The sequence below is a fragment of the Chlamydotis macqueenii genome, chromosome 2 (assembly GCF_036417535.1).
Source record: "Chlamydotis macqueenii isolate bChlMac1 chromosome 2, bChlMac1.mat, whole genome shotgun sequence".
Classification (NCBI taxonomy): Eukaryota; Metazoa; Chordata; class Aves; order Otidiformes; family Otididae; genus Chlamydotis; species Chlamydotis macqueenii.
In genome coordinates, this window is record NC_141557.1 from 144,886,329 (window position 1) to 145,030,507 (window position 144,179).

Sequence of the window (144,179 nt, forward strand, 5' to 3'; positions counted from 1 at the left end):
AGACAAGTTCCAGAACTTTCAGAGCAAAGAGGGAAAAAAAGGTACACAGGTGGATTAAGGTGAAAGTGATTCATTAAATTTTCCCCTCAACCTTAAATGCAAAACTGTGTGCAGATATAGTGTCTCCTTCTTGCCAATATTCACATTCATCTCACTGATCAATTGCTATACTTCACAAAACCCTAAAAAGGATCTTGGCTTTTCTGGCTTACGAGTGCTGTGATATATTTTGCAGTGCAAGTGCTAAGGAAACCCAGGAAAGTGTGAAACACTGGCTGGAAAAAAAAAAAAAAAAAAAAAAAACAACAAAACACACAACAATACCCAACCCCCCCCCCCCAAGCAAACCACAACAGAAACTTAAAAGCTTCCTTCAAATTACAACAGTTGAACAGTACAGGGTTTTTTTTTTCCTTCATTTTTGCATTGTGAATATTAAGAACTTCATATTTCAAAATAAAAAGCTTTAAACTATACCCAGCTCATTAGTCTGACTTTTTGAAAGGCCTCCCCCTCCACCCTTCAAAACAAAAAAAAAAGATCTACTCCAGAAAGTTTCCGAGACTGGGCAAGATTAAAAGTGAGATTTAGAACTGGAAAAATTCTGAAGCATGAACATGCAGGCTTACCCAAATTATTCTGTATGTAGATTATGTTAGGTTAAATAAAAGGTGTAAGGCTACACATGCTTTCACTCTACCAAGCTTCTTCTTGTAACAAGCAAACAGAAACATGGAAGTGCAGAAAAAGATTTTGGTTTGGCCAAATGTTCAATGGGGAACTATTTGTTTGTACCATCCGCTTTTATTTTTGTGTGTTACATTTGCAGTAAATAACAAATAAATAATTCCCCCACTTCCAAATTCAGATAACAAACCTAACAGAACAGACATTTTAAATTTTGCAAACTGTGATCCAAAATGCTTCAGAACAGCATTACGCTAAAAAGCTCCTATACAACATAATTATGTATGTAACCATGTAAATTAGAGACACACAGACTGTTAAAATTAGCCAATTTTATTCAAATAATGTTAGATGAAACACAATTACCTCTTCTCAAAAAAGTTACATATTTATGTGCTTTTTAGTCAAATGAAAATGGATTTTTTTCCCCCTCTGCAGAAGTATTTCAGTAGAAGCCAGAGTCCTGAGTAGCCCAGTTAGGTGCCTAAAGAATAAGTAAATAATGATCAGTAGAAAAGAAGTTACTGTATCATCTGTTGGCTACTGAAATTTATGAGAAATGATTAAATAAATTTAGAATACTGATATTTGGCTAAGAAGTGGGAATACTGTTAATCAGTGAACAATACCCTATAAGTAAACTACCCAAAGCAACTGTTAATATAGCAGAAATACGTGCTGTAATTAAGTTGTACAGACTGAATCCCCCAACCTTGTAGTTTCAAAAATGAACAGTTCTAGAAGACTCCAAAATAAATACAAGAATAGTTTGGCAGCTATATTTTTTAAAGAAAATAGTATCACTTTAAGTATCACATTATTTCACTTAAATGGACTAAACTAATCCATCACTGCTTGTCCAGCTTCCATCAATATTTCAGCCAAGCAGTGAGGAAGCCCAACAAAACTTTCAGTATTTTTGAATTCTTTTAAAATAGCACAAAAAACTTCAAATGACACATTAAGTATGTATGGCCAGGTCCCTAATGGACCTCATAGTCATCCACCTTACACTGTTGTTTTCCCTCACAAAGCTTCTCATATTGTGAAGTGGACAGAGGCAAAACCAGATGATTTCCACCAAGTTACTTATTTTTCTCTGGTTCTACTTAAACCTCTGGCTGATCTAGTAACATTCTCTAGTATTTCATGAAATAGGTTTAATGGTTAAGGTTTTGCACAATTCCTCCTTCATGTGTCTTAAGCATAATTCATTCTTCTCTCAATACCATATATACACCTACAGATGCTTTTCAAGCACAATCTGCTTGAAAAAAGTAACAACTACTTTTATAAGTGTCACCCTTCAAAACCAGCCCTTTTCAGTTGGTGAAGGAGACCATTTAAAGGAAGTAGAGAATCAAGTGACAGAAACGCACCTTGTTATGCAATAAAAAAAGGAATACCTAGTGATGAGACGAGAGGCAAGGAAACAAGAATCACTGTCTAATGCTCACTATAAGAAAATAGACCTTTTAAATTTGATACTTAGTGTCAGAACTAGAAGTATGCACATCTGCACAAGACAGACAGCAGGAATTCAGAAAAATATACCAACCTCAGATCTACCACTCTGATTCAATTTCTTCTCAATGTTCATAGCCAACATTTGACTACGAAAAGACAGGCTTTTGGTCTTTTCAATCACTTGTTGATAAGGTGAGACTGCATTGTTGCCCATGACTACATGGCCCTAAAATACAGGAAAGATACAGGAAATTTAATGATCACTCAGAATGCATAAGCCTTTAACTTAATGTCCTGCTTTCAGAGCTTTCACACATCATCTTACACACAGCATTAAAAAAGAATAAATGAAATCCACTGCATTTTATGGGCAAAGAAAAAAGAACAGTAGAAATTAGAATTAGTTCTTCGTGAATAAGATAAAAGAAATTTAATCAAAAGTTCATAAAATCCACTTGGATCCATCTATATAGTCTTACCAGCTTTGAATCCAGTTTGGCATCTAATCGTGCATTTCGAATTAGATTGACAATCCACCTTTCCGCTTCTTCAGGAGTCATATTTAGTTTATCTGCCAACATACTAAAAGATAACAGACTTAGTCAAAAGGTGAAATACAATTCCTCTGATGTTGGTATCACTAGGAACTATAGAATACAAGTTAAATCAACACAAAATTTAGTACAGCCCAAGATTTATATTCAATAAATACCACGTATCTGGGAAGGATACTTTAATTTGACTGACATGAATTTAAAGCTTCTACACACCTCTCACTTTTTTTTTTTTACAATGGGACATTCTGAAAAAGGAATTCACATCCTGAAAGTACATACTTTCACAACATAAACCAGCAACTATCATTATAAAGAGAACAACTGAATTGCTTTTATTCTTATTTAAATCCAGCCAGCAGTCACAAAAGTTTATTAGTCCAGGAAAGTGTCTCTCAGTAGCTCATTTAGCAATAAACTTCACCCTGAAGTTTCAGGAACAAGAGCAGTGAGACAGAGTTCAGCACAGATGTGACACATACTACGCTCAAATTTCTTGCCATTTCAAGGATGGTTGATGGGGGAGGACAGAAAACTGAAAATTCTTAACTAAACAAGCATTCTTGTCCAGGAATAATCCCTTCTGGTGGTATTTCTTGTGGCTTTTCAGCCAACTCCTTTCACTCCCTGCTGGCAGTTGGCTCATACAGGACATTTGTAACGTCCATTCTTCCATCAGCTTTCAGGCCAAGGTAACAAGCACGAGGTAAGGGTTACAGACAATGACCAAGAAGCCAGTTGGCTATGCCGAGTTGCACAAGAGGTCAATTTCCTACCACTTTACAGAATCTTGCTTAAATACTTTTTTCCGTACCCAAAAGAGTGATTTCCCTCTTGACAATTATTAGTGTCAAGCGAATACTTTAAAATATATAACTCATTACCTCACCTACCTACCTACACTATCTACATAGTTTTCTTTATACAGTCTTCTCTCCTATGTGTTCTTGGAACTCTTAACTAGAAAACTAATTTTTTTTTTTTGTCACAGATGAACACAAAGTGAATAGAAAAAAATTTCTCAGTAACTTAAAATACTGGACTTACAGTGGACTCACTGCAGTGAAATACAACAAACAGGTAAAGTATCTGGAGTTTGGCAAAGCATGGGGAAGTAAATTCCAACCACAGTTGCTACTGTTCCACTAGAACTGTTAATCTGTGGTTGAATCAGCAATTGCAGAGATTTAAGGTAGACAGGTTAAGAGAACAGAAGGTATCAGAGATGTAAATTTTTGTGGAATGATCTAGGCAGAACAACAGAGATATTTCAATAAGAAAAAGCTACAAATTGCTTTACTATCTTTGAATCAGTGATGTTAAGCACCTGACTTGAAAGTAAAGAAATTTCAAACTGAAAGAACATGGGTGGGGTGTAGGAGTGTTAGGGGAACTCTTGTGTTTCCCCTGCTCACTGGATGGGGTTGAACTAATTGAGTCATTTTAAGCCAGAAACTATCAAGTGCTTTGTATTACCTAGCAGATAATTCTACTTTTTCCTATTATGTCTAAATTTTACGAGCTCAGCTGCTTCAAAGGTGGGCTTTTAAAAATTAAAACATGTTATACGAACAAACATACAACATATATGCAGCTACATGACAGAAGTAGTGTATCTCTGTACAGGTATTTTTCCTGTGTATGCATTTGAAATATTTACAAGTTGTAGAATGAAAACGTCAGGGTAAAACGGGGTTATAAAAACCTATTTTGTCCCAACTTCTACGTTTGAGCTTTACATGGATTTAAAATTTTAATATAAAATAAGCAAAGTTATCAAGTAACAAGGATCTTTTAGTGAAATTAAGGCATCCATATTAAAAACCTAAATAACTATCACACTGACACAAAAGATGATCTTATTTCAGCACTTGTGGCAACTGGGTTTCATTTTATAGTCTCCTTGCAGGCAACACTGAAACCACCAACACCAAAGGGCCTGGATGTATACACTGGAACAGGTACTTGCCTGGTAAAGCAACATACACAGCAAAAAAACCAACATGCTTTCTCCATCCTTCCAGAGTAAACACACTGAAGATCTATCCTGATTACAATTATGTAAAAAACACTATTCTATTGCACTGGTAAAATAGGCACCTAATGCTCTCAAGAGATGCAAACTACAGCGTAGCCCCCATATGTGTTTAATAGCTCAAGTAATAGTGACATATTCAGATTTACAAATACATATTAACACCATTAATACTAAGGAATAGAAGCAAGAAAAGTTGTATTTTAGATTACCGTTGTTTATAAAGAACTCTCCTATAGTCCAATAAAAACTAGTGAATTATAATGAAGTAATTTTATTAACATTTAAGGAATACTGTCTATCATTTCAAGTTTTAGGGAGTTTCAAAGGGTAGTTTCCCAACAATAGCTTCAAAAATAGTTCTTCAGTTTATTTCTACTCCTCTGTTTTATAAGGAGATTCACTTATTTGGTTCATACTAGGGCAAGTGTTTAATTTTTCTTTTGCTTAAAAGGCAAGTTTATATATGAAGATGTGTGGAATTCTGCAAACAAAGCTTATGTTGTACTGCACAGAGAAGAAAAATACGTAGAAAAGAACAAAGCATATTCAGCTCTTCAATTAAATACAGGCATATCAAATTAACTAAAACACATTCTGAATTAATTTCATTATTACTCCCTATTAAACATAATATTTCAAACAGTAAACTAATTGCAGGATGATTTAAGATGTATAAATTTTAAATTACAGTTGATAAAGCAACTACATCCTTTGGGAAAATGTCAGCTGTCTAACAGATGTAAGTAGTAAAAAAAGAGCCATCTATTTTCCATTTAACATAAGGAATAGCAGATTTCCCACTAATTGTTTTCAAATTTTTTTCTGAATAGTTAAACACCACTTATGAAGCACTACAGTACAACCAACTAGTTTTCAACTCCGGGAATAGCAGTGGAAATCACTTATGGACAAAGAAATGCAAGAACTATGCCTCAGTTCAATAAAAAGCACTTCAGTTGGCTAATTTCTTAAAAAAAAAAAAAATCTGATTGCTGATGATTCCACATGCAATTACCTGAAGCGATACATGGTAGGAATATCCACACCAATCTGAAGTATGTTTCAACTCAAAGTTTATCACTTGCCTCAGAACAAACCATAATGCTTATAAAATAAAGACACTGCTACCTGTATTTATGAATCACTTACACATAACAAACAGATCCAACTACAACTTTTTCGATCATACTTGAAGTTGAAATACCATATACAGCACAAAAATATGAACTGTAAAATAAGTAATAAACACTAAATAAGTGACAGTCACCTACCATAGACCTTGATTTGTTAAATAAAGCTTGCTATTTCGGCTGTAATGAATCATTGGTATGTCACCCACAGCTTACCTATACCTTTTGACAAACAGACTTGAAGCATACTTAAGATATATCCTCTGGACTCTCTGCTCATTGACTAGAGCATATCAGAGAAGCACACTTCTTCGAAAGATATCTAGCCTTTAGTTAAAAAAGCATAGACATCTAGTCTCATTGAAAACTTGTGCTTGAATATGTGTAGTAGTCACGGGACTAAAAATCATTTACCGGAAATAGCAACGCACTATGGGGTTTTATATCTTAAGGATGAGTTTCTGGGAAATAACTTTTATTTACATTTTTTTTCTTCTACTTATTCAGAATCCCTTTATCCCTAAATGTGCAATTACCTAAAATCTCTTTAAGCAGATTAAGTATTAGCCTCCTTATAAAAATGAACATAAGTATGGAAGTATTGTTCACAGCATCTAGTTAGTTTACTATTATGACTATGCTTAAAAACACAATACACCACAGCTCATTAAAATGCTCAGATTCACTATTTGCCTTTTACATTGAACTCATTCGCTATTTTCAGCTGATACAAAGGATTAAAAAAAATTTTCCAAATGTACTGAAAACAAACGCGTTATACAGGGAAGCGAGACTAAAAGTAGTAAGAAACTTTGTCCTTTCTCCAACTGTATCTATCCATGAAAAAAGTAATCCTTTCAACAAGCTTGCAAAACTTTAAGACAATTTCCCCTCAAGTCATTTTCTTTTGAAATCAAGCACCATTAAATTGCTTCTTCAGAGGACCAGACACACACATTTGCTCTGGATGCAAGCTGGTAACAAGACCCCATTAAACTGGATCGATTTAACAGCTTTGGTATCCGCCGTCTCAAGGATGTCTGTACTGTTCTCTACCACTGAGATTTTTATAGCATTCAGAGTTTTTCACTTCGCTTTTTTTCCTTTTTAATTTAAGGGATATGGAAATATGGGGAATGGGGACAAAGGCCAAGTGGAAAGGGATCTCAAGCATGCATAACATCTTCCTGCTTAGTTTCTACAATAGAGGCAGTTTATCCCTTTGAAAAGTCTGCCTTTATAAAATTAGAGTAAGAGACAGACATCCTTGCTAATAAGAACATAAATGTCTTACAGGCGGATCACTCACTTTGCGCCACAGTGAATAAGATCTATTGTCTTCTACTTAAAGGAAAAAGCAATACAGTTCCAAATTTTCAAAGAACACAGCTGTAAGATAGACATGGGTATTTGTATCTACCAAATATAAATAAATTGAAACAACTGCTGTACTTGCAATTTGTATTTACTTAATATTACCACTCTATATCAATATGTGGAATTGAGCTCCAAATCAAGACATCTGGACTGAAGTGACAATGGGTATGAAAGTTCCCATTAAATCCAGTAGAGATTTAACCTGACACCATGAGAAAGTTTTAGTTTGAAAGTATTGTTTGCTTGGGGGACTGTGGATGGTAGAGAGAGATTGTTTTCAAGTTACCCACAAGAATTCAACTTCAAAATGATTATTTTAATTTAAGTATATAGAGCTATAAAAGTAGAAAAGTAACTATCCAATTACATTTAACGATTTTAGTTTCACCTGATGACTGAATATTTTACTACTAAAGTTTACACTGTTTATCTAACTGTCATCCATGACTGATTTTTCTGAACTGTCATATTAAAAAGTTCTTACCCAATACTGATACACTGATGGATGCGACAAAAAGTCTCAAATATAAAGAGACGGGCATTCTCAATGAAGTCCTCAAGGCACGCCACTAAGAAGAAATCATTCACAAGCACCTGCAAGCGTAAGGAGAAAGAGAACACCGAGAACAAACGGAAGGAGTTAATTTCTGGCAGACACTGTTCATGGTCTTGCTTATTGACAATCATCTACAAACAGTTCTTAGTGTGTACCAAAATGGAGAAAAAGTTAAATTTAGTAGAAGTTTTCATTGTTCTGCAGCTTGCTAAGTTAAAATCACATGTTTACACGATCACTGAAGTCTAAGTCAAGAAGAGGATAAGGTCTACTGCTGTTACAATTCTACTGAAGATCCCTCCAATACACAACATTTAACTCCCTCCTCATATTATAGGATTCTTTTCTCACTCTGCAATTTGATGAGCATTCTCCTTACCATGCAAAACAGCTTACTTAGTGCAAGTGTGCCCATAAAGTTCAGATTACAGAACCACCAGCCACTGCTAATACTCATGAAAGGAAAGCCAAACCAGAAGCTCTAAGAATTGGTACTAATGTTCAGCTATTAGAGATACTTTTACACTAGTCAATTCTAGTGTTCGGTATCTTTGTTCAGAGTAGATTAACAAAATACATATGTATTTAACTATCCTAATGTTATTTCGCATTACTTTTCACCATTACAATTCCAGGACATAATATCTTTCACAACAAAAGGCAAATCCAAGCTTTTTGTCAAGCGCTTTTCAAACACTAATGGAAAAGCTGAAGCTCAGCCAAATGCATGATTACCCATTCACTTCTTTTTCTAGAACTGCTTAAATATAATTTTAAGGCTATATCCTTGCTGGTAAGTGTTACAAAATGTGTTGTCAAAAAAAAACAATCCAAACCCAAAACACCCACACATTCATTAATTAAAGCTCATCAGAAAACAGTGGCAATGGAATCAAACACCACTTTAAACAAATTAGCTGGCCATTGTGAATTTTAGAGGTCTTTATTTAAAGGAAGGAAAGTCTTATAAATGTTATAAACCTTACTGTTTCACACTCTCTCAGCTTCTTCTGTGCGCCATCAAAATCAAAATTAACGTACAAGCATTCCACAAACTCTGTGATAGGGTCCCTGTATGTGTAGGACTCCTGTCAAAAAAAAAATCAGGAACAACATTAGATACCAAGGCCACAAGATCATTTGTTTTATTCCTTACATTCTTCAAAAATTTAAATACTGGAACCAAGTCCATATGACATCTTAAATAAATTATTATGTTACACTTCCCAATTCCTCTTATAAAAAGCTGAATAGATGTGGTCTTCCCCCCGCCCCCCCCCCCCCCCCCAATAATACGGTTAAACAACGAGAAGTACAGTTTCACCTTCAGCATTTAATGCTGCAATAATCCTTGGGTTAGAAAAATGTCAGATACAAGAGCTGGTTCTGTATGAAAATTACAAATTTCTTAAACTATGGTAGAAAAGATATTATTTCTGAATTTCAAAGACTAGTCCAAACACCAAGTCCTTCATACTTCAAACTGAATGATCGTTCAATTTACACCAACTACATAGCTAACACAAATACTGCTACTGTCTAAATACAAAATGCTTGAATTTATGTTGGCATTACAAGAATTACTCAACTTCAACTACAAGGCAGGAACAACACTTAATTTACACAGATGTATACAAATTTACTGCCAGTATCTGCTTTAGCATACAAAAAGATCAGTAAATTAAAAGGAATTACTAAAAGATTTTTTTTTCCTGGATCAACATTACTCTTCCTCCCCCAAAAAACTGTATTTACACTATCATTATTTACGTTTAAAATTCAGTTTTACAAGTAAAGGCTTTTTAACATAAAAATTGTACTTGTTAACCACACAGTTAACATCCACTACGTAAAACAGCCTTGGATCAATCACTTTTTAAATTTAATAAGTATGAACCACAACCTGCTTACTTATCAGTTCAATACCCGCAAAGGTACTGTAAGTATTCGTAATATCTAATTCCTAGTAGAGCACCCTACCATACGACATTGGACAAATCACTTCATTCAACGCTTTGTTTTGCCTATGTAGATAGTTATCAGTTATCCTGATCAAACCGCTTTCAAATCTATAAAACTTCTACCACTTTATGATTTAATACAATGAATCATACAGAGTAAAAGAGTACTAAAAAACAGAACTCTTATCAGATAGTTCAAAACCAAGCCAGATTTTCAGAAGGAATACCCTATTGATCCTTTTTTATTCATATCAATTGTACAAGACAAAAGGAAAGAAAAAAAAAGGTTGTAAAATGTTGATTTACTTTAAGTATTTGAAGTTCATATTACATTAAAAGTTTAATGCTGAAACCTGATTTTAGCATTGAAGATTAAAAGATTAGCCAACATTTCAACTAGTTTATAGCTTCTTATGCTACTACTTTTGTGAACACTAATGCTTGAAAACAGATTAAGATATGCTTAAAATTTGATCTTTGCATTGATTGTGAATAATAAACTATGATATACATGTGACAGTCAAGCATTGATGTAACTACCCGTGCAAAACACAATGTTATTTATTATCTTTAAAAGTGTCTGAAGTATGATGGTTTGTGTACAAGTTGCATGCTGATTTCAGATAAAAATCTTTGCCATAACCCCCTTGATTTCTACCAAGCACAACTATTTCATGGCTTGTCCATGTCTATACAACTGTGACAACAGAAGCATTTGCAATAAAATGCACAGGAACACAGAACAACACACACAGTTCAGTGGTTTTGAAATGCAAACAGGATCCCTTATTCATACAATTCCTTGTAGGGATGGTTGAAAAGTAAGAATCAGATCCAAAGCCATTTCACATATCTCACTAAATTTTCTGCATTTAGCAATACAGAACAAAAGGCAAAATGGAGTGCATATTCTATCTTACTCATCGCTTGCTGAAATGAAAGCGGTAAAAAAAAAAATTATTCTGGCCTCGCACTGATTGACATGCGTTTTCCTTCACAGTGAAAAATTAGTTCAATGAGAGAAAGTGAGCAAGCACCAGAATACACAAGTAGAAGTCCTAAACCAGGCATACTATTATAAGAAAGTTATTATAAAGTCTCAATTAAAAAGGATAGAAATAAACCAGATATTTCAGTCCTTACCTGCTGAATAACCTTGACTAGATCTTTCAGCACTTGTCTACGTTTTCGAACATCCTTATTTGTTATGACTGCAGTAGTCAGATATCTGAGGATATGTGGGCACATTGTCTGAATTGCATTGAGATACCTAGAAAGAAGAAATACAGATAAAGCTCAAATAGCACAATTCTGTATCAAAACAGTATTCATAATAAACACCTTTTACGCAATAAAATACCAGGGCTTATGACTGACCATTTATTCAAATATAGAAGGATGAATTATTTTTGTTAACCTTGTTATCTTCTCTTTCAGACAGGGAGACAAGGGAGGGAATCAAGAGGAAGAGAAGGCAGCAGTGCACTAGGGAGAGAAGAAAAGGGGCTAGCACTGCAAAAAGAACAGTCCATATGCTAAGTTCAGGTCAGCACTGGCCTCAGCTGTCAGCTACCCTGATTTCACAAGGAGGGTTTGCACACGCAGACAGAACCACAGGAAGTCCTTTTTCATACTGTCATCCAAACCTGCAACTTTCCTGTTCAACTCTCCAATAAGTTAGCCCATATTTACAAGTGAGAAGTAGAAATTAAAAAAATAAACACATACACCATCAAACAAAAGGGAGGTAAAAAAAAACTCCACTACAAACTACCCATCTACAGGGATCACTATGCAAAAAATTCAACTGCTTTTCTTTAGTACTATTCTCCTGTTCTAATCCATTATCTCCAACCAAGTACTAGAGTGAAACTCATAACTAATTTCTCAGTGTTAAACTGTTCCAGACTCAGATCTACATATAAGAAGTCAGTCCTCTCACAAACGGCCATAGTGTTTCAATTTTCATTTTTATTCCCAGATTTTGCTCACGAACCCTTCTTACATAGGTTTTGTAAAATCAAAACGGAACAATACTTTCCTCTCCAGCCCTGAAAGATGTGGTAGGAGCTGGTAATTTAGCAAAGCCAGTTACTCCATCCTCACCAAGAAACAGAAAAAACAGCCAGTTCTTCCTATTTCACCATCCCTTTTCCTTGAAGGGGAAGTATAACCATGAAAAGTAGATTATTCAAAATAATTTTTAAAAGGCTTGGAAAGAAGATATTAAAAGCGTTAATATGATTAGAACTTCTGAAAGAGCCTCAGGCTCTGGGCTGAAAATGTTCAACAAGCTTACATATTCATCATCTGCCTTAACTTTGATTTAAAGACTCCAACAGAATAGAAAGAAACACAACTTACTGTGGTTGATAGAGGAAAAGGTCAATGATATTGTCTCTCCCTTTAGGATGATTAAAAAACACAAACAAAGACCAGTGAATGAGCCATGTTCTTTGCTGAAGTGACTGCAGTGGAGAGCTGACAGACTAAAAGAAAACATAATATTGGTTTAAGTCAAATAAATCACAGAAAGTTTGCATGAATACTGGCTCCTTTTAGTTGTTATCACTCTCAAGTTGAATCTGACATCCAGCTTTTTAATGTCATCTTTTAAAGATAAATCTGCTGAAAGTTATAACCAAGATAACTTTTCCAATATTATATTCCAAGTTGTCTGTCAAAATTTGTATTCTGTTATGGCAAGAGCATAAATTTTAGTTCTCGAAAGACCACCACAGAAGTTATTGCTTCCCTTTTTAATCCTGAATTCATTTTTCGTATTCCCTCTTCAGAGGCGATCTGAGGAACTACTTGGCTTCTCTGGCTTTTCAGTTTTTCCTCCTCTCTAAAGCCTCACGAGAGCTTTTTTGCCATACACTCTCATACAATGATGAAACACCATAATCACTTTCAGCCAAGTAATAAGAACATAACTATCTTCATTTAAAGCAGCTGATAATGCACAAGATTAAGCTCTAGTATCTGTATTAGCTCCAAATTTCAGCAGCATTTCAAGTACACTACAAAGCAACATGTGGAAATGAACCGACATAGCAAGTAATAATCACTCCAAAGAGCATGACAGCTAACTACTATGACTCTATCCTAAAAAAACCAAACTGGGAGTCTAACGAGTAAGTCAGATTTAAGAGTCTATTATAAATGTATAGGTTCATAAGATTATTAAATCAGACAATGTTTGTCAACATTAGTTATCCACCACACAGATGAAGAACAATTCTGGGGGAAAACACTCCACCAGAACAAAACATGGAACACCTTTTCAAGATTCTGGTACAGCAGAGTAAAACTCACATTTCAGATATGGCCACTGAAGCCCCATGAACAGAGAAGATGACTGACAGGTCCTTAATCACTTCAGTTGCTCTGAACTAGTACTGCACCCCCACTCTTTCCCTTCACGTTCTGGTGCTCATCTGAACTCAAGAGCTGGTGAGGAAGCTGAATTGGCTGAAAATTATTTCCAAAACCAAGCTGTCTAGTGTTTTCTATCAAAAGTGTTATTTTCATGTGAGAAGAGTGTAGTTTAATTACATGCATTTTATTCTTTATACAAAATGAATAGTACAGATATCTAAAAATTAAGCAGCAAACAATTTCACACAATGGCATCTTGCCCTCAAACTCATCCTCGAGATTAGTTTGGTTTTTTGTTTATTGGAAATACCCTAGAAGTTCTCAGATACATTTTCAAATGTGGTGAAAAAGGAAGCTTCACTATTTCTTCACAAGCACCCTTCGACTCTCCCACTATTATTAAGGAAGTATCTAGTTAAAAGGTGGTAAACTACTCCTAAACAAGACTCCAAGTGGTTCACAACAAAACTTAAATACTAACACCTTTAACCTCTCATCTTACTAACATGACCAAGATTTTACTTACATTATTATCTATTGTCTCCTTTAGTCTTGTGAGATCTTCCATGGCTGCATCCCAATTCTGCATCAGAATTTCAGATGCCAGTTTTCCCCACAGAGAACTCAAAGCATTTCTGTCTGTTGCTGGAACCTATTTTCAAGAACAGCAGCAAAGTCATACTCTTAGTTTTTTAAAGTTATTATTTACTTTAAAAATAATAAAAATATTTTCTGGTAGTGTTTTTAATTTACAAGATAAATTTGCATGGTCCTATCTCTCCAAGTTTGTTTTTTTTTTTTAAAAAGCAATTTAGGTACAGAACAAAAAACAACAGTAAGGGTTCTGCAGTAGAAACTTGCAAATCCTGTCAAAATTAAGACAAAGCTCCATGCTGCTGAAGTTAAAAAAAAAAAAAGGAAATGGCTAATCAGTAGATGACACACTAATTCAATTTTTTTTTTTTTACCCCATATAAAAGTGCTTCTAAACTACAAAAACAAGATTACTACAAAACAGGTTCCTAAAGAACTCATGACAGCAGCTAACCACCTTAAAAAAGCTAGTACTCAAAGTTCTTCTGCTAATACTGTGCCAAAAAGCATACTTCTTACAGAAATGTCCAGTAAAACTGCAACTTTGCAGCAGTGAATCTGCTTCCTGGAAAGCTAGTCCTAAGGTCAAGCTGTGTTAGTTTTATACAGGAATGAATTATACTAGGTCATTCACAGTGTCAATTGCTGTTCTCAGATCAGTTACAATAGTTCTTTCATAGGTTATGTTTCATCATATAGAACTTAAACAATAATCTCCCATCAGAATTAGTAGCAAAAGTCCATACCAAGCTATTACTAGCATAAAAACAGTACTTAACTTCTTGAAATAATTTATTCAACATATAAAAACATAATGCTAAGCCTAAAATTGAAGCACAAAGACTTAAGGACAGCTGATCACAAACCTACATAAGTAATTTTTATTTCTCATCTCAGCACATAGAATGTACCTATAACACTGGAAGTCATACAGAAGAACTCAGCTTTATCACAAGCATTTAGATTAATTCACCTCATTCCTACCTTAAACTCTATTTTGATTAAAGATCTATTTCCCAGTTTTGCTTCTTTAATTATAGCCAGTTATAGGAATTATTGTTACTTACTGTAGCAGTATTTCAGAACATTTAGGGTATTTTTAGATTTGACTAGAAATTAGATCACGAGAAACAAACATATGAACTACTACATATTTTCAGCGATCACTCCACATACCCGAGAGATACACAGTTTACAAGCCGCTATCTTCCAGACAACCAAGGTGTCAATTTAGCAGATACTTTTAGTTGAGGAGGTTCACATGCACTGTGCTGGTTCCAAATCACACAATTACAGTTCACTATTGACAATAACTGCCTTTAGATACTGCAGCTGTTCTAGCTACAGTATCTGGATTTTCAACCAGTTACCTTAAATTTCCATTTGTTAGTAAAATAGCACATACACTGACCACCAACAATACATTTACTGTGTTGAGATTCTCACAAGACACTAAATCTTCATTCTCAAAATTCACTCCCACCATTAACAAGTTATATAAATTATAACAAGATGAGAACAGTTTCTTCAGAGATTACATATCTGGTTCTATAATTCTCATTTAAGCTCTTTACATTTCCTAGGCAGATGATTTATACTCTTAAATCCATCACAAAATTAAAGAGAAGATAGATGAGAGTTCAGATAAGAAGCTGGTGGTTCACCATTACTACCAATTACATTCAATCCACCTGCAAGCTTTTCACTGCTGTCAATAACATCTGTGCACAGAAAGAAGTATTCATTTTGGTTTTGGTTTTTGTTGTTGTTAACTATTTTTTTTCCAGAATAAATTTACAGTGAGGAAAGAAGAAGTACTTCATAATTAAACATTACCACAAGACCTACAAATTTAGAGGACAGTTCTGAATTCAGCATGACAATAACAGAATTGCTGGGCAATAGTCACTGATGATTATTAACACCACTTTTCAACTTCCCTTTGGTGCACACTAATTGTCTTTAAAAAGCTCAGAAATATTATATTTAAGAATTAATATGGACAACTTACTGGCCTAAGTATTTCATTGAAAAAAAACCCAAAAACCAGGAAACAAAACCCAAACCCCCAAAACTTACCAGAACTCTGAAGAAATAGAGATATTCTGCAGCTCCTGAGTAATTACCACATTCATACTGGAATTTTGCATATCTGTAGAGGGTATCTAGGTACTCCTGCCTAAACTGAAAAGGTATATAAAAAAAGCTTTTCTTCACTAGGAAAAACGCTGTTACACTGCAATTTCAATAGTAAAGTAACCTCTGAAGTCTTTATGTTCTTTGAAACACATTGTACACAGGAAAAACAACAGAAAACTATCATACTATCTATACCACCGAGTTAAAGATTATACCAATATTGGAAAAAAGGTGAAGTTCTGTAATACAAAGTAAAGCACATCTTAGTTACAAGGATGGAGCTGACATTAAGTTCCAGCTTTATTTTTGGTTGTATAAAAATTAAAAGTTCAAAGGCATTCAAATAAAATGCGTTAGCGATAGGAATTCTGCCTACTAGCTACATTGACATGAGACAGGCCAGAATGCTCAGGCATAATTGCTCAGAGCTGTCGGCTGGGGGGGGAGGCTGGATGGAGATACTTAGAACTGAATTCAGAGAGATACAGGAATTAAAAACACTTACACCATGCTTCTCAGCTAAGTAGTCAAACAGCATCCGACCGTCCCTATAATGAAAAGATAAAACCTGCTGTTTTTACAAAACAAACCAATTGTCACCATGCAACAAGCTACATAACACAATCTTTAGCTGTTAAGGGTAAAATACACAAATAGAATATAAATTTAAAACTACACTCCTCCACTTGTTGTGCAAAAGCAATTGCAGAAATAGTGAGCCAAGTATTCCTAGTGTCTTGGAGAAGTTTCAAAATCTTACGATTAATATAATTTTAAATAAAAAATGCCACAATAACTAGAGTTACAAAAGGATTAAAAGGTTTTTTGTTTGGTTTGGGTTTTTTCTGTTGGTGGTTTTTTTTTGTTGTTGGGGGTTTTTTTGTTTGGCTGTTTTTTTGGTTTTTTTTTTTTGGTTTTTTGTTTGTGGTTTTTTGTTTTGTTTTGTTTTTTTAAATTGATGCCATCCTTAGCTGTCAGTATGAAAGCTAAATTCTGACTTGGAGCTCTTCCTACTCTCATGTTCTAATTACACAACAGTTACTCCAGTCAAGCAGTTTCAATTTAACAGAAGATAGTAAAAAAAATGCCAAAAAGTAAAGTAAAATAGAATTAGAAAGGAAACTTAACCCACTGTTAGCACTGGGACATATTGGTAAGCAAGGATACCTCTACCACAGCAAATGTCTGCAGAATGCACAACTATCAAAAATAATCATACTTAGTAAGTTCTAAACATCTAATTCATACATGATTATGTCTGAAGCTTTTTTTAATTCAACATGGATAATAAAAGGACAAGCAATATTATCTAGATCAATGGAAAGCTCAAGCCTCCAGTAGACAAGCATAAAATTATCTACCACCAATAAGTTTCATATTAATTACCACAAGAATTCAGATACCCATGTTATTTTTAAACAGTAGTTAACTTAGTAATTTTTTATCCAGTATCTGCAATGGATCTTGATCAGCTCTTAGAGTGTAATTGTAGCACACCAGCTTTTCAATGCAATAAGAATTAAATTAAAACTCTGCTGCAATCATCTGGCAACAAGAACCACAGTCAAACTCACATACAGAGTTGAATTCATATTCATAAATGGGACGTATTTTCAATTTGCCACTTTGATTGTATGGATTGTTTTCTACAATAAAGAAAGAATTAATAACTACTTTTTTTTTCTGTTCTCCAGTCCCCCATCCACCCGAGTATGCTTCATCACCTGTAGCTACCCTCCACTTCATCTCTTCTGTGCATTCACACACTTGATCAATCATGCAATAAAGATTACTTGGACAATTCATGAAACTATCATGTTTGATAAATCCTAGGTACATGTTCTAACTGAAGAGAAGAGCAGTAAGCTATAAATTTCTCTTGGGACAAAGATACACTTGAAGCGTATGCAGGTGAAAAATTCCCCATTTACTCAACTGACTGCAAAGCTGCGAGTTTCTTTAATTAGGACTTATGGTGTAAGATTCTACCGGGAAACGGCACACTGCCAAGGCAACCAAGAATGACAGTCCTCAGTAATACTTGTGGAAGCCATGAAAAAAATCTCATGGGCTTCTTCCAGCAGAACATACTTCAAGGATGAGGTACACTGACTATTCCTCTGTAATTTTAAAGTCTATGTTCTCCAACAGCTGCATAGGAAAATAAAAAAAAAGTTACATGTTTTGGCTTATTCTTTCAAGAACTTCCACTTGCAAAGTCTGCTTTACACATCATCTTCTACCATTTCCCAGACTTTGATGTTCCAAACAGCACTGTCATGGATCAAAAGCCATGACCTAAACCCCTGATAACATACAGCTCTAAATTTGATACAGATTCCAAATCACCATCAGAAATTCACAGAAGTCAAAGAATCAAAAGTTGCTTTTTACAGTCTAAAACACACTACTCAAGTCTAGACAGATTAGCACCTTTCAGCCTGATTCTCCCCATTACTGTATAACCCCAACAATCTGGATTAGAATTTCTGTTGAGCCAAACCAGCCGCAGCTCTCAGCTGCAAAGTTTTCAGACATTTTAAAAGCAAAAGCAATGTACCAGTTTTGAAAGAAAACTTGCTACATACGAGTAGTACAGTTAATATTTTATAGCATTAGGCAAGTTATATTCCATGCATTTTTTGATCTTATCTCTTGCTTCTAAAACAGTGTGTTTCTGATTTGGAATAAATACTACTGACCAACTTTTGTGGATCAAAGGTCAAGCAACAGAACACATTTCCCAAGAAATGTTAGTACTTAGAATTGCAAAGTATTTTTTTCCCTTAGGTCAAATATTATTATAAAAACTGGCTAAACGCAAAGCAAGAATTGAACAAGATCTCTATATATGGATGAGAAGTTCAGTTAGATTTGAACAGAGTTGTGATAGTATCAGGAAGTCTTTTTTTTAAAGTTAAGATAGTCCCACTTAATAACTGCAAGATTGTTAACTAATGGCAATTGGGCCTTTCAAAAGCTGTCGATTGGCTCCGGGCTTTGCATAACCACCCAAGTCATAAGCAAATACAACTCCATTTCTTAATGTAATTATCTGACATAAATATCCATGCTGAAATCAGATATAAAGATGGCTTACTTATTCTGACAATGTTTTTTACAACATAAGCTTAAATACATTCTGGTGATATAAGAATAGAAAATAGAAGCTCTTCTGAAGTACTGGAAAATTAACATTTCATTATTTCTACTGACATCTTGTTTTCTGTGCACATTGAGACCTAAGGCATTGCCAGTCACCACATCCACGTTCACCAAGTTCTAAATTAGACTATAACAAACCCTGAACAGTGTGCAGAGTGGAGGAAGCACAGGCTAAAAGAGTTGATGAGGTTTCTCAGCAAGCTGGGCAAAGAGGGGAAAGGAAGAAAGGATGATAATCTGCACTTGAAACAAGGAGTAAATTCTAATGAAGCTCTGTCCCCTTCAGGGATCTATTTTATTCTAGAGGGTTGCTCTCAAACAAAGCTGCACCTCATCAAGATTTCAGCAGACTAGATAAAGAGTTTGTGCATTCGATGTTTTTCTAAGAAAATCCCAGAAGCAATGTTTCAGTCTTCCACATTAGTAGATGCACAAAGTTTGACAACAACAAATCCAAGTACAAGCTTCATCTTCAAATTCAAGTTGAGACATAGGTGTGACTATGTATGACATAGGTCTGACTTGGTATGCTCTATTTGAAATCTTAGAGGAGGCAAGGCTGAAGAAGGAATCCAATTACTTTTCCAGAGTTGGTTAGACACATTTACAACAGTGATAACAAGCAGTAACCTACACTACACAAGGTATTTGTGTTGAAGTTGCAGTTAACTCAGTAACTACAGTTGAACTCCTTCCTATAGGGCCCAATTCAGGCTTAACCATAAGAAAATTCACACAGTTCTTGGATATGTGCAGACAAACTCCTTATTTAGTCCCATAATAAGTCTCTTTAATTAGTCCCGTAAGCAAAGTGAGAAGAAATTGGATAAGTCTTAAAAAGATTATTATGAGCACTATCTTGCACCACCAAGTTAGCCAGTTCAGGGGTGGGGGAGGGTAAGTGGGGAAGCACAAGACTCCTAAAAGAAATAGGCACTATGAGGCTGAAAGGATGCTTATCAATTAGGCCTCCCAGGCTAAGAAAGATAGCACTCCATAATCCTCTGTGGAAGCTAGAAAAGTGAGAGAGGGCAGATGGTCTCCTAGAAAAGAGAATCTGAATTGTTTCAGACCATATTTTCCCTCAAAAATCTCCAAACAACTCCTCTCAAAAAACAAAAGCCCCTCAATCTCCCCAAAACCAATCTTGGTTATGATCTGACTGCACTGAATGATGACTGTTACTTGTCCTGACTTGATTCATCAACATTAAGAACAGAGATGCCTTATGCACAGCAGGTAAAAGCACTGAAAACAGTAAATTGTGTCCAGAAATTTCAACTACTGGACAACAAGCAACACTCAGAAATTTTTATTTCCAGCCAATATTTTTCTTCACAGTTGCTACACAGAAAGCATTCCTATCATCAGCACCTAAGAGGTACCAACAACGCATCCTGAGAAATTATGTTAGCAATTACCTCGTGGACTGCATTTGCCTTGTAGTCTCTGGATCCTCAAACATCTTGACAATAGGTTCAGTTTCAGCTTGAAGCTGCTTCAGCTGTGCAACAACAGTTGTTCTCTTCTCACGCAAAGCTAAACACACAAACAAAAAAGATTTTAATGTAATGGCTCAAGTTTTCACAGAAGCCAACCTTTACATGGAGCAACAATTACATGGTGCTGACAGCACATTTGAACACATCTTCCCAATTCCTACCTCACTTGTCCTCTCAGGCAAGTCACAAAACCAGAGGCACCTAACAATTCATTAACTTAATAAAAAGCTTCTAACACTTGGTTCCTTTTCTCCTGTGCGGAGTTCTAATCAAGCCACTAAAGGGCAGGTATAGCTTGAGCAGTCTTCAGGATCCCACTAAGGGAGAAACAACCTTTTCAGCAAGTTCACTTATTTGAGATAAATTTGAAAAACTAGTAAACAGAGCTACGATACCATTAAGATGGATCTTCCATTAACTGACCAGGTTCTGAAAACACATTTTTAGAGTGCTTAACTGAAAATTGACAGGAAAAATTTAAAGCAGTTCAGTCTGCAAAACTAATTTGTAACACTAGAACATTTCTGAAACTCTTATGAAAAACTGTTACAAAATAGAACTAACAGCTTTAGGGTGATTATTTTACAAAGATCCAAACTCCCCCACCAAGTGTTACAGGGCAATAAAACGAACACTTAAATAAAAATAGGAAAAGCTTACATGCTTAAAAAAAAAGCCCTAAAGAAAAAGACAGTAGCACCCTGAGACTGGTTATATGAGCCGAGAAACATAAGGCATCAGAGCAGCCAAGACCAAATCACAGGAGAGAATAGTGTGCAGAAAACTGTGAAAGTGAACCACACACCAGGACACTCAACGCCACAGTGAATCTATTAAATATTTCCTTTGTGATTTGACTACATGTGTATTTGTAAAGGAGGTCCAAAGTGGCTAACACCATAACGGTGACCCAACTTAAATCTAAGAATAACTTGCCTGATAGGAAGTGTTCCAATAAGGAGCAATTACCTCCAACTTCAGATGAATCTTGAAATTTTAAAAGAGGAACGGGGAACAGATTAAAGAAAAACCACTCACCTTCTTACTAATAGTACGAAAATGCTATCCTGGCTGTGTAATTGTAAGTTGATCTCATGGAAGATAAGACAGAAGCAACTATAAATTGTGCAGGGACATTTCTAAGTATAATAGTGTACATGAACTTAGCTTTGAGTACTTAAATCAGTGAGGTCTTACAAAAAGGTGAACGTAAAATTCTAATGAAGCCAGTGATTCTACAAATAAAAAGAACCTGTCTGTATGTACATTCTGAGGAGCACTGATGCATGAAGATGACATGTATCACAAAGATCTCAGTGAGTTAAGATATTTTCACAGAAAGTTTGTACAAGCAAGCACCGTGAACAACTGACTGTTTGAAAGTATTACCTCTGCTTATGTTAATTTCATATTGCTAAATGTGAAAAGCCACAGATCAAACAGTAAGTCATCATATTAAAAAAAAACATTCTGCCAAACTGATGACGTAAAAATCTTAAGAGATGTTTGAAAGGACTATAAAAAAAACGTCTCAAGGGTGGAAATTGTTGGACTATATGAATGCAGAGCTCTCCCAGTGATCAAATTCATAGAATCATAGAATAGTTAGAGTTGGAAGGGACCTTCAAAGGTCATCTAGTCCAACCCCCCTGCAAGGAGCAGGGACATCCCTGACTAGGTCAGGTTGATCAGAGCCTCATCCAGCCTGGCCTTGAACGATTCCAGGGATGGGGCATCTACCACCTCTCTGGGCAACCTGTTCCAGTGCTCTACAACTCTCATTGTAAAAAATTTTTTCCTAATATCTAATCTAAACCTACCTCCTTCTAATTTAAACCCATTACCCCTTGTTCTATCACAACAGGCCCTACTGAACAGCTTCTCCCCATCTCTCCTGTAGGCCCCCTTGAGGTACTGGAAGACCGCTATCAGGTCTCCCCGGAGCCTCCTCTTCTCCAGGCTGAACAGCCCCAACTCTCTCAGCCTGTCCTCATAGGAGAGGTGCTCCAGCCCTCTGATCATCTTTGTGGCCCTCCTCTGGACCCTTTCCAACTGGTCCATGTCCTTCTTGTGTTGGGGACTCCAGAACTGGACGCAGTACTCCAGGTGGGGTCTCACCAGGGCAGAGTAGAGGGGCAGAATCACCTCCCTCGACCTGCTGGCCACGCTCCTCTTGATGCAGCCCAGGATGTGGTTGGCCTTCTGGGCCGCAAAGGCACATTGCCAGCTCATGTTAAGCTTCTCATCCGCCAGCACTCCCAAGTCCTTCTCCTCAGGGCTGCTCTCGATCCAATCCCCGCCCAGCCTGTATTTGTGCCTGGGATTGCCACGACTCAGATGCAGGACCTTGCACTTGGCCTGGCTGAACTTCATCAGGTTCTCATGGGCCCACCTCTCCAGCCTGTCCAGGTCCCTCTGGATGGCATCCCTCCCTTCCAGCGAGTCGACGGCACCACACAGCTTGGTGTCATCGGCTAACTTGCTGAGGGTGCACTCTATCCCACTGTCCATGTCGCCGACAAAGATGTTGAACAGGGCCGGGCCCAACACAGACCCCTGAGGGACGCCACTCGTGACCAGTCTCCACTTGGACATTGAGCCGTTGACCACCACTCTCTGAGTGCGGCCATCCAGCCAACTCCTTATCCACCGAGTGGTCCGTACATCAAACCCATGCCTCTCTAGTTTAGAGAGAAGGATGTTGTGCAGGACAGTGTCAAATGCCTTGCACAAGTCCAGGTAGATGATATCCGTTGCCCGTCCCTTGTCCACTGATGCTGTCACCCCGTCCTAGAAGGCCACCAAATTGGTCAGGCACGATCTGCCCTTGGTGAAGCCATGTTGGCTGTCACCAACCACCTCCTTGCTCACCATGTGCCTTAGCATGGTTTCCAGGAGAAGCTGCTCCATGACCTTGCCAGGCACGGAGGTGAGGCTGACCAGCCTGTAGTTGCCCGGGTCCTCCTTGTTCCCCTTTTTGAAAATGGGGGTTATGTTCCCTCTCTTCCAGTCCTCGGGGACCTCACCAGACCACCACGATTTCTCAAATATGATGGCCAGTGGCTTGGCAACTTCATCCGCCAGTTCCCTCAGGACCCGTGGATGGATCTCATCAGGCCCCATGGACTTGTGCACCTTCAAGTTCCTTAAATGATCTCGAACCTGCTCTTCGAGCACTGTGGGCGGTTCTTCATCCTTGCAGTCCCTGCCTGTGCCTTCCACAGCTTGGGTGGGGAGACAAAAGTTCTTATCAGTGAAGACTGAGGCAAAAAAGTCATTGAGTACCTCAGCCTTCTCCACATGCCGGGTAACCACGACACCCATTACCTTCCGGAGGGGGCCTCACCCTATCCCTGGCTGCTCGCACAGTCACTCGGTAGTCCTCCCAGGCTACCTGTCCCAGCTTCCACCCTCTATAGGCTTTCCTCTTCACTTTCAGTTGGTCCAGGAAATTCATTCAACTTATTAGCAGCTATGACCTTATGAAATTATACACTTACACACCTTATACACTTTCTAATCTGCTTAAATAAGTGGCTGTAATCAGAACACTAAAGACATACTACTGATAACCGTAATTCTTCAACGGTTTAGAGAGGCTGGAGCAAGGCAGGAAAGAGAAAAAACATATTAAGCTTTGAGATTTTAACAGCCTTGAGACAGTGTAACGTTTTAAATCAGAAGAACTGATCAGTAACCTGAAGATTAAGCTCTTATTACAACTCTTTCTTCGATTACAAAAGTGAGAACCTCTAGTTTTCATTATCAGTTCCATGCATCATTGCCTATACACTCATAAATAACATCTAATTTTAGTGTAGCAAACAGTTGTTCAAAATGTTGAATCCAACGTCCGTAAGTCTACTAGTTCTCTTCATGTATTTCTAAAGAGGCTAACTGCCAACTCTGCAGTTTAAAGAGCCTGAAAAGAGTAAGACCCAGAGGCAGAAGAACAGCTGAACCTTGTAGCAGACTATGCAAAAGCACTCGAGTTTCTTCCTCCTCAGCTGCAGGCAAGACAGACGATTGTCCCACTGGTTTAGAAAAACGTGAGGACTTCCACAAAGTGAAAAAAATGTAGAAATAAGAACAAAACCAGGATGGGAAAAAAAAAAAAAAAAAAAAAACAAAAAAAAACACACTACAACCAACACAAAAACACTACCAAAACAAAAACACCCAGAATAAAAGAAACAAGAATAGAAAAAATAAAACTAAAACTCCATAAAAGATAGAAATGTGAGAAAGCAAGATATTCTAATTTTCCCCCCCCTCCCCAAATTCTTCTCAGGAAGATCAAAATTTAATTAGAAAACAGGAACGCTTTCAAAATCATGGAGAAGACAGCAAGAGATTAGATTTCATATTCCTTAAGATAATATCATTTTCTTCCAGAGAAACAGAAAGTTAAGTATTGTGAGGAAAGTGAGGAAAACATGCATTTTTGAAAACATCTGTATCTCTGCAAAGCCTAAAAATCAACCATAGACAGTCACATTAATGGAAGTACTTAAAACAGAAATTATCCTTAACATACTGGATGCTTTAAAGAAAAAGTTTAGAGACTCCAAATCCTTATGCAACTGCATTTAACTCAACAGGTCAAAAATAAGTGCAACTCTATTAGGTTATACCTTTAAAGTGATAGAAATCATAGGATCAGGATTTAAATACTTCAGATGTCACTCAAAGACTAAGTTTCTGATAGACCAACAAACCAAAACTTCCCAGAATTTGGGGATTCTATTTGTTTCAGTGCTGCACATCCTTTTCTTAAGGCCAAAGCTATACGCTGTTCTAGTTTTTGAGTGCAACAAGCAAATTACCACTAGCTATGTATTATTTTAGACACAAAGGCTGTAACATAAGTTTTACTTCTAAATGAGCAGCTTACCATGTGGAATTTCATCAGAATAAAGATTTTTGTACACATCCATAGCAAAATCCACCATGTTGGTATCACTAAGTAGATCCAGTTTTCCTTGGAGTAACTCTTTTTCATTGTATATCTGAAATAAGAATTATTAAAAGATTTTCTTCAATACTATTAAATAGTTTCCAATTCTTATTATATAGTTACCTTTATGGTACAGTTTATTTATGGATTTTTGTTCAATTAAATAGTCTTAACATCAAAACTTACAGCTTTGCAAGATCTCACAGTTCTGTCATTTAGCGTGCTTAGTTAACAACCTCTCTACATTTCTGCTCTTGGTAAGATACCAGAAATTTCCTGCTATTTATGGATGCAGAAACTTCAAAAACTAATTAGAAGACAAGCAAGACTTCAGATTACTATTCTTTTAACAGGAATTACAAATAGTAATTCCTATTATAACTCATGTGAAAAAAATCCAACATGAAAAATTCCTGAAAATTATAAATACATTTATATATGTATAAACACACATACAAAAAATAAAATCTTGGTTAGAATTTTCTTTTAAAGTAGTGAATTATTTCCACAAAATAACATGCTGAGCAGTGCAGACTAGTCAAATAATTTCCAGTGGATCTCAAAAAGATACACTCAAGATCAAACTTATAATTTAACTGTAGCACAGATTAATCCAAAATATATTGTTGGGTCTCTAACAGAAGAGCAAGTTTAGTTTAGCTTGTATAATTGAACAGTGTTCTTTTAAACTTATCAATTTGTTTTTTGAAGTTCCTACATCAAAATTTAGACCCGAGTTGTAAGCTGCTGTTAGGTTTTCAAAACGTACATGTGCACCTAAACTAGAGTTTATCTCAAAAATACATTTGCACGAAGTCTGTATTACAATTCACTACACCACATCTATAGACATCTCAAATAGAGAACATGCAGAAGTTTAGTCTGGCTCTAAACACTGTGTTGTTCAAGATTAACACTACAAAGTTAACTCTGTTTAATTAACTTTGAGCTGACTACAAAAGCTAAAATACAAAATACGTCCCCAAGATGACACACATCAAGGAAAGTCCATACACTAGACATGAAAACTGGTTAGGTCAAGTTGTCTCAATGCATGCATGCTTAATTAGTTCATTTCTGAAGCCTAAAATAATACCTATTTGAATTCAAAGCTTATATAATTTTACACGTTTTGTTTCCACTTTAAAATGCACCAGATTAGTGCTACACATTTTAGACTAAACTCTCAATCTAAACTACCTCTACTATTACTTGCTTCTTTGTAATAATGTAATTAAATATATATATAAAAAGACCAACAAGGGACAGCACTGGAACGGCCTTACACTTCGTTTAAACACAAATTCGTGATGACAAGGGTTTTAAATTAAAGCAACACTACCAACACTGATGCAACACCACACAGCGCCCGGCAGCTCCACGGCCGAGGGGCAACAGGAGTGACCACGGCCCCATCTGGGAAGCAGGGCTAAGGAGGGCTGTCTCACGCTGTCGGGTAACAGGCAGAAAAGGAACGGCGGCTGCGAGGGAGAACTTTTGCTTTTCCCTCCCCGGAACACGAGGAATGGAAAGAAACTACGCCAAATCGGAGGAAGGGAAGAGAGGCGCTCCCCTCTGCCTTCCAAGCGAGCGGCCCAGGGAGCTGCGCTCCGGGAGAAGAGGCTGTCCCAGGCCTCCTCTCGGCCCACGGCCCTGTCCTCCCTCCCGGGGAAGACCCAAATCCCTCTCCCCACGCGGCGGGGAAGCCCCGAGCTCCTCCCTCAGGAGGCGAGCCCCCAGCCCCCTCACGGGCCGAGCCCAGGCCGCGTTACGCCTGAGGAAGGAGACGACGGCAGCCACGGCGAGGCCCAGGCCCACGAAAGGCACGGCCAGCCGGCAGCACCGCCTGCCGCTTCTCCGCTCCCCCAGCTGCGGGGGGACCGGCTCTCCCACCTCTGCGACAGCCACGTACCTCCTTGACGGAGAGGAACTCCAGCAGCGGGAAGACCAAGTGCCGGTCCAAGAAGTGCGCGATCTTGGTGGTCAGGTCGTACTCCGCCATCTTGGCGACGGACGGAAAAGAAAAGAGAGAGGCGGAGCTCCGCGGCGCGCGGAGAGACAGCGGGCGGCCGTGGAACTTATGGGCTCTGCGCCTGCGCGGCGCTTGCGCATGCGCGACCCCGCCGGCCCCGACCTGAAGTGGGGGAGGTGACGAGCGCAAGCGCAGTGTGTTGGTGGTCGCTGTGTGCGGTGGTGGTGGCGGGTGGTCTGGGCTGGGGGCTGCCCCGCAGCGGGACGCGAGCGGGTCTTCGGCGCCGAGCTTCGGGCTTTTCCTTTGTCATTGCGCAGGGAATGGCCGGGCTGAGACCTGGGCTGGTTATCTCTCCTTTGCTTGAGGCGGCTGTGGGGCCTGGCCGGGCGCGCGGTGCGGTGGGGCCGGCGCTCTGCGGGGTTGAGGCGGGGCCCTGCCTGCGCCCACGGCCCCGCGTGTGCCGCGGGCTGCGTGAAGGCGCCAGCACAGCGCGTTAGTAAGTGCTCAGAGACAGCTTGTCTCTTGCTGTGGGGTCAGCTTAACAGAGCTTGATTTCTGAAGTGATCAGTTTCTCCCAAAAGCATTACAGAGTAGCTCTGAGGTGTGAATCCAGCCCCAGCACGTTGTGCTAGGTGTGGGAGCTTGTCTTGATTTAGTCTGGTAAAGCAGAACTGGAAGGAGGCCTAAACTGCCTTTGGCACCAGGTGAAATATTTCAGTTTTGACCCATGTACGCCGTGGTTCTGAGCTCTTAGTGGTGAGGGCATGACAGGTGAGATGCAATAAGGAAGCTGGGGAGCTGGTGGGCAGTAGCTTACAAAGTGAAATCCAGGCTAGTGTGGAAGTCTTGTTGAGATTACAACAGAAACAGAGGAATGACTAATATGGATGATAACTTGGATATTTCTTGTATCCAGAGTAAGGAAAAAGCCAAGTTCTTCACCATGACGTTAACTCACCAGAACACTGAAAGATAGAAAAGGTACTTTTTGCTTTTATATTTTGTAAGTTTTCTGCTGATTTTTGTCAGGATATGCAGTTGATTCTAGTGAGTCAAGCCTCATCTCTTCACATAAAGTATGACTCAAGCCTTTGTCCCAAGGAAACTTTGCCTTCCCTGACCAGAGGCCTAAATCGTTTGCTTAGTGAATCATCTAGAATCATAGAGTAGTTTGGGTTGGAAGGGACCTTTAAAGTTCATCTAGTTCAATCCCCCTGCAAGGAGCAGGGACATCTCCAACTAGATCAGGTTGCTTAGAGCCCCATCCAACTTGGCCTTGAATGTTTCCAGGGATGGGGCATTCACCACCTCTCTGGGCAACCTGTTCCAGTGTTATACCACCGTCATTGTAAAAAATTTATTCCTTTAAACTTTTAGTTTAAAACTACAGACTAAGTCTATGGTGGCTACAGTAGCTGTTTGTGCTGAATAGCAAGTTAATATAGTTGTAGTACAGATTAGTTTTAGAGTTGGTTAGTTTGTTTTAAATTTGAATGGAAAATGAGAAATAAGGAGGGAGTACATTTACTAAGCCATTCTTCAGGCTGCTACTGATATTATTTGTACCTTAACAGAAAGATGTAAAGGCTACAGAATTCAGAATGTGGCATGCTGGTTTTTAGAGGTAAACCTTCAGAGCAGCTCGATGGTTACAATGTTAGAAGGTGTCCTGTAAGTAAAAAAAAAGTAGTTACGCAGGATGAATAAAGTCAGTTCTTCACTTGACCCTGAGTTATTAGCATTTTTATATAAGTTGGTCCCTCTGAATGGCATACCTTCCTTCCAGCGTATCGACCACACCACACAGCTTTGTGTCTTCAAACTTGCTGAGGGTGCACTGTGTCCCACTGTCCATGTTGCCGACAAAGATATTAAACAGGACTGGGCCCAATACCAACTCCTGAGGAACGCCATTTGTCCCTGGTCTCCACTTGGACATTGAGCCATTGACCACCACTCTCTTGAGTGCGGCCATCCAGCAAATTCCTTATCTACTGAGTGGTCCGTCCGTCAAATCCATGCCTCCCCAGTTTAGAGAGAAGGATGTCATGTGGGACAGTGTCAAATGCCTTGCACAAGTCCAGGTAGATGACATCAGTTTCTCGTCTCTTGTCCACTGATGCTGTAGCCCTGTCATAGAAGGCCACGAAGTTGGTCAGGCACGATCTGTCCTTAATGAAGCCATGTTGGCTGTCACAAATCATCTCCTTGCTCTCCATGTGCCTTAGCATGGTTTCCAGGAGAATCTGCTCCATGACCTTGCCAGGCACAGAGGTGAGGCTGACCAGCCTGTACATAGCAGCCTTCTAGTATGTCAAGGGAGCCTAGAGGAAAGACGAGGAGAAGCTCTTCAGCAGGACCTGTTGGGGTAGGATGAGGAGTAATGGTTTAAAATAGAGGGAGGTAGATTTGGATTAGATATTAGGAAAACATTTTTTGTAATGAGGGTGATAAAACACTGGAACAGGTTGCCCAGAGAGGTGGTGCATGGCCCATCCTTGGAAACATTCAAGGCCAGGTTGGACGGGGCTCTGAGCAACCTGATCTGGTTGGAGATGTCCCTGCTCCTTGCAGGGGGGTTGGACTGGATGACCTTTAAAGGTCCCTTCCAACCCAAACTATTCTATGATTCTGTAAGTCTGTGGTGTGTGTAGTTTTGTATTAGTAACTCTTCTCAGAACATCTGCTGTGGAAAAGAATCGCTTTTTATCTGCAAGACAGCCTTGTATTTTTCGTAGTAATTATAGATACCAATTGCTTTAAATAGTACCTAGATAGTACCTACATATCGCTGATGAAATACATCATCTCTAGTGGTGAAAGCTATCCCCCTGTAATACTTTTCCCATAATAACTCTGTGGGTTTCAGCAGGGCCTGTTCAAGCTTGCCATTGGTCGTTCCTCCTTCTGGCAGTTAGATTACAGAGCTGCCAGTGGGAGGTCCTCAGCAGTACAGAAGGCTAAAGCACCCAAGGCACTGTGCAGTGCTCCGTTCTATTTGATTAATGACTATCTGCAAGAAACAACAGCAGTAATGAGTCAATAGGTGTAAAGAACTAGCTGGGGAGAGCCTTTTAGCAGAAAAACCATTAGAACAGTACTGTGCCAAGATGAACTGTCGGGACAATTGCTTGCTGTGAATTCCCAGAGTGGCATGTACTCTGCACTGGGGACTACTGTTCTGAGAAAAAAAAAAACAAAAACATGTCTAACTGCTTTAGCCATATAATTTAGTGAAACAGCTCTATCCCTCTTGGTGAAAATTGTTCTAAAATACATTTATGCTTTCATGGCAAAACTGTCTTAGCCAATCTTAACTGAATAACTGGAAATTTTATTTTATTTTGAACTCTTGCACAAATACCTAACCAAGGAATTATGGGAGGCATAGTAACCTGTAGGCCAAATGTCATTTTTGACAGAGACCAATCTTGAAGCTGTACTTTAATCTGGTGGAGCGCTTCCCTTTTGGAAATTGAGTCTACTGCACTTAAGACTCTTAAGTACCAATGTACTTAAGACTTCTAGTTTGATTCATAAAATAAAAGCCATTTGACTAGAATTATCTAGAAAAATATCTTAAGAAATTCAACAGGAATGTGTCTTGCTCGAGCTGGTTCTTTTGATTTCATAGTTCTTAAATAGTGAGAAACTTTTGTCTGAAGGATTCCATTCACATAATTGGTTGTCATTTATCTTATTGTTAACATAACAGTGGGATCCAACATTCTTTGAATTGTTAGAATTAAATAATCGCTAGGCAATCTTAGTAAAATATTTTTCTGACTCACATCATCAAAGGGAAATTGAACCTATTAACTTCTTCCATGTCCTTTGACACAGAAGATAAACTATACAATTCGAATCTTATGTAACTTGTTTATTTTTTTCATTTCAGTATTTGTAATTCAGAAATGATATTTCTGTTTTTTCTTTTAGTTTTATTTATAACTGAAAAAGTATTTTAATTCCTGCATTCCATAAATATTTTACGCTTGTTAAAATAAAAATATTTCTAAAATCAAGAATGTAACATCTAAAAGAATTCACTGCTTTCAACTATTTCTGGATAACAGTCAACTTTACACTAAGTGTACATCATAATTCAGCTGAATCATCATAAAATAAAAGGTGACTATGTTGATGTGCTATTTAACCTATTTGGAAAAAAAAAAAAAGAGGAAACACAAGAATCCAAAAAGGAAGTATCATGTTAAAACTTCATAATTATTTGATACACTTTTTCTGGTGCAAGGATATTAGTAAAGAACTTGTTTAATGGAATGATAATTAAATCAGTGGGGTTACTCTGCATTTATACTAGTAGAAAGTGTCTAAGCAGATTTTCCTCACTTGAGAGGGTGGCCATATTAAAAACTTGAGGGCAGTAATGTTTACCTGATTGCGGTTTTCCAATGGATGTTGTTAGGCTCCATCCTCAGCTTTCAGTGTGACATTTTCTGTATTTTTGGAAATATTTCTCTTATTAAAATCCCAAACAATTTATGAAACTTTCTTCTGTTGCAAGGTTCACCAATAACTGGAATCAAGTGAACATTTGAATCCAAGTCAGTCAGTTCTAATTCATTCTCTCTCAAGGTTTCAACCAAACTTAAGTTTTTGTAAACTAAGTAAATGGAATACTTTTTGTTTTTTTCTCCCTCCACAAAGGTGTTGAAGAATAGATGAAGCAAGGAGATAATTATTTCTTAAGGAGAAGGTTTTTATGTGTATGTTCCACTTGTGGGGAAAAAGTATTCCCTTTCTCATAGCTTACATGTAGGATAATAGCTTAAATATAGGATACCTGTCAGATTAAAGGCTTAAGAGTTAGATCTCTTATACATGTAGATGTCTCTGCTGACTGACATCGTCTTAAAGGATACAGCATTTATCAGAATATACTGGCACACGACAGGGTTAAAATTATAATAGCAAGGAAACTCGTATGTCTTGCGGCTTTGAGCCTGTTGTTAGTCTATCACTTTGCTTAATTTAGAGAATGCAGTATATCAAATCATAGAATCATAGAATGGTTAGGGTTGGAAGGGACCTTCAAAGGTCATCTAGTCCAACCCCCCTGCAAGGAGCAGGGACATCCCTGACTAGGTCAGGTTGCTCAGAGCCTCATCCAGCCTGGCCTTGAATGTTTCCAGGGATGGGGCCTCCACCACCTTTCTGGGCAACCTGTTCCAGTGTTCTATAACTCGCATCGTAAAAATTTTTTTCCTAATTTCTAATCTAAATCTACCCCCCTCTATTTTAAAACCATTACCTCTCGTCCTATCGCAACAGGCCCTACTAAACAGCCTCTCCCCATCTTTCTTGTAGGCCCCCTTGAGGTATTGGAAGGCCGCTATCAGGTCTCCCCGGAGCCTCCTCTTCTGCAGGCTGAACAGCCCCAACTCTCTCAGCCTGTCCTCATAAGAGAGGTGCTCCAGCCCTTTTATCATCTTCGTGGCCCTCCTCTGGACCTTCTCCAACTGGTCCATGTCCTTGTGCTGGGGGCTCCAGAACTGGACACAGTACTCCAGGTGGGGTCTCACCAGGGCAGAGTAGAGGGGGAGAATCACCTCCCTCGACCTGCTGGCCACGCTCCTCTTGATGCAGCCCAGGATGCGGTTGGCCTTCTGGGCTGCAAGGGCGCATTGAGCCCTTGAATGGAGTGGGACCCTTTCACACAGAAATAGTCCTTATCTTTCCACCCCTGTGGTACAATTGTGGTGGTGTTTGTCAAGGTAACAAGAAAAGGTGGGAGAAAGTATAGTTTGATTTGAAAATAACATGCATCTTCAGTGTTAGCCACTTGTCCAATTCCATGCTTTCACGAGAAATTTGGAAAGGCCTCTTAGAAGGCAGAACTAGATCTGGGAATTACAGAAGACTGCAGTGAGCTTAGTTGGATTGCTTAGGAATAAATGAATTTGGCTCTGGAAGTATGACATAGTGTACTTTAAGTATACAAAACAAGGCAAAGGAAATTGTAAGTAAAGCTTTTTATCCCAGGGTATTGGAATGAGTGAAGAAGGGCATAATTTAATCTCAAATCTTTATTATTGGTGATGATGGATGAGTATGAAAGAAACCAGGTCTGCTTTCCAATCCCAAATTGTTCACACGAGAGAGATTTGCAGAAAAAATCGTTGGAGTTCAAGTATATTTGAACTGGAGATCAGAGAAACAAATGAAGTTTTTCAAAATATGCATGTTCTGAAGTTATTTTTCAAAATAGCATTATACGTTGAGGGGTATAATAAATCATGTGCTAAGTAACTTGAAATTCATTAGGAAGACCGTTGCTCTTTTTATTTATTAAAAAGAAAAAAAGAAAAGATAAATAAAAGAGAGGGGGGGAAAAAGAAAATTTTCCCAGTGGGAAATACTTTTAAATGTTATATCCCCAGGAATTATTTGGGGAAACATAACAGGTTCTTATGAAAAAGTTCCAATATAATCGGTGTACAACACCTTGTAGTGAATATTATTTTATAAGTTTATATATGGAAAGAACTTGGCATGCTGATGAACAGCAAACAGCTCTTATAGTATCTTCCTTCTCAGTCCTTGACTGTTAGATCAGTTTAGGTTTAGTTATGAAAAATTTAACATTTGTGGAATAATGGTACATGAAAATGTGAGTTGAAGGTGATACAGATATTTATATCACCAGGCTTTTTAATATAATTTGAAAACCATCTGAATTTGATATAAACCTGGTTGTAGCCACAAGTTTAATGACCTTTGTTCCTGTTTTACGTTCTTTTTTTTGTCACGGATATGTTTTCTAACTGTGGCTTAAAAATTGGCTTCTCTTTATTGTTCAGGAAACAGGGCTTGAAACTATGTTAACTTAAGGTGTTAGCCTCCAAGTTTCAATATTTTAAAATGTTTTTAAAATCTTTTTAATACATAGAAAATTGAGAGGATATTTGTTTCATGAGGACTTTAGTGTAAGTATTGCAAACTGCAAGCATTATATACAACTGGGTGCATTTCTTGAAATGGATTTTTTTTTTTGAGCTTTTTCCAAGTAAGGGAGGGTAAAATAATTTTTTGTGACGTTTGTGTATGTTAGGTAGTGCCTGCAGAAGTTTACCAGCTTGTGATTAATTAATTTTTGTTGTGTTTTCTTCTTTTCTTATATTGTAAATGTTTTGTTACTTCTTTATTTAGTACTGTATTTGTTTCTTTGTTTAGTTACTGCATTACTTAAATCCAACTTTGATGAAACTGCTAATCTTCCTTTTAGTAATTATGGCTCATTATGGATACCGTATTGCTCTAATAAGGGCTGCAGATATCTAACATTCACAACCCTAGATTTGACTTCTAAATACAGGATTTTAAAATACCTGAGCATAAGTAGTACCCAAATTTAAGCACTGTGCATGCCCTGATTGCTCTCTAGGTTCATTAGGAACCAGTCAGCTCTGATCCAGAGGTCTACAGCTCTTAACATAAATATTGCCCAACCATCTTAAAAGCCCTGCTAACTGGAGCGGATAGATAGATCAATCCCACAGTAAATTAATGCTCAAGTAAGCTGCCCCAAGAGTTTAAAGGAAAAACAGGGGAAGAGAGATGTTTAATGCTTCATACATCTTCCATCTTTTTTAGGTTCAAAATTCATAACTTTGTAATCAGGTGGTGGGCCTGGACAAAAACTTAAACACATCAGAAAATAGTTGAGAATCAGAACCAAGAGGAAGGGAGCTCTATCTCCTCCACTTACTATTTTCCCACTTTTTTTTTTTTTCTTTTTCATAAACCAGCCTGCTGGGTGTCCTGGCCTGGGTTGCCAAATCCAACAATACCCCATCCCAGAAGGATGGGGTATTATTCTCTTGCAATAAGACAAAATTTAAAGATAAGAGAGACTTGGGGTTGTTGTCTAGGCAAGCGGACAAAGCAGGTGTGGCATATGAGTTGAGAATGTTCCTCTATCCAAACCATAAATGTTGCTGTGAGAAAATGGTCTGGACATTGGTTTCAGATATCTTAGGAAGAGCTTACAATTAAAAACAGGGGCACTCTTTAAATAGAAGGATTCCTGGCAGCTGCATGTTTACCTGCATTTACTGCAGAAATGATTTGTCATTTCTCAAGATCGTTCATTAAGGCTGACTCTGCTGACAGCCTGCCCTGTTAACTGGGGTTTAGGCTGGCCCCAGTAACATGGAGGATGGAGTGGCAGAGATCCCAGCCTCATACCCGTTCTTCTGCCCCATTCTTTTATGGGACAGTACTGGGGCTAGCAAGCCGAGTCCTGCTTGCTTGCAGTAGTTGCACAGAAATGAGTAGCTTGGGAAAGGATAGTGGTGTATCCTTGCAAGTAGTGTTAGATGCCTTTGCTGTGGGACCCCTTTGAGGTATATAGCATGGATTTAAGAGCAATCTGGAGACATTATGTGAGCATGCTATATACATACAGGCAGGATATTTCACCTTTGGATGCCTTTTTGGTACCTATCTTCAGAAATAACGTAGATACATTTGCAAAGTGGTATTGGTCACAGTCACCACGGCAAATCCTACCAGAAAGTTGTATTCAGATTAGTCTAATACATCCATGGCCTTGTGCATCGGTGTCAAACAGACAGCATTTGTTCAGAAAGGATGGGACTCTGCTACAGGCTGCAGGATCCTAGCTTGTAATGTTCCTGGGCAAGGCAGAGTAACCAACAGCCCATAGTGGATCTGGGTACTTGGGTTTATTCAAGAACCAACAAAATTAGAGCTTTTACCCTATATTAGGTGACCTTACATGCACTTTTCTCCTCCAGCATCATGTTCAGTAGGTCTTTATTTCTCTTCCTAGCAGGGAGGTCACTGCTGGTCCAGGAACACTGGGGACAAAGTGGTGCTGGATTGTGATCATCTGCTGCTCACTGTTACTGGCCTCAGGCATTACAGACTGAGGTCCCTGAGCACCCCCTGGCAGTTGTTTCCACACATACCCTCTGATCTCCAGGATCTTTCCTCCAGCTGGGATTTTCACCACCTTCTTTCCAGGGCCCTTTCTTCTCTCCAAAGCCACGTCTTCTTTTCAGGGAGCCCTTCCCTGAGGCCCCTAGCCTCCCGTTTTCTCAAGTAGTCTATGTGGAGAAACACAATGCATGATCAGACTCCTAATTGGGGGTTCTGTCTCTGTTAATTGGAGGACTTGGGATGTGCAACTCTTTAGTCCCATTTTTATCAAAATTTCAAGCCAGGCTGTACTGATTGCCGGTAGGAAGCAGCAGTATTCCTGAGAGTTCAAAAGTTCAGTTTCAGACATTGACACAGGTATAGACCCAGTTATCAGCTGCCTGCTAGTGTTTAAACTTTCCCGCCCGCCCGCCCCCCACCCCCCCCCCAACAGTAATGCACCAAAGATGCCTGAAAATACAAAAAGAAACCATCGCTGCTCTCGGGCTTTGTCCATGGGAAGTGGACTGAGTCACTCTGCTAACTAGAAGAAAAACATTCCAGGCTTACAGTGCTCCCTGTACTCATCTCAAATTAACTTCTCCAGGAAGGATAACATTTTAGGCGCATTTGTTGAGGAGGAAAATTGAAGCAGGGAGATGATAAAGACTTACTCAGAGCTAGCACAATAGATTGGTGGCAGAACCAAGGAAAGAGGAAAGGATCTGACCTCAGTCTGGTCTCTTGCAATACTTAATTGTTGTAGGGGCCTCCAGTCGGTAATGAGTCTAAGACAGTGGAAAGCAGAATTTCTCACGGGGGCGGGGGTTGTGGTGAAGATGTTCATTTCTCTTCTTTTGTTTGAGATCTGTCTTTGAAGGCATTGTTCTTCCACAGCTGCAGTAGCCTACATTCATTGTGATAATTGTGGGACAATATGTAGAATGGATGATTGATACATGAGATAAAGTTGTGTAAGAATATTAATAGAAGATCATATGGAGATAATAAATTACACAAAGGCAGCTCAAAGAAATAAGCTAAGGACAATTTTTGTGGGGTGCAATGTGGGAGATGGAACAACAGATCCAAATACGGCTAAAAATGGGTAAGAGAAACAGCAAGTAAACATTTGCTGGAACAAGTTGCATAACAGGACATGAGTTGAAGTATTACAGATAGGTAAGGCAGAATACATACAGTAAGTAGCTCATGGGCAGAAAAAGAAAAAAATTCTCTTATGCTCATGAAGAGCTCTGTGCTCCCTGCACACCCTGTTATCTTTTTTTCTGTATGAAAAGGAAGTCTAAGTGCACTTTTTCCTTTGGTAGGAAATCCAGGTGTACAGGCAGGGTCTGGATATTTTTGAGGCTGGGACTGAGAGACACCACAGAGCTTGGAGAGCCATCTAGACACATCCAGAGTTCATGTCACTTACAAGATGTGACATCAACTCAATGTATTCGAAGCACAGCGCAGGTGGGTAGGAGGTACTCTCCTACGCATCTGAAGGTTGTAGAGGATACACAGTAGTGAGCAGGCAAAATTTGTTTGGGGTTTGATTTTGGGTGTTTGTTTTGGGTTTTTTTTGTTTTTTTTTTGTTTTTTTTGAACTTATATATAAACACATAAATTTTTTACCAGCTCTGTTCTAAGGTTTTTGAGAGCCAGATATTCTCACATTTTCCAACTATTCTTGCTGTTAATTAATTGTACTGTATGGCCTAGACAATTTTAACTCTCAGTTAATTTGGTTTTAAGAAAGAAAGATATTTTATAACAGGTTAGTTAAAGAAGTGGATAAAAAAGGGAAGATGCAGCCTGCAGTGAGGAAAAATGGTGACTACTAAAGGACTATCTGAAGTGAGAATATTAACCTGGTATTAATATCCAGCTACGGAGTCCACCACTCAACTCAGACTTTATAGCAGATACTGTAATAAATGAAGACCCAGCTGGCTCCTTTGGGAACAAGCAGTGGAAGGAGGAATAGTACAGACACTCCCATCAAATTATCAAATTCTCCCTGTGGTTGTGAGCTTCTCTCCCTGTTGACAACAAAGGGAGATTAGCTGCTTATTGAGATGCTGTGGTTGCCTCTCCTGGTACGAACTGGCTCAGAATCCCCATTCTAAATGCACCCTCAGCAAGGAACGTGAAGGGAAAGCTGACTTTTCCTTTCTCACTGTTATATGTGTAATACAATACTGCTCTGCACAATTTGTATTATTGTTTCCAGTCACCAGACTATGATGTCTTAGATCTCAATAATTACTCGTTTCTTGCCTAACAAGACTGGTATTTCTAAATGCCCGGTATCATGTCATTGTAGCTAGTCTCCTGTGGCATGATATAATCTTAGGGAGTTTGATCCAGACCTTTTGAAGGCAGTGGGAAGGATCAGTTGATTGCAGTGGATTTTAGAGGATCAGAAACAGATACAGGATTTGGACCAGAGCATTAGCGTAACAGATAATATTATTGCCTGCAGCAGCACAGCATTTTCCCCACTATCCTAAATCACCTTAAGATCTTTAAAGAAATATAAGAGATCTGATTTTCCTTTCCCCTCCCAAAATACTGAAAGACTTCTGTTGCCTATGCTAATCTTTTACAATATTGTGTTTCAAAAATACAGGCATCATGAGCTACATACAGGCACAGAATGTTATGAAACTGTGATATGTTTTAAGTTGTTGAAGCATCATTCATTCACGATGTTACGTGTTAAGTTTCATCCCACAGGGAAGGGGTGTGTGTGGGTTCTTTGGGGTTTTTTTTTGGTTGGCTATTTTTTTCAGGCTGAGCTATTAGGGCCTGAAAAATGGAAGTGCTGATATAATCTGAAATAGTATTTCCTGAAGGGCCATGTTAGAGCAATATTCTAGGAGTCTAATAAGCCCCATTGTGAGAGTCATTTGTCATTTTATCCCTGCAGGCAGACTTGTAAGGATTAGTGAAGGCTATTTGTCAAAGTTAAATGCTGCTTAAAATTTTATTTTCAAAATACAAGTAGTAGTAACAAATATTATTTGTTGTCCTTTTCAGATTATTTTGGTAAAAATAGTTTTGAATAGGACAGATGGGGGGAAAAAGTGTCTGAAATGAAATTGTTTATACACTTGCTTAATTATGAATAACTGTTTTTCTGTATAAATAGTTTCAAGCTTAGCCTGCACAGTTTTAGTCAGAAAATTAGGATGGCCTATGTGTAAAAACTCCATGTGCCAATAGTCAATACTCGAAAAAATGCAGATATTTTAAATAGAATTGGTTTGAGAGGGAATACTAGAGTATTGGTGGCTAAAAGTGTATGAATTGTGTATCCTGCTATTTGTTATTCTCTAAATGCGACTGATGCCGTCCAATTCCAAAATGCCCTTGCCAGTATATATTTCAAATGGTTATACTTGTAGATGAAAATTAAGCTTCCAGTCTAGTGAATTCCTCCTACTTAGTAATGTTTCCATATAAAGTATTTGCAATACTAGGAAAAAGGCTGATCCAAGAACTCTACCTTTACAGCAGCAAAATGAGTTGTGGTTATTGCTTTTTAGCGTGTTCTTTAAAACACGATTGTATGAGAATGCTTACAATTGAAAATCCCATTCCACTTAACTACAGCATTAGCATTTTACAGGAAGTTGGGTAAGAATGTTTCTTCTTTTAAATTGGGGGAATTTAGTGTTTTCTTTGTATTTTTCATCAAGTTACTATTTATTTTCTGACAATGCAAAGATGGAGTTTAGAAAGCTGAATTAACAGTAAACTCACTGTAGGTTTGTAGGGTCTGATATAAAGTAGCCCTTAGGTAGCTTGATAGCCAGTCACTCCAATTTGTAAAACAAATACTGAAGCAAAAAAAGGGAGTGCTTGTTTTCCTGTACTTTTTAATCAGCAAATTCTTCCCCAAAGATGGATCAAATCCTCTTTTTTTTTTTTTTTTTAATTTATTCAGCCTAAATGAATTAAATTGAAACCTGATTAGTTCACAGTTGGGAGAATCTCTCTGTAATGACTTGGAACACTTGCTAGGGATTAACCCCAAATCCCAGGCCCTGTATCCTTCTACACTGCATCATTTGTTCACAGAAAGAGACTTTAGAGCCCTTCTTTTGAAAGTTACTGCAAGACTTACGTGCTTTTCACCTGTGTTTTAAAATGCTTATATGTTAATATCAGACTCAACAGTTCTCCAGTAAGAATTTTCTGAGAATCAGTTAGTGAATCAGTATTTATGCAGTTGAGTGTATGAGTTAGACAAAAGTATTATTATTTTACTCTAAGCAGTAGAGGAATTGCATGATTGTAAAGTAGTGATTCCATTAGTTTGATATCAAAACTACGCCTGCTTCTTTTCTCATAAGACAAAAGCCTTTGTGAAAGTGCTTGCTCATTATTGAGAAATAATAGGATAATACTATGCAGTTAAGTATGAAAAGTTTTATTTTTACTTCAACAGGGTGTTAATGATAATCATAACATTAGCCTGTTGACATATTGAGTTCTTTAGAATAATCATTATATGTCAAATGTTTTTAGAAGTTTTACAGAGAAGTCTCATTTTATGTCCAGATCATAGCCAAAAGGTGGCAGTATTCTATTCAATATTCATTTGCAAAACAGTATAAAAATGCATGTATTTATTGACACTTTGCTTCAAATATCAGATTGAACTGGTTTATTGTATCCTGAAAATAATGTCTGTTTATTAAAAGGACCTATTCAGAATGAAATTAGAAATGAAATGTCTTGCTTATACCTGAGAGCTTGCAAAAAGAATATATTACATAAATTTAAAACATTAGGTGTGTAGTGTTTCACATGATGTCTACGTTGTCACTAAAAGATAACTTTGGAACGTGGGTGGTTTTGTGGAGGACTTAAGAGCATCAGAACTTTTCCTCTAAATGTTGGCAGAGTTAACTGATTTTACCTTCAAAAAGAGAGAAACTAATCTCCACATGCTTTTAATATGAGCCAAAACTGCTGCATTAAAACCAATTTGTTTTGTATACTCCAGAGATGTTGTAATATTTTTCATAAAGTGAGTATGGGCTTTTTTTTTTGTGCTGAGACAACAATAACCTGAAGAATTGTTGACATATTGCTTTTCCAGTCTGCCAAGTTGTTTAGCTATGCATCAATGGTTTGTCTTGGAATACTTTGAGATAAAAGTTTAAATATTAGTGGGAGAGAATGCTTGCAAGTGCAATTACGTTCAAGCAAATGTTTCCATGTAAATTTTGATCCATAGTTATGTCAGATGTAAATATGAAATTATTGTAATTACAGGATCAGTTTAAGTCCAATGCAGTAAACAAGTACTTTATGTTAAATACTTAAAAAAAAAATCACTTCTCGTTACAGCCTTTTAGAAATGTTTAAGAATCAAAGACCTATTCCCTAAATATTGGCCAGTCTGTTTTCCTCTGAGTATATTTCATCCTTTCCAGTGTTGAAAAGTTTTGATAAACATTCTATGTGGGATAGAAGAAAAACTGATTCAAATGGCAGGAACTGGGAAGTCCTGTTGAAATGGTACTGCTTTTAATATGCTTCCGTATTCACCTCCAGTAGAGGATAATTCACACCTATCTGTGTTTTGTAATGTCAATAAAAACAGAGTTGGTACAATTCCTAAGGGAACTGGAATTAATAGGCCTTGAGATTGATCGCTGACTGCTCTCTCTTTCGCTACTTTATTTTCTGGAACAGCCCTCTCACTACCTCGCTAAGGGCTGTTCGTTCAAAAGAGGACAGGAGACACATTTTTGTTCAAGAATCATTTTGATGTTTTCACGTTGACAAGAGAGTGATGCGAAATGTAGTTATTTATCTAATCAAATGAGGCAGAGCATTGTCTCACTAGCACAAATTCAGGAAACATCATGATGCTAAGCAGGATGAAGGTATCAGACAAATATAGTTGCATGCCACAGGTAAAACTAAGAGGCTGTTCGGAAGACCAAAATGGATGATGTTAGTTTTTCACCAATAACTCATCACTTTTTAAAAAAATGAAAGCCCTAAAGAAGTGTGTCAATGCTGGCTTTGCTAATAATCTATTTCCTGCTGGACTCCACTGTTTGTCATCCGTCCGCTTCTAGAGTCTATTCCTAAAGAGTATTTTAGAAAAGCTCACTTATACAGAAAGGCCTAGAAATTTCCTGAAATTACTCTGGGAACAAATCCAGAGGATAGTGAAAACTCTGGAACATATTCTTGTTTATGGATATAGAAAAGAACCGTTGCTTGGGGCAGCGTGTTCCCAAGATATTTAATATATCCCTGGACGAGGGAGGGAAGTCTTCTCAGTGTATGCATCACATTTGAAGGAAATTTGGTCAGGAAGCAGAGCACAACTACAGCAATAATATTTTTATATTACATTTTACATCTAAGTGTAAAAGCAATGGCATACACTTTAAATAAAATGTAATTGTTATAGCTATCATCATGTAGGTTAAAGATACTTCATGTATGTGCAGTTGCATAGAGAGAGCAAATGATGCTCACAGTTTTCTTCCTGTAATTAAACTAGAGAGTTTTCATGCATTCAGGTATTACTCTTAACAGTAAACTTCTTTATGATCATAGGTAAGTAGAGGTTTAAGTTAAAGTTTTTTCTGCTAAGAGAAGGGTGAGCTCTGTGAACAAAACAGAAGTGGGGAAAGGACTTGGAAGGTTTTCACATTCATGTGTGGGAGGAGGTTTGCAGCTGCTGGATGCGTGTGTGCTCTATGCCATGTGTTGGCTGCTGCGGATGGCCTGTGCCTATGCACTTGTTTCTAGGAGCTGCTGTCTCTGCTCTTTAGAGAGGCTGTGGTTTCCTCTTGAACTTCTTCTGCCTTTGCCAAGACCCTCTGTTTTGTCTTCATGCCAAACGCAGCAGTATGTGCAATGGGAGAGGCTGTGCACGTGTACGGCCATTCCTGAAGTGCATGTGCTGCATCACGTATTACTCATTAGGCGAGACTACGCTCCCGCGGCCCTAGTGAGTTATCCCTGTGTCTTGCTGATACTTCAATAAAACTAGAACTGGCTTGCAAATTTTGTCCTCTATATTCCTCCAAGGAAAGCTTGTGATGTGCAATAAATCAGCAGTTATTACTTACATGCTACAGTGTTGATTTTGACCTGTCCATATTAATTGTGGAAATTAATGGGACATTTGTGCTCTCCCACTTGTTATGAATTCCTTTTTTTTTTTGGTAGTGTTTTTGTAGTTTTAGTAGCTAGCTTCTCAGCCGTGTTTCCAAGTTTCAGTTTTGATTGAGCATGCTTGTTTTACTTTTAAAAAAGATAGTAAACATTTAATTGATGGGCAAAATTTGCCAAAACCTAGTTCCTTACATTTGTATACCTGTACTCAGGATTGCTTTTGCGGAATAACAGCAGGGCAGAACATAGGTTCTAGGAAATGTTATATCTCTTAGAGGCTTTGGTATTATTTAACTTGGGCATAAAATGCAAATCAGTTGACAAGAGAAGTATAATTCAAATAAAACTATGTCCAGCTCTCTTGGAAATCACAGGGAGACTTCAGAGTCTGAAATGAAGTTGGACAGGCCGGCATCTCCTTTGAAGATATTGTTAATGATGACATTGCTAAACAATGTTAAGACAGTGGGACTGATTCTGTGCTGTTTGTGTACTCTGAAGTTGCTGTGAAATAATAGAAACTGCAGATTTTTCCTGACATTTGTGACACTCATGGTTACTGTGCACATATCTTACATGGCACGCAAACAAGAGGACAGCATTGGTTTTACAAGAAACTGCTGTTTCTATTGCAGATTGTTGGGAGATAATATTCTAGATTCTGTAGTACTGGTGTCTTCCACTTTTTGACATTCCTATGGTCACACATTTTGAAGAATTAAGTTTGGTGAATGTGATAGTGCACTTAATGTATATTTTTCTCTAGAGGCTTTGGGAGCTTTGTTTTAAGGGCTGCTTATCATTACGTGGTATGCATTGTTATAGTTCTTAACTTCCCGTTTTTTGATGTAAAATTTAGAACATTTTCAGGAAAAATTTCTATTTCATACATTTCAGTAACGCTGTACAAGGGATAAACATCATGTTCTGTTCATCTCATTTGTCTTTCAGGTGTGTGTAGGAAGGACTTAAAGGAGGATTTTCAAAAGTGTAAGGTTATTCCTTGCCAGAGCTTTGAACTGATAATGCAGTGAGGAGCCCTTCGCTGTGGACTTCATTGGCTTTAGAGGATTTGAAATAGTGAAAATTGTGAGGTAGTGAGATAGGTGGATTATTAAAACTTAGAGCCACCTCCTATAAATGTGATCTGGTAAAACCTTAGTTGAACTGCTGAGATGAATACTTTTTCTTGCATTCAACAATCATTACTTCACATGTAGTGACTTCTGAGATCAGGTGCGAGTCAGTTTTTAACCCAGTTCAGTGAGGAAGTAAGGCTTCTGCAGTCATGCCGCAGGTGCCTCTGTTAGTCCCTTTGTAACAATTGTTTAACCTGCAGGCCAGTTCAGTCAAGTTTAAAATTAGGGTACAGATCCCAGAAGGGAGAATCTTCTGCAGCAGTTCCAGGGACTGAAGACAGCCCCTGAACTTATTTGTTCATCTGCCAGAGGATGAGAGACTTGATTTTCAGGTGGATTTCCTGGCAGCCAAGTAGATCAACACTTACATGTTAGCCAGGCTGTCAGGTGTGTAACTAGCTGCAAGATGTAGAGCATCATGTCTCATGTTCATCAAGTACAAGTAGATAAGGAGAATTTGAAGGTTCGGTTGCAGAACGTGAGTGCGTGTTTGTTGAGGGGTGGGAGGGGCCTGTTGGTGTTATGGTTCAGCCGTGAGACACGAAGACAAAACCAGCTTTTTTGATAAATATTTGATTGCAGCTAATCAAGTGTGCAACAAAACTTAAACTGTATTTTATTAATCTTGCTAATGTATCTACATTTGAAAATATAATCACACAAGCTTAAGAAATTTGACATCAAAGAACTTAGCAGTTTTGCACAATTACCATCAGTTTTGTGTACTTCTGTGTTGAGTCTCACAGTCATCCTGAATTTACCTGGAATTATTATAAATTCTACTTAATACAGTAGAACTTTAAAATCCTCAGGGAAAAATCAGCCCTTTAAAAAGACAAGGCACATCCGTATGGTTGATGAAGCTTAAAAGGTCTTTGATCTTTGTGGCAACCAGCCTATAATCAGTCTGTAATAAGACCTTTCTATGTATCAGACTTTACAAACTGCTGAAATAATGAGAAATACAAAAGCAGAAATTAACTTGTTCGTAATTCTTTTCCCATAGTGGTGAAGTAAACATCTAGTACATGACTAAGGGGAAAGGTGTGGGTAGTGCTGCTTAAAATTATGACCCTAAGGGCCTTGGTCTTTTGGGCCTGCGTCAAGATTGTAGCAAAGACGGTGTTCTTTACTCCCTTCAAAGGATGTGTATGTTGCTAATGCAGCCCCTTAGAGGCAGGTTTAGTTACTCAGAGGAAAATGCTTGTCCTCCCATTGGCAAAATATGTCTAGGGTTCACAGCTGTTACTACAAGTACTGAAAATGTCTTCAGTAGCTCTGTACCCTGAGCTCAAATAAAAACTGACTCGCTCCAGCTATTGCTGTTGTGGAAGTTAAATTTTCTTTTCATCTATGTGTTGCTTTGCCCTGCCTGAGGATAGGAGGATGTAGATTTTGAATTATTCAACTGTGTACGTAGGTACAAAATGTAATGATATCCCTTAAGGAAAATGTTCAAGCTGATTTACACAATGTTGACATAAATAGAAGAATATCTATTTTTCATAGAAAAGCTGAAGGTGTCTGGCTGCCTGTCTTGATAACAAGCTCATATGAAGCAGTCCAAAGGTTCCAGAGTTCATAAGGCACCTTAATTTGCAAACTACAAACACCAACAGACTGTCTGACAAGGCGTCTTCATATTTGTATGCATATTACTAGCTATTCCATCCCTTCATAATTCAGTGTACTTTTAAGGTCTTCTAACAGAACTATAATTAAATACTGCTTAAGCAACTCTGAAAACTGAAGGCTTGGAAGTAAGGGATGATTCTACATGCTACCTTATAAACAACAACATGCCACATCAGTTCACTAAAATAAAATCGAGTTTTCCAGATTTTACTCGTACGGAGTTCAAATTAGCTTGGAATACAATTCAGTGTATTTGTATTTTGGATTTCACTGCTTATAGCACAGTGTATTTTCCTGTTTACATTAGTTATACTGAGATTAAAAGAGAAACAGTTGTAGGCTCTGGATCAAGATATAGCTGAAACATTGGGTGGTTCATTAATTTAGTGGAACTACTCACTGATCATATGTGAACAATATGGATTAGTGCACACTTAAATCCATGAGCTCAAGTGCGATAGTTTTCATTGACAAAATTATACCAAGGAAAGTCCTTCTGCTTGTGCAGATCTTTGTAACAGTATTGCAATGAGGAATAACTAACTTCAGGGTATGTTAATTAACTATGTTAATATGTTAAAATGTTCCTGATGTATTTCATGTCATGTAAAAAAGGGAATTGTCTCATAGGTTGAGAAGAGAGTGCAAAAAAAAATTCATACAAGAAATACTTTTTTACTCATTATTGTATACTTCTTGTGCCAACCACTTATATGCACAAGCAACTCTGATCATGCTAAAAGTATAATTCTGTGACCATACTTTTGCAAGAATTTTCATGTTATATTTGATTGATTCCTCACCTTTTGTTTTAATGTTCCTTCTGTTTGATTTTGCCACTGAAAGCAAGCATACTAAATAGAAACACAATATGAAAAATACAGATTTATTTTAACAATCCAAACTGCTGATTTAGAAATCCACAGTTCTCCCTGTAGAAAAGCAGAAATATTTGCGTAGGAGGCACTAGCCAGTATTTCAGAAAGCCTTTCAGAGCTCAGAGATAATGCAGTGGGTCGAACACTCTGTAAAGCGTTGCATTGTGTGAGCATCATGGAGATGAGCATCCCATCTCTAGAGAGTACCAACTGGGCAGCGCAGGGCTTGGAGCAGGCATCTCACAGAGTTGACTCAAAGTGGAATAGCAGAAAGAAACATCTTGCAGTTTCGTTTTCTCTCCAATTTTGGAAGCTCTTTGTCTTTGCTTGCCGCACGTGTTTAGAGGTGGCATATTTCTTATCTTCAGGTCGATGTACATCCTGACGTAGGTTAACCTTTTCCAAAGCAGCTTTAATACCTGCTCTCTTTTCACACTGTGGGAATGTGCTTTTGAACTTAGGGAATATTGCAAAATAACTTTTTCATGCCTAAAGTACAACTTGGATGCAACTTACATACGGAAATATGAGACAGCAATCCTGCATCAGGTTTCATCTTGCCCACCCTTTCTGAGTTTTAAGTGCTGTAACCACCTCAGCCATTATTGAAGTTGTGGGCAGTATCACCATAGTGGGTTTAGCAGTAGAAGACCAAATGACTGAATTCCAGTAAGTCCTTGGGACCTGAGCTTGAGAAGTAATGGCCTGCTCTGAAACCCAGTTTACTGTGCCAAGTCATCCTGGGTTTGACACCTAAAGTCTAACTTTAACTTCTTTCAAATGAGAAAGATTTTTAGACACATTTTTTCTGATGTTACCATTGAGCCGGGAAGAGAAAAGTTTATCTCCAGGTGTATTTGTGGTAAAGCAACTTTCATTGCAACTTTGCTAATTGTTTCAGTAGGACAAAAAGTGACTGATCAGTTGAGCTGAGAAGGATATGGCTCCAGTAACTTGTGAAGCCTCTTTTAAAATCTCCTGGTGAAATCTTGACCATGTTGCAATCAATGGGAAGTTTGAAGGCAGGAGGTTAGCATTGACTTGAGCAGGATTAAACTTTTGCTTTGTGGGTCTGTACTTGGCTTTTAATTAAAAGTTTCCAAATCTTTTTAAAGATGCTGAAAACATGCAGTGCCTGTTGAGTTCTGTAGGACCTCGATTGAACGTTCACATTTCAAAAAATAAAACATCATCTGCTGACTTACATAAGAATTCAAGAACAATTTTAGACTTTTAAACTTGAGCTTTCAGCTACTCAATTTAAGGAAAGCAGGGGTACCTGTCCTACCTGTAGCTACTAGTAAGGAGAGCACATGGAAACTCTACAGCCTTGCATAGCCATCTAAAAAATTCCTAAAAGTGCAAATGTTCTCTCTTGCTTACCACTGAGTAGTCAGCTGGGATTTCCTTTTGTGTGCTGTATTATTCCCTGCTTTCTCTCTTTGCCTTTACTGTTAATAAAAAGCTGAATATAAAAATAAAACTTAGTGAAAATAAGAACTGATATATGAATATGGCATTCAAGGGTTTTTTTGCCTTTTTTTTTTTTAAAGAGAGGTTATATTAGTTTAATATAACCCGTATGTATTATGGCTCTGTGGGTGTACATACCAGTGAATGTTTCTGAGTCTTTTTGCAATAAACTACATGATCATACTTTTAGCTTTTGTGATCCCAGAATCTTAACACCACCTCCCAGCCAGTGACCCTGTAATGAATGTTGCATTTACATTACTAAATCTCATCGCCATATGTCTGCACGCGCTGCGGGACTCAGAGCAGTTGACGACTGCTGTAGTTAGGTCTGTGGAATAAAATGAAACACAGCTCCAAATGTTAGATGAGGAAATTCTGCAAAGATTATGTTAAACAATAAAGATGCTGAGGAGAAACTAATTTGAACTGGGTTCTTCATAAGGAAATTAATTTGCTCTGTACTGACAGATTGAGTAAAGGGTATTCTTTTTTTTTTGTAATTGTACACACAGTGAACACTGGCAGATAGCTGTACAAGTAAAGAGATTTTTATTAACTGCCAGGTACATTCTTTTCAATAAAGCTCTCCATGTGTGCTTTGAGGAGATAGTTAAGATTGTTTTTCCTCAGAATGATTAATGACAAAGGACATAAAACCACACGCACAGGTTGACTCTGAGGAAGAGTCACTCAGATACAAATGTTAAATAAACCCAATTATTTTCATTGTACTTCTTCGAAATGGTCATTTGATATGCAGCCCAACGGGGACAAATTTGTGGTCTAAGACCTACAGTGACTGTTTTAAGCCTTATGGATTTCCATTCTGATATAGTGACTTTTTTCATATTTTAAGAAGACTTACCGAAGGAGATTTTAATTAGAAACTGTTTCATACATTTATGAACTTCTGTATGTTATGTATGCACATATATTTGCTCACATGAAGACAGATATGACAGGGAACCATCTCTGTATATAGATTTCTACTAAAATTCTACTGAAAATACTTAATTATTCACTTTAAAATACTTCGAGTACAGGGTAATTTATTATCTTATATTCACAGATGCTTTGTCAAGTAAGGTTAAAAGTTTCAAGGGATGGCATTTCCACCATCTTCCTTGGAAAACTCTTAATCAAACAAGAACATGAGTAGGAACTTTCTCCTTGATTTACGGCCTACTTTTAATGTGCCCCTTTTCTTTTAAACGGTTTTTATAGGGAAAGACAAATTACCTGATTATCCTGCTCTTCTGTTCCTCCATCCATCCATCTGCTTGTCTAACAGTCCTCTAGTAATTTCTGAACGTGGTAGCCAATTTCAACCAAATTTGACTGAGGATTAGAGGTCTCCGAACTATTAAGGTCTTACACGTTTCATGAAAATTGATGCTAAAGGAGAGAGACTCAAGTCAGCGTCCCGCTGAGTAGAGCTCAGTCACAGCTTGCCATAGGGAATCTGCTTAACTGATTGCAAGTTCACACTAGTGAAGTTAAACAAATGTAAGTTTGTTGGCTACCTCAAGCCTTAATTTTTTAGTGAACAACAGTATTGTGTTTTAAGCTTTTGTAAAAAAAAATTTTCCTTGTTCTCTTTGCATTTGGCCCTCCCTTGACTTTTCTTGGCAACTGAATTTTTGTTTCTTCAGCAGGAGGCTGGAAAGAAATTTTAAAAACTGCGCTGGAATAGATATCTACTGAATTTCAGACACTCTCAAAGTAGCGACCTGTACGCTTAGCCTATAGTTCAGGGATAACCGGCAGATTGTGTTCTGTGAGTAGTTACAAGGAATCTAGAGAAGCTATGGCTTGGTTCCCTTTCATTTTAGATTCATCATTAAAACTTTTATTGGATGACTGATAGGATTTGTTTCAGAGGCAGTTATGAAATGCCTCCTGGTAATGTGATAGAGTAATTAAGGTTTTTTATTGTGATAATATGTATTGGTTTCAACATGGTTTAATTTCATTTCTTGCCAAAGAACACTTTTATTTTCACAGCAGCTGCCATTTTTTTTTCTGTCAAAGTACATGGTAGTGTAGCTTGGAGTCCATCCTTACTCAGGCAAAAGTCCCACTCATTTCAGGATTAAACTTTTATTGTTAATTTTAATGGTTTTAATCTCAGTTAGTCCTCAGTGGGAATACAGACATAAATATTTGAATAAATATCTTTATTAAATCATTTCTTCTGTCAGAGCTGAAACATCTAACATGCTGTCACCCTAAAGGTGCCAATGAACTGGATGGATGCACGCTTCCCACCTGCCGCGGGAAAGCAGTATTCCCGCCCTGTGTTCACAGGTTTCCAGGGTGGTACCTTGGTGTCAGAGATGTACCATGGTGCCAGAGATGACAATTTATAGCTACCTGGCACCAGAGTCACTGCCCTGCCTTGTAGCTTCGCTTGCTAGACTTTGGCACATCACCGTATGGCTGATGTTCCTGTCTATAGGGGACCTCTATAGGAGTTCCTCTCTACAGTAGCTCATGTTGAAGGGGCTACAGCAGTGGTCTGTTGACAGTCATCTATTGCTTCTCTAGGAAGCTGTGCTAACTTTTCTGGAAGTGGCTCAGCTGTCTTGTTCGCACTACTGCATGTGGTGGCATAACCATCAAATACATTTCACTTTCTGCCACTGAGATTTCAGATTGAAGAAGGGGCTTAATCCATCTAGCTGTCCTCAGGTAACTTCTCAGGTATCCAGGAGGTTCCTGTACAGAAGCTAAGGTGCTCCTAGTACATTTATGCTGTTGGATGTGTCTGCTGTTAGATTGTGATGCCTGGCCTGTAGACCATCTGGTGCAGGATGGTCACGTCCATGTTTTTCAGGGATGCTACACTCTGAAACAGACTGCTCGTGTCCATAGTCTTGACTTTTCTGAGACTCACATGGTGGCCCTACAACTTGCTATTTTGGAGCAGAATAGCCAGCTCCTGGGGCAGATTTCTGGAGTGGTTAGTGCTTCCACTATAAATCACCAGATTTCACCAAATCTGGAAGTTAAGACCTTTGCTGTTTTCATGGCCTTGATCATGAGCATACCCATAAGGAAAATACTGCATGGCTTAAGGCAGCATAAGAAAGTGAAAGCATGTTTTCCTTAGCTTGATGTAACTTTTTATCTTTAATAACATCCCTTTACTTGCAGTCATCACTTTGGGTAATTTTCACACTTTTTCCACGTTCGTGATTTGTGATGTTATACTGAATTGCCTTCACTATTGATTTAAAACAAAACTCAGTTCATTTTTCTCACCGTTGTTGAATGAAGCTATTGTTGCAGATGGTAAAAATAAGATCCATTTGGTATTTGGATGCTTCTGGATACTAAAACGTTTTCTGTCATCACTCCCTGAACGCAGGACTCATGACGGAGCATCATACCAAGGCCTGAGTCATAAAGGACTATAAGTAATGTCTGAATTCATATGCGCTTCCTTGGAAGCATTTCCACAATTATGTCTTGAAGCTTTCCCAGCTGTAGGTGCATTAATCTGTCCACACCATGGGAGAAGTGAGAACTGGGCGCTTTTTCTAAGGTTTATTCTTCTATTTTGAGGAAAATGTAGAAGGCATAGTTCAGCAGCTTACGTCGTCTTTCCTTTCCTTCACAGTTCGTGCCTCTGTTAGCATTTAAGTGCAAATTAGGAGTGCACTTTTGAAATAAACCTCCTGATTGTCCCTGCTGACTGTGCTTTGCTTCTCACTGTAGGATAGTTTTGCAGCTTATGGGCTAGATTCCTTTGGATGAAACTAAATTGGAGTATAGACTCCCAGAGCACACATAATGCACTCCAGCCGCAATAGGGCATGTAGTCTATGCGACCGGCCTAGAGTTAGTCCAGAATGTGCGTGATGCGGGTATCAGGTCTTCCACACTGGGTGTTCTGCTCTACCAGTTCTGTCCTCTTGGTCTTCTGTTGATGTAGAAACCACAGTGCACAATGCAGATGTTACATGCTTTTGAAGAAGTTAATATCTTGGAGTTGTGAGAAACTTGTCCACATTTCTTCTTTATCTCTTTGGAAATTGTTTTAGCTTCCTGATGTCCTTACAGGGGAAAAATGTATGGGCACTCTACCGTCTTGTGTTAGATATCTGATTAACCGCTGAGGCACTGAACTTTGTCTAGACACATACTTGTACTTCACAAAGAATTAAAATCAGTAGCTTTTTTGTGTAGGGTGAGGGTGGGGAAAGCAGAGAGGTTTTCAGATGTGTATCAATTTGTTCTTCCAGTGATTTTACACTTGTTTCAGAGGAGTTACTCTGGAGTTGTACTATTTTAAACAATGAGAAGATTAACGGCTATGGCTTGCTGTCCCCATTTTATTTATGTGCCCCAAAATACCTTGGAGGTTATTCAAATAAATGCACTCCATTCCATTTACTTGACTGTCTGATGGCTTAATCATGCAAATAAATGTGTGGATGATATTTATTTGACTGTCCATCATGTGGTCTCTTTGACTGTATGGTAAAGCATAGTTTCTTTTTCCCCAAAGAAAAAAATTAAATTAAATGCAAAAAAACTCCCATGTTGTAATGCTACAGTTGAGATTTTAAACACACAAAAGTCAGGACGTTCAGAGTTATGACTCCCTAGAGCCTGTATCTCAGCCATGTTGTACATGTGGTGTAGATTAAAGCAGTGATTTCCTCTCCTTTCTGTACTCCTTTCTCTTCTGGGTCTTTTCCTCTTTTTCTTTTAGCTCTTTTATACTGTCTGTGCTGGAGCTCCTCCATGGGATGGGCGATCCTGTAAAGGCCCTGGTTAACAGGCACAGGAGCAGATTCCATGCACGTGAGACTGGTACTGCTCACAGTGGCAGAGGAGCGTAGAAGGAACAGAGCCCGGGGACCATGTCTGGGGAGCCCAGCAGATCCCTGCATGGCACGTGTGGGGCCGGTTCTGTCTCCGCTTCGTATTCGTCTCACACTAGCTATTCTGTGCTGTCCATATTATCCAAACAGCATTATCCATATAGCACTTCTGGTTTTTTTTCACTTGTGCAGTTGCCATGACTCTCATCCTTGATACACTCTTGTGTGAGGGATTTCAGTGATGGTCCGTGTAGGGCCACTGTGGGAAATTACAAGGTGCACACAGCTGTGAGAACGCGACCTTGGAGAGGGGAGCTAGGAGGGTTGTTATCTCAGAGAGGGGAGCTAGGAGGGCTGTTATCACAGAGAGGGGAGCTATGAGGGTTGTTATTGAGCAGGATGTTGCTGCTATCCGGCAACCGCTGTTAGGCAGCAGGGCACGTACTTGGCAGGCCTTGCTGCATGCCCTGGCCATGCGTGCATCAACACCTGGTCAGTCCTCTTCCACTGAATCTGCTGAGGGGATAAACAGAGGCGGCTCAGAGCAGAGGGAGAGAGAAAGGACCCAGAGCTCACTCTACGAACAACAGGGGACGCCCTGAAGGTGCTGCGTCTACCTCCCTTCTCTGCCCTGACCCTGCTGATCATCATCCTTCTGCTCAGCGGTGTCTCCGGCTTAGTTGGGTTGGTAAGACTCTCACAAAGGGAAAACAATATGCTAGTAACTGCTTATGCTAGGAACTGTAACTGCTTATGATAGGAACTGCTTATGCAAGGCTATAATAGAGCAATAAATACTGTTGTGCTTTTAAATATCATATGTTGGGTGGACTTCGTGCATAGGAATCCTACGAACCGGCTACAACTCTGTTCATGTTGGTCTGTGTTATAGAGGGAGCAGTAACTTAACAACGAGCCCCCGTAGGTCCTCATTCATGGATATTCTGTGAGTATCACATACTGTGTGCATGAGAAGAGCAGACAATGCCGTAACATTTCTCAAGAGCCAGGTGCAGCGTTAGTTAAATGACAATGAAGGCTGGATGCTTCTCAACATTCATGTTGATAAGAATTATCTGAAAAGAGTATGTGAGTTCCCACTACACTTTTATTTCCTGGGTCCAGATACTGACTCTTTTTCCTTGTTACTTTTTATATTCTGTATTCCTACATAACCGAATAAAGTGTTATATACTCTTTTATGTGGTTACTGTTTCTTTGCTAGTCTCATAAATATCTTGCAGTGTTTTCTGACTTGGCATAGTAAAACTCCCAAAGTTCCCCAACAATATAAATTTCTGGAGGCCGATAGGTGTAAATTGCCCTGAAGAGAATGCTGGTTTGTTTACGCTCCTCTAGGTCAAATCCTGTAATGGAAGAGCTTGTCCATCCAACTGATTTCTTTTTTACAAGTGCATATCATTATACCAGTCTCTGGATTTTCCAAAGAAAAAATTAAAGTATTTGAGACTGTCATTATCAGTAGCTAAAAGTTCCTGCTTTTTCAATTCTATAAACATTGGGATAATTAAAATATTATTCTAAATCCTTTTGAAATAATAGTTTTGGTTTAGTTATTGCTTGTTAAGCACTTATTGTAGTAAAAATAAACACCTTTCTATTTCAACTTCTACAAGCAGGATATTATTTCCAAGCTCCTCAGGGCAGGGATTGTACTTGTCCTTGTATCTGCAAATTATTTATTGGAAGAGGGGCCCTATCCTCTGTACAGCTTCAGCATTAATATTAAATTATGATCTTCATATGGAAAATATTGAATCTGAATACACGGAATTTTGTAAATGCCAGCAACCTATTGTACAGTCATGATAGCACGTTTCTTTTACAGCTGCTCATATTTCTGTCTTTGGTTCTACATCTGTCTGTTTAATTGACTAGAGGAGAACAAAGCAGAAGAGTGAGACTCTAAAGCTAATGTCTGAAATGCAGTTGCTCTGAAAAATAATTTTCTGGTTTTCTATGAGATGGATAAGGGATTTATGTCCAGGTATGTAAAGTGTGATGAGTACATGCGTTACTGGTTTAAGGAGGAATTCTATCTCAGGTCTAAATCTTCCCACTGCTTCATGGAGTAATCTGTTTGCCAGGCATGGTGACCCCTATTCTCTTGTCCACGGTCATGGGGCTGCTGTGCTTGTTCAGGCTGCTGGAGCTATTGTTCGGCTGCCTTTCTCCAGCCAGCCATGTGTATGAAGGCCAGTCACGGTCAGCTCTAAAGCTGGTGCACCTCTTTCCAATGGGTTCCGGTTATTAGGCCATACTTGTTCAGTTTTACCTCCTTTCTAAAGATACCTCTTTCCTCAGGTGCATAAGAAAAGTTCATCCAGACATTAAGAAGTCCCTAACATGCTTCATCTCACTGTGATACTGTGACACCTCTAGTCATAGACTAGCTACTAGTTAGCAATACTAGTCAAATAAGAACCGTAAAAGAACACTGTCTGTAATTAGGACACTGTAACTGTCCTTACGCAGCGGGTTCATGTAGGTGCTGTGCTAGGATGCCTTGCACGACAGCACGCTTAGAAAAACCTCATCATGTCCGTGTTTACTTCTCAGAATGTACCCTTGGAGCCTTCCCGATGAACTCTGCCCATAGCTACAGGTTGATAGCTTTATCCCTTGCAAAATTCTTGCTTACTTTGTACCTGGAGCTGAAATCTGAGCAAGGTTGAAGAAGTTCAAGAAATAAAAGCAGATGTAAAGCAATTGGTTTGGATATGTGGTTTTACTCAGTGTTGCCAGTTCAGTTTCTATTTTACAACAAGCTTTAACGATGGATAAATGTTGTATTTTTAGAAAAAGAAAATACTTACTAGTACAAAAGAATGTGTATTCCAAGATTCAGTGGGAATTATACTACCTTCTCTTCCTTAGTCTGAAGAAAGAAATAAACCAAACTGATTCAGGCCTGGTTTTGATAAAATAAGAGAAGAAATTCAGGGCAGTCACAAAATGGGAGAAAGTAACAGACATTATAAGAAAATACTGGATGGAGCAGCAGTCATTGCCAGCATTATATTATAACTGAATGTACTAGATTATTTGGTTTGTTTTTAATGAAATGCTGTATATGGATCTGTAAAAGACAGTACCTTTTGTCCTTGCTTAAATATTTACAGATGATATTTGGAAGCTGTTATTAGAGTTAAATTAAAAGATCCTACTATTTTGTATCTCGTATGTTTGCATAAACTATCGGTTCATGTTTAATAAGATTTGCTATCTAGAGAACCACAAACTGTTTATAACATATGCAGCTTTTTCAGATTTTTAGAGTTTACATGTCTGAGTAGATTTATTTAACTCAAATAAGGAATTATGGAAACAATTAAATTTTTTCCATATTTTCGTGTCACTGACAGGCTTCCAATTCAGCTTTACAATATGGTGTTTCTTTGCATATAGCTAAAACGAGACATTCCACAGGAACATAAAATTTGCCATTTTTGTTATCACCACAATCTGCCATCAACAGCTGGGAAAGTTTCCATTTAAATAAATATTAGAGAAAGAAATATTTCAAACTACTTTTAAACTAAATCCCAGTAGGTGTATATTGCAAGAGCACACACCAGTTTAGGTCAGGCTTATATTGATTTTCATTTTGTCATTCACTGTGGTAAGTCTGTCTTAGATCATTTGTTTAAATAAATCCACATATTTACAAGAAACTGCTTCAGTTATGCACAATATGCCTGCCATTGAAAGTTACAGTTTGGATTTGTACCTGCTTATGAAAGATAAAATAAAAAGCAACAGGTTTCAACCTGCAAAGTGTTGTCAAAGATGCATTTTACAAAGGTTTCCCCATTGACTCATTCTTTGTCGACTATTGTGATAAATGTGAGATTCTTCTGTCCCACAGCAAGGATCTGTCTGGCAAGCCAGGTTATTTTCAAAAGCAATAAAAGAGATGCATAGTAAGAAAAAAAACTGGAAGATTGTTCAATACAGTGTATTTTGCATCACTTTGCCCAGTCCACATTTTAATAACTCGTGAGATATGATTCTCTATACTTTTCCAATGAAGTCCAGTCTTGTGTACATCTAGTTATTATAGTTTCTTGTGTGCATTATTTTCCCCCCCAAGAGAATTTCCCTGTTCTCTGTTACATGCTCTTGTATTGCCCTCCACAACTTTTCCCAATGGTAAGGGCTTTGAGTGCTTGTCACTGTCATGACATAAGAAGAATTTACATTCCTCTAGTCTGTCTAAGAGGAACTAGTCCTTCGTAGGCTCTGTAGGATTCAGCTGGAACCAGTTAGACATTTTAGAGCCTCATTTTTGCACCCAGCTCAGATCAACTGAGGAAAGGAGAAAGCTTGTCCTCTTTTTCCCTCTAATTAGCACAGGGCAGCATATTGGAAGTGTAGCAGACAAAGCAAGAATATTTGAAATTTGTGCATGAATTCTTTCATATAAGATAGGAAGAGCTCTATTTCAGCTTAACTCAATCTTAAAAGTTCAGCTTTCCTGCCCCTGCTCTTTCCAGAGCCTCATTCTGCTGGTAGCCTGGAGCCTTCTTTCTTTCCAGCTTAAAGGTACTCACAGCCTGTTTACAGCCAGATGTTGCTACCCAGTTAGCTCTTGTTTGCGGGTAGGCTAACATCTCCCTTTATCTACGTACAGACAGCTTCTTAGCAGTTATGAAATGCATGCTTTCCTTTCACTCCTCGTGGTTTGTAACTAACCTGAGGATTCTGGAGATGACTGAAAGCAGAAGCTGTGAGTAAGATTTGTACCTAAATGTGATACTACTTCAAATCCTCCTGTACATCTCAGTCCAGGATATAGGTGATTAGTACCCAGGTTATTTTGCATCAGTGAGAGCGGTTCAGCTAGACAGGTCTCTCTGCAGCACAGCTGCATGCCAGACTCCATGAGGAAGACTAACAACCACAGTATTGCTAATTTGTCTTTCCTTACATCTTTTTTTTTTTTTCTTATGGTTTCTTCTGCATTATTGGTGGGAACTATGAGATTATCAGAAATACCTGGATGAATTCATTGCTGTCTTTATGGGTTACTGTTAATTAATATTTATTATTAAGCTGCTTACTGAGGAAAAAAAGAACTCTGTAAAACTGTTCAATCAGTAGCTTAATAAATGTTAAAAACCAGGTGCGAAACAGAGGAACTCTTATATCTGTTAGAGATTTATGCTTATCATCATTGTCCTATCTGTCAGCCTCTATGGAAAAAACTGGACTATCCATCATCTTGATCCAGCTGGGAGAGCTACACTGTCTCAGCTACAGGGAAGAGAGAAAACCAGAAAAGAAAACTAGATTTGGTTTTGGGCAAGTTGCCAATATTTGCAATACTGGCACGTCGTTACTGTGCTGTAAATGTGCTCATTTCCAGAGTCAGCTCTCAGAGACGGGATTTACAGCAATAAGGTGTGGAACAGCAGAAATGTGTTCCCGTGCACATCTATATTGCACATTGCATGGCTGACTTGGACCTCCATGCCAGCATGAATTCCTCCCAACACATTTCTCTGGCTGTCCTTGTCCTATAGAGCTAGACTATAAGACTATTGACTATAAAATAATGCCTGTGACTAGGCTGTAAGATAATGCAGTTCAGAGTGATTTCAAGACCATCACAGGAGCCACTACGGGTGGTAAGACTCCAAACCCATCAAATCTACTTAATCATTGTCTTCAACGCCACTGACCTAGAATTAATGTGAACGTCCATCTCAGCCTTGTGGGCGGCATGAAAATGTATGAACAGCCAAAATACAGGGCCAGTTGTCTCTCTTGTTTTTCGCTGGCTTGAAAACTACTGGTAATCCTAAAATAAGATAAGGTCTGCTCAGTGCTCTGGGACAGCAGGAATTACAATTCTGTATGTCTGAGAATGTGCCAGTTTGAGCATTTTTGGGAAGATGGAGAAACTCTAAAGATTGACTCCCTCTGCCTCCGCTGTTGAACCCAAAAGACATGCTCCAGCAAAGGGGAACTGCTGGAGGACTTCTGGGTCAGGTTTGGTCGCTCCCCTCCTTCATTCTGGAAATGTGCAGAGGCACATCCCACTTCAGACTGTTAAGTGAGAGATTTGGTCTGGAGGGAAGCATCTCTGAATTAAAACATTCTTGTTCCCACCTGTAAGAAATTCGCTTTTTTCCTAATGGAGGCTGTTCCAACCCCCTGCGTAATCCTCTGTCAGTCCCTCCTTGTGCCGAGGGGAGGGCACAGATGAAAGACAGTCTGCTGTGGGCATAGCTGAAGAAAATTACCTGAAATTAGCTGAAAGTAACAGTGGCCTCAGCTCTGGAGACCCTTGTTCAAAACTGAGATTGCGCCGGTGACTGTCGCCCATCGTCATGTGAGAAGGAGTTTGCCGTCATCAGGAGAGGCTGCGGAGGAGCTGCCACAGATGGTGAGAAGCATCAGGGCTGAGCTGCAGCCCGAGCAGCACGAGGGCAGCACATTGGCAGGGCATCGGGTCTTCTCCGAGCTCTCAGCAGCAAGCGAGATCAGGCTAAAGGAGCTTCATATCTTGTTTTCAGCCTGTAAGATTTTTCTACTAGTTGTTCTGAGTTTCTAGCAAGTTTTGGGTGTCCCTGAAATGTCTCCTGCCAGCCACAGAGCTGCTGTGTGAGCGGAGCTGAACCTTAGGCTTGTCTGTCTGCTCAAGCAATTAAGAGTTCTCATTTTGCTTCAGCACTATGGAGTAGGGTTTCATAACAAAACCAGTTCAGAGGGCTCATAGGAACATTTGGCACAAGTTCCCTATTTCTAACTTTTCCACTCCTTCTGTCCACAGTTAAATTGCGATCAGAATCAAAGCTAATTTAGTAATGTTTAGAATAAGTTGTTCCAAACCCAATTAAAATTAAGAGGGGCTTTATATTGATTTTAGTAATTCATATTGTTGTGAAGGAACGCCTTGCCAGCAGCTCAGATGAAAGCGGCAGATAGGAGAATATAAATCTGCTATTTTTTTCTGAAGTCTTGGAGAAGGAGGAGGCCAGTACGTCGGTGCAGTGTTCGAGCCTCTCGCAGCACACAGTCCCTTCCTGTTTCCTCAAATTAACCGTGCATTCAGTCTGTCTTGCTTTTGGTTTTTAGGTGTACATGGGCTTGGGAGTCAAAGCAACAGTGGAAGGGCCAAACCTTCTATGGTAGATAGATCCTTTGCAAAAACAAAGTGGACTTCCTATCCTTTTTTAAAAACCCTTCATCCGTCTGCGTACTCTCTTGAAACAAAAATCAGGTGAGGTTTCTATCCATGTGCGTAATTACTAATTAGGAAGAAGAATTTATAGAAATAGAGTTTGACTGTGGTTCTTAAGCAGGTAATCTCTTGTATCAGAACATTTCCTAGACTAATTACCAGGTGTGTGAAGGAGTCTTTGTCTTTCTCCATGCTAATTTAACTCATGAAAATTTCATGGAAATAAGAAGAAAGATGCAGAAAAGCAGAGAGTTTCTGTCCTCCTACAGACCCAAAGGGGGATGACACTGTGGCAGTGAGTTGGATAAATTTCTGGTAGTTTTTAAACTATTTAACTTCAGGAGAAATGACAGTTTCCAGAAAATGTCTTTTTTTGGCAGAACAGAAGTTTTGAGTGAGAAAAGTATCATCAGTAGTTGCTAACATATCAGAAAAGACCTTTATTATAGAATAATTAGATGGAAATTTGTAGCTGTGAAATAAGTGGTAAATGTTTGTAAGGCCAATTTCCTTTTTTTTTTTTTTCAACTGTTATAGCTGACTTCTCTTGGTTATGTTTCAGCCTTTTTCTCCTTTATCTCTGTTCTTGTCTGGTATACTTTTTTGCCTATAGGATTTCCAGTTCTGTTTAGGGTTCTGCAGTTATCAAGAGTTGATATCAGAAACAAATTAATATCACAATGGCAACATTTATGTAATTTTTTTAGATGACCTAAAGAAATTAGAAATAACTACTAAGAAAATTTTGGGGATTTTTTTTTTTGTTTATCCAACAAATATGACCTGAAGAAACAGAGGTGATGTATTTCTGCAATATCATAGACTTCAAAATGAGGGAAGGCTTTCAGCTTCCCAACTATTTTGAGTTATTCCTGTCAATGGACCTACCTAATCCATTAAAATATCTTCCTTGAATTTAAAGGACTGGAAATTGGATTTAACTTGCTGTGGCCAGCCACTTCTCATTACATAAGAAATGGTCTCAAACAAAAACCTTCCCTTGATACATAGCTCTCCAGGATCCGGATCAGGACAGCATGGCTCATCTGTGCTCAGAGCTGTCTTTTTTATTTTCCTCACAATAAAACAGTGAAGTGAGGACTAGAGTCTGTGGTGAACCCGTAGTTCAGCCCTGGATCCTAGCACACACACACTGTGATTTCATTTTATGGTTTGTTCTCAAGGGTTGATTGAGAGATGGCAGCACAGACTGTGTATTGCTCTAAAGAAAACTCTGTTGGTCCTACTAGCATGAGTTGAGGGTTTTATGGAATATTTCCTGACCCTGAAAAAATTAACTTTTTCTTTCTTTCTTTCTTTCTTTTTCTTTTTGGGGGGATTTTTTCCCCAGTTATCTGAAGAAAAAAAAAGTGATGATTAAAATAAGAGAAATTGCAAGAGTTTTCCCCTATCTAGGGGCAGTGGTGACATCGCCATGAATCATGAGTAACCCTAACACAGACAGTCTTGAAGAGGCTTAGTTGTCATACATAGGTAGGACCATTCCCATCGTATTTATCTTTCACTCTACAGCTTATAGAAACCAAATTTCTGTCATCAACAAGTATTAATCATCCATTTACCCTGCTGAGACATCTAATAAAGCATCAAGTACAGAATCTGAACATGAGAGAGAGAGAAAACCTAATCCAAATTTTCAGAAGTAAAGGGAATAAAAATCTGATGTAACATCTGTGCACCAGATGTTCATAAATTACAGTGGGCTTGTGAACATTTCTTCTCTCATCTGTATGTTACGCAGATTTAATAGTTCATAATTTCACAAAAAGCAACATTATTGTGCACCAAACTTAAAAGGAGGTGTGATCAGCTCTCCAGCAGCAGCACTGCAAGCTGGTGGCAGTTCAACATCTTGTGGTGTCTCGGTCTTTGCATGCAAAGCTCCTTCTTCATGGCAAGACTGAGGGAAGCGATGCTGAACTGCACCTCAGGAGGCTGGGCTCGGATGTGATAACCTTTGACACTCCAAGGAAATTAACATTTTGTGCTTAGACCACCAAAAATGTTGTTGGAATGTGAGGACTCGCTGAGAAATACAATGTCTCACTGAGAACACAGCCTTTCCATCAGCAGTCTGTTACAGAACAGGATTTTTTTTTTTGCTTAAATGAGAAAATGAACAAATTAAGTGTTACACAGTTAGCATGTTTTACAAAATTTTTACCCATTACTAAATTGCAAGCGTTAATCTAAATATGTGAACTTCCACCTACTGAACTGAGACAAGGCAATGGTGTACAAAGGAAGACACAGATAACCAGGCTTGCTTTTGCCTTTTATTTCTGATGAAATTTATCCATCTCTGCATAAAGTCTATGTGCGTCATTAAATCCCAGGTCCTGGGCTGACTCTGCATGCCCATAAGGAAAATCAAGTGGTGTGTCTTGTAAACATTTATTCCAAGATGTGGAGGAAAGAGGTGATTTAGATGCAGAGCTTGGAGCAGAAGAGTGAGGGAGAGAGACAAGTCTGATGAAAGGAAATTGTGCTTTTATGTTACCTCTCATTCTTAAAATAACCTTCTTCCCCACCAAAATGAATGACACCTTAAAGGAGAGATAGAGCTTACAAACATACAAGAGCTTTTTCCTTTTTTTTTTTCGGTTAATAATACAAAAAGAAAAAAAAGAAAAGGAAAAAAAGAAGCCATGGATTCCAGTACATAAGAAGCAAAAGTAAAATCTTCAGGAAACACATTTACAATAAACAAATTGGAGACTACAAGCGTTCCAGAGGCAGTGTGCTACGCACTAGCAATATTTAGATTTTTTACGGACTAAAACATTTAAACTTAACTTTAGTGGTAATATACAACTTTAGAATCTTTTTCAATAAGAATACAGCTTGGACATGGTTTCCAGCATGAAGAAATTTCTATTGTTTCTTTTTTTTCTGCAGACGATAGTTCTGATTGAGGGAACAGTATAAAAGATGTGAGAGCTGCAAACCCAATTAGAAGCGTTTCAGATTGTTATCCCAAAGAACAGTGCACAGACACTGTTCTCCTCTTCTTAAGTCTTCATTTAACAAAGTGCTTAAGCACAAGCTTATAGATTTATTTAAGTAGAAGTTCTGTCAAATTTGGTAGGAAATTTTGTTGCAGTTATCAAATACTAGCAAGGGATTGATTTCTAAGTAATCAAATTACTTTGTCAAATGAAAGCCTCATCTTCTCTTCTGAACTCTTGAGACAGCTACTGAGTTTCACAAAGGCCATTAAACGTGGTGAAGAGCAGGCAGTGCCTTGCTGGCAGGAAAGACGACTTTCCCCAGCTGACTTCTCCAAAGGAGGTCTGAACCTGCCAGGGAATTTCACTGGGTTCTGCATGCGATGAACTGCCAAAGCAAGCAAACCCCATGGATCTGCGTGGGGGCACCAGCCAATAGACTTTCCCCCCCAAACCAGGTAAAAATGAGTGCACTGGGATGTTGTTGTCTTGCAGACCTGCTGTCTCCTCACCTTCCAAAGGCTCAGTTCCAGTAGATGTCCTGTGAGCATGCAAAGATAAACCAATTTTTTTTTTAACCTGGGAAAATGGAGTGTAGAAAACAGCTCTGCAGTGAGCATGAAGAACTTCTGACTCATACCTAATTTGATCTAATCTACAGTTTACTGAGTTTAGGAGAATCCTACTGGATTCCTTTTGGCTTCACTTCAGGACGATGATTTGGGAAGTGAAATTATGTTGCATCCTTGAGCGTTTCATCTCTTTTCAGTTTTTATTCTTTTTCCTTGAATCCTGTGTTTATCAACATGGGAGGATATATTCCCAAAAGAGTAAACCACTTATTTTCATTGAAATTATTCTTTTGTATTTGAAATGTAAGACATTTCAGGAAATTTGTTTTAAATTAGCATTATTGCTAAGTAAAAACATTTCCCAAGGGAAAAAAGAAATGTCTGAAAACTTTTAATTTAAAGCAAGATTTTAATTAAAATTAAATCATTATATGAACAGACAACTAGAAAATACAATCTGCAAAATTCAATGCAAAATTCAGTTGAATTATTTTTGTTATTTCATTCCAGAGAAGGCTTCGAGTTGTCAAACAGGAGATGAACTTACTTTTCCTCCTGAGAAGACTGCTTGCTAGGCAATGTCACTGACCACAGACAGTAGTTCTGTAGGAGGCTCAGAGAATATGGAAGCTTCTGGTACAGATATATTCTTTTCCTAGGGAGGGAGAGCAGAGCATATAGGAGCAGACTTACAGGATAGGAACTATGTGTTCAGGAAACTGATTTCAAATAGGAAACAGAAGCTCATTGATATGAGCACCCTGGAGATAAAACAGGGTGGGAAAATACTTGCGTTCCTGGACATAGCTCTGTTCCCACTTTAACTCCGGGTGCAAGAAGGAGTTTGCTTTTTGCTTGATTTTTGCAGCCTGGGAGTGACTGCAGCCAGACAATTCCTGCTGCTGCTGGACAACCCAGCCGCCGTGTCAGCATCGCAAGAAGGATGGGACTGGAACGGATTTACCGTAGAGGAGACAATATGTATGGGGAAAACCAGCAGCATCTGAGCTGCGGTTCCGGTTTTGTTGGTGCGAGGATGCATCTTGCATGGATAATACAGCTTAAGGTAATTTCCGTGGAAAATCCTGAGCAAAGCTTGCATGAAGCATGTACTGGCTGTAAAGTGTAAGCTGCCCTTAAAGTAGAGTTCTCAATGTCAGTTCAAATATTGCCTGCATTATTCATAATTCATACCTATTGCTGTTCATGCGTCATAAGGTGGCTTTTGCTCAACAGCATTTTGAAGTGCTTTGTGGGCTGCGGCTGCGTAGTCATGCCATCTCCTGGGTCGTGTTGTGCTGGGAGATTAAAAGATTATAGAGGTAATCACAAGTGGCCAGATAAAAAAAAAAATAGGGTGAGAGAAGCATTTAGTCCACTCCTTTAAAAGAATAAAATGTTTCTCTGCAGCCACAGAAATGAAAACAAGGATTAGATTGATACCTGAACACTAGCATCCTAAGCTGAAAGGCACAAAGAAATACATGTTTCATTGCACCTCTGTATAATGAAACAGGGAGATGAGTGAGGTCTCGGTTCCTCAGTGGCACAGAAACCAGAGATCCTTCGAATGAAAGTTACAGCTTTAATCTTCCATCAGTGGAAACCAGCATTTGGACATCTCTGTGGAATTTTGAGTTTAGCATTGTACCTCAAATAGGTAAAAGGAATTTCCCAGAAGAAATAAAATAAAAAATATCCACATTTCTGTATCTCTCCCAAACCCCAGAAATTCCAGATTGTACGATTTAGGAAAAAAAGTTGTATTGAGTTGAGATATTGCCCTCAGTTTTATCTTATAACATTTTTCATTTTTATGTATTTCGTAATTTCATACTATTTTACAGGAAGTAAAAGTGAATAACATCAATTTACAGGAGTTCCTATATCCAGATATGTAATAAAAGAGAAGTGGGTCTTTGTATCTGCTAATACTGGGATTAACAGTTAAGCTTATTTCCTGATTACTCCCTATAGAAGTGAATAGAAATTTTTCACAAAATACTTTTTATGCAAATGATTATATTGAAATATTTCCTTTAAATTTTATTTTTAGGAAAAGTATATTGATGCTATTGTAAAATCTAATGTAAAATTATTCTTTTTCATTGTATTAATTTTCATTTTAGTATAATTTTTACTTTTGCTTTATTCAGATATAGTAATGGTCATGTATATTATGCACGTGCAATATCCATGTGTCTAGCTTTTTCATTATCAAACACAAAGTCTTTTGGCTTAGGAAGGAAATAAAAAATGTTTCTGTGAAAATTATGCATGATTTTAATGATGATATCTTTAACGATTCTGAAAATGTAAAGTAACTCTTCTGCTACAAACAAGGCATAATAAAATACTGTAAAATAATGCCGTATGAGGAAAGGCTGCGAGAACTGAGTTTGTTCAGCCTTGAGAAAGGAAGGCTTAGGGGAGACCTTATCACCATGTTCCAGTATTCAAAGGGTGGCTACAAAGAGGATGGAGACTCTCTTTTTACAAGGAGTCACATGGAAAAGATGAGAGGTAATGGGTACAAGTTACTCCTGGGGAGATTCTGATTGGACACGTGGAAAACTTTTCGCAATTATAACAATCAGCCATTGGAATAAACTCCTCAGGGAAGTGGTGGATTCCCCAAAACTGGACACTTTTGAGATTCAGCCAGGCAGGATGCTAAGCCATCTTGTCTAGATCCTGCTTTCATCAAGAAAGGTTGAACCAGATGATCCTTGAGGTCCGTTCCAACCTGGTATTCTACAATTATCAATTTACTGCCACAGGATAGTTTTGCCTTGTGAAAATGCTTTTCATAACAGCTCTCTTTTTGTCTGGTTGTCTTTCAGATCAATAACTTACTGGAGCTTGCATAACTTTGTTATGACTTTTTCCTTACTTTTTAGGTTTGTCCTGAGGCTTAGTTAGCTAGTGAACAGAAAATAGGTGTAATAGAAAGAAACGCAGGAAGAGGCCACACCTAACATCACAGAGTAAGACTTTTTTCTCATTGATATTTAAAGTTGGATCCTCAATCTTTGTTCCAGACTTTGACTCTATGGCAAATAACAATATCAAGGGAAGAAAGATATATGTGACTATAATGCACAGGCAAAATTGTGCGTATTTGATGCATAAAAAGGATTCTGGGTTTTGAGATGTAGTAAATCAGTTGGGGTTTATTGCAACATGGTTTTTTTTGTTCATTTGTTCAGGAAGAGAGCATATATTAAATATGAAGACCATATCTAAAGGAAAATAATGATTTTATTAGTTAAGAAAGCAAGAAAAATATATAATACCCTAGTATTCTTTTCATCTGCTTATCCAGCCCTAGTATAATACATCTTCCTTCTTTAACCAGATTTCTGAATGAATGAAAGTCCCGGTAAATTAATGAGGCCCTCCTGTCCACTTTATAAAGGTTAAGTTATCCAACAAAGACTAAAAATAATGATAGCTGACTCAGGTGGACAATGAAATTCTAGATTTTGAGTATTAAATTACTACCCTCATTCATGTAAATTGTATCATAAATTGACTTTTTAATCTTAAAACAAATTAGTTCAAAACAAATTTATAGCACTTTCTCTATAGAAAACTTGCAGTTAGGGAAAGGACTGAGTTCACTGAATGAATAATATAACCGTACCCCTTAATATATAATACATTAATGCAAGGTATCTTCATATTGATCTGCTGCCAAACAATCACAATAACTTACTTATTATTGTGTAAAGAGTAGGATTTTAAAATATCAGCTGATATTATTTTTCTTTATTGCAGGCTTGAGTGGGACTAATCTCCCTTACTGTGTGTAGACATTAAATATTCAGTTTAGACACACTGAAGCGAGCTGTAAGAGCTTTCCAGATTTCCCAGTTTTCCAAAATTCCCATCTCTCATTAAGGATATCCTATAAAGCACACCTTTAATGAATAGCCCTGAGCGATTTTTTGTCATGTCAAGATCTTCATAGAAAAATGAATTAGAAGAAACTTTGGATAAACTTGTCAGTAATTTATATTTTTCACATGTAACATTTAATGTAAATTTGATGTTGAACAGCAGTTCTATCCCATACTGCCTGTATGCTTTTCAGTTGCACCTTGCTTCCTATTGTTGTAGTACAGCTACTGAACGCCAGACTGTGGAGCTACCAGATGCTGTGTGACCAGTCTAGGTGAGGTGTGCTGGTTCCTGCGGTTTCGCAAGTTCCTCAGAAAGACATTTGAAGAGGCTGTTAGTCATCAACATGAATGGAGGCAGGCTTCCCTAGGTCCTTCTCATGGCTAGAGAAATGATCTGAAGATGTTTCCAGGCAGGAATTCATAGGTGAGGGCAGAGATTTGAGTTTCATGGGAAGAAGTTGTCAGCCTGGCTCCTGAGCTTGGGTCCATTGCAAATGGCAGGTGAGCCACGAACGCTTGTTTCCAGTGGTGCTGTGCAGTGGCACATCCATGTCCCTCAGAGCGTGCCTGGGCACGGACGAGGACTGCGGGAGGAAACACCTGCTCACCCCTTCGAGCTGTGTTTCGTGCCAAGCCATGTGGAGCTGTCAGTGGCTTTGCAATGCTCTTGGTCGACGCTACGTACCTTTCAAGTATTGCTGCTGTCTGTGCTGGGTTTTATTTTTGGGAAATTGAAAGAAAGTACTTTGGGAAGGATTGTACAAGGAGAAGACACATAAACCTTTCTTCCTGACTCAACTTTGTTATTTTTGCAAATGTGGAACACATTTGGTCTGGCATCCCATTTGATTTGTTTACTGCTTTTGTGTCCCACATTTGCGAGGGCTTTCCAAACGTAGATATTTCTCTCATCTGGCCTGGCTCTGTCTTCTGCACAGAAACCCCAGTATAGGTGGGTGGAGTACATGTCCAGGGCGTTTGGGTGGGCCGTGAAGGGGAACATAGTGAACTTTTGGAATAACTTGGGCTGTACTTTAAGGCTTGCCCACAGCTCAAGTATAGAAATTATGGGATTTGTTTGGGAAATAATGTTAGACAGTATCAGCTATCGGCTCTTACCTTGGTTGCATGCAGCTTGCTCTTTAAGTGATCCGCCCCTGTATTTGGAATATTACAGCTCAGCTACAAATTATTCTGTCTGTGTGCTTTGGAAAGCATGCAATATGGCTCATTTTCAAATATCACTTTTGTTACTAAAATCAGTGGCTCCTGCAGTGACCTGAAACTAGTCAGGTGGAATTTAAAAGAGCAAAGAACTTAACAGATAGCTCATTTGTTACTTCATTGTGTATATGTAAATAGTTTTGTGTTTCAAAATAATATTTCCCCCTTGCATTCTAGATAAGACTATTACTCATTTTTCATACAATCATAATTCCCAGTTTAAGTGGAATGTATTTCAATCAAATCAAACTGAAAGAAGGAACAAACCCATCCCCTCAGCCCTGCCTTTTTCCAGCTCCTCCCTGGAGTCTTCCTTCTAATCACCCTCTCAGCTGGCCTTGCCCTTTTCAAATATGCTGAGGAATTAAGTAAGCACTAGCTCCACCACCCTTGCCAGGTGGCATATCTGCCAGAAGGGTTGGGATATCTAAAAAGGGTAATTTTTTTTTCTGTGTATACTCTGAGGCTCAGTGTATATACCCTGTCATACTGTAGTCCTTCAGAAATGCATTGACTTCACTTAAATGCCTCTGTAATGGCCCAGAAGATGACACTTCTCCCCAGAAGCAGTTGCCTAGCATGCATCATTCTTGGCTGTATTTGTAAATAAACTTCTTGTAATTGATTTAATAATTTTCAAATAAAAAAATTATGATAGCTGTGGACAGCTATAAATAACAGAAATGAAACACATTATTTGCACTGCGCCTTCACATGCACTTGTTTAGCTCTTTTTGCTGTTAAGTTAAAACATCTGTTTCTATGGAAGTGGAGCATTCCATGCAACAAACACAGCTCTGGAAGTGACCCACATATTAAATGACAACATTTGACAAATTCTAGCAGTTGATTACTGGGGAGGAGTAGACTGTGGTTATAATCAGAGTAAACCAAAAAAATGTGTACCTTTATAAACCTAGAGTTTAAATGAAACATCTGTACTAAATCATGTTTGTAGAACAGCGCTGTAGCCAACTACCAGACCGTATGATAATGGGGTGTTTTTAACAATCGCTGTTTCCATCGCCATCCTCCAAATCAGATCCAGACTGTGCCCACTGGCATGAATTCTGCTGGAAAGCAATTGGGCTGGTGTCAGGCTACAGCGGGTGCTGTCAATTTAGATACAGATATCCGTAAAAAGTTAGCGATTCCAATACCTCATGGAGATTAGAAGCACAGGTAGAAACTCAGGTGAATATTAGGGTGCTTTGTAGGCTACAGTCTTTTTCAGGAAAATTTTAACCGAGGCTTACTCCCTGGAAAAGTTGAATACGCTGCAGTGACTGCGAAATCTTATTCTTAAGAAAATGTGATTGTATGGCAAGAAAGTGGGCAGCAGAATGGCAGCAGCAGGTCAGCTGGTGACAAACAGAATGCTCAGGGTGGCACCAAACTCAGGTTTGGCAGCTCACTTAAACATAATTCTTTGGGTCTGTGAAACTGGTAAACAAAAGTCAAATCAGTACAATTTTCTTTGAGTGCTTTCTGTTGCTGTTAAGTGCATACAGAGGAAAAAAAAATTTAGTCCATCTCTTTATGTAGATTCTTAAACTGATATTCATTAGTAGCAATGCCCAAACTTTGTGTTAACTTTACATAGTCACTACAATCTTTCAAAACCAGAAAAAAAGGCAAACTCATCCTGCAACTAAAATGTTAGTTTTAGATGTTCTATAATAAATAAGTTGCCATTGTATTAGGAAAACATGGTCAGAATTCCTTGACCAACATAAGTGATACACAATAAAAATGGAAATATTGAAACAGTTAAATATTTCTTGAGTGACCCTCAAGAAAGAGTGGTTAATTGGCACATGGAAAGTTCTCACTCTGAACAAGTAAATGAGTACCGTTTGGCAGGAATAAAAGGACAAGAAACCAACAATATAATGCGTCACCATGTCTAATTTTACATTTATTGGCTAGCAGGACTTACCTAAAATACTATAATAATCGAATTATCTCATTACATGGAGTTAGCCTGCCAGGGCATTATGTCAATGAGGAGTTAATGGGATTCTTATTTAAGAAAAAGGGACAAGTTTTTAAGATACCATGCAAGTTGTACAATGAAGAGGTAGGGAAAAATCTATATCGCATTCATTTAAAACATGACTTTGATGGATTTTGGCAATCCAGTACTTTGTTTTAAACATTCTATTTAAGTTTGAAAATAGTTGTAAGAAGCTTAAATACTTAGACCACAGCCATAGTAGAAATCATGACTGAGGTTACTGAATTCAAGAATAACAACAGGGAAGTGGACAACCAGTGTGACCAATCTGCTTAAATATACAAAAAAAAATTTGAAATAAAAGCTGAATTACTTTGAGATAAACACAAAAGAGGAGAGTTAAAGCTCAAAATACTTAGGAATATAAGATCATTTGGTCTTATATTTTAATAACTTTTTTCATAATTTATAAATGTTATTGTCACATGGGACCATTAGATCATCTAGCCTGACTTGATCTTGTAGAAAAGCAATGTCTAGAGGGTCCTCCGAGACAGCTCTTCCTCAATTTATTTGATACTGTATAACTAATAACTTACAATGCTATTACACAAAATGAAATGCTTTGTCACATAGAGTTAATTAAATAATTCTCACATTATATTTCTTGAATAGCCATTTTTATGATGGTGTTTATTTCAAAATCCAATTAAAAACTTAATTCCTAGTATTTACCTGAGTTTCAGTTCAAGTTGTTTGTGTCTGGTACCACAGCATCTGACAAATAGAATCACTTGATCAAGACCATCTCAATTTTCCTTTTTCTTTGGCCTGTTTCAGTGTCAGACCACCAGTATATATTTCAGTATGGTACTTTCTGAGTCATTTATAATGGCACAGATGAACTGTTGTGTAAAGTTGAAAAAAATCTCTCTGAATCTGCCAACATCATTGTCTAGTTTCTTAAGACTAACCTTGTGGTGTGGAAGATTTTTACAATGGTTGTATGTCTGACTAATGAAAGCTGTCAGCTTAATTTGTCTTGTCAATTGCACTACTAATTAAAATTCTACTTATATTTAGGAAGACTGTTAGTAATTGATGAAATCATTCGAAATTCTATATAGAGGCAATTTGAGAGGGTTTTTTCACACCACAATGTGCAGGCTGCTAGTTATACACTATGCCTCACCACTCATGAACAGAAGAGCTTTATATATGCGGTAAATAATAGCTACGGGTATTTTAGACAAGTTATCAGTCCAGATAAATGTTGTGACACTTTCCTTAAAATACATTAGGCAAGTAGAGTTCTTCTTCTCTCAACAAATACAGCTGCATCTTAACATTGTGATTTTTAGAACCGTCTCATATTAAATTTACTCCAGCAGCAAAATTTTGAATTTTGTAAAGTCAGTGAGCATGATCGCTACCATTTTGTAACTCTATTGCATTTTTTTTCTCATATCATGCACCATTATTTAATTCTAATTTGCCATTTTTATGTCGTGTGGGATCCTATCTGTATGGCATGACAGTTGAAAGTCTGGCACACATTCTTGACAGCTGTTTTGTAGTGAAGGCTGTGATGTGTGCTGCATCTGGAGGTGCTGAGGTTTGAGTGCAGACAGTGGAAAAGTCCAATTTCTTTTTGGGGATGACTGGGATAGATTTACAGTATCTAAGCTCTCATTCAGGAAGGGGACTCCATAAGGATCTACTCAGGCAGATGCTGTTGCAAATTCAAAGCCAAAGACTCTATGGCATATTTTGTGATACGTAAGAAGTTAAATAAAAACAAGTTAAATATTCAGTTAGGAGACTCACGGACATTGCCTATACTATCCTGAAATGGCAGCCAAAGGGTTTACATTTTCTTCTAATTTTTAAGTTATATTTGTGATTAGTTACTGCATATCATTGTAAAGTTGGATTTAGACTTCATAGCAGACTTTATGGATGATGGGAGAATCAATAAAATGGTAAGACTATCAATCTCAAGAAATTAAAACCTAATTAATTAAGATGCAAGATGTCTTTAAAAAGAGGAGTGGAAGAGAAGAGGAGTGGCTACTTATTTTTTTAAACTTGATCTGTTGACATTTTTGTCTGTGAAAAGAATGATCCTTTATTAATTATTTCATGCCCTGTCCAGTCAAAAACTAATAATTTGCACATTTGTGTCACATAAAACCAATATATTCTTATAGTTACAAGAAATCTTCAGTTTTATGGCTTAGTAATTCTTTATAAAGAAGTGCTGTATAAAAATATAGTTGATTTTGCTTAATTTCTGAGCAAAATAGAAATTCACTTTATACACTTGCATATTTAGAAAATAAAGATGGCCAAGTTCTACTACAGACTGTAGCATTCAAGGAGTGATGTATTTTTGGAACTGTAGGCCTTCCTCCTGCAACACTGAGTACTTCCTAAATATTGCAGGTTTCTGTTTATTAACCAGAATGTTCCTCCTAAAATAAAAGTATCCTGGGTATTTTATAATGTATAAGGAGGTGACAGGATTGGCTGGGAAAGTGACTGGTTTGGTTATTGGCATTTTTTTCTAAGGGTCCACACGTATTTTCATCTTTCTAGCTTTTGGAGACACAGTGCTTCCAACAAAATGAGCGCCAGCTATGAATTCTGGATATGTCTCTGAAGCAAAGATGAGGTCAGTGAGGAGCTGAAGATCTCTCATGTTCACACTGTATCTCTCTTCAAGGCTGTGTTGTGCCACGTAACAACAGTTTGACTTCAATGTACCACATTATTCAAGGCCTGGATGGAGCATTCCCCACCTCTGCCCAGTTTCACAAATCCCCTTTGCAGTGGAGAAGCTGGCAAGGTGTTGAGATGCCCCTTTCTTCTCCAGCATCAGTGCCCAGAATACTAAAGCTTCACAGGGTCTGGAAAGAAGAACAGAATGTTGGATAAAGCTGATTGCAGGTGCATTTGGGATGCACTTAGATGCTTTGGTGATGGTTATTATAGAAAATCCAGACTTGTCTTCACTCTTGTGCTTAAAATGATTCCTACTGAGTACTTCATTCTGTGGCTGCACCAGAGCATATTCTTGTTTAAGCATTGCATCGTACTTATTTTCGTTTGAAGCCAGTGGCATTGTTTCATGGAAACACACGAATCCTTGCCAAAATCAGCCATCTAAGAATAAGGTGGTCATCAAAATAAACTTCCACTCTGGTCATATTTCAAAAAATCCAGTAGAGCCTAGGACAGCCTGCCAGCACTATAACTCCTTGTTGAAGGCCTTGTAGCACACAGAAGTGCAAAATATAAGTGTTCAGATCTTTGGGGTGAAATTCTATCCAAATCATTCCAGTCCACAGAAATATGCAACCTCAACAGAAAGATTTTCTCTGAAATAAAATATTAGTGTTGCTATTGATGTACTCACTTTCCCCAGGCAAGCTTCATCATCTGATGGTCTTAATTGAGTTCTGACACTGAGTCTAAGCAATCTATATTAAAGAAATAGCAAGAGAACTTGACTTTAGTTTTGGGAAAATTACATACTTAAAGTGTCAGCCAGAGTGATTTTACATTAAGTGAAAGCTGTTGGGAGAAAAAGAAAATTGAGAATATCTCAAAGTTACTCAGTCACCTCCATTCATTGCACATTTTAAGAAAAGAAACTTTGTTGATCATAAATAAACTACTGTCTGTTAAATGAGACTCCTGTATATTCCTGATTGATATGTTATTTTAAAGAAAACTTGCTTCTTATCCACATAAATATCAGGAAAAGTTCAAATTACTATTCTGCCTCTACAAAATGTTCATTTTCTGTTTTCCCCCATCCAGAATAACTTTGAAAGACTACGTAGTACTTAAGACTTCTAGAAGTTAGTTTTTTAGGTTTTCTAGAGGTTTTACTTGCAGAATCCATGTCCAAATGAGGGTTGGGTGGTCTAAAGTTTACTCAGCACCCAGATGTTATATGCTTTCCAGAACTTCTGTGGTTGAATTTAGATATTTTTTTTTTTTTTTTATTCTGAGCACTAAATCATTATTACAGATTATTCAGGAAGTAATGGAAAACTGTTAGCTTCAGCATGATATAATAATATAATAAAGGTTGAATTACAATTTCTTTGACATTTAAAATGTCACTGTGTACATTTTTAATTATTTCTACATTAGGCACTCATAAATATATATGCTCATTTGTGGCAACCAGACGGTTTCAAAACCATTGGTTGTTCATCATGGATGTCCACATGAACCTCCTGCATCCCACAGGAAAGTAAATAAATCTTCTGTCCTTTACTGCTTACCATCAATGGGCTCTTCCAGTGGTTTTCTGTTTGGTTAAGCATTTCATTACATCTTAGCTTTGTGTTGCCTAAGTTCACCTAAATTATAGGAAAATTAGAATAATGAAAGGCAGATTGCAAAGAAAAAGCTAAATTCTTATGTTTATATTATTTTTGAACTAAACTGCCAGTTATGTTTGCTTGCAAATATGCAGTTCCAGGAGGGCCCCAATGGTGAAAGCCATCTGCAGCAGAGGCTTTAGTGTCTTAGGGCCTCAAAGTTTCAAAAACATCCAAGGATTTCTTTCTGTGGGACACTCTTCATTTTAACTTGCTGTTACTTCTTTTTCTATACAGAAATAATGACAGAGAAATAGTATACTAGTTCTGTTTAGTTTTATATATCTGATAGCAAAAATTAGTGAATTGCAGTGGAATCTTCCATGGTTAGTGAGTCTGGCCACAAGACACTTTTCACTATCTTACCCCGCCATTTGTATAAGGTTAGACATCTGTGTTGGCCAAACTTTTAAAAAATCAGATTGACTGTAGTAGTATCAATCCTAATCATGCCATCTGTCTTACCTCAATATAATACACAAAAGCATTAGGAGCCTATGAAAGCATTCATAGCAATCAGAAAACTGAACAGAAAGGCCAATGAGAAATTCCAGAGCCAAGATGTAGGTGAAGTTTTCTCCATCTCCCAGACTTAGTTATCTAACTCACTGTTCTGAGAAGGAGAATCACAGTCCAAACACACTTAATAAGGCATCCTTTAGGTTCTGACAAACAGCTCACTCTCTCAAAGTGCAGCAAAAAAAAAAAGAGACATTTTTTACACATACTATCTGGGCAGCTGGGATATGTGTTGTGAAAGTGAGATACCTAAGTGCAGGTCCAGCCCTGTCTATTGATGTCAAGTCTATATCTCACATCCCCAAGGATTCCCTGGGTTAAGTTGGATAGGGCTAAGCGTTTCTTCTCCTAGTAAAGATAGACTACTGTGCAGCAAATTGCAAAATAAAGGCTTTGAGAATTTTGTAGGAAAAGGGTAGATTGAGGCAGAAATAGGCTGCACTTTTCTAAAGATTACACACTTCTGGGTCAGGGATGGGTTTGAAACATAGTGGTTCCAGTAGGCGCTATTACCATCTTCTATACGTATTTCTTAGTTTTGCCTTGAGACTTTTTTTCTAGAAGGGGAAAAACCAAATCACTGTTATTTGGATTTTTTGTTCAATGTGGATGTGTTCATTTGCTTACTCATGAAACTAAATGACTGGAGCACAACTGAAAAAAAAAATCCTTAGTTTTCATCTGAAGTATTTTCATCTCTCTCAGTTGTTCCTACGTGAACCAAAAATTAAGTCTTGGGAAAAATCTGCCATTTTAATCTTAATTTGAAAGGAAAAATTGTGTCTGAATTAACAGATGACCTCATGGTTTCTCAAGCTCCTCATTCGGTTCCTACAAGTACTGAGAGTACCATCTTCTGAGGGCAGAGCACCTACCTGTACTGAAGTTCTCAGATTTGAATGATCATCCTGAATCAGTTCAGGAATCCAGAGTACCTCCACTATGTCTGACACTCCTATTCCACAGTCTGACACCTCCATCTGTTTAAAAAAATATAAGGAAAAAGGAAACATGTCCTTTCATACACTTCACGTCACTTTCCTCTGTTACTAGTTTCGTCTTTCTGTCTCGGGATGACTTTTCTCTTTGTAAAACCACAGGACTAGGAGGACAGAAGATCAGTGCAGACACCTAGATCACCCACATACATCATACACACGCCAAAATCACCTTTGAAGAATAGTAAAATCTGGAGCTATCAGAGATAACACTGCTCACCTGGCTGTTATGGTCCAAACTTTGTAAGGCACATTATTTGTGGTTTCACTCTCTTTACTCGGTACTGTCTGCAATGTTAGCCCAAAAGCAACAATGTCTTGATTATTCATTGCAGCTTCCAGAAGGCCAGCTGCCACTTCTGCCACTGAGTCATAAGTATTAGACTTTATTAGGCTTGAGTACACATGATGCCTTGATTGGCATAGTCACATCTGTGTCATGAAAATTAATGAAAAAATATTTTTAGATCATTTATTGATTCACTGATTTAACTCATTCACTCATTTAAACATCTCTCTTCTTTCACATTCTATGTCATTTTTCCTAGTTACAAAGAATGAACCAGCTTTGCAGAAATACTTGATTCAATCTTTGGCTGTGATTTTACAAGGTATCTGTATGGGTAGGTCATTACAGAATCCCTTTACTGAATAAGGGTCTTAGATACTATAAACCCTTCCTAGCAGTCCCAAAACAGAAATTGTACTTTTCCACTGTACTTTTCCACTCCAGACTCACCAGATATAGCACACATCATATTCGTAGTTTCAAAACAGCTGTCAACAATGTGTGCCAGAATCTCAGTTGCCTTGGCACTCAAATGGTATTTCACATGACATAAAAGTAGCAACATAAAATTAAAGGAATAATGGCACATAGTGCTACAGAAATATCTAATGGATTGATGCAAGAGTAAATCAGATTGCACGCGTCTTCAGTGGCACTCTTTTCCATTTGCCAGCTCAATGGAAGTACTTATGTCTAGGACTATCTTTCCCCACAAATGTCTTTCAGCTCTCTTTTTGTAATTTTGGCATTGGTATATATTCCTTTTTTCTCAGTCTGGTATCAGATTATGTTTATTCTTTCAATTCCTGTTGAAGAAATCATATCCAAGGTAGGATTAGTTCTTCAGTCATCTATTAAAATCAGCTTATTTCTGCCTTCCCAGAAACTTATCACATTGGTGAAAACATTGAGATAACCTAGCTTGTTTGTTGCACATCTGGAGGAAGACATTTACCATCAACCATCTGAAGTTCCAGAACAGCCCCGCAGCAGAAGCGGAAACAAAAAATTCGGGTGTAATGCAGGTTTTGCTACTGAACAGGAGTTACCTCCAGGAGTCAGAAGGCTCCTCTGAGGTGTGTTTGCTATGTTCCTGTATTATTCCTTCAGGTACAGGAGCAGAATCTATCTTCATAGATGAGTTTATTCCTGTTAAACATCCGAGTATGGACTAGCACATCCAACGCAGAGCCGATTAGCCAAACTTAGCAGCAGGAGTCTATATTGGAGAGCTGCACTTAAGTTGTATGTATACAGATAACTGTAGGATAGGCCCAGGGTTGTCTTGCTGAATATCCTGCAAATCCTGCATTATTTAAAATTAAAATTGTTTGGTAGCATCAGGTCATGGAAACAAGAACTAAAAGTCTGGTGGTGATCATGCTAGTGTTTGAAGTCCTCCAGAGAGCAGCCAGTCATACAGCTGGGTAGCCTGCTTTCAGTCTGTTGTTTGTCTCCCCCTCATCACTCTTTTGGTGTCAACCAGAAGCCAGCTGGCTGGTCCATCCTCCTTCAGTTCGAAGTTACTTTTGCGAGTACGAGAATAACACGGTACTCCCTCCAAGAGGCCCAGTGGCTGTCTTTCTCCAGTCAGGCTTAAAGGGCCTGCCAAAGAATTCAAAGAACATCTTGTTTTACAACCATAGAAAGAAACACAAAAAAATTATTCCCCTTCACATGCCAGAGTTGATACTTTTTATCTACAAAGCCTGTAGGACATGGCACAGCCATCTCTCCTTTGCCTTCCCCCATTGGCTCTTTGCCATGTGCACGCCATGCAGGGTGAAGTTTGTACAGATGTGTGCAATGCCATTTTAATGGACTTCAGTTCAGCTGAGTGCCCCAGGAGGCAGAGAACTGAGGTCAGGAACTGTGATTGGGCAAAGCTGCCCATGCAAGCCCTGGCATCAGTATTTGGGCAGTCAGGCCCTAAACCAGAGGTGCAGGTGCTCATGGTTCTGAGCAGTTCACCATTGCTCTAGTGGGCAGAGGCGTTTCGAGTGATGGTTTCCCAGTTAAACTCTTAGGAACAAGGAAAATGCTGTTCTCAACAGAAGGACCAAGCATCTCCTTGTCAACGTATTCATGACAAGTCTAAGAGCAGCTGAAAAAGCATATTCATAAGGAAGGAATAAAGATGTCTTGTACGATGTGTTCCAGCTTTTCTGCTAGGTGTTCTTTTCTCCAGCAATAATCTCATGATTGAAGCAGCAAGAGGTTCAGAATAACCCACTGAACAGTTTCCTGTATTGCTTAACATGATCTTTGGACTGGACAGGCTACTTTATGGCCCAGTACAGTCCAATGTAGCTGCAGTGCTCATGAAGGTCTGGTCCTTACCCACAGTTGTAGTTTAGCCCTGCTCAGGACCAAGCTACGCAGTCTCTCACTTACTCCTCCCACCCCCCAAGGGAATGGGAGAGAGATAATATAACAAAAAGGCTCGAGGTTTGAGACAAGGACAGGGAGAGATCATCCAAGTTACTGTTGTAGGCAAAACAGACGACTTGGGGAGAAAAATTTATTTATTATTATTAAGAAAACCAAAGCAGGATAATGAGGAAGAGAACAAAAACAACTTCCTCCCATTCCTCCCTCTTCCCAGGCTTAACTTTATTTCAATTATCTCTCAATTATCTCTACCTCCTTCCCTCTCTGAGCGGCACAGCGTGGAATAGGGAATGGCGGTTATGGTCAGTTAATTACACGTCGCTTTCCGCTGCTCCCTCCTCCTCCTCGGAAGAACTCCTCACATTCCTCCCCTGCTCCAGGGTGGGGTCCCTCCCATCGGCTACAGTCCTTTATGAACTGCTCTGGCGTGCGGTCCTTTTTCATAGGGTGCAGTCCCTCAGGAATGGCTGTCCCAGCCCGGGCCCTCCACGGGGCAACAGCCTCCTTCAGGCATCCGCCTGCCCCGACGTCGGGTCCTCCACGCTCTGCAGAGGAATCTTGGCCAGGAGCTGCATTATTCCTCCCCCTCCTTCTTCACTGACCTTGGCGTCTGCAGCCGTTCCTCTGACAAGAAATACTTCACAATCGGCTCAGGCAGACACCTGTCAGGTTCTCTTCACTTCTCTTGGCTGGGCTGGGCCGAACCAGGCCCAGACGGCCGCCTGGCGGGAGGCCAGAGGTGAGGGCTGCAAGGCCCACAAGGCTCGCGCCTCCCCCTCTCTGCCTCCACTTCACTTCTGCTTCTTCACTTCTTCTTCTTCCTCTTTTTTTTTTTTAATTTTTTCCCCATCTTAAATATGTTATCACAGAGATATTATCACTGAACATTATGTCACCAATTGGCTCAGCCCTGGCCATTGGCGGGTCTCCCCTAGGCCCAGCTGAGTCCATCGGAGGAATGGGAATCTTCTAGCAGCTTCTTAGAGAAGCTGTCCCCATAGCCCCCGACTCACTAAACAAAACCAACACACCCACCCAATATTTGTTTACAGGACCCAATACATAATATAACACCATTGTGTTACAGCTGAAAAAGGGGGCTGTTATTTTATGATTGCTGGTTGTGACTTTGAAAAAAGTATTTTAAGAAGACAAACGTTTAAGATAGTTGTGCTGCAGCTGATGCACATTTGATGTGGTTTGTGAAAAGAGAGAGAGGGCCCTTCTCAGCCAAGAGCCATGGGCCAGAAAACTCCTCATCCCAAAAATTCAGAACACGGATGAACAGCAGCAGCAGATGAAATGAGCACGCACTCAGAAAAGTGTTTTTAAAAACCTTCTGCAATGAATTGTTTTCTCAGTTAGGCCTACTGTGAAAAATTTAGACTTCTTTCTCCTTTCCTCCCCCTGAGAAAAGATTTACACAGGTTTTAAGCAGTGATAAATAGTACAGTTACCATAATGCCTTAGTTTTGATTGATTGCGATGTGTATTGTATGTGGTATGTTATATGCTTTTTTCCTGACACTGGTTTCCTGTCATTAGTCAAACGTCATTTCATCTGGAACCATGGCTGAATTTCCATATGAAAGGTAAGGACTCCATCTCTGCAGCCTACAATATAAGAAGGACATGGACCAGTTGGAGAGGGTCCAGAGGAGGGCCATGAAGATGATCAGAGGGCTGGAGCACCTCTCCTATGAGGACAGGCGGAGAGAGTTGGGGCTGTTCAGCCTGGAGAAGAGAAGGCTCTGGGGAGACCTGGTAGCGGCCTTCCAGTATCTAAAGAGGGCCTACAGGAAAGACAGAGAAAAACTCTTCAGTAGGGCCTGTTGTGACAGGATGAGGGGTAATGGTTTTAAAATAGAGGGAGATAGATTTAGAATGGATATTAGGAAGAAATCTTTTACAATGAGGGTGGTAGAACACTGGAACAGGTTGTCCAGAGAGGTGGTGGATGCCCCATCCCTGGAAACATACAAGGCCAGGTTGGACGGGGCTCTGATCAACTTGATCTGGTTGAAGATGTCCCTGCTCCTTGCAGGGAGGTTGGACTAGATTACCTTTGAAGGTCCCTTCCAACCCTAACCATTCTATGATTCTATGATTCTATGGCTGATGAAAAGGATAGGCCAATCATGTTTTCATGTGGGTGAAAATCAGGAGGAAATTAATTTCAGTATAATTGCTCTATGTTTACATCAGTGTCACTTAAAGTAGAATGTAATGCTGTACACATTCCTAGTTAGAAATAGTTGTTTAAATACAGTGCTTCTTACCAGATATAGTGACTGTCACATACATGGAAATGTGCGTGCTTGCTTGGAGGACAGTAAGGTGATAGCACTGAAAGACTCATTTTACCTTCCTGTCTGGCACAGGGCTCAGAGGGTTAAATGCATATCTCTGCTAAGCCCAGATCTACCCTGTCTGTGACAGTAACAGCTTTGGTCTGATGAGACTGTCAGTGGTTGTGGTGTCATGGTCACATTCCAGCGTCGTCATCCTGTGCTCGAGAGCAAACTGTTCACAGAAATCATAGGAGAAAAGGAATATGAGAGGCTTGTGTCTGATTTGACTGTAGGGACTTTGTATGTGGTTGATTTTCATCCCATTGTAAAACTTTCTGTGTCATAGAAAAGATGTTGAAAAGTGAAACAATAAATCAGATTCTGTGCATGAACTATTTACTGGAGAGATGGAAATCACTCATGCTGGGATTACCTGTTAGATACAGATACAGATGCTGCAGTAAGCCTTTTCAAAGATTACCCAAGCACAGACATCTCAGGGAGCACGGCAGCATATGTGCTTAGTAATGGTTAATGTAGTTTGGCGCACCTATAATGGTAATTAAAGAAGAAGACATTACAAGCTATGGCTCCTGATGAGATACTACTTTCCTGGGGTGTGCTGGAAGTCACAAGGCCAAAGGCCAAGTGACTTCATGCTTCTCAGAAAAGGCCATGACACAGATCCTGGAATCGCACGTGGAAATTTGAAAAACATCTTACGTGGGCAGAGGCCTCCTACAAACACCAGTGTGAGCCCCAGGACATTTTTCAGTTATGATTGTTAATTTAATAAGCTGGCACATGTCTCTGAATAATTAGGGACAGATATTCAGCTATTACTTGTAGATTACCCCAATACAATCACATAGTTTCATGCCTGTCTTTCTACAGCCTTTTTAGATCATCAAAATAGGCTTTTTAATACCCATTTAGAGAATTCTATGTGGCAGCCTGTAGAAGCTCAAGTCTGATTCTCTATAACCTTGATAAACATGCACATCTCTTACATGAAGGAGGATCCTTTCTTAAAAGTGATGTTTTAAAGATTAAGTTACAGAAAAACTGCAGTCCATATGGGCAGCACAAAGTAAGTAAAACCAAACACAGCCCAAAGTGTAATAATATCAGAAGAGCAATAATTTGAAATGAGGTGGTTTGTTACAAACCGCAGCCTCTGTGGAACACAAGTCCAATTCAACTTCTTTCTCCCCAGCCCTGGAAGGTTTGAGGCTCAATTACTTATGCTCTGTACAATGCTGTGAGATCCTCAGGTAGTGCTCTGTAAAACAGCAATTCTATTTTGTCTTCTATCAGGAAATGATACAGGAATGCTTGTCTGAAGCATAGAAATTAGGAGACACTGGCAAAGGTGAGCTGAACATCTAGGAGTCTGGGCATTAGTAAAGGTCAACATGCAATGAGTATATATATGTCTTCCATAACATACCTCAACTTCCAATGAGAACAAGGTATTGTAGCAAATCATTAGCACTAGTGGAGTTCTGCCACTTTGTACCAATAGAGGATGATGGCCATTCTACCTTCTTAATAAAAATAATGATTTCCTTGTAAATTCAAAATGTGATGATTGCTAGGAAAAATAAATGCATTTGATTTTTCAAAGTCTTTCTTTCAGTAGTAAGACAATCACGGTACACCAAAAAAAAAAATCTAAACAGTACAGTGTTAGAATGTAATTAATATACATCTATCTGAGCATTAAAAATTAAAGAAAAAAAAGAAAGTAGTACAGTACAAGGCTCCATCAAGTCCATGAGGATCTTCATTATAATAACTGATTAGCTTTGGAAAGCACTGGAATCCATGCAAATGAAAAGGTCTCTGTTGGCTAAGTTGCTGCCTTTTTTTTTTTTAAAAAAAAACTTTATGAAAAAGATACAGCCTAAATTTTCTTCTGATTAGTAGTCAGCTAATAACTACTTCTCCTAAATCTATTTTCTGTTCTGCCAGTGCCAAGTGTACTCATTTGCTGGTGAGTGCCGTGAAGCTATAGACCACATTGTTTGTAGAGGCTCCCTTTCTGGAGGACAGGAAGCTTCAAAGTGGGAGATGTCTCTGTGGAGGTTCACTACAAATCCCAGAGCCGCTCCAGGTCATTGGTCTGGAGAGAGCTTCATCTATCCAGGGCCTGGGCGTTGGGGTGCACCACAATGGGGTGCCAGGCACCAGCCATGTGGGACTGGAGAGTCGTTCTCCTGGCTGAATGGTACAAAGAAATCAAACCCTCACTGGAAAAGTATTTCTTAGGTCTGGAGAGCCTGCTTTTTGTTTATTTAGCGGTATATCATTTTACATTCTTCAGAAATGCAATCACATCTAAGCAGAACAGGCATGGTGTCTTCTTGTGTTGTACAGATTTTGATGTTGTGTGAGACTTGCAATAAGATGGGAAAATAGGATGAGAAAATTACCTGCAAGTATTTGCTCGCCTAGAAGAAAAGTATTGACAAGTCTGTCATAACGCAATGTTTCCAGAAATACAAAAAGCATTTGTTTTGCCTTGCTACTGGAGCAGGAGCCCAGGAGTGGAGAGCTAAGGGGAACCCTCCACTACTGTTACACTTCGATGATTTCAGTAACAATGTAAGGCAGCTGAAGTTTTCCCAGATAGGTCCTTCCTCCCTGCTCTGCTACTGACTTACTCTATTGACAGTCTCAGTTTACTAATTTGTGAAGACATGGCTGCAACAGTGTTGACCAACTTGTAGTGCTTTTTTCATTATTATCAGGAGTTCAAAATTATTTTAACATCATAGTGGAATAAAGCACTAATAGTTTAGGGCAGTTTTTATATGGTATGAAAATAAGGATGTTAATGCTTCTGTTTCAGATTAGTCTTATAGTAAAAATGAAAAGAATGTGCACTACCATCCTTCCTCTTAGGATGGTCAAATGTATTCACCTCTACTTGGAGAAAAAAACCATGAAATAACCATAAATTGCTTCAGCAAATTACAGTCTAGACTTGCTGATTTGTTTTAACAACACGAGATATCAAACCCATATGCAAGTATTATTGTAAACTGCTGTTCCTAAATGCCTATAAACGCATTGTCCCGTAGACTAAGTATCACTGCAGCCAAGTAATTACTTAGATTTAATGTGGAATTTGTAACAGGAAAGGAGTATTCACTGTGTCACTTGCAGTAGTCTGTTTTTTCTCTTCCCCTGACATCTTTAGACAGAGTGGCTGGGTCATCACTATCATTTGACAGCAATGCAGCTTGCAGAAGATGAGAAGGCTATTTGTGGTTAGGTAACACTGACACAGACAGTGAGCTGTGTACCTCCTAAAGGCAAATGAAACAGGAGTCAGGCTGCATTTAATTTTTAATGCTTTTTTGTGGTTGTCCAAGTTTATCTTTATAATTCATAGTACCCACAAGATGTACTCATTTCCTTTAGAACAACAGCTGTGGAATGCATGGAGGATTACCTTTGTGGTTTCCCAAACTGAGCTTTGCCTCCTTCTAGAAAATCTTGAAAGCTGCCATTGACCACGGTGGTCTCTTGTCCTTTGACAGTCTGCAGTGTTCAGCCAAGCACATACACATCAAGTAGAGTGCAGTCACAAATTCATAATAATTTCCAATGAAAATAAAATGTGTATGAAACCTTTACTTTTCATCAGCCAAAGTTTTTTCAAACTATTCCTTATAAAACAGATTGGTACAGCTATTCAAGATTTTCAAACCTAGAAATCTAAAGCTGAAAGCAAAGTCATCTGATTGTCTCATACCTATGACAGTGGCTTCTTGGGCTGAGACTCTTTTTATCAGTGGCTAGTTAATTTTGGAAACTGGAACTATGAAATACATGAGTAACTATGAGTTACTATGAGTAACTGAGATACTGAATTTCTGTAGTAAATTAGTGGCCTTTGAAGTTCAAAATGAAACAAAAAATCTCACAAAAAGAAAAATATTGTGTAAATCTGTTCCCTACAAGTAAAATAGTGCAAAAGCGCGTTGTCAACATGGAGCCAGTGAAACTAAAACCAAGGCGTTACCTCTCCCCCCTCCACTGCAGTGTTGATTTTGTGGTATGTGTTTGTTCCCTTGTGTTCTGCACACATTGCTCTCATAGAATACACAGGCAGAACAATGAGGCCAAGGTGATATTGTAACCAACACTGCTTCTTGTGCATACTAACCTTTTAAAATATTCACTGTGTAGTCCAGCATCTGACTAACTGCATTTAGCTCCTGCAGGATTTTTCACCCCCTCCCTCAGGATAAGGCAACAATTTGGGGGAGAAATTTGTTCTGAACATAGCAGGGAGGAATTTGCAGTCTTCTTTACACAATTGCTTTTTCAGTCTCAGCTTTACAAGCTCAGCAGATAAATAATATATGCCCTTTCCATTTCCTATGTGAGATCATGAGTGAGGATGTGCTTCTTGACAGATGTCCAGTGAGTATTTTCAGAAGTGATTTTTGAGTCAAATGTAACCATTAGAGCTGTCTAGTCAATTTAGCAGTGGCATCTCAGTTTTCAAACTTCAGCCAAGTTTTCTCATAGCTGTGGCTAAAGAAATCCAGTTAGAACTTCCTAACAGGACAAAAGAGCTCTTTTTCTCTGCTTAAAATTAATTCAACACAATTTTTTTTACCTTCAGAAAACTAAAAGGAGATGTCTCTCAACCAGGGAAGGGAGAAAATCAAGATGTTTTGCTAGTCAGAAGAGAGGAATGTAAAATGAAAGTAAGTACAGCAGAAATCGTAACATCTTTGCTTAGAATTATTACTGACATTTAGGTACAACATCTTTTGGCATCCATGAGACATCAGTAGTCTTTTGGTTCTCCAAAGGATTTTGGGCAGATCCTCTCCTACAGAAACAAAAGACATTCGTGTTATTGAAGAAAGATGGAAAATGAGAACAGTAAAAAGACATTGGTAGAGTATCAATGCATCCTGAGTTTGACCTAGATTATAAAAGTTTCTGTTACGTTTGCTAAGAACTCATATAATTGACTGCATGTAAAAATGCAAGCAGTAAATCCACACAAATTACAAACTAAGAGTTACAAACATCTCATACCATCTCCAGCAACCTAAGCTATAATTTCTATGGAATTTAGACATTATTTGATTTTTACAGCTATGAAAATGTTAATTTTTATGTTTACTAGCAGGAAGTATCGATACAGTAAAACACATTCCATCTAAAAATTATCCACTTTAATACGAGTTGGACCATTTAATGTGAACTCCCTTCAAATGTCTAAATATACCATTCCATCATTTTATAATAAACTGTGTTTGATGCATCAGGATCACAGCAGAACAAAGTGTGACCCCTAGGATGACCTAAGAAACTACTTTTGCTGGTAATATAACATGTTCTCTCTTCATAATAAAAATATAAAATTGTCTGAGAGGTAAAAATAGCACACTGTATAGCTTTAGATAACTTAATATTAACACTTTGGGCAGTATTAACATATTGCCTCTTGCTTCTGATTTACTGGAAAAATATATTGCAGTGTATTACAAACTCTTGCAATTTATAGAAACAGAAATTAAATTTATTAAGAATAGGATCAAGTCCAGTAAATTAAGGACTAAATAAATTCTACACATTATCTGCGGATCTCTTCAATACACTGGTGAACATTAACTATTTCATGAGATCATACTTACTAGTTTGTCATCAGATTGTAAAACATTTTACCTAAACTGTCAATAAATGTAAACCAAAATAAATACTGACTAAAATGAAAGATGATACTGAAGCTAATGATAAATCCCCTTCATCAGTAGAGACTTCTTCTTTCATTCTGATTTTCAGAAGTAAAATATTGTTCAAGCAACAGCCTGAACTACTCAGCTGAGAAGAGATCTAGTTACAACACTTTATGCATGGTGTGGTTCTCAGTAGCTACTTTTTTGACAACTTTTGCACATTTTTAGTTCAGAAATAGTTTGCAGTTCATGTAGTGGAATAAGTTCTTGTTCCTTTCCACTTAATGACCCTGGGGTTTCTAGCAGTGATACCTTTGAGAAGAATGTTGTGGTTGAAACTTTCAATTGCTGTACTAATGCATCTCTGGTACTCATTGTAGAACTACTGTGCAACTGAGGGGAAGACAGTTACAACTAGTATTTTTAGCAGCCATCTATTTCCAAAGCAAAGTGCTGATGACTAAATAATTTGTTACACATGTACTGGTCCAGATTCTGCTTGTCTTTTGCAATCAAAGCTCTCCTTGATGCATCTAAGAGAACTGAGAGTACAAGCATAGCGAATTCATTCCACTAAACTTTGAAGGACATGTTTTTCTACTTTTCTACCCATTGAGTATGAACATATCCTGGAAATAATATTTCAGGGATCAGTCACAGAGTAAAAAAAAACATTTACTGAAAGTGAAAAATTTTCCCTTAGATTTGTAACATGCTTTTACAGGCAGAAAAATATTAAAACTACAAATACTCAAAAAATAATTAAAATAACACAGTAACAATACATATTACCATCTAAAAGGGAGGATGTCACAAATCCACTGCCACTCACTGGTCAGTATCTGAGCTCAGTAACTGATTGTCATTCCTTTGATCGCCGCCATATCTCTCAATTGCTGGTGGCCTCATTCACTCTTCTAAATGGCTCCAATGACTACGTCTAGGTTAGTAAATCAAATAGTGTTCCCAGAAGCAGGAAATGAACTGTCTCTACTGTTAAACTGCCAAAATAGTCCCTGGGATGACTGTGACCAAGGCCAGCTAGCAATCTCCCAAGTAATTCCTGGATGCAATTCAGGAAGAGGCATGGGGCAGAGACCATTGCAGTTTGGATGTGGCCACCATGTTTTGGAGGACAAGAAAGTTTAACAGTAGAGGTGCAGACCATTCAGTGCCAATTTGCTTCAGCACCAAAGGATGGTCCTGCATATATGGATTTACTTGTATAAGCGTAGCTGGTGAGGACCACGTCAGAGCACAGCCTCTGAGACCTCACCCATGGTAAATGCAATTCTTTCACCAGGAATTTCAGGATACAGAATATGACAGTCTGAAGAGTATCGCCCACAAGCATGAGCATTTTTATACTACCAGAGAAATACATGAAGTTTCAATAACCCTCTTAATTCTCACTACAAGAGTCTTTGACCAGAAAGCTCTCACACCCTGGCATCTGAGGTTGAGTTCAGGCACTGTGATTCATTCAATAGAAGCAACTCCATTGCAGGAGTGTCATGGAGATTTTTCTCTCCTGACCTCCAGATCGTTGTCATTATTGCTAGAGGTGATCTAGCCATCAGCTCTCACCTCTGTTTCTATGATACCAGTTCTTCAAGAGATGTTATGAGTGTAAATAACAACACAGTATGGTTTCTTACACTTGAGAGGGGCTGTTAAAATGTATATATTCACCATTTTTTCCCTCTTGCCTGTGGGACTAGGCTAAAGACATATGCACAGTTTCTTTGGGTTTTCATAACAAGCAATTTCAGCACATAAGCTGTGTTCCTCCCTGGTCAAAGTTTCCATCTGTGGCTTACTTTCAGAAGCTGGAAAACAAGCAGTTGTTTTGCAAGGAAGGGCTGTTGACGTCAAAGCTATGTTTGAGGCAGATCTGGAGTGCAGCTTGAGATTATAACTTCCTTTATACTTTGGTCATTTTGAGAAAAGTTCTAGTTTGACAAAAGGCAGTTGGATTATTTTACATGGTTATAGAAGTGTTCCCTGGTAAGTCTGGATGCACAGCCACTCACAAGCAGCTGGAGATATTAAGACTTAAGACCTGGAGATGAGTGAAGCAGAAATTTAAAAAGCACATAGATGTGCAACGGCAGAGAGCAGAAGTGTAGAACAGAAAAGTAAGCACAGTATTAGTTTCAAGCCTTGGAAGAGCAGGCCAGCAGGAAAAAGGATCCTTGTGGAACCAGAAAAAGTTCACAACTCATTCTTCACTTTGGATTAACTGCCATGGTGGGGCTCCTGTTATAATAGATATACAATGACTGTATCATCTTAAAGAAAATATTCACAGAAATGGTGTAAATCAAAGGACAAAAAACTAGTCATGCAGTATGAAGCAACAACCACAGATCCATTAGAAGAACATCTTAGAACGTGGACCAAATATTTGTGATGCAGGCAGATGGTCAGAGAGAAGCCAAATGACTTTGGTGAATTTTCCAAGATGTTCAAAGCCAAAAGATCTGAAGCACAGTGACAAAATGTAACAGATTTGGAAAACATGTTGCCCCAGATCATCTCCTATCCCTCAGTCAGCTTACAAAGTTTACCCATCACTCTACTATTGAAACACACAAATTAGAGGGCTCATGATAGCAGAAGATCATGACCTGATTAGTACAGATTCGTGATGCAATTTTAAAAGTTGTTAACCTCTGAGTGATAAATCCTGGAGTCTGGCTTTCAGGGGCTTACAAACTGCACTAAGGTCATAGATGGTACAAACATACTCATCATTTGCCCTTTCACCAGAGAAGCCAGTGAATAAGAGGTTCTTTAAGAGCCCTGAGGACCATGGAGCAAGCTTATGAGCACCAGCCTGGGAGGCATTGGCAACATACACAACATCTGTGTTTGAAGCAGGTAAGACACACAGGCCCTTGGACAAGCTGAGATCTTTATTCTCTCCCACTAATAACATTCTCAATAGGGTGCAGGTGCCTCCTGTTATTTTGAGGAATTCCAGCTAACTTCTCCTGCCAGGACACAAGAAGCCAAATATACACAAAGTGCATCCACCCAGTGCATACTCTTACAGCCTGTAATGGTTGCAGAATGGTGGGGGATTATTCACTGGGAAGGCTGAGGGCAAGAAGGCATGGTTTCCAGAGTCACTTGAATGCCAGTATTATAAATACTACACATATGATGATGACCTGCTTTACCTTTTTGCAACATATGGGAAACTGGAGGTAATTTTTTTTTTTCATTGTTGGAATAATATCTGGATACTGATGAACTCATTAGCTGATCTGAAAATCTGGAAAGGGCTCCCAAAGGCAATGCAGGTCCTAGTTCAAGAGACTAGGGAAATTAGGAAAGTCACACTGGAACTTTAGTGTATAATAATTACAAATTTTTCAGGATCACTTTATGGTCAATAGCATTTTTATAGCACCTTTTGTTATTGAAATTCTTAACATTTTTTTCCTGCTTACTTTTTCTGCCTTCACAGAAAAGCATGAGAAAGACAAAAAGTGTTTTACAAAAGAGCAACAACACCTGTTTTATTATATGAAATGTAACACATATACTTCTTTCTCCTCTGCATATATACACCAAATAAATATAGCCCATATGGCATTCTGAGTATGTATGTGCTCACATTCATGCCACACATAGTTATCCTTTCAAGAAGTCACCTGCTGACTCATGTGCTGTTCTGCAGACTGGAAGTGCTCCTACTGTTGCAATACTGCACTGAAGAAGATGCTGATCTGTAGGGCAGATGTTATCCCTGATAAATTTTAAGTCTGGCAGTGTATAAAATATTGATTTTTTTCTACTGAATTAAGTATTGATTTAATTGGAGCTTTTTCTGCCTGCAGTTTTGAAATCATGGAACACTATTTCTTAGACTTGTACATATTGCTTGGTGGTTTGTAATAGTTCAGTAATGTCTTGAGGCTTTCTGTTTCATTGCAATTGCATTTACAGCAATAAATTGTTCAACAAACACTGAATTTTATTAAACTGGCAATATATGTGATAAAGAAAGATAAACAAGTCCACAGTCAGCTGTGCCAAAAGCAAACAAGTGTTTTCTTTTATATGCTAAAATAATGTGCAAATGAGGCTTGGCAAAAGTAAAATGCAGAATAATTCCAAAACTGAAGTGTGTATAAAATTAAAGTTCAAGAGAAGAATAGTCACACCATCCAGCTGCAATTCCACAACAGAAGGCACTCATCATTCCACGTGTAAGGAAATCCTTAGCCATTTTTCCTGTCCTTGGCCACAGAGTATTGCTCCTTCAGTATGGTTAACTTAACCGAGAGACTAGATCCCTGGCTCTGAGCTGAAGCAAATGATCTTCCTTTTTCAAAACTCTTTTTGGGATAATTATTTTCACCCGCCTATATTTCCTGGTTGAGAACCAGCAAACAGTTGTACCGGCACAACTGAAGACACACTATCTTCTCAGGGATGAGATAATAGGTCTGGATGTGGACAGATAACTCTTTACACCAGCCTGGCTGCCTGACCTCATACATGGTGTAAGTATGGTCCTGCTAGACTTGATGCCCTCTACCATCTTTTCCCTTTGCTTTCTACTTTCCCTTCTCGTCTTTTCTCCAGGGACAAGGGTGAAAGATGAGGTGACAGAGTTTCTCCAGCACCCGTAGAATAACCAGCAGGGTTCATCCTCTGGCCATCTGCAGCATCAGTGCCACAGGCAGCTCACCCCACAAAACCCCATGTGTTTTCAGTATGAAATAAAAATAGTCCATTCAGTATTTTGTTTTGTTTTAAATTAAGTACATTTAGTTTCTCCTCCTTTCCCTTTGTATCCTGTCTTTACTATTACAAAGCTACAGTTTGCATTTTATGGTTTTATCATGCCTACACACATCTAAGATGAGTAATTCAGAGGTGAACGCTGGAAGGCAAAGCAACTGCAGTCATATCAGAAGGTAAGTTGTTTTCTTCTTTTTCATATAAATAGTATAATAAGTCATGGAAGAATGAAATCCATTCCCTAATGCAATAATTTCTGTTCTGTCTGTTCTTAATACCCTCCAGTGATGAAGACTCCACAATCTGCCCAGGCAGCCTTTTACAGCACTTAATTATCTTTACTAGTTTTTTCTTGGTGTCCTATCTCGGTGGATAGCAGTTTTCCTGTAAGCAGGACATAATAAAAGATATAGAAGATCTCTTTCACTAGTCAGGGCTGGGCCCCATTGCCCTCTTTCAAGCTGATCATCTTGGTAGGAACATAAATATTTCACAGGTTTCTGGCTGGAAAAGCATGATGGCACTTCACACCAGTGAAGAACTTTCTTCAAAGCCACTCTTTTACAAGCCCAGTGACTGCAAAATATATACGTGAACAAAGGGGCATGATTATTTTCTTAACTCACCCACTAGTCGATGTATAAAAACTTGAAAGTGCCACTTCTTCACAATGGTGAAAGAAAGGAAGAACATCACCAGTGTGAAGAAAGAAGACTCTCAGATTTGTGTCAAGAACTTCAGTGATTCATTCCCAAAGAGAGAGTGATTTTCTAAAAGGATTGTTTTCCCCATTTTCAGTGGCTACAGCAAGGCTCAAGCAAGGACAGGAGATACTCCTCTAGGGAGAATTAATCAACTAAATGTAGACATTGGCAATGAAGACATCTGCAGCTGAGCTCATCCTTTCAATTCCCTTAACAGTTAATGGAAAGAAAGAGTTGCTTTTAGGTTAAGATTTAGCTTATGCCTTGGACACTTACTTTAGGATGAGATGCACCTCACAAATGCCTAATTGGCTCCAGGAACTACAAATTGAACCTGATATAAATAACTTGTATATAGACATCTAAGCTGTATGCATTTAAACTGAAGTGAGAGGAATCCTACTGCTGCTGACTTTTAACATGAACAGTTTCCATGGAAGGAGTCATATTATTTGCAGGCAAAATCCCAGCCTTGTTTTGATTAACTTTTTTCTTCTGAAGCTGCCGTCCATTAACACTCACTCATGCAGATTGTAATGATGTATTGCATATTCTTTTAAAAATCTTATATAACAGTTCTAGTGTGTAACAATGTCATGGTAATTAGAATCACAGTTTAGATTATTACGAGGCATTTTCTGCCTGGTTTGTGTTTTTTAAATGTTATTTCTGTCATTTGGCAGCCATACTGCCAAGGATGTGGCAAGGCAGGGGAGTTGTTTGGGCAGTAGGAAAAATGCTATGTAAATCTTCCACTAAAGTTTCTATCCCAAATCAAAGCTAGTGACACCCCAGGAAAGAAAGAATAGTCCTTTACTCTGTTTTCATTATCAATCCAAGAGAAAACTTTTTCCTCTCCTCTTCAAAAATAAAGCAAAGAGGGCAGAAACTGAGGCTGCCCGTAGCTTGGGGTGCGGCTCAGGCTGCACTACCAAAAGCATCTGCAGAGGCCATCTCATGGAGCAGGTTCAGAGCACACAGTTCTGTGCTCGCCGAGGGATACCTGCTATGGCAGTCTGCGTGTTCTACCACTGCTCTTCAGCAGTCTGCTTCTGCCACTGAAAAGAAGCCCCAAGCTGAAGAACTGGATGAAGCAATCAGAAGATTAGCATTCAGAGAACAAGCAAGTATCTAATTCAGGTTTTTGTAGCAGGGTATGTAGTTAAGGCATTCTTGGCCCTCTAATGAATTTTTTTGGATTCCCCATTGAGCCGTTTCATATGTTTGGTGTGCTCATGGCTCTGCATTCTGGTGGAACAAAAACGCAGCTGAGGAGGCTGCTGCCAACATGGATGTGCATGACTGCTGCTTGCTTTGCCTGCAGCAGTGGTGTTCACTGTAGCTCCTCCAGAAATGCCCTGTTCCTTTGGACACAGACTCTACTTTTCTAACCAGTGTCTTGGAGTGTAAGAGCAATTGGTTGGACTGGGAAAACAGCAGCTAGCTGGCAGCGTGGAAATGCATAAATGTTGCCCAAGTAACTTGGAACAGTTTGTAAGGAAAATAAGAGGTTCAATGACAAATAACAAAGTATACATTGCCACTGAGTTTCTAAGAAGTCAGGGGAGGAGAAAGGCTGGAATATCTAGGAAAATTAACATTGAAGTTTGACACCTCACAAACCTACCCTAATTGCAGCAGGACCTGACAATGTACAGGTGTGAGCAGCATGTAAAACAAACGTGTGTGAATACCAAATAGTGATGTGGTTAAGACCAGGAATAAGGACCTTCACACTGGACAATTGGATTGTGCATGAATGGGATGTAAGTCCTTTGTTTTGCTTTAGGAGTTGAGGTAAGTCACATCAGCTCCCTGTATCTTTATTTTCTCATCTCTCATACTGAGAAGGGAAACACCTATACAGAAGCTTCTTGTTTTCCTCAGTATGAGGAGATGCCACTCTCAAGGAACAGCATGGAAGTAATTTCTGCCTCTTCTGAATCGAGAATGGACTAGCTACCACCGACAAGCCATCACCATCATTTTGCCTTGGCAGCTATGATAACCAGCCCTTGTTTCCACTTTGGTTCAGCATATTTTTAAGGGTAGAAACACAAACCACTGTATCCATGAATAAAACATGCTGCCCCACAAACAGATCGTTTCCTCTCCACGTTCAGTGATTGTCCTGACAAAAGCATCTCAGAAATATCGCAAAAATAATGAGATGTAGCTGAACTCAAGGAGAGAACTTGGAAAAAGGAATAAAGTTAATAAATAAGGATTGGAGGAAAGCACAAGAGAATTATTCGTCAGACAGACACGAGGTTCAGAAATGAGAAGATTTTTAAATGGTCAGGATGTCAGGAGGGCATTAAAAAAACATTCTGAGAGTAGACTTCAGCCCAGGGAGAGCACTGTAATTCCCTTAACTTCAGTACAATTTATTTCAAGTCAGTCAAAAAAGACCCCAAATGTGTATGACAGAGTACTGCAGCTATGAGGAGATGAGTAACTGGGCTGGGAGCTGGAGAGGTGAGTGCAGGAGGGAACATCCGACCCCTCTCAGCCGCAGGCCTACAGGCATACAGCTGCCTGCAGTATCCCCCACCACCCCTGGGGGAAGTCCATGGGACCTGCTCAGCTGCAGATCCCCGGCCCTGAGCCCTTCCTCTGGCTCTTCCCCATCCGCTTCCCCAACAGCCGATGGCTCAGGAGTGCTGGGACGCCTGCAAGCCCGGGAGAGGGGTGAGCCCTCTCTGGTCCTGCCACTTCTTGTCCTCATTTCTTGTGCAAGAGAGAAGTACTTGTCCCAGCAGGCACGTGGGCAAGACCTTTCTTCTGCTCTCGCCTTAGAGGGGTATTGCTGCTTGCTGTGAGCAAGCATGAGACTGCAGAGCCATGCAGGCCTGCCTGAGGAGAGTGGTGCATGTGTGCTGGCCAGGGAGTGGGACAGAAATCGGATGAACACTGAGAGCCAGTCTATTTCCCGCTCCCCTGTCCCCCGGGGCCGTTAGGTTCGTTGGTAATTTGAGCACATTGCTCCCTCCCACGCCCGCACTGTTGGCAAAGGGGATGGGGCAGCAGGGCCTGACTCTGCCCATCTTCCAGCTGGGGTGGCCCGGTTCTTGGTGTCCACCCGAAGGAAGAGGAGGCCAGCAGGCACGCGGGGAGCCCACGCCAGCCCCGGGCTGCGGTCCTCTCCTCAGCTCCCCACCTGCCCCCGGCAAAGGCGACTCTTTATCGTGGATTTGTTCACTCTAGCTATAGGAAACAAAAGCTTCCAACACCAAATATAAGCTTCTGCAATGTATTACTATTAATGGATTCTTACCTTTAATGCCCACAGGATCTAGCCAAGACTCTACAAAAATTCTTAACAAGGCATGCAGAGAGCTGTCTTTGCGACAGCAATTTCAAGCTTGTGCATACTCAGCTAGTAAATGCTAAAAATGAAGCACATATTACTTAGAAACTTGGATCTGTGGTGGTTTTTCACTTCACTGCCATTTGAAAATCAATCTCAGGAGGCTCTCAGGATACAGTTTAGAGTATCAAGCTGCAGAGGAAGTGCTGTTTGACTTGCTTGAGGATGGTTAACATTGTCAATTCATCAAGTTGATTTATATTTCTTGCTTTCCCCAGCTTTTCGAAAGTGTCTCCTCTTCGCCTTTTTTTTTCATGGCACGCTGAATGATGTAATTCTGGCAGTGTTCTCCATTTGTGAGTGTCAATAGGCGGGAAGATTTATAGCTTAAGGATAAAGAACTCCTCTGGCTATGGTCTCCTCTTGTCCTTTAGTTTAGGAGTCAGAAAGAGGGAATTAATTTTAAATTGACTGTAAACACTAGTGCTGAATTAGAAATTCAAAACTTTACTGCTTTACTACATATGTTTCAATATTTAATAGTGTGTGCTAGTCAAAATTATAAGGAAAAATCCTCCAAATTTTTCAAGATGATTTACATAATTTTTTCTTGGTATTTCTTATTTGTGGTGATGCTCTGATAAAACTTAAAAATATGTTAAAATATTCTCCTTTATATATTACTTGTCATAGTAATTCCCTTAAAGTAAATTTATTAATTTATTTCTTACCTATTTTTCTTTTACGTTGGGAAATTTTAAATTTGATGTAAGAAAATATCTGAAATTCTAACGTTAATAAATGCTGAGTAGGATCAGGCTTAAAGGCAGCTACATTAAAGCACAGAATCCTTAAGTTGCATGATTCAAATTTCTTTAATTTCTTGTATTTTTCATCCACTAATTTATCTTCTCGGACTCTACCATTGCTACACAAGTTAATAGCATCTGTAAACGCTCCATACGTAGAACAAAGTTTGCCCATATCCTTGCACAGTGGGAAAGTGCATCTTAACAAGCAAATTAATCATGTGGTTCACACAGAAGACAAATTAGCACTTTATTCATTCATAGCGTACAGTACACAAGTACACAAGTACATTCTTCCTTGTGCCATGACTGTCCTGGAGTTGTTTTCTCCTATCTCCTACTTACTTGGAGGATGCCACCATTGTTACATTACTAAACTAACCCCAACATTACTAAACTAAAATAGGTTCTAGATCCTATGAGGTGATGAGCCCAGATATATCTATATGTCCTGTATCTCGTGCACAGGACACGGACACCCATGCTTTGCTATACTGGTAAGCTGTAAATAAAATTACTATGTTCTTCTTCTTTGGTAAATGTCACTTCTCTGAACCATAATTCTGACTGAATTATTACTGAACTGAATGATGTGTTTCATAGTAAAAGAAAAAGGTCTTTTAATAGGAGACTCAGCAAAAAAAATTATTTCTTAATTTTTTTTTTTTTCATTTTCATTTGGTCATAACTAGCTGTGATACCTACAGAAAGCTTATGGTGAGTTCTCTGCATTTTAGTCCTCTCAAAACACCTTGCATTTACCATTATTATGTGAGATTTGAATCACTACCTTTCCGGTTGGTTCCTGCAGAAGTGGCACAAGAGCAGAATATGACAGATCCAGAAAAGAGATTTCATATGACTATTGACTTTTTAGAGCACTTTAAGCTTTATTAGCAAAACACTTTAAACTTTGAATTAAGTGATGGAACTCCTTGGCATTAGAAAACAGCTTTCAAAATCACTGCTTTAGCTTCCAAGAAAAAAAAAGCTTAATACCAAAAACATTTCTGTTTCCAACTATAACAGTATCTGGCATAACGGGATATTCTAACAACAATTCCCGGCTCTTGGTGAGTGTGGATGGTTTTCTCTTCCACAGTAAGAACAGAGGAATGCAGTGGAAGGGTCAGTTTTAGTTTTGAGCTTGGCAGAACACCGCATATGTGATTTTAGGCAAGTCGTTCAAGACTACGTCCAAAAAAGGCAGCAGGCAACGCTTACAGTGCGTAACTTCAGGATCCAGTCTCCTCTTACAGCGCAGGTGGAGGGCTGTTATGTCTTAGGAAGCAATCCAGCATAACTGGGGAGCTGTCTAAATCTAGCTAGCAGAGGGATCAGAGTTGTCACTGACAACAGTCACTGGACGGAGCACCGGTGAGGTACCGTCTCTTGCCTCCTGCTGAGACAGAAAGTTGAGGGCAGGTGCAGAAGCACAGAGATAGATGTCCAGGGAACTGAAAGTCCAAACCCCTCCCAAACACTTCAAACATACATTTCTCAAATTTCGGTTCCTTCAGCATTAGGTGGCAACTGACAGGGGTTTTGAAAGGATCAAAATTTTGGATTTATATGCTTATAAGTTCTGTCTGCGTCCCATATTAGGCATTACAGCTAGCTCAGCAATCCAGCAGCATTGAACTCTGCAAGTTAATTTCTCATTTTACCTCAGCTGTTTCAGTGATACCCTGTAATGTGCAGAGCAGGTGTGTGCTAAATTCTTTATGGATCTGGCACATAACCATTCTGCATTCATTCCTTTACCTGTAAAACAGGGGTAATAGTTCCCTACTCATAGGAATACTATGAGAATAAATACACAAATGTTTTTGGAAGTGTTCGGATAATACAGACACTGGCATTGTAAAATCAGCTATACAAGGTCTAAACAATTCAGTGACTTAGAAGACCAAAAACCACTTTTGAGGAAAGAATAATCAGGCAAACACAGTCTTTCTAGACCACCATTTTAATTTGAATTGAGGCCTTTTAGCTGTCAAAGTCATTACATGTAATTACACTGTAGATTGCATTAATAATTGGTATGTTATTCTAGTTCAGAGGAAGCAACACAATAAATACAGAAAGTTTTCTTGACACTGGAATACATTTGTTGATGGAGCTAGGAGATTAATTTTGAGTAGAGAGTCATTACCCTAGAGATCGTGTCAGAGCTGAATATCAGACAGGTAAGTTTCTGGTGATATTTTCTAAAAACCAGTTCCTTTAGCATACACAAAGTTAAAAATCAATTGTCATTTTTTTAACATCTTCAGCAGAGACACATTTCTTTCTTAACAACTACACAGTACTGAAATTAGGAGCCTTCTTTACTATGAAACACTTCATGTCTGTGACTGGTGGTCAGCAGCAGCCACAGTGTCGGAAAATAAATGGCAGAAGGGAGACAAAGGTGGGCCTGGCCTGGCGGTGGGGCCCTGGCCTCCTCAGGGCTTCTCCGACTCATGGCCAGAAGTTTATCACTGCGGAGGTTCACTGCACATGGGGGGGCTGGAGCAAGCGCGGAGAAACGGATGGTTCATCCTTGGCTCCAGCAGAAGCTGAGGGGGGCATGAAACGCACTGGCAGTTCACAGGCCGAAAGGGATCCGAACCCGTGCAGTCACGGCGCAAAGCTTTGCGCCATGCGAACCGGACACGGTTCAGCGAAGACCCGCGTCCCCCGTCTTCAGCCTCTCCGGCCGACCCCGCCCGTGAAGGAGCGGGCGGCGGAATAGCGCGGGCGGGCGGCGCCTCCGCCGGGCCAGGCGCGTCGGGCGGAACCCGCGCCCCGCCGGGCCCCTGCGCTGGGGAGGCCCCGCCGCCGGGCACCGCCCGCCCTCCGCCCTCCCGCCAATGACGGCCGGGGCCGTCACGGCGGCGAGTCACGCGGGCGGCCGCCAAGATGGCGAAGGTGTCGGAGATGTACGACGTGACTTGGGAAGGTAACGCCGCGGCCAACCGGCGGCCTCCCGGGCCGGGCCGGGCCGGACCCGACCCACCGACCCCCGAGAGCAGGGCGGGGACGGCGGCGGTGCGCAGGCGGGGCCGAGGGGCGGCGCAGGAGGTTAGGGCCGGGGTCCGGCTGTTCTGGCAGCTGCCGGGCTCCTCGGGCCGTGGGTGGTCGGCACCAGACCTGCGGTTGCCCCCTCGGCGGTCATCCGTCCCTTCCATCGGCTGGGGGAGAGCAGGGAGGGCCTGGGCCCGTCCCCGGTGTGCGGCGGGGTGCGCTCCCCTGCGGGGGACGGCCCCCCCTTCTCTCAGAGGACAGTGTTTGGCGTTCCTTCCACCCCGGCTTCCCCCCTCCAAAATGCTAACACACAGCGCTTACAAGAAAAAATGGCCTCTTGGTTGGGTCAGCAATTAGTGTCTCAGTTCATCTTTTGGAGTGCCTGAAAATCAGCTGATACTTTCCTAAAACTTGATTATGCGTTCTGAAGTGATATAAAAGTTTTTTTTTAAATCCTGCTCCTCAGGTCTTTGTAGCTTTCATATCTGTTCAATCGTGATGATTATTTATTTTTCTTATAGCAATACTTTTTGAGGTTTACCAGACGTTGTCAGTAGTTTTTCTCACATACGTGGCACGTGTTCAAATGTGAGTTCATGCAGCCCTTGAGCCCGTTACAGTCCTCTGTCAGGAGTAAACTAATGCTTCTCTGTAATTTTGGTCATAAAGGGGGAACCTTTTGCTGGGTGGTCCAATACGTTTCAAACATTATACAGTAGAGAAGATAATGCAGAGAGAAACTGTGTGTTCTTTGGTTTTTTTTATTTATTTACTCATAATCTGTGAAGAAATAATTGAGCAATAGAATAATTCCCCAAGCATGGATTATTGGTTAGTTTGGTTTTGTAGAGTGGAGATAAGTGGAGGAATGTTGCACAGGATGTATTTTAGCAGATGACAGTAACTGACCCATCAGAAGTAGTGCCCATGCTGTCTTTCCTGCACCTTTTTCTAGAGGACTCCAAAGCAAAACAAAATGGAATTTGAAATATTCCATTTTCAGCTCAAATTACACTCAGTAAATGTTTTAGCTGGTATTGAAAAAAGAAAACACTGCTGTAACTGAATGATTAGGGATGAAAAAGAGGACATCCTGGCAAGTCTGGTTGTTTGTTTATAGGTAGTTTTGCTCTGATATTTGGTTGCATCACCGAGATGACATTATACTAATTTAGCACTTTGGGAAAAGATTGCTTGCCCGTTCTTTATATCCCCTGTGGGAAGGTATAGCGGTTGTGAAACTCAGCTTGGGTAAAAAGCAAGCAGGCCACTGTATGGGAAAGGAAGTTCTATGGAGCATTCCTAGTGTTATTGTTAATCTTTCCCAAAAGTTGCTCTAAAAACAGCTTGTGTAAACAACTTTTCAGTTTTTATTTTGGTTGAATGTTGTCATGATTTAACCCCAGCCAGCAATTAAACACCACGCAGCTGCTTGCTCGCTTCCCCTGGTGGGATGGGGGAGAGATCCATAGAATCCTTAGGGTCGGAAGTGACCTTTAATGGTCATCTAGTCCAAACCCCCTGCAAGGATCAGGGACATCTTCAACCAGATCAGGTTGCTCAGAGCCTCATCCAGCCTGGCCTTGAATGTTTCCAGGGATGGGGCCTCCACCACCTCTCTGGGCAACCTGTTCCAGTGTTCTACAACCCTCATTCTAAAAAAAATTTTCCTTATACCAAGTCTGAATCTATCTCCCTCTATTTTAAAAGCATTACCCTGTGTCCTATTACAACAGGCCCTGTTGAAGTCAGAACAGTGAAAGTGAGAAGACTAGTGGGTTGAGATAAAGACAGTTTAGTAAGTAAAGCAAAAGCCGTGCATGCAAGCAAAGCAAAACAAGGAATTCATTCACTACTTCCTTTCCGCAGGCAGGTTTTTTCCCTCCTGTTGTTCTCAGGTGTAGTGATTGGAAAGAAATGAGATTTTTCACAGGGTGGGTAGCATGCACTGTGGATACGTTCTCTCTACTTTTAGCCCTAGATTGTTTTGGCTGAAGTATTGCAGACAGAGTTGGTGTCTTTATCCTCTAATGTAAAGGTCAGGTATAGGATGGTGAAGCTTACTGCTTTTGGGCTTGGCTAATTCATACTGAGGTGAGTATCCTGCTCTTGTAAGTAACCTTCATATTCTGTTTCCAAGAGTTTTGATTGCCATTTGTGGCATTGTCCTAGGTGCATAGTTTTGCATATGAATAAGCTGAATAGGAAATTTTTGGGAACTAGTTGGGGAGTTTTGTCCTATCAACTTCTAAGTTGATACCTTCCAGTTTACATCCAAATGAAAGATTTGGACTGTAGGGGAAAACCTTGAAGATCTGCATTGGTACAAGCAGCTGTCTGTGCTTTAGAAGCACACATTCAAAAAAAATATTTTTTTTCCCCCTCTATTTTAAGAGATATAAAGTGAAAATGAACAGATTCCTGCAACAGACCATGAAAAGGCTCTTCTCAGAGAAGAAGGTTTGTTACTGTACTCCACATGTACTTCAGCAGATCCCTGGTGCAGTGAGGCTTTTCATGAATGAGGTGATCCTGGAAGCACTGTGACCTAATCCCTAGCAAAGAAGTTGAACACAGCTCTAGGAATTGAATGTAGCTCATCTTGAGTTTGTCTAAAACGCTTAGTTTCTGTGAAGCCAGGTGTACGGTTGGTATTAGTCTGAAAGGTGGTATTTATATATTCAATCCTTTCTAAGCAAGATGCTTTTTACTTACATATTGCTCCAACTGTGATTGGAGGTCAGGGAAGAAGAGTAACATGAAGCAGATGAAATACAGATTGTACCTTGCTTTGCTTTTCACTTGGGTTCTTTGGCGCAAAGATGGGAGTTTAACAGCAATTAAATTGTGTGCTAGGTGAATGCATTGCATGGGTGGTTAGGAAAGATAACTGAAAATAACTCTGATTTCCACAGTTGGAGATCTTGTCTTTATGTTTTCTTTCTTTACTTTGTCAGCAGCTGTTTCTTGAGTTTTGGAGTGTATTTTTAAACCTGTGGAACAGGAAAATCTCTCACTTAACTTCAGGATCTTGTTCAGTGGACTTAGGTGAGCCAAATGTGGCTTCAGGGTGCTGTTGTAGTAAAAGAAATACTTATATATGTGGACACGCATAATATATTTTACAGTTTATTTATTTGAAAATAAGGTGGTATGTTGCTCCTTTTTTTGCCACTGTTGCTAATTATCCTGTAAAAAAATGGCTTTGTGTTTCTTGCTTCTTTCGTATTTATAAGAATTAGAAACTATGTGGAGTGACAGGGAGCCAAGAATTGCAAGTCTGGCAAAGCAGCATGATGTTGCAATTTAGCGCCACAGTTGTAACTGGTGATGTGAGCCTCTTGCAGGAGCTGGTTAAGTCATATAGAACCTTATGGAGACTGTTCATAAATATTTAACATGGTTTCAGTGATACATTAGAGATTGATTTAGCCCATGAGTGGAAATATTTAAGAAAAAAGAAAAAGAAATATACACCTGTATAACTTCATTTTAGGAGTAGGTTTTGTAGCACACAAGTTAGCTTGCATGTGCAGAATTTTTTGGTCTGCAAATAAGCAGTCGTACTAGTCAAGAACTAACAAAATTACAAGTGGCTTTCACAGATAACTTATGTGACATATTGTCAGAATTGGACAAAATAAACTATCTTTTCTTTCTTTACTTTGCACAGAAGCCTAATAGTTTTAATGTCTCAAATCCAGCTAAAGTGAAGCAATGACTTTCAGCTAGTGATAGCCAGGCTTTCTGGAGATCTTTGAATGCTGTCATGGCAATTCTTGTTTCAGTCAACAATTCTTCTTCACTGGATATCAAAACCAAAAAGAGAAAGAGATGGCATGTTCTCTAAACTAGGTTTCTTTTAATATAAATTGAAAACAAGTGAAAATAATATTTTGGAAGATTTTGAATAGCTCATGGTGACTGTTGATTAAGTTACTTAAGTTTTCTGGATTATTAAAAATTACACCGCTTAAGTAGTGCCATACTACCAGTTTTTGTTACGTATTCATGTGAGACTTTTTTCAAGGAATTCTTTGTAATTTTTGAAAATACCACAAAATGCTTTGTTAGATGAAATTTAACAGTCTGTATATGTGAGGCCATTTTCTTGCATTGGGGAACATTATATATAAAAAAGAAAATCCCGAATGAATTTTAAAATGAACACTTCTATCTTTAGCGTCTCTAGTCTTTAGAATCCACTTTAGATGACAAAACTGGTTCCTTCCTGTGACTTAGAAACTGAATTCATATTTATTTTGTATGTAAAGACTCTAGGAAATAGAAAACAGGCTAACGTTTTATCTCTATAATAATCTGTGGACAGTTAAATGTTGGTGTGATGTTTTTGTTGTGTTCCATACTGTGTTTGCTTTTAGGTATTCCTAATTTTTGGTTGTAATCAAAGGGACAGATCAATTTACTCTGGATTTTATAGATGAATTGATGGGATTACAATAGGCAAAGGTGAGATTCTGGGATTTTAGTTGAGCCCACTTTGAAAGCTGAGTTGTTGTGGTTAAAGGCAGCATCTGCAGTGCCCAGCTGAGCTCCCTTTGCCTCTGTCTGCACCTGCAAAGTACCAGTCAGACGTCTGAGTAAGGCAGGGGGGCTGGAGACTCGCAGAGAGCAGTCACCAGGCTGTTACACTCCCTCTGTGTTTAGGTAAGGTGCGTGAACTGGTGGATTTGTGGGTTTTTTTGGTTTGATTCATGTTTTTTAAGATGAGAGTGGGTGGAACCTGGGGTATGGTCGAAGATCTGGTGTCAGTAGGAGAAGGACAATGTACAAGTGAGCTCTGGAAATAAAATGGTTATGAGGTCCCTGAGTGACTGCTGGTGGTAGCAGTTGTTATACGTCAAGGTAACAGTTTGGAACATTCAATGTATGTCTCTACTAATAGGGGTAACTGCCTTCATTTCATCAAGTGCTTTTAGATACTGAGGACTTGAAAACTATGATCCAACTAAACAATCAAAGTATAAGTAATTGTAAGAGGATTACTTCCTATCTAGTTGCTCAGGTGAAATTAACTGACACTGTAACAGACACAAAATAAAACATAGGTTATTTCTTTTGGCTTCCTGTAGACTGCTTGCATGATTTAGGGAACAACAAACACTGTGGCAAGTGTGTCTGCTGCTTTGAACTTGTAATGTTTTGATTTATGTGTGCAAAGCTTGCTAATTTAGGAGAACCTAAGACTAAAACAAATGTATCAATTACTTAGGACCAGCCTATATGCCTGACGGGAATAATTATAGTTAAAACTAGGCATTTCTTTAACTTTTTTTTTCCTAAAATCCCCGATTGCTACTGCCCAACCTTATATTACGTGCTGTATGTAGATTTGTTTCCAAGACTGAAATGATTATTGACTGACTCTTTTGATAGCTTTTGTAGTAAAAAAAAGTTGATTAAGTTTGACAACATGTTAAAAAGTAAGTTTTACTGCAGTTTTTAGCATTTTCTTTCTTCTACCTTTATTTAAAATTCATTATTTCTAAAACTAGTGAGCCTCTTGATAGATTCACATGAAAGAGAAAATTTATTTTTACTTTGTTTCTTGGTCATCAGCTGATATACTATTCTCTGTCCTGTTTTTTTTTCGATCACTATAAATACTGTACTTGGGTGATGAATGGTAGATGTGCGTTCTGTTATACATAATTCAGACACTATTCCATTTGGAATCACACTGGAATTGAAGGCATTGATAATTTCCAAGTAAATGAGTAGGTAGAAATCAGACAGCTTATTTATTTTTATAGGTTTAGCTTGTCAGCTTTTGTGAATGTTTGTGTTCTCTCTGTCTAACTTTGAATTTCCAGGGACCATCATGTGTCTAGAACCATTTAACTGTACCCATGCATATGAAATGTAACCCTGTGGTGGTTTTGGTTGAATTTCAAAATACAAAATGTAGCACAATAACAGTCTTATGAGCGATCCGAGATCACTTCAGGTAGATGGAGGAAAGTTCAGTGCTTAATTTTTACTGCAAGTTCTGTTAACCGTACGTTTTGAAGTGCAGGAAAAACTGGCAGTGTTTAGATCTATCTTTGTGTTTATTTTTCCAGCTGCTACAAAGTTTAAAAAAAATATTGGCAACGGTTTTTGTGGTACCTTCATACTAGTAAAGCCACTGTCTAATAATGTAAACTATTTTCTTAAGTTTTCTCAAAATTTGTTCTTGTGTATGGAACATCTACGTGTTTATAAATACATATGTGTGTATCAAATCACATTCTTACCAATTTCCTGATCCAGAGGATAAATGAAACCTAGCCTTGGTAGTGTTCTCTAGCTGACTTCATGAGTATGCCTACTCTCTTGGAGATCTGATCCGTAGTGAATGTACTCGTGAAACAAAAATCCTAATGCTAAAGTAAACCATCTTTTCTATTTTACCGAGATAGTGATAATTTTCATACCTTTGGGCACTTCCTTGGTGTAGAAAGCCTTCACTTCCATGTGTGCTTTTCTTATGGCTCCTTTCTATAGCAGTGTGTAGATTCTTTTTAGAGTAGAAGTTCACAGCATTTTGCTGACAATGATGAATGTGAGCAGTAATTGAGTTCTCATAGTTTTTCTAATACTTCGAGTGAAAATTTATTCACCTAGGGCAGAAATGCAATTTTAGTACAACAGTAAATGTAAAGGTGAAGGTACTTGGGAGAAATCTCTCGTGGCCTGGTTTTCCTAACCATGGGTAATGTCCATTAAATATTATTTATTGGATAACTAGGTATAAGGGTTTTTTTTACTGCATGTGTTACTGACCCAAGGGAGTGCAAACTTAGAAGTTGAATCAATTATATTGGAGCATGAGCACAGTTTGTGTGATAGAGTTTCTGTTCTCTAGTAGTTACCTAATATTAGTAGAAGTCACTTTTTTTTTAGATCTGTTGCTCTCTAAACCCATTCTTCATATGCATATTTTCAGAAATAAAATTAAAATTTCATTACTTTCTGGAAATCTCAGTGTTTTTTTTTTCCTCCTCTTTGCCTCCAGATATGCGTGATAAAATGAGGAAATGGAGGGAAGAAAACTACCGAAACAGTGAACAAATAGTGGATGTTGGAGAAGAGTTAATTAATGAATATGCATCTAAACTTGGAGATGACAGTAAGTAAACAATCATTATTTTTAAAACTTCTGTTGTCTGAATTTGTTTTCTCTTTTCAGTGTCTCATTTGTGTATCTGTGTTGCCTTTCTGTATCTCCTAATGTTGATGAAATATATGTTATTTTCTAGTCTAATAGACTGGTAGAATTCCTAGATTTTATTTCTTTCCCAAATTTGGGCTACAGTGAAAACAGATGGAAAAACTACCTACTGAAACCATTAGTTTGCTGTGTTAGTAGTTAGATCATTATGTGAAAACTTAGTGTGAAACTGTTATAGCTAGCTGTCATTTGGCTGATTTTCAGTTCTTTAACACTGTAGCAAAAGTTGAAAGGTATCTTTCTATAACAGGGAAAGCTATTCCTTGATCAAGTCAAAAATACTACAGGAATTAATATTAAGGCTGTCTTCATTATAATATTACATTTGTGATATTACAGTTGAAGATAAGTCTAAGTTTCCACTATTCATGAAATTATTATTTTCAGGGGATTTTAACTACCCTGTGCTAATTTCAGTAGACAGAAGCTTGGATATAATGTTTCTTACTAAAAGGGAATTGTTTAGGAAAATGTCACAATGCAATAGCACTCTTTACTATAAGCATAAAATAAAATAAATTGTAACTAAGTGCTGTCAAGATTGTATAAAATTGCATATTAATCACACAGGTTTTTATCTTTTTTTTAATTCTTTCTGCTTTTTTCTTTTTTTTATAATTCAGATAATTTAGTATAGACATTCTTTTATACGTTTCTCTTGTAGTTCTTATATTTTACTAACTGCTCTTACGTAGTCACAAGTGGATTTAGCAGCTTCAGTAGGACATTGTATTTAATAATAAAGTTATAGTATTTCATATTATTAACTTTGTTCAGCTTCAGTAAGTTAACTTTAATTTCAAATACCTAACTTCATACAGTGTTCCAGGAATTAACATCCACATAGTGATTTCAGAAAGACACAGTCTTCCTTTCTTGTCAGATGAGGCATCTTTCAGTATTCGATTTGGGATTCTGCAGATAGGATTTGTTTTATATCAGTGCTTTACTCTGGTTCTGTCTTGCACTCTATGAACTCTAGTTCTGTTCTGGCATTCTTTCTGTTGTAAGGAACTTGGCCACTTGCAGATGTTGTACTTTTTTGTACATAAATACATGGATAGTCTACCAAAAGTATCATGTATTGAAGACTACTTTGTGTATAGCAGTGAGTCATGAAGTTAAAACATTTGGAGATTCAGTGCCTGAAGAAGACACTGCACCATGGGGGGCTTTTGCACTGTAATTGTGAGGAACACGCTTGTTTTTAGACTGCATGGGTAGACTTGATACACCCACCTGCAAGAGAATTGTTGGAGGTTTCCTCTGCTTTAGAAGAACTTTGAGAACTAACCTTGATTTTGCTTTTTTTCTTTACTGTGTTTCTAGTAATTTAGGAGAACTGTATTTTAGTAAGAAATTGTTGAGGAGCTTGATACTCCTCTCAGATCTTACTGAAGCCTTTCTGAAACATTGTTCTTAGTAATACAAACCGAGTCATTCTTTCCTGTCAGTGGTGACTTTGTCCTACTTTTCAAGATTTTATTCTTTCATTTCTTTAAAAAATAGTTTCTACAATATGAATTTCCAATATCTTTAAACATGAGAGGCCCCTTGTTGTTTTTATTTTATGTTTTTATTTTATGTTTTTATTTTATGTTTTTATTTTGGAAGACATTTGCTTCTGTTCAGTTATGAACTATTAGGTGCACCTGATTTGACTTACATCAGTTCAAAACAATTACTACTTCTAATACCTGCATTACTTGTTTTTCTCTACCATAATCTCTCTTTTCTGCAGTTTGTGTAGCTTCACTGTTAAGTTCTTACATTCAAGAGCTCCATAGGCCTAGGTAAGAAATAATGTAGTCTGTCATTGATTTAGAGAAGTTCAACTTCAGGAAGAAGACAGCATTTGTAGGACTTCCAGCAGTGAAATGGTTAAGGGAAATTTTCTTTCTAGCCCAAATAGCTGTTCTCCAGGTCTGATCAGAAAGCAAGTCTTAATGGGGGTCTGTTTAGAGGACTGCAGCTATAATGTTAGGAAAAGCAGAGAATTAGAGCTTTTTTTGGCTTTCAAGATGTCAAAAGGTACTTAGTTACTAAAAGCAATAAAATTGCTTAAATGTTTTTTTTTTTTTTAATTAATTCCAGCAGTTTCTTAAAATATCCCTGTTTCAGTAGTGATTGATGGGAGTAGAAGGGGAAAAGCATACAGACAGAATTCATTAATCTTATTTACATTGTAGGTGTTTCCCATTATCTTAAAAAAACAGTTATCTGCATTTAATGTCTCTTTTGTGTCCAGTTTGGATAATATATGAACAGGTGATGATTGCTGCCCTGGACTGCAGTCGAGATGATTTGGCACTGGTAAGTTTTCAAGTTGACTTTTCCCTCAAACCTTAAGTTTTCTTCCTGGGTATCTCTTCCAGATAGTTCTCTGGACAGCTATAGGATATTCTGAACTCGATAGCTTGGACTTATAGAATATCTGTTGAGAAATACACTGCTGGGAAGAAACCACCTCCACCCACCTTCTCTAATGTGTAACTTCTGTTTAGACAGATCATGTCTCTTCCAATAGCCATGAAAATATTTACAGCTGCTCTGGTGTAGGCTAAATGTCAAGAATAATATTGAAGTTGCCATATTGTACAGAGAGCGTTTGTTTATTGAAAACCTCTCAAATTATATTGTTTTTTTAAATGTTTTGAGGTAAAATGTCCTATCATGCATATCATATCATATGTCATATTGGCTATCATCAAAGAAAGTCATTGACATATTGGAGCAAGTCTTCAAGAAGAAGGAGCTAGACTGCATAATGTATAAGGAAAGGCTGAGAGATCTGGATTTGTTAAGTCTTGAGAAAGTTAAGAAGATATTTTATTGCTGTCTTTGAATATGTACTAATGGAAGGTATAAAGAACATGGAGACGAATTTTTGTAGATGCGCAGCAAAAGACGAGTGTGAGAGACATAGGCTGCAGAAAGGAAATTCCAATTAGATATTAGAAAAAAGTTTTTAGCAGTGAGGTTAGTGAACACTGTGGGATGAGTGTCACAGAGAAGTTGTGGAATCTCCTTTAGAGATGCGCAGAAATCGATTGGGATATGGCCCTGCACTCACTTGGAAGCTGGCTCTGTTTTGAGTGGAGATTTGGAGCAGGTGAGCTCCAAAGGTCACTTGCAATCCAAATTATTCTGGGATTCTTGATGAAAGTATTGTTAATGGATATTTGGGTTTAGTCAATTTGAATAGAAATTTATTTGAATTATACAAATAACAGTTTAGATAAAATTAGTTTATTTGGAGCTGTAACACCTGTTCTCTAGATTAAAAACGAAAAAAACACTGAAATGAACAAAAAAAACCAAGCAAGCTTAGCTAATCCTTTAAAGGCAGCAACTGAAAAAGGCAAAGGTGTGTTTTGCAGGCAAATTTTAATAATCTTTTTATCCCTCCTTCACAGAATACTGGGGAAAAAAACCCATGAGCTTGTCTTGTGTGCTGAAAGACAGCAAGCTAGCTCTTATTCTAAGTAAAAAGAAAGGTATTTTCAAGAATCCAGGTCTTTCATGGGGATTACTCTTCCAGCGCCTTGTTTTCTGTCAGATGGTAAAATACCCCATAAAGTCTTTGAGCTTCATGTGGTGACGTCTGGGTGAAAATTAATGGTCTGTGATATACAAGGGGTCAGACTAGAGGATGTAGTTGGGAGAAGGGCAATTTGAAGGTAGGCAGAACTAGACAAGTTTATCTTGCATCCCATGTGTATATAGTAAAATGGAGTACACTGGAAAATACAGCATAACACTCTGAACTTGTCGTGAACCCACTGAACTTCCCTTTCTTTTGTTCCTCAGAAGAAAATACCGTTGTAGTAAGATGTCTGTTTAAACAAAAGCAAACAGAGTTACTGCTTGAATAAATATATTTCTGTCTTCTGATGTATATCTAAAACAGTTTTGGTCTTTATTTTCAGGAAGACTTCACAAAATTGTTGAGGGAGCCAGTGTTGAAAGATCAGTTTTGAAACACTTATTTGTTTTTAGTAACTCTGGCAGGGATTTTTAAATTTCAGTTTCTGTGCCCTCTAAAGAATATTGCTTGACATGAAGGAGTGCAACATTTTATATGCAGCTCAGAAAGGAGGCTAAAAGGATGGGGGGAAGCTTAGTTGTTCTTTTAATTTTTTTTTTTAATTTGATTGATTTATAATGAGTAGTTAATTCCAACAAGTCAACATCATATGTAGCTTTTTGCTACAGCTGTAGCCCCAAAGTAGACAAACAGCTTTGGAACTTCTGTTTTTTAGCAGTGAGCTTTTGACAGCTGTGATGCATTTTGCTTAGAGGGATAGGTCTCATCTGCTCCAAGTGAGAAGGCTGAGATTATTTTCAGAGTAATTTATCTGACTTTTGTCTTTTCTTTTTCTTTCCTCTTTTTATTGTTGTCCACTCTGTCCTACACAAAGTGACTATGGATGATGCCTGCCCCTTCTGCAATCAGCCAGTCCTTTCACCCACGTTTTAGTGAAATCACCTACTGTTGGCAGGCACTTGCAGTTTTACATACTCAAGTCCGGGTTTATATTTCTTTGCCTTTGTCAGACCTCTAAAATGAAAAACCTATGTGATTAAAAACAATCAGAAAGCAAGTTAACTGCAAATTGAAGTTTCCCATACAAATGAGATTTGCCATTGTAACTGCTGAATTTCTGAGAGAATCTCAAAAGTAGATTATTGACATAGTGCAGAAACAGTCTTCAGTAGCATAAATGATTATGAGGATTACAGGTTAAATTTAAAAAGAGGACATTCAGTGCTACCGAGTCAAGAACGTTTTGAAGATTTAGCTAGTGTAGTTTGTTCATGCGCTTTTGTTGTGATAAATGTTGCCAAAAATTGTTCGTTACTGTCTCACAACTTTTCATGTCCCTTTATTGTGTCTGATATCTTAATCTGCAGGAGTTTATTTTGGCCTTATGGCTGCTGTATTTGGTTGAATAATGATCATATACTCAGATCTAACGTGAACAGTTCTGGTCTTGTAGTCCTCCTGAACTTGAGTGCTAATTCATCAGCTTTTTTTATGTCGTCGATGGCGTTTTTCTAGATGTAAAAGTCCATCTGCAGATTGTGGAGTTTAATCTTATTACAAATGTTACAATTTTTGTCATTTAAAAATTTTATTGGAGAAAAGCAGTGCATGTTTTTATACTGAAAATCACTGTCCTTCAGGATTTCCAGATCACTGGGTGAATTTATTGTCTGCAAAAGTTCTTCTTAAAATGTAGAAGGTTATGTGTACAGAAGCTGGGGTAAAACTACTTCCCTAGAGTTTTATGTAAGTTTTCCTATCTCTTAAGAATGGTCACAGATTAGTTCAGACAGGCTGCTAAGTACATGTAGTTTTTAATGACAATTTGTTGCCCAAAGCAGCAACAGTTCATCTTGACATCACTGAAAGTGCCCTTAAACTCTTTCTGTACTAAACCTGAGTCTTGCTATGTGAAATTGTATTGAGATCTTGGTTCACTGGAAACTGAGATGATCATGATGGAAATATTCTGAGCTTACTTGAGGCTAAGCATTACTACTTTGATTTCTTTTTCCTTTCTTCTCTATTTTTTTGCATCTGTAAGAGATGTGAATGTTTCTGTTTGCTGTGCTCTAGCAACCTGTTTATTTACAGAAGAAGAGAGGGAACCTACTAACTTTTACTGATTTGTTTCTGTATTTTTCCTTTGTTCAGTGGATGTGATGAGATGGTGCAGATTATGAAGACAGGCCTCTGCTAGAAGCTTAGGTTTGAGGAACAAGTTTATAAGCTGAGTTGTATAAATAAATGCCTGGAAAAGGAGTGTTCTGTGTGAAGCTTTTAATGTGATTCAAACCACTGGTCTTTTTGAGAGCATGGGCACTGTCCTGCCTCCCACCGTAATGAGTCAGCCATGAACTTTGTAATGCTATCTAGCCACATTCGTGATATGGTTAGAGTTAGTTTGCTGGGGGAAGTTGTGACTCAGTCACTCTACCAAACATCCTTTTTTGCTAATCCAGAGAAATCTGCCTGTGATAAATTCCTTTTATCCAGCCCAGGTGTCTCATTGATTTCAGTAGTTAGAAGCTGTGCCTCTTTGGCCAGCAGGCTCTACCCAAGCCAGTGACAAACATTTTCTTTGGATTTCTAAATTTTATTTTTAAAATAAACACAGAGCATAGTATTAGCACTGTTTGTTTCATTGTGAGATATCCATTTATTAAAGAAGTATCGCGTAAGCTCTTAATGACTTTATTTTGTTTTTTACTGTCTTGTGTTATTATGAGCAACTAAGTAGACTTCAAGTTTTCACAGTGTCAGAACTATTTTAGTAGGTGAGTTTGATTTCCTAGACAAATAACTATTTCCAGGAAGGCCTGACAATCTTAACAAACTGTTTGGAAGATATTTCTTAGAGTTAGTCTTCTAACAGGCAAAGCCTGAATTTCTGAGCTCTCTTTATCAATAAATTTTATTGCTTATTTTAAAAATTGGTATTTTACTCAGAAGTGCCATTTCAGATTGTTGAATTATCAGCCAAGAGGACTTGCTTGTTTTTTTTATTCCAGCTTCTCTGTAGATAATTATATTCACAATAGGGTTTTTTTTGTTTTATTTGTGTAGTTTTGTCTTCAGGAACTAAGGCGGCAGTTCCCTGGGAGTCACAGAGTTAAACGATTAACTGGAATGCGATTTGAAGCTATGGAAAGGTAAAACCTGAATTGAAAAAAGTATACTTTCTGTCTGGAAAGGTGCTTGCTATTTCTTAAAAAGACATTCAGGCACTGTAAAAACATGGCAAACCAATGCTGAGCAGTTTTTTTATAGAAAATAATGGTGTGCATGATCATATATGTTTAGACATTTTAGTTGTATTTTTGCATGTACTGTGAATCTTCCCATAAGACTTAATAGATTAAAAAGTATAAGTCATTATACAGTCAAACACTAGGCACTTTTTTTGGTGAAGTCTGTGAGGTGTATGTTTCATCTCACAGAGCTAGAGCAGCATATGAAAATCAGTACCAACGTTTTTTTGCCTTTGTTGTTCTCCTCCTAATTCCTGCAGAATGTAGCTCTTTTCCCTTGTTTTCTGAGTGTGGATAAATCCAGTAGAACTTAAAAAGGATTAGATCTATAGAATTTGTTACAGAAACAACTCGAAAAACATATGGCATAGAATGACAGAACCTAAAAATCAGGCTTACCATTTTGAAATATCCTACAGAAGGTTTGTAACATACTAATTAAATACTTATTAACAGCTTCAAACTTTACAGCTTTCCAGGATGAATGACCTGAGGGCTCTAGGTTGACCTTTATTGTCTGCCTTTCTGCTTTGATGCGTCCTCGATATCAACATTCTGTTCTAAAACACTTGCCTTGGGTGTTGAGAAGGGCTTCCAGCGCCTTTGAATGCTAGCAAATCTGTTCCATGCCATACTTTGCATACAGAGTTGGAGAGATTTGAAGCCTGTGGGCCTTCTTGATACAAAGTAATTAGAACTTAGGAGTAAACCCTAAATGCTTTTTAAAAACAATTATTTATTTAGCAGATGTTCATCATCCGCTACCTTACTGCAAAAATAACTTTGAAAAGGTTACTTGATATAAGCCACCAATGAGTGCCCATTGCTTGAATCAAAAAGAGTGGATAACTGGACTCCACAACCACAGGAGCAGTCTCAGGGCAACTAGATGTTCCACATTTCACACTTACTTTATATCAAATACACATTCATGCAGAATTTCTGTTAAACTTAGTTCTCTCTCTGTCTTCATTTGATATATGGTAGGAGGACAGTAAGAGAATGGCAGCAGATTTCCCGCCTTCCTGAAACCTATTCAGAAGTGGAAAAGGTCATAATTCTGTTCAGGCTTATGTGACTACACTGAAGACGTTGTTGCATGTGAACAGATCTTTGTGGAAGATGGCTGCTGCAGAAACATTATGTATTGTTTCAGCAATGAAGTGCTGTTGAGCCAGTTTTCTGAAAGTGCTCATAAAAATTCTTGATAAAATATTTCTGTTAGGTTAGTTCTATACAATTGGAATATCAGGGGAGCAGAGGCGTTAACAAAAGCTGAGGTTCTGTCTTCATAGATTTTCTCCAGAAGTCAAAGAAGAAAGAGACTTCAGCTCTAGGTTGTCTTGAACAGGAAATGATCTACAGGTGCTTAAAGCCGTGCCCTGGAGAAGCCTGTCTCTCTCCACTGACTATAAATGAAGCCTGGGGAGACTTAGGCTGGGGGGATCACGTTTTCAATTGAAGAAGTGAGCTTCTTGTTAAATTCTAAGGGACTTCTAGGATCTAGAAAGGATCCTGCCTTCCCCAGCAGTAAGAGGAAACAGTGAAGAACATCGCTGTAGACTGAGACATCCTTGTAGACATTTCTAATCAAAAGAATAGTATTCTGGAACTTCACCCTGTAAAGCTGGGATTGTGGCCATCATGTTCAGTCCTGTAAAACATATTTGATAAAGTAGCAACTAACAGAGAACATGAATACAGCATTTTACAGCACACCTGCTGCAGTCTGTAGCAGTCACCGTCTACTTATTTCTGCTTTTGTGCTTCCTTTCACATTTGTTCTCATATCTTATCGTAACTGGACTGGACAGCTGAGCTATACTGACAGCAGTGCTTAGGGAGCAGTGAGAGTATGTAAACGGGTATCCAAGGTGAGAAGGGGATGTGAAGCATTAACAGCAATCAGTAGTACCTCTGAAAAACTACTTGTCAAGCTATATAAGAAGACACAAAGTGTGCCCTCGTTATGTGGTGATAGCACAACAGCTGTGAAGTCAAATGTGTTTTGAATTTAATTATTTCATTTGTCCAGTGTGGGTCACACTGGCTGAACACACAGATCTGTTTCCCAGAAGGTTAAAAATATTTATAGCAGCTTGAGTAACCTGTTTTGAGCAGAATTAATTAATAAAACCTATGTAGTGGTGGTGGAAAACATTTTCTTTCGGGATTTATAGTATAGTCTAGGCGTTAACTCTTGTGTGAATCCTACCAGTTTACTGTATGCGGCTGCTTATACTTTATAAAATCATAACAGAAGAAACTTACATGAAGTTTTAAATTACAACAGTAAAGTGAAAAGTAATTATTTTGGATGACCTTTCACATTTGAAGGTTTCTGTTTCTTGGGACAGGTGAAAGTTGGGATGTGTTGATTAGACATATGGGGTACAGAAAAAGAGGGAACAGACAGGAGAGTAAGAAATTGTGTGTAAAATATCTAAGTTGTTGCTGAAACAGTGTTCCATGAAGCAATTACCATGTATTTTTTTAACTTGTAACATAAAATACTTTTTTTTTTTTTTTAACTTGTAATGTAAAATACTGCAGTTCATATTTAGCACTCACTCAAGAGAATTTTGTACAAATATAGTTTGCTTAAGTATATTCAGTATGAAAAGTGCAGGAGGGTTAACAACTATTACAAGGATAGTTAAAAAGTCAGGAGTTCTGTCTTAGTGGAAATAAATGCAAATTATTTCTTTAAACAGGTATGATGATGCTATCCAGTTATATGATAGAATTTTGCAAGAAGATTCAACTAACACAGTAAGTTTAAAATATTTTTCTGAACTGCAGTGGTTTATTGTTTGAAATTGTGATTACTTTTTGTTGGTTTCACTGTGGAAACTGTGTTCTGTGAGACAAATGTAGGTGATCTGCAATTGTCCTTTGAAAGTCTGTAGTGTTTTTGAGTAGAATTTTGAGCACAAGATGCATAGCTGCCTGCAGTGAAGGTTGATGAATTTTATCAGTGTACAGTCCAAAGAGTTTCAGAGACACTAAATCTTCAGAGTCATGTTAAAACAAGATGGAACTCATCTACAGTGAAGCCACAAGAACACCTAGGTGTGCGTTTTGTCACTTTTTGCTGAAGCCAGTGGAAAATGGAGCACCATATTACAATGACTTCTGTGGACCACAGATCTTTGAAATGTGCATTTTTGGCAGTTGACTCTTTGACTTTTTCAGCATGGCTAATGTCATCTGAGTGGTTTGTTGGGTAGTTTTATAAAAGAAAATGATATTTTTAAATAAGTAATACGCATGCCTATTACCTAATTTGGATTTCCTCCTTAACAAAATCATAAAGATCCGTAAAATGGTAATATTTTGAAACATAAGATGTAAATATTAGAACAGCTGCATGATCGATTAGATTTCTTAAGATCTGAGAACAGAAGTGAAGTGTTGACTGTGAAGCAAAGGTTTCTTGTTGTATAACTATAGAATAGGTTGGAGAAGCTTTGCGTGTGAAGAGTGTAAGTTAAATAGAAGGTTTTGATAAATTGTCATGTGTGGATTTCTTTGTATCTTTTACCTGTTAATTATTTCCATGTACACATGTGGCTGCTGTAGGAAAATAAATATTTCAAAATTTTAAAAAAGGAACTTGCTGAGTTTGTCTTGGCACTCACTGTTCCTTATAGCAATTTCTTCTGGTTTGCTGACACATGGAGTTGCTTATATACATTAAATGTTTTGGCAAGTGCTGTGAGTGAAACATAGACATTTGTTCACACGAGTCATGTAAAAATCATACTTTGCATCAGCTGACAGTTTCAAATAGAAGCATGGAAAAAACTTTAAAAAAAAAATTGTTTTTTTTAGACACCTAGCAGATATTTTCGTTATGAAAAGTGAACTTTGAACTCAAGTTATGTAATGGATGTTTACACTTTCAGATGAGGTTTTGTTACGTGCAAAACTCTAAAATCAAGCTAACAGTAATTATTTTATTTCATTTCCTAGGATAGAATTCAAAGTACACTTTTTAAAAGGTGATCATCTCTCAATGTTTTATCTCACTATGAGCTTACTTCCTGAAAGTGACTCATTTGACAATAGAGCAATGTTAATGTTGTCATTTCAGAGATCATGTTTCATTTTTCAAAGCATGTAGGTGTTGAGTAAGAGTCTGTCCCTTCTCTAAAGAGTTTAGTGAGTGAAATATGACTCTTGTAAAAAGTACAACTTGTGTGCATTTTAATAGGATAAGAATGGGAACCTTTTCCATTCTTGTCCATTTTGGTTGAAATGAAAGCTTATTAGAGCTGTATCTGGCAGATTACTCTGTTATTAAGGTTTCATAACATTTTCCATTGTGGGTACTTTTTTTATTATTTGAAATTTAATGTAGCATCCAGTTGAAAATCTTTATACTGATGCCGAATAGTGGTTGAGTTGTTTGCAGATCTTCAGATAAAATGCTTAGCCTGTTTCTCAGAACAAAGTAAGGGGGACATTTAGATTTTTTTTTCAGTAGGGTTGGTAGAAAGGACTTGTTTGTTTGTTTTTCCTTTTAATATGTTTCATTGAGAAATCCTTATCCTGCTCTGCTTTGGAGGAAAGCCTTGGATATCAGCAGGAAAAGACCTCTTGGTAGAATGCAGCTTTTATTATACTGTGAGAAGAACACCCAAACTGGATAAGTTACAGGCATTTGAAAATCTTTGCTTCATGTTCTCAGTAGAGACTGCTGTAATTTTTATTAAATACGTCTTTTTAAAATCCCATTTGTATTGAACATGATCTATACCAGGCCATAGAGACTAAGCAGGACTTCCTTGCAGTCCCACTTGCATGGCTGTAGGGCTGTGGGAAAGGGGCAGAAAGTAGGGAGACTCCTTTCTTTCTGGAGTTGCTGGAGAAGGAAACTCTAGTGATGAGCTGGAGAAGGAAAAAAAAATTATTGAGAAGGACCTGAGTAAAAAGAGAAGGAAGTAGTACTGTGAGGACCAAAAGAGAGAGGGACAGATAATGGAAGGTTAGGTGGTTAGTTAAGAGGAGAGGTCAGGTCATATGTAGCCATGCTGCAGATGGCTTGAAGGGTGAGTAGGAGATCAGAACAGAGGGATTTGTATTAACATTAAAGTCTTGGGCTTCCCTCCTCCCCCTCAAAAAAAATAAAATTGCATTTTGCCTTGAGGCACTGTATTTTCTGCTGTCAGTAAAGAGCTTTGAGACCTACTGGTGAAATGTTTCTTATTTCCTGTAGTACCTGGTGTGTATTAGATTTGTCAGTAACTGTTTTAGCTCTAATGATAAGGCATATACCATTTGAATGCTGCAAGTAACTAAGCTGGTAGTTTTACAAGATGGAATTTCTGTTCTTTCACTAAAGAAAACCCAGGTACATCTCATACCTTCTGGAGATAAGGCTGAATGCTCAACCATGCTACTTAAAAAATGCCTGAAGCTGCACACCCTTAAAATGACTGGTAGTCTTTTGGAGTAAGTAGTTATTCTTTAGATGTATGCTTCGTAAATTCAGATAATACAACGGCTAAACGTTGATATAATTTTGTAGTATGAAGTGTCATGCCATGTTCAAACTTTAGGCAATTTTGAATCCTAAGTTCATCTTCAGAGTGTTCTCAGTATCTTTATTAGTGTTCTGGATACTGCATTGGGGGTATGTTTTGGATTGATTGCTTGTGTAAAATTCAGTAGGAAATTTGCATGGAATTGATATATCTGTATTTTCTATTTGATACGTAAGTCCTCATTTCTGGGAATGGGGCTCTTACTATTTCCATTTGTAAGCTGCTTGTGTATTTTGAATGGTTTCTTTCTCTCATTTGTTCCACAGCAGCCATGTGAGATGAAACAGTACTGACATTTTACATAAGGAGAGTAGATGAAAGCCCAGCTCTGCAAAATTATTTAGCACTTGATTCCTTAGCAGGTGGTTAGCTCTGTGATTTTGCTATTGATTTCAATTCTGTAATTAATATTAAATGAGGAATTTTTCAACTTTATGTACGTGTCTGTATCAGATTAAGTTGAATGCCTTTTTGCGTTATTTTACCCTGGCAAAGATTCTTCCTTTGAGGAACAATTTGAATTTAGTCCAATCTATTTTAAATAGATAGCTAAATATTTTTGGCTTTCGAGCCCTTCTTGAGTTGATCTGTCCAGGAGTGCAAAGACAACTGATGATGAGAAAGGAAATTTTGTTCCTGTGTTCAAGACATAATCTGGTGTCTAACCCACACCACTGTCATACTATTGCATCTGCAGTTTCTCCTGATTCTTCAGATCAACCATCAAGAAGATTGCAGAGCACCTGGTGAACACTGGGGGAAAGTAAGATAAGGCACAAAGTTCTGCCTTAATTCTAATCCACAGAAGAGATGATGTCTAGATTGGGATAATTTGTCTCATATTTTTCTTACAGTTTTTTCAACTATGCTTTTAACACAACAGTAAGTACACTGTGGGCTTGCTTAGCTTAGGGCATGTGGATAATCTCATTAACTTAATGGGTCTAATAATATAATTGTGTGAATGAAGAATTAAAACCAGACATTTCAGAATAATATAGTGTTCTGCGTGGAGCAGTTGTCTTTCAGGATTCGTAAAATACTTCACTAACAACTGTTATTTACGGGACTGGGCAGGAACAAGTGTATGGTCAACAACGTGGTTATATGAAGTTACACTTTCCTGTACTATTTTGAGATTATTTTTCTAGCCAAACTGGACATGTTTCAGAAGAGGCACAAGAGGTGGCTGAAGACATGTGGGAATCCAGATACGAGGAAGAATCAAAGCAAAATCTTAGTGCTTAGTATCCTGTACATAGGCAGTGATCATATACCATGAATATCTGAGTTCATTCTCCCTAGCGTCTCTTTCTATCATTGTGCATTACTACCATCTTGATGGTACAGGTAACTTTTTTTCCCAGTTCCTTTTCTCTGTCAGATAACATGAGAGTAATGAGTACTAAGTCTGAGCGTTGGATATGTGTTTATCATCTGAACAGTGATAATGCTTTAAACTCCTGCAGTAGCCGTGCATTCATTTTGAAAAGACAAGAGATGTCCCACTGACTTCTTGCAGATTTGTACATTTATCTACAGCATGCTTTAAGTTTCAAAAAGGAAAATTCCTCACCAAATGAAGTATCTGCTAACAGGGAATTTTCTGAGATTACATGTCTATGTTTCATTAAATATGTTGCTAGCACTGTCAGGAAAGACACAAGTAGTCCTAAACTTAAGTTTATGTGGTGGTACTTTTAAAGGGAGTTGAAAAAGAAAGCTTGGCACTGTATTTAAGGCAGGCTGGAGTTGGTGAGAGGCGTGAAGAGCTGCAGCTGCTGCTTCAGATAGTCCCCAAGGAGAATGGATGATTAAGCTGGGAATGCACTACATGGATCGTAAAAAAATGTTTTCTTCCTTTGACAGTTAGAGCATCATTTACCTTTGCTAGGTTGTTTTTACTTCTTGTTCAGTCATGATTGGTGAAGTGAGAGAGCAGAGTGCATTCCAGCATTTTTCCTGTGTTTTACTTTTGTGAATTCAGCACTTCCAAATGTTGGTGAAGATTTTGTCGCTTGAAATTAAGTATTTGACAACATAAGAACAGCTATGCTGGAGTCATGCCCAAAGTCCATTTTACTTGTCCTATTTCTGACAGTGACCAATAGCAGATACTGTGAGAAGTGTATGAAAACAGGGCAGTCATACAGTATGCTCGGGTCTCTTCTGCCAATTTCCATTCATCTTCATGTTACGGTTTTCCTGTGCCAGAAGTGGCAACTGTTTTTAATAGCTCTTAATGAAATTTATGCATTGATTTTTTTTAACTGCTTTTTGAACTTGTATAAATTTTGTTGCGTGTATCTACATCTCTTTCGGGAATGAAATTTCATCATTTATTCATACAGTGAGCAAATGTTGGTTTTTTTTTTTTTCTTTTTCCTTCCTCAGACCTTCAGTCTAGCAATTTTGATACTCCTAATTTGTCTGTTACAGTCAGCAGTTGTTTTCTGTTCGCTTTATGCATGCTTGTGATTTTAGGGATCTTTTGCATTTTTCTTCCCTCTAAGCTGAGAAGTTCTAATCTGTCCAGCAGTTCGTATTGCCATTCTGTGCCCTGAAACCCTGCTGCTGTTCTGAGTGTCCTTTCTGTTTGGTTTTTTGGTTGGTTTTATTTTTTTTTTTTTTCCTATATTTGAGTGAGGAAGGAGAGGACAGAACTGTAGTCAGCCTTAAAAATGCAAGAGCTTTATGGAATTATGCAGTGGCCAATTGATGCCACTGATGTGTCTGTTCTGTATTCTTTTCTGAGAATTCCAGCATCACAGTGTTGTTTAAGACCTCTTCTGAACATTGGAACTGACGTTTTATAAACTGTTTATCGTAACTCCAACGTCCCTGAATTTGCCTAGTTAGGAAGGAGACCTTTGCTGTGTACATTAAATTTGTATTGTTTTACCCTATACGCAACCCTTTATCTAGATTAAATGCCAGGCTTTAGCTTTTTAGCCTTTATAGTTTCTACCAATTTGTTGTGTGCTGTTGTTAGACTTTATGGGATTGACCCTAAAATATTGTAAAAACTTGTGTTCACCATTGCTACTTGCGCTTTGACATTATCTCTAAAGGAGCAGCTTCAATTCAGCAGCTCAGAGTACCTGTATAAATTAATTTGCAAAATTTGGCCTTATGTAACTGTCTTCAGTGGTTAACTATGAAGAAATCCTAAGTCTGATAAGATTATGTTCGTTACTGTGGTTGTCTTCAGATTATGTGCTTTTTTTTTTTTTTTTACATCTGTATAATTCCTTCCCTTTGCCTTTTTTTGTAGTTGTTTACACTTCTGTTTTGAATTTCATATTGCAGTTTGAAGGAAATTATTTTACTGTATCAAACTCTTAGACCAAATGCACATTTTCTAAAATGTCAAGTCCTTGATAAAAACAAATTTTAAAAATAATTTCTTTTTAAGATGCGAAATGTAATTTGTTTAATGCTGCAGCAATTATACAGATATGAAATTGTTCCTTTTTAGAGGTATTAGTCCCTGAAAATTCTCCTACTAATACTTCCTTTGCAACCATGAAATTTAGAACAATCTTAGATTCTCTCTTGGTATGTTTTACTAATCAAATGCAGAAATTGATAAATGTTCAAATTCTCACTTCACTTTGAGTCTACTTAATGCTAATTAAAAAGAATCATGACAAATGGAAGATTAGTTCTTGTGCCAGATTGGGGATTATTAGTCTTTAAAAGACATAGCTTGGAAAGGGTCACTGTTTAATCAGTATGTGACATACTGATGTACCCTAGTCCGTATGATACTGATTACAGTATAAGTATTTCTTTAAGATGGCATATATCTTTCCATTAAGAATGCTGAATTTACAGAATCTGCCAATATCCATTCCAACATTTTGTTTTAAACTCTGGAAAACTGATAGGGGGAATTCCATGTCGTAGGTTCTGCATGGTCAAACACTGTAGATCTTGTTGCAGTACTGAAATTTTTGTCTTTTCCTTTTGATTTAGGGTGGAAGGAGAAAGGAGATTGAGTTCACTTTTGTAACAGATTTGTTCTTAAAAATCTTGCTGTTGTGATGCAAAGAACCAAAATGTAACTCTTGAATGTTATTTTTCTATCTTTGTTAACGAAGTTATTACAACTATTTAGTATGCTTCATAGATTTCAAAATAATCTCAAACCTTGTAGTTAAAAATAGATTTCTCATGACTGTTCTTAGTGGACTTAAAACTAATGATTGAACAAATTTGTACTTTGCATTCTGCAGTTTTCTAGTATCTTGCGACAGGTCCCTTAAAAATGAGCTTGTGTTTTGAAATATGACATTTTTACAAAACAAAGCCCTGAAATGTAATAAAAGATGTGAAGTGGCCTGGTTTTCTTGTATCAGCTGATACTAAGGCAGATAATAAATCAGATGTGTGAAGTAAATGCTAGGTAAAGCTTCTGTAGAATTGGTGGGAGTCTGCCTTTCCTTATAAAATGACTGGCTTTTGTGTGGTAAAGTGGTTATTAGTGTTGGCAGTGGTTCTGTGCAAACGTTTTGTTTAATTTGATGGAAATAAATTAAAAATGTTGCTGTATATAAATTGTCTTTAGTTATTCTGCTTCCATCAGGATGCTCAGTAAAGATACGGAGTGTGAGCCCCAGCTCACTGAGAAGGAAGCTGATAGACGCAGGGAGGTAAATAGAGACTCAGGGACAATATAAACCAAAATAAACCATACATTCTGCGTTTTTACAGCACGCAGAATGGTCCATGTGTTGGTTTTAGTGCAGACTTTTCGTGTATGTTTTTCTTAAAGCATTGACTACTGGACTCATATTGAATTTCAGTTTTTATTAAAAAAAAAACAACCACTAACTGATAGTCTTCGTGATTCAAAGAAAAGCTAGAATGTCAGATGGGAGAGGAACTAGGAATCATAGATCTGAGTACTTAAGATCTACTGAACACCTATGTGTATGTCTCTTGGCAGTGCATTCAGAACATGCATTTCATACTTTTATGTGGTTGAAAAATGTTGGTAGTTGCTTAAACCCCTACATCCTCACTGACTTCTTCCCAGTGATTTTAAAGAGGCTTTCAAAAATTCTATGCTACTATACAACATTTTGTTCATCCTTTGAATGTCAGCACTGTTTTGAGTGTCTGGGCCTCTTTTTCGTAAACTAAGAGTTCTCCGTAAATAAACTGACTTATCCTGGCTTTTTTGAAAGTTTATTTGAGGGTGAAGAGAGTGCAGATTTCAAGTCCAAATGCTGCTTTATTTTTGGTGATAAGGAAGATGGATTAAAAAGAATGTTTTAAATGCTACTTTTTTTTTCAAATAAGAAACAGTGTGATTTTGAAGAAATATTGCGATTTGATGCAAGTTAGAAGCAAATAAATCTCGTCAGATGTATATGTAGTTCATTTTACTCCTCAGTACTCCCATCAGAACATGTTAATTATGTCTAATCCTTTTAGTCTCATGATGTGATTGCATTAGATGATGTGCTTGTAGGTAAGCATCAATTTATATTTGTGACTAGAAATAGTTGTAGCTTTTCATAAATTAATGTATTGAGGTTACAGTGATTTATGTTATTTGGCAGTGCCGTGGTTAAGAAATAAAGCAACCATGGAGAAAATCTGTTTCCAGACTCTTTTGGAGGACTTACTTGCATGCAATTGAAGGAGTTGCATTAGAAGCAAAAAAGGAGGGTGGCTTATGTAGACTGTTCCTGTTTCCCATTGCAAATTAAATTGTCAGAGGCATTGACTGATCTTATGATTTTATATATTAAACAGATTATTTCAGTTCTCAAGCAGTTTAGTTTTGATCAGTTCAGTCACTTGATTGTTTTTTCTATAAATTTTGAAAATAACAGCCTTTTGGCTGTGCATGCTGTTATCCCCGCTTTCAGGTTTTGGGCTCGGAGGGTGGGTCACTGGGCTGTGAATAATATCAGCCCTTGGCAGTGAGTTTAACACTACCCTGGTGTTCCCACCGTAGCAAGGGTAGTGACCTGCTTGAAAGTGCTTTGAGACCTCTTCATAAAATGTGTTAGAGAGCACATTTTTGTTTGTTTTGTTTAATAATAGTGACAATATATTAAACGTGGGATTATTCTTTTTATATTTAAAAATAAGTTTAATTACACTGCTATCTTTATTTTAAAAACTCAGAATCAAAATAAACAGTATGTATTATTGTTACAGTGATAAATGTGGTCAGCAGTTAAAATTTCCAAAGTCGGTTATGGCTTTTAGCCAAATGTTTCCCCGTAAAAGTAGAATGATGAATGTGACTTCACAGGTTGCAGTTTGACAAAGCAGCAGTGGAAAATAAAATGACTGTGGGTAAAACCACCACACTGCCTGTGTCCTAATTTGTGTCTTGAGCATTCTGATTAATTTTCTCTCTGCCTATGCCTTGTCTTTTAAGCAGAAGAGTGAAATATTTTTTCCTTACTTGAGTCATTTTCACTGAATTTTCATTGAATGTATGTTTCTGTAGGAGGTTAAGGGGAAGAATTCAAACAAAAGAATAAACCTGCAGTTAGTGTTAAAAGCCTTTGCAGGTATGCAGTTTTGGTAGCTTGAACTAGTTTAATTAAATGTTACACTCTCCTTTTCCTCCAGAAGCAATAAATTTGTTCAAATGATGATCAGAGGAAAATAAATTATTTAAGAGACTAGTTATGTTTAAAATACTGTAAAAATACAAGAACTCTTCTGGGGTATGTGTGACTGTGATCTTAGAAAGGTACATCATGAAGAAACTAATCTCTGTGCTATGTTAAATTCAAAGGTTAAAATCTTTTTAAGTTTTTGTTGAAGAGTTGTCTGTTCCTGTGCTGTCATAGCTTCTGTAAGGTGATGCTCAACTGTATCACCTCTTTATAAGATACAAATTGGGGTGGGAGGTGAGAGGGGAATAAGCAGTGGGACTTTGTTACTGGAAAAGTTAGGTTTTTTTTTTTTTCGTTAATACTATCTCATGTAGAACTGGTTTATAAGTGCGTGTGTGCACGCAGACACATCATGCACACCAGACCATCTGTCTTCTCGTGTCTGACTGCAGTGGTTGTGATCACCAGGAGTTACAGGCAAGGCAGGAGGCTGATGGTGTTCGTTCTTTGAGGCATATTACGCTGGAATTTGGGTTTACTTTCATTCTGTCAGATTCCTGATCTGATGACTTTCAGACTGGCTGAGGTGTAGTGCTGTTTGCTCCAAACGCTGTCAGACTGCTGGGAAGATGTCAGTTGTTTAGAATTACACTTAAAGTGTATGTTGTCACAGCTCCTAGAGGTCTGAAAACTGCTTTTAGAGAACTGTAACCAACAAACTTCAGAAACTGTGATATTGAATTGAAATGCAGAATGATCAACCATTAAAATTCTGTGTGTTTTTTTCTCCTGGTGGACTATAACAACTTTTATGGAGTTCAAAATTTAAATACATTATAGTTCTTATAACTCATTTTTGTATTGTTTATGTTGAAATATATTTTCCACCCACACATCAAAGTATTGCTCAGTTATGCCATTGAAATTTTTTTTTTGTATTCCCTTTATATTGAAGAGCCTACTTTGTGCTTCAAGAGTGATGAAAGACTTGTTTATGAAATTGGTGTGCATTCAACACTAATTAAAGATGGCATTTAGGACTCCAACAAGAATCTTTAAAAATGGCTGAAAGCCATATTTATACAGTGGCAACCAAGATGCATCTGTGGGATTCTCTAAGACTCAGTCACCATCTCTCCTCTGTAGTCATGGATCTTGTGAATGACAAGGTGGGGGTCTTTGAAATGGCTGAAGATTAGCATCCCCTGCTGGTTTGTAATTATCAGAATCTGGACAGTCATTTATTTGAATGAAATAATGCATACAGTTTGTGCCTCTGAAGAAAAGCATACATAATGTGATTGTAAGAAGAGGTTTTCAGTCTCTCAGTGGGATGTCATAGGGTATGTTTATAAACTTCACCCTAGCAGTTGCTCTGCAGTGGAATTTCACTGGTATTGAGATAATAATTTGCACAGTCAAATTGCTTTCTTTACAGAAACTCAGGGAATTATGAGACCTTAATCCTTTATTAATGTCAACCCGTAGGCAGCAAGAAAGCGTAAGATTGCCATTCGAAAAGCCCAGGGGAAAAGTCTTGAGGCCATCCGAGAGCTGAATGAGTATCTGGAACAGTGAGTGTTTTACAAGAATACGGATTGTGTTTTGCTATTCTGATAAATCTTTTTAATTAAAATGGAATTTGCATTTGATTTACGCTTTTGCTTCCATGCTGGTCATTTACAGAATCCCTTGCACATTCTTTCTTTTTTTCCTTTTTACCTCTCTTGTCTATACAGATTTGTTGGAGACCAGGAAGCTTGGCATGAACTTGCAGAACTTTACATCAATGAACATGAGTAAGTTGTTTGCTAAGTCCACATAAAAACTGTTAAATTGAAACCTACTCTGTGTAAGTCAATGACCTCAGTGATTTTTTTTTTTGAAGGACTAGTGTTAGAAAGTATGCAGTCTCATTTTCAATATAACAGGCATCAACAAGAAATAATTACCAACCTTATTTGACTACCAAATGCTTTAAGAAGGCATTTGATTTTAAAACAGAAAAACAGTTTAATTAATTATCTGTACGTTTCAGTCATTTTTTTAAATCCAGTATTTAAAATTAGTGGTTTATGTGTAGCAGGGAACAGCACTTATTTCCCATAAATGGGAACATAAAGTGATGTTTTTACTAGTTACAGGTTTTAAATTCTTTACTTCTAAAATCAGTTGATCACAGCAGCTGATATTCTGATTTTCTTTTAGCTTTCCTCTGCAAGAACCTTTAGTAACCTTTAAAAAAAAAAAAAAAACACAAATGAAAAAGTATGGATCCAGAGTTAGAGGCATCTGATCACCTAGGCACAAAACCCAATGCAATCAAGAATGCTGAATGTTGTAGTAACTTGCTTATTTGATATATAATGTTTTTGTTAGCTTTTTTTTATTGCTGTAGTAACAGGAGGAAATCCCAGTGTGAGAGGATTAGCTCAAAGCCTTAGCTCAAGTTTTCTAATATCACAGCATTAATTCCAACCTCCACCCGAAGGCATATCTTTTTTTCCCCTCCTTTAGTTCTTCAGCCCAGCCTGAATTATATCACATTATTTCCTTCCTTCCTTTCTAGAGTAGTAAAAGAATCAAATTCTCAAGGAAGAAATAGCCATTCTCACTGTGATGAAAAAAATTGGTCCCCTCTCACCTCTCCTTCCATCCCGTTCAAAGAGAATAATTATTAAATTCTTTCATATGCTGACTTAAGGAGTAAGCTAGAATTTCGATACCCAGATTTCCATTTGTTTTGGGAAATTCACCAGTCACTTTTCCAAGAAAATAGCTATTTTTTTAAATTGTTAGAAAGGTATTTAAGCTTGTTAAGTCTGTTGGTATAGAAGTGAATGACAAAGTGGTGCAAACGTATGTATTCCATTACTTTTTTTTTTTTTTTTGCTATAATCTTTGTTACAAAATTGTGTAATAACACCTGAGAAAGAAATTGCTTTTGCTTGTGTTTGTCTTGGTCTGTAATTCTAATTAAAAAAATATATGTAGAACTTTCTGTAGTTCAATGAAAAAATTGACTGTGCTCACTGTACTTTTTTGAGCATCATTATTATTATTATTTTGATGATTAAATGGGGAAAAATTGGATTTTTGGCTAGAAAGCAACTAAAAGTTAATTTTAAGAAAAGGAAATAGTTCATCAACTTGTTTTCAGTGTCACAAATTTAGTCTCACTTGTGAAATCAACGTGGTATTACGGTTATTAATAAACACACTTAGATGTACAAGTCTATGTAGTCTTCAGTTCTATGCTGTGTTCCATTATGAGTACTGTGACTTCTGCTTTTGGAGAATGAGGTGGCTGTCGTTTTGTCTCCAAATTAATATTTGAAATACATACATGTCTAGCATAATATGCACAGGAAACATCACAATATGTTAATCTTAAGAAATACATTTTACAGATTATATTATATAAGATTGTCTCATAATTGCTAACTTGCTTTTACCCTGATATTAAGTATCTACCCACACTGTCATAAATATTACATCTCTGAATTTTGGAAACCTGTTATGTAAACTCTGTGCAGCAGTAGAAGATGCAAATTCTGCAGGAAACCCTATTAGTTGAAAAATTATGAAGCCAAGATTTTTACAATTGAATAAACCTACATTTTGAGCTTGACTTCTTTATACTTTCTGAAAGCTTTCATATAAAGAACAAGTACTAATCTTTACTTTTGCAATGATAACTTGCCCATTTGGACTGGTATGATGCTATTTTCATATATAGATTTGGACTGTTTGATTTTTAGAACTGTTCTTAGTATGATTTTTCAATCTGTCTTCTGTAGTGTACTGTGAGGAGATAAAATTAACTGACAGTGTAAGTAGTCCGATCTGTAGTTTGTTTTGTAAATCCTCAGGTAGCTGAATTTTCTTGTAGTAAAACATGAACTTTTTTAGTCTGAGTTAAATGTCTTCTAGTACCTAATGTCTGTTTCTACTCATCATTCTTGTTGATATGAAATAGCACTTACTAATAAGAAATGAGTATATGAGATGCTTTCTGTGAACTGTTCCATATATACCTAGACTATTACATTTTGTATGTTTTTCACTATCTGTGGTGTAAAAATAATAACTTGAGGTTTCAAACATCATTTAAAAATAAAACATTTTTATTAATTGTGAATCATGTGAAGTTATGGGGGGAAAAGTAACTTATTTTATTATGCTGTTAAAAAACTGAAGAGCTGTATACTCTTATTTCATTTGTCACTGTTTTTCGTATTCCTCAGCTATGCAAAGGCAGCCTTCTGCTTAGAGGAGCTTATGATGACTAATCCACACAACCACTTATATTGTCAGCAATATGCTGAAGTAAGTATTTTCAGAAAAATCAATTATGTTTGAATACATGCTCTGTTTTTATCTTACTGAACTGATGAAAAGGGAATAAAAATGTTTTCTTTAATTTTTCCCTAGGAGCTTTAAGAGAGTACACAAAGAATGTTAACATCTCATAGAACTTAACATGCTAAGAAAACTGTTTTCTTACTCAGTGTGACTAAGCTAAATATAAGAGTAAGGGCAGGAATTATTGAAGATAAAAATTTATTTTATATGAGCTATTCTTGTTGAAGTGTTTATGCGCTTTCCAAATTAAGTACATGAGAATTTAAACTTTTCCACAACAATGCTGCCTAGGAGGGTTATGATATATTGACTGTTATTGTGGAGCCAGATCTTGGAATTCACATAGGAAATTTTGCTTAAAAGAGCACTGGGGAGAGAGAGGGCCGTTAGAAGTTTTAGCTCAAGGTTTTTAGCCATTTGCGCTCTTTTTTCAGATGCATATAATTTTTTTCCTAAATTACTCTTTCAGCTGCTTAGAATGGACTTAATTTGTTGTGTTAGTGTAGATAAAATTGGGTTAACATGAAAACTTGAAAGTCGAAATAACTTTCTGGTAGAAAGACTGTGAAGCATGTCTTGTAGTATTTATCCCTCCTTTAGTTGATCGAATAACAGGCAAAATGAATACAAAAACAATGCAGTGATCTTCTAAATTTTATGTGCTATTTTGCAGTTGAATAGATAATGAAATGCATTGTGTTGTTTTGTGTACTGATGTAATGCTACGCTGAAGGAATATAGAGTTAGTATGGATTTGTAGCAGTCAGAATTTAGCGTCAGATTTAAAGTTTGTATTCCTTTTCATAAGAGACTATCCCAAGGTTGTAAGTATGTATAGGTGCGAAATAGTAACTTTTTATTCTTGTAGCAATAAATTAATTAATGCTGTTTTTTTCCTCATATAGTTAAATATTTTTAAATTGATACATTGAAAAGGGCTCAGATTTCTCCCAAGCCAGTATTTGGCCTTTGGTAGGACTCACGTGATTTGAAATATCATGTGAAACAAACCTGATATGAAGTTTCGTAGTATCTTTGTGCAAGAATGAACGCCTGAGGTATGGATGACATATGCAAGTTTCAAAAGCTTATAATTTTTACAGGTTAAATACACTCAAGGGGGGCTTGAAAACCTTGAGCTATCAAGAAAGTATTTTGCACAAGCACTGAAGCTTAATAACAGAAATATGAGAGCTTTGTTTGGACTTTACATGGTAAGGATGATTATATGTTATAATTTTGAATATGTTTTTGTGCATATATATTGTCCTTTACCGTTTGCTGATTTGGAGTTGTTTGGTTTTTCTTTTTTTTTTTGGTTTAACTTAACAGCTCAGATTATTAACACTGTCTTAAAATACTGAGTATGGACGATTTTATATCAGTAAGTACTTCTTACTTGAAGTGCTCTTAATTTTTAAGTCTTGCCTATGTTTTCCAAAGAATTACGATTACTGGCACATAAAGGAAACTTCTTGAAAAAAGATTTAAGGTCATACTGCTGTATAAAGCACAATGAACTGCTGAAGAGTACCAGCACAGTATGATGACTGCTTTTTTTTTTTTGCCTTCTTTATTTTTTTTTTTTTAACCAGCCTGGGTTTTTTTTCTTTGTTTTTTTTTTTCTCACTCCAGTTTCTAAATACAATTTTCTGCTTTCATTTCAAAATGAGTCTTTAGTTTGCACAGCGTTGTTGACTTGAATGTGGCTGTGACTACAGTAACTATGGGAAGCATGTACTGGCTCTAGTTCTTCAGTTTCTCCAAAGATTCTGAGGTCTCTATTAAAGATTTTTCTTTAGATCATAGATCTTCTTTTAAAAGATCCTTTTAGGGACAAAACCAGAAAGGTTCCATATATATCTATTTTTTAAAGAATTCTAGGCCAACATTTTGTCTCTTGGGAGGGAGGCGGTTTTCAGAGTTGCATCAGGCAGGTAACTTTGAGACTTGCTGTAAATACCAGGCAATAGGAGCTTCCTTTCAAGAACTTGTTAGGCATCACCTTTAAGACAGACTTGGACCTAATCTTCCTAGCCCATCTGCAGAGATTCTTGGGTTGGTGATTGTGTGTTCAAGAAGGAGAAAAGACTGACTTCTTGCTGTTCCTTACGTCATTTAGCTTGTTAGGAGTAAGTTTTATAGCAAATCTGTTTATTGGCCTAAACTGATTTTTAAGGTGTGTATGCATATAGACTTCTGCATCGGCTCCAGAACAGACCTGGGGGTTTATTACGGCCAATCTTGGCTTGTCCTCTGTCAGATCTTACATCTTGTCTGTTATTTTCAGTCTGTGAAGTAGATTTAGAGCCTGTTTTCTCTGACGGTCTGGCTGGCAACCTTGAGCTAATAAGACCCAAGCATGTGAGAAACTTTTTCTTTTGGCAGTGCCTGAAAGTCATACGCAAAAACTGTGATTTGCATAATACAAGGTCATTACTGCAAAAAAAAATGCATGTATGCTCTGTTCCAGTTCTTCAGATTTGCTCAACTGGCTGCTGTTATGTTTCATTAGGTGGTTTTTGCAAGCACAGCTTGCCATCGCTGCTTCTATATCTACCCTTTGGCTCCGAATTTCTTTGCAATGCTCTTTCCAGTCTTTAGGATCTGGTTTTGCTGTGGCTGCTGCTTTTGTATTTGATAGACATGCCCAGTGTTTGTAGTTCCCCAAAGAATGTCCATAACGCTTCACAAAGGCTTTCAGCCCTATTTGCTGGGGAAACTGGTCAGTACTTCGTTGAATTCAGGAAACCAGAGAGAATGATGCCTCATCTTAGAACCCTGACCCTGTACTAGATCACTAATTCAGTTCGAGCAGACATGGCTTCAGAGAATGTGTTCCTGAGTTTGTGAAGGCTGCTTCTTTGACAATGACACGCCTTTCTCATTTCTGGAGGTAGTTTCAGGTTAATAACTGTAAGAGAATGTTATTTGAGTTTTAAATGTAGTATACATGTAGACATTTGCTTCTGTGCTCCTTTTTAAAATCTTCTCTGGAGGCTCTTAATTAATGAGTGAGGGTAGGGTTCTGTGGTTCTTTGCATTCAAGTACTTTCACACTCAGAAAGATGTCCTGGGAGGGCGTAGCAATGGTTCCTCGCAAAGTGGATTTATTTGTGTAAATGGAAAAGTCTCTGAGATGAGTTCAGTTCTTAAGTAATATTTTTTTTTTTTTCAGGTGAAGATCGCCTTAGTTTATGTTGTACAGAGTCTTACCTGCTTTTAAAATGTATTTTCTGATGGCACAGGGAAAATGTCATGTTTTTAATGGCAGTCTGGGCACACAACTGATGTATTTTATATTGTCTCTGGTAACAAATTGAATGGGGAAAACTAATTCATAACTCTTACTTTAGGAAAAGCAAATTGGATTAGCTTATCATGTCCAGGTTTGGTTCTTAACTTGGTACACAACTGAACTGAAGTCCAATTTAGCTTTAATTAAAACTAACAGTTGTTTAAAAAGTTCAGCTAATCCTTAGTTGGATGCTGTTGACCAGTAACTTTTTATTTTTTTTCTCTTATTCCACTATTACTCTGCTGGGACTCTGAATGCAAAGGTGCTGAATGTTCTCAGTTTATTTCATGCACATACATTTTACAGTTACACTGTTTTTATTTTTGTATTCCTAGTCTGCCAGCCATATTGCTTCCAATCCAAAAGCAAGTGCAAAAATGAAAAAAGATAATATGAAATATGCCAGCTGGGCAGCTAACCAAATAAATAGAGCATACCAGGTTAGTACATAATTGTTTTATGATACTCTTAACATGCTCTGTAGTTCTTTTCTGCACTTCTATCAACTGCTGTTCAAGAGGTTAGATACAACATGTAAATCGGAATAATATTCTTGGATTTTTTTGCATTCTGTTTGATTTCTTGGAAGCTTTAATTAATGTAAGATTGATATTTTACAGTTATTAATTAGTATTATTTACTTGTTAGCTTTAAACAGATTTTTTTCTACTAACATTAACTGAATGTACACTAGTGTAGTGTTGATCTCCAAGACTCAGTTCTACAGATAAGTATTTTAATAAAACTTGGTATGTCTTAATCCTTAGAGTGACTTGGTCATCTACTTCTATTTTACTAGAAAACAAATGAAAATTCTAAAATTTTATTTTATTTCAGTTTATTCTGACCTTTCAAAATAATATTTAATGGTGTTCTTAATAATTGCCTTAGTAATTGTGACTGCATTTGGTTTTGCATAGTTTTATAGAAAAATGCCTGTTGAGTTGTGAAAATGTAGGCGTTGTAGGCCACAATCAAGGCTTACTCAAGTCATTAGGAGTCTTCTCAGCTATTTGAAAAGTTATGGATAAACATCTATATTGGCTTTTGTATTGTAAGCCTCTCGATTTTCTATAACTATGAATGAAGACAGGTTTTAGCTCATAGGTTCTGCTGTCTGTGCATCCCAAACATAGTTTGTCTGTTGACTCCCTTGCAGCTGTTTTTAATGATCTACCAGTCAAAGTTTATGTATAAGTAATCTTGAACATCAACATCACGCTGTCTAGTTCTCCCCAGAACTTTTTCTAAACACAATGTTGATATTAAATGCAAAGACTATATATACATGTAATGCTCCTTTCTGTTTGTAATATTTCAGTATTAGAACCTAATATTTAATTTTTCTCTTGCTGCTACTGTTTCACAGTTAATACTCCGAATGGCCTTTTGACCAGCTCCATCCATTATGGAATTAAATTAGGATTTTCTTTTATGGCCAGTGTAGATTTTTTTTTTTAATACACTGTATATCAATTCATTGCCAAGAGTGCAGCTTCTTATGGCTGATGTGTTTTTGATGTATTACAACTTTGAAGTATTTTACATTTCCCCTGATTGGCCCTGTAGCTTCTGACTGTACTTTACAGTGAAGAATATTGTATCCCTGAGGACATAATTAAGCATTTTATACTTGTGTGCCTAAAGTTTATTTCTGTGTTTTGCTGTTTAAATTACTCCCTGCTTTTCATTAATAAACCCTTTACCTGTTCGTGAGAGTAAGGTGTGTACGAATTACCAGCTTTATCTGATTCCCCATAAATAAGCAGGACTTCTTTTGAATTTAGTATGTCTGAGATTCCTGTAAGCACAATATTGATGGAAAACTCAAGTATTGCAGGTTTTGGAAAAAAAAAAAACAACAGAACAGAACAAAAAACCCTAGCTCCCCTTGAAGAATGGAGTACACAGTGGATTGAACATTTATAGAACAAAAAGGGTTTTAAAAGATGTGTGAATTTTGAGTGAAAGCTATTATTCTGTTTTACATCTTAATAAAATGAACTGCTTAGATTAGAGGGGTTTTGAACACATGTTTTAAGTGAATATTACAGCTGAAATTTCCAGTTCAAAGCACCAGAAGAGACCCGTTAGCACTTCTGGGAAACAGCCTCTTTCAGGGTGCGTTAAGATGGAAATGTAAAACTAGTGTTGGCTGTGGAATGGCAGCATACCAAGATGAAGACCTAGAAATAGACATCTTCTGGTTCTAAATATAATGAAAGTTTAATTATGACAGTTTGTATTACTTGACTCACAGCCAGATAAGCTTGCCTTCCCCTCCACGTGGCTTTCTGTTAACATCACAATATCTCTAACAAAATGTAACTGGTATTGGGACTGGTGGTGGTGTTGGGGGCAGTTCTGGGTGCCTAGGGGTTTTTTAGGGTTTTGTTTTTGTTTTTTTTTTTTTTTAACTGAAAAATACAATTCCAATGTTTCTGTGAAGCTCTTTTGGATCCTATATTAAGCGTTTTTGGTTGATGCTCACCAGAACAGATCATAACTAACATATATTTAAAACACATGTCATAACTTCTCTGTGACTTCATACTTCTGTGATACATTGCATACTTCAGCTGCTCATTTTAGCTCTTTAGGACATAAAGTAACGAACACCGTATCTGACTGGAATCATAGGAGGAATTTAGCTGTACAGAAAACGTGAGTTTTCAAGCTAGGATTTGTTGAGCCCATGGTGTGAACACCCCCTTCCTCTTCACAGAAGTACCACAAGAAGCTCTGGTGACTACACTGGAGAGAGCTGCCCAAGCCCAACCCTGCTGTGCTTCTTACATGACTGCAGAAGGGTTTGTCCACTCCAGTGTTTATGTCAGAGACTGACAACATCCAACTGCTACAGCAAATGATGTTTGGTGGCGTAGTAGGTGGCAGTTTCCCCTGTGAGTCAGTATTGATTTGTTGCTCTCTTAGTGTATTGAGCGGTTGGAAATTGTCATCTTTTGGACGTTAAGGATCAGACTTTGGTTGCTTCTGCCAGTGGAAACCCTTAGAGCATTCCTCCATTAGTGGAGCGTTGTGTAGGCGGTTTTTAAGCCAAATACTTACATTATCTCTGTAAATCCTCCCCTCTTTCCTTGCATTATCCAAAGCACTTTTTAAAGTGTAGTAAGAGCCTTAAGAGCTTATTGAGGTTGGCATTGACTTGTTTTATTAGTTGAACCTTCTTATACTGTTAAATGTGATTTTTCCTGTACTCATATTCTAGAGAATAAGATGCATTTAGAATCCTGACTTGGGTGCCTAGACAAATTACATGAATTTGTGACTTTAAAATATGAAGTTATTAATTCAAGAAGTTACTTTAGAGCAATTGTCTTGCAGTGAGATCTTTCCCCATTTTCAGTCTGGATTTGAACTTGAATTACCAGCAGTTTGCTCAGTAATTTTGGAAAACTGCCTTTATTTTTTCAAAGTCAGCACTGGCTATAGTTGCATTTTTTTTTTTAATTTTATATGCCATTTGCTTGAAATATTTTTACTGGTCCCCTTCTTTCAATTTATTCTCTCATTCACACACTTGGTTTTGGCATTTTGTTTTTGCTTTTCCTGTGCATTACACTATGAAATCAGAGGAACTTTTTAGTTTATTGTAATTTAAAGAAAACAATCCTTGAGTGTTAAAATAAAACTTTGCTTTCATCAGTTGATTAGACTGTACAGCAGTTTCTTTACAGGAAAATACAATGATAAAGAATAGTTGAATTAAATAATTTTCTGAAAAGCACAGATATTTGACACTTCATTTGGTTAATATACTTGTTTTGATGTTAAATATGTGAGCCTCTGTGCTGATTAGTTCTTCTCATCTACGCCTAATCTAGGAGAAATGTACACTTTTGAAGGAAGACAGAAAGGTTTTGTAGGTAGGGCTGTTGTGTGGAGCTGAAATTCCTGGCTGCTAACACATGCTCTTAAAAAGAAGTCATTATTCTCTAGGCCACTCAAATTTAGTTGAATTAAAAAAAATATATATATTTAGTTTTAATCTCTTATTTCAGATGTTAGAGAAGTATTCATTATTCTAAGAATTATTGTAAGTTTCTTATTATTATTTAGACTTAGTTTTGCCTTATCACTGGGAAACTGGCTTATTGCCTCTATGCAGACCCTGGAAGAACATCTGTCTGTTCTGAGGACATGAGTCACAGTTACTTTTAACATCGAAACAAAATATGGCTACCTAGTGCTCTTCAATTAGGTAATTGGTTTAGCATGTCCTCTGGTAGAAGCGTTTCAGCAGAGGCAGGCAAGTTTGATTAATGCTCACAAAAATCTTTAATGTGATCCTACTTGTAGTAATTTTCCAGATACATGCTTCTTGGGTACATTGCTAAATTCTTCTGTGTTAGCAGTCTACACGTTATTTATGGTTGGAGAGAGGTGATTTTGTTACAAACTATTTGGGAAACAGAAAATTAAATCATGGTTTTAAGAAATGGATTCCGGCTCAATCAGTCAAATTGCTGTGTAATGGCAGAATAGACAAAATAATTGTTCGTCAGGGCAAATTTGAAGTGATTACATTTCCAAGTATACTTCTGTTTGTTATGACGCAGAGTTTGGTTTTATTTGTTCAGCTTAAAGTACATGTCAATATCATGAAGGCAACCATTCTTGAAATTAGCAAGCAACATGTTTTAAACTAATGTCTTATGTCAGTTTTGCTTTCAGTGTCCCTGAAGAGAAGTAAAATAAGTAAAATTCTTCTCATTTTGAAGCTTTCCTCTCTGTGCTTTCTGTGTGTCTTGCCAAGCGTGCTTTTTGACCACAGTATATTCAGGCTTCTGTGCTTTTTATTGGAAACTCTGAATGCTTTGAATTTGAAACAATTTTTCAGTCAGGATTTTGGGTTCTGTTTTTTCATTTGCTTGTTTTTTTGAGAGGATTTGGACTACCCAAGTATCTACTTGGAACTACCCTTGTTTAGTGTGGACAAAAAGAGGATATTGTATTAAGTCACATCCAAGCAAATGTTAGTTCTCTCGTCTAGGAGAGTGTTAAGAAATCTTTTCCTCTGAAGTGGACTATTGCAGGTCACTATGGAAACTGCACAGCCTGAAGAATGGGTTCACCCATACTACTGGAGTCAAAACATGGCATATCAGTTCATCTGAAAATATGAAATGTGAAAATGTGATATGTTCAGTATGTCTCTTAACTATAAAGTATTGTCACAATAACAACATTTCATTCTCCTAACGATTTAGTTTGAAATAGCTTTTCATTTACTCTGCCAAAACCATGTTTTAAGAACTCTGTACTGATTGGGAATCCCAATGTTAGATTGTAGCCTGGGGGTCAAAAGCAGGTTAACAGGTCCTGCAGCTTGTTGGTGGTGTGATATTACCTGGGTTTGATGACTTAATCTTTCTTAACAGGTCATGAAGAGTTTGCTGAATTAAGTTAATTACAAGAGAGAAGGGACACATTATAAATCAAGGACTAACTATGCAAAACACCAGTGGTATTTGAAATAAAAAACATTAAATTGAAAATTTATTGAGTGTTTAGATGTTAACATTCAGGTAGAGAATAGGCTATTTTACTAGCAGCAAGTTATAGTTACTGCTTCTGTAATTTCTTTACCACCCCTCCCAACCCCAAATGTAGAACTTTTTAGTGCAGGTGTATTAAGAATGGTTGAGAGTTTTATTTGACTGAAGACCAACCCAGTCAATAAATCCACTGTGTTAGATATGGCTGATGAGTGGTGGGAATTGTCAATACAGTTAGAAAAAGCCTTTTGAGGTCAGCTTGGGGTGATCAACATCTCCTACCCTTCTACCCATTCCTTTCCGAAAGTTGGCTGCATGTGTCTTAGGGAATCTAAAGCCATAAGTAGTATTTATTAAGCTGTATCTTTTTTTTTTGTTGTTGTTATCAAAACAGACTTTATTACATATGCTGCTGTTGTAATAGTAGGTCACAGTCAAATACAGGGTCATTACTTGCAGTTACTTTGAGCCATAAAATATAATTATATGATGACTGGATTATTCTATAGTAGATTTGATGAGTAGAACTTTCTCTGTCTCACTACAGCAAAAATAGAAAATAGATTGGCTTAAATAATAGTTCCAAGTCTTGTTACTATTTGAATTATTAATATAGTCTTGTTTGGATGACACAAAAAAATTCAAGTCTGAAGTAAAAGTTATGTTAAAGTTTACAGAGCAAACAAAACCACGGGAAGTTATCTATTCAGAAAAATATTAAATTTCAAAGTGGAATATTTATTAGTGCTTACTATTCAAATTCTGAGCAAATGAGTGAAATTAAGGGGTTCTACATTTTTCATTACTTGTTAGAGGAAGGGTGATATAGCTTGTGTTCTAGTAAAAATGCTGAGTTTTAGTAAAACAATAAAGAGACTGCTTTTAGGTTTATAGTAGTTAATTTTTGGTACTTAATGTTTAAATTGTTATTTGCACAGGATCTGTGCTCAGAATTTCTGATATATGACAAATAAACATTTTTTGTTGTTGTTTAGTTTGCAGGTCGCAGTAAGAAGGAAACTAAATACTCTTTGAAGGCAGTGGAAGACATGTTGGAGACCTTGCAAATCACTCAGTCTTAGGTTGGCACAGAGATCCAATATTAAATTTTCCAATTCCATTATCAACCTGTAATGACCTATGGGTTACGTTACTCTAGTGCTGTTAAAAGTTAATTTTGTATTGATTAACATACTATCTAAAATAATGTTTTATGAGAAGTAAAATGCCTATTTATTGCTGCTATGAGAAATGTGATGAATACCCACCGAAACGAATAACTTATCCGCAAAGACAACATAAAGAAATGACATGTGCTGCACATCAGTCTCTTTACATTTTTGTATCTACATTACCTGCTTTTAAGCCATAATTTGTAGAAATAAACTTGTTAAATTGTAAAAAAAAAAATACAGTGATTTATTTGACTTGCAAATGGCAATTATGAATTTATATATGTAGATGAATAACATATGTTAGAGATTTTTATCTTATTTGCATATTTAAGAAGAAAAGCTTGCTGCAGATGTATACTTTCTGGTAAATATTTACCATACAGCAAGAAGTGGTTATGAATACAGTATGTTAGAGAAAAAAGTTGATGTTAATGGTTTTATTAATGAATGATATCCAGTACTGTAGAAATTGAGAAAACTTATTTGTGTACTTTGCTTCAGAGGGGCTATTGCACTGGCTTAAGGCCAAAGACATTCATCTCTGTGGCTTTGTGGGCAAATGCTTTCATATCCACACAGTTCTCCAATCAGTATATGCATATGCACTTTTTTTATTCCTTCTGTATATCCTTTGTTGGACATGTGTTCCACATCATGAATTTTAAAACCATCTGAGTGCAGGGCTGCGTGCTGGTCTGTACTAATTTTGTACCTGCAGTATGGGTGCCCCTTCACTGTGGTGTCAGCTGTAGTATATTAGCTTCTCCACGGTAAGCAAGTGTCACGGCACTGTAAGGATGAGATAGCTTGTTCGGCTGCCTTGTAATTACTGGTGGATAAAAGTGTTTTTACACCATTTGAACGAAGCATCTCATGCACTGTGAATCTGTGTTGTTTTTGCCTTTTAGGCACTTGTTTATTTGCTCAGATAATTGGTCAAACACCCTAATTCATGAATTTTGCAGTTCTGATTATTCTAGATGTTGTTCGTATGTGTACTGTGGCAACTCAGTTGCACAGCTATCATTTCATTTATTACAGCTTCAGTAAGATTGCATAACAGCAACATACCCTTGACAAATTCTAATAACAATATTGTGGTGTCATATTCACGACTGTTACCACCATCCAAGCTGATTTGAGTTTCAGATTTCATACTGCCTACTCTACATAGATGGGAAAGTTAAAGGCAATGTATGAAAATGTCCTTTTTATGACCCTGGACTTGATGCAGTAAAACAAAGCAGAGCTCCTGCTTAAAGCAGCAACAAAAACTTCCCCTGTGAGTTCAAAGCTTGAAAATGTGTATAACTGAACTGGTTGTTGCATGAGACTGTGACCCTAAGAAACGTGTAAGATCTCATTCCTGTTGTGCGTGAAGTAGGTTGGAGTGTGATAGTGTGACAGGATTGGTGCTATGCCATCAGAATTAATTGTACCTGGAATCTTAAATTAACTTAATTCGGTACTGTTGAAATAGAAAACTGCAGATGTTGCTAATATTATATTAGATCACCCAATTCTAACTTGGGGATATAGTGCAGATCCTTTTATAATAGTAATTCACAAGCTGCCCTTAGAACAGTATTTGCAGATAGATTATGTCTGTTTCAGGTGGAAAACCAAGAAAATCTTATAGGTGAACCTGTGTGTTTCTGTTCAGATTTATACTCTTTTACTGTACGAGTGTGCCATCTAGAGTTTTAAACCCTCATTAGTCTTTTTTTATTTTACCTATATCTCAAATAACTTGGTTGCATTCTGAAATTAAAAATGATGGGAAGCTGTACTGTAGACTAGAATTACTTAAAGATGCAAAACATTTTACCTCCAAGATATTAAAAAGCAGTGCAGTATTCTTGTGCAGCAGGCATCAATGCTGCTGGAAGGTGTCGTATATAATGTTTTATTCAGAGGTAACTTTTAACATAACAATGTCAGACTTGGCCGTATAGTATATCAGTTTTTCTGTAAGGAAGTTTGTTCTGTTTCTTGTTTTCAGTGATTTGATGACAAATTTAATCTCATTTGGCTGCTTAGAACCTTCTAGTTATCACTGCTAGCGTATTTTTTAAATTGCTATTTAGCAGTCTGAGTTGTGCTTGTATTTTGGCATAAGTCCCACATAGGAGAGCTTACAGATTGACCTAGCAAATATTTCTGACAAATATGTATTTACTTCAAAGATAATTAAATTACTTTAATGAAAATGCATGGGTAGTCTTTGATAGGACTATTGAATTGCAGTGATGGAAATTCAGGGTGTTTTCCATATTCAAGTGGAAAAAAAAAATTCTGTGTCTGCTGGGGAAGTAACTGAAATGCCCTGCAATCTCAGTAAGTAAAGGGTACAGAAGGGAAGCTGTGATATAACGTGATCTTTATAAAAGTCATTTTCCAGTTCTAGTACATGATTTTGTAATATGTAATTGACGCTGTCTGGCATTGAAGAATAGATTTTCAAAGAATGGGTTACTTAGTTAACAAATGAACTTGATTATGTTCTGTATTGTGCTCTAACAGTGACAAATGCTACACAAAAATATTATTAAGCATGCAGTCTCCCCTTTCCAAAATAAAAGGCTATGTTTTCATATTGTTTCAGTTGACAGCAAAAACTTCAGACCTTTGCAATGCCAAACTCTGTAGCCATGACTTGTGTCTTTACTTTGTGCAGTCATGGTTTGATAGCAGGCTTGATAGGGAGAGCTCAGTGTTACCTGTTGAATAAAGGTCGTTGGAGAGCCTGCAAAACCTCTGATTCTGCCTTTGCAATACAAGTTACTGGTGACTTCTTAAAAACCTTTTGTCCAAATGTCATACAACTCATATTCTGTAGCTGTAAAAAGCACATCTTGTTTAGAATATATCCCTAAATCTCTCCAGTTCAGTGCCTGGAATATCTTGCAGTTGCTATTGGAAACTTTGTTATTAGTCAACGGAGGACTTCCTCTTGGCAGCGCTGTATTTGTGATGGCATCCGTGTTTGCTAGTCACTGCATTTACAGTGGAACTTGTATTTCAGCCAGCTTTAGAAGGGAGGAGAAAAGGAAAGCAAATTAAACTTGACTTACTGGCATGAATTTGTTAGCTTCTTGTTACTTGCACCCTCATCTT

At 38.0% G+C, this 144,179-nt stretch overlaps 2 protein-coding genes and 1 long non-coding RNA gene across 4 annotated transcripts in view; 2 read left to right on the forward strand and 1 right to left on the reverse strand.

Moving 5' to 3' along the window:
- Window positions 1-1,004: 1,004 nt before the first annotated feature.
- On the reverse strand, window positions 1,005-27,577 carry EIF3E (eukaryotic translation initiation factor 3 subunit E). The gene is made up of 13 exons (XM_086741169.1): window positions 27,421-27,577; window positions 25,446-25,560; window positions 20,471-20,588; window positions 16,390-16,432; window positions 15,825-15,929; window positions 13,678-13,803; window positions 12,135-12,259; window positions 10,914-11,040; window positions 8,796-8,897; window positions 7,738-7,847; window positions 2,634-2,736; window positions 2,246-2,380; window positions 1,005-1,171 (listed from the first exon to the last, which is right to left on the reverse strand). The coding sequence occupies exons 1-13, from the start codon at window positions 27,508-27,510 to the stop codon at window positions 1,133-1,135; spliced, it is 1,338 nt and encodes a 445-aa protein (XP_086597295.1). The 5' UTR covers window positions 27,511-27,577; the 3' UTR covers window positions 1,005-1,132.
- A 250-nt stretch (window positions 27,578-27,827) lies between these two features.
- On the forward strand, window positions 27,828-92,674 carry LOC147601849 (uncharacterized). The gene is made up of 4 exons (XR_015257887.1): window positions 27,828-28,461; window positions 86,876-86,960; window positions 90,717-90,827; window positions 92,544-92,674. It is a non-coding gene; the product is annotated as an uncharacterized LOC147601849 (long non-coding RNA).
- A 7,638-nt stretch (window positions 92,675-100,312) lies between these two features.
- The window catches only part of EMC2 (ER membrane protein complex subunit 2), a 44,248-nt gene continuing 381 nt past the window's right edge, over window positions 100,313-144,179 (forward strand). Inside the window, exons 1-12 of one of the 2 annotated variants that reach the window (XR_015257730.1) lie at window positions 100,313-100,469; window positions 107,553-107,666; window positions 110,017-110,081; window positions 114,382-114,467; window positions 117,281-117,338; window positions 128,194-128,279; window positions 128,445-128,504; window positions 130,953-131,034; window positions 132,174-132,284; window positions 134,704-134,808; window positions 137,094-137,275; window positions 140,883-144,179. The exon at window positions 140,883-144,179 is cut by the window's right edge and continues 381 nt beyond it. Coding sequence is in view for 1 of the 2 variants with exons in the window: in XM_086741165.1 (XP_086597291.1) it covers window positions 100,430-100,469; window positions 107,553-107,666; window positions 110,017-110,081; window positions 114,382-114,467; window positions 117,281-117,338; window positions 128,194-128,279; window positions 128,445-128,504; window positions 130,953-131,034; window positions 132,174-132,284; window positions 134,704-134,808; window positions 140,883-140,969 (894 nt within the window). In the remaining variant the exon portion in view is untranslated. The remainder of the gene's footprint in view (window positions 100,470-107,552; window positions 107,667-110,016; window positions 110,082-114,381; window positions 114,468-117,280; window positions 117,339-128,193; window positions 128,280-128,444; window positions 128,505-130,952; window positions 131,035-132,173; window positions 132,285-134,703; window positions 134,809-137,093; window positions 137,276-140,882) is intronic. The other variant, XM_086741165.1, reaches the window with a different exon arrangement.

Excerpts from the sequence above, each read along its gene's own strand:
- EIF3E (XM_086741169.1), bottom strand. The coding sequence starts at position 27,510 with ATGGCGGAGTACGACCTGACCACCAAGATCGCGCACTTCTTGGACCGG. Across the intron at positions 25,561-27,420 it reads AGTTCCTCTCCGTCAAGGAG|ATATACAATGAAAAAGAGTT; the intron begins GTACGTGGCTGT and ends TTCTTATTTCAG. Across the intron at positions 1,172-2,245 it reads ATCAGAGTGGTAGATCTGAG|GCACCTAACTGGGCTACTCA; the intron begins GTTGGTATATTT and ends CTTATTCTTTAG.